Source organism: Eutrigla gurnardus, assembly GCF_963514095.1.
Source record: "Eutrigla gurnardus genome assembly, chromosome: 13".
In the NCBI taxonomy this organism is placed as follows: Eukaryota; Metazoa; Chordata; class Actinopteri; order Perciformes; family Triglidae; genus Eutrigla; species Eutrigla gurnardus.
Genome location: NC_139936.1, coordinates 15,930,635 through 16,074,813, shown reverse-complemented (window position 1 = coordinate 16,074,813; position 144,179 = coordinate 15,930,635). Strand labels below are relative to the sequence as shown.

Here is a 144,179-nt window from a genome sequence, read left to right as displayed (position 1 = left end):
TCATGTTCATGAGGCCGATTTGCAGCCGAGTAATACCAACTAACTAAACTAACTCATAATGCTTATACTCACTGAGTAACCTGTCAGTGTGTATAACTTCATGTTTACTCCTCTTGGTTCAGTGTGAACAGGAACCAAGAGAAGAATCATCCTCATCTAATGTCGTCTCACCTCTCTTCCTTCAGATACGGTCCATGTTTCATTGCAATGCACAGTAGATGTTTTCTCACCATCTCTCTCCATTCGTTGGCATTATGTTTATTAAATCTGTTTGAACAGAATATGTCCGCGGGTGTTCAAACCACAATAATCCATATCCCCTTTTCTTTTTCTTTTTTTTCTTTCATCCACCTCCCTCTCCCCATCCCTCCATCTCCAGGTCAATGTCTTTGTGCTGCTGTCTGTGGTGTGTGTGCTCCTTAACCTGGCTGGATTCATCCTGTGCTGCCAGGGAGCCCAGCTGGTTTCCACTATGACCAGCTGCCAACTGGTGAGGCCGTCACCTCTTTGTGTCTGTCAGGTTTCTGTCTCGTTATCCTGTTTTCTGTGTCACTTCTCCTCCTTCACGGTGTCTCTGCTTCTGCTCTTCATGTGGAGACTCAATAGGATCATACTTACTGATGTGATGAGTTGACTTCCTATCGTCCTGTAAAATGATTTCAACATTTGAAACACTCGGCTTTCTAAGAGAAACAAAGAGCAAAATGACTGTTCAGGATTGTATTAATGTTCGAATGGTAGTTTATGGCGAGAGCATATTGACCACTCACCATAAACTAAACCAACAGAGGCAGAGTAGGTGGCTCATACCTTTGCTACAGTCGGGAACACCGTAGTTGTATCTCCTCTTTATTTATTTCTATGAATATTTATTAATTCAAATCAATTTTCTTTCTGAAATGTTTGTTTGTTTGAACACACAGTGACCTCTATGTATGTTTGCAGTTTGTCACTGGGGGGTTAAGTACCTCTCCACTGGCAGGAAAGTTGATATCTTACCGGTCAGGCGGAAGGAAATGTGACGAGGCTCCTACATGCGACCTTTTGACCTCTACAGCTTGTTGTGTTGTCTTTCCTTCCTCCCTTTGCCAGACTTCCTCAACTGTTTCTTTCCTCTCACGCTTGTTTTTCACCAATTTTTTGTCCATCTGTTTTTTTCTGTGAGGGTGTTGAAGGTTTAAGAATAGACGGGGTCATGGAGTGTTTTTTGCTCTGCTCTAAAAATAGAGGGCTGCATGCGTTCGTGTACTTCTACTTTCATGCTGACGAAAACTCAGAGACTTTGTTAAAAAGAGCCTTCTCGTCACTTTCAGCACGATGTCTCATTCTATGTCATTGGAAATCTAGCTCCCCACTATGCATGCTGCTGGGTTGAGGAGATAATGGGGATATTTCAAGTTGGAAAAGCTCAGAAATACCACTCGGTTAATAGATTCTAGAAGGTATGGGAACCATTACTGGACGACTATAATGAATCTAACCTCACACCTGTAACCGATGATCTATTGTATCCAGCTAAAAGTTACATTTAAAGATTTAAATTATATCAAAATTGTGTGTATGTGTGTGTGTGTGTGTGTGTGTGTTCTTTCAGAGTGAGGCTGGAGATGTCTGTTACTGCTGCTCCCTCTCCCCCACCTCCAAGTGTCCTGAAGAGAAGCTGCTGGAGCTCCACCCAGCCCATTCCTGCTACACCATGAGGATCTTGCTCAAGGTACACCCCGTGAATATTGAGCCATTGGTCGGTTTTGAATGTGGACAGAAGTTCTGTCTGCTCTGGTTGAGCTGATCTGATCTCTTTTCTCTCCCAGAAAGTCTTGTTTGCTCTGTGTGCTCTGAACGCTCTGACCACGGCCGTGTGCCTGATGGCAGCGGCCCTGAGATACCTGCAGATCTTCACTGCGAGGACACCCTGCGTGGTATGACCTCACACACTGCAGTCTAATGCATTACCTGCATGGGGTCAGTGATGGGATATATCCAAACTAGGCCTGTCAGGGTATTACACATACTTATCACAATTACCGTGCCAAAATAATAGTTCTTAGATTATGATATGATATATCTTTTTGAAAAAATAACCCTCACATAACGAGAGAGCAGCGCTTTTGCGACTTGGCATCCAGAGCTGTCGTCGGGGTTCACCCCTCACAGCAGGATGTCAGATCGGAAATATTTAACATGTGTGTGTGTATTTATATATATATATATATATATATATATATATATATATATATATATATATATATACACATACATACACTACTATTGGATTACTTTTAAGTTACTCTCACCAAAATAACTGGAAATATGGATTTGGCATTCTAAATGTAGCTTATTACGCTCAGTAAGCTCATTACACATCCAGTGGAAGGTGATGTGGTATCTGATTGATAGGCTAGGCTTAAGGCTAAAACATAGAATATAATAGCCCCATTGATGGCCCACTAAACATACCTCATACCTTTTGGATAGTCTAGCAGGATAATATTAGCTCTACATCAACAGTGAAAGTGGTCTAACCTTCATATATTAACTGCTGTTGTGTAGTCTATTACTATTGTGTCTTTAAACATCAATAAATTCTTATAGTTATTTGAGGACTTATTTGCATTAATACTAATTTAACATACTAATGGGTATTAAATTCAACTCTATTTTGCCTTAAGTAATAGCGTGTGATGTCACATGTCCCTGCTCTGTGATAGGACGAGCTCAGGGCCACAGTAGAAGAAAGGGAGGATCCTGCTCAGGTCCCCGACCCGGATGAGTTTGTGGCCCCGGCCCCTCCTCCCTCCTACTTCTCCACCTTCTACTCGTACACACCACGTCTGGCTCGCCGGTAACAGCCACACAATGTTCTCTGCTGTTGATGTGTCACATTCGCTTGCTTGAACGCGGTTTCTCACTCTCGAGTTTGTTGTTGGACTGGTTTGTTTCAGGATCCTCGGGGACAGCGTGATTCCTCTCCCTCACATCTACGGGGCTCGGATCAAAGGGGTGGAGGTCTTCTGTCCGTTAGACCCACCGCCTCCGTATGAGGCCGTCGCTGGAAGCTCGGCCGATGCAGTCACACAGGTACGCTTCCGGGCACCTCAGGGCACCATGTATTGGGTCCCGGAGGTACTGCCATATGGTTAGATTCAATTCAAATTTATGAAGACTTCTTTTTTCTATCTAAACGTGCACATAAAGAAATGCACATTAATGCACATTTTGTGTACTTTTTGTAAAGTGTAATTGTCCGTTTACCACACAAATAACCTTGCAGAGATCAGGAAGGAACTTCTACAAATATTCCCCAGGATGCTGCAACTTCTGAGATGTAACATAACATGTATTTGAATTTGTTTACATCTACTACATTGTTTATGTTGTTGTTATTTATCTGCCTCTGAACGTCAATTATGAGCTTCAAACAATGAACACGAGTGTGTGGGAAATGATGGAGCGTCTGTTGTTGAATAGTTGCAGCTGAGATTTGAAATTGATTAATAGCATGTAGAATTTAGCTTTGCCTGAAAACATATTGCAATTTAAAGATGCATTGTATTTTTCTACATAAGAGAGCTTAATACAGAACACTATTCCAACCAAATGTGAGCCTGTGAGACTTAACGAAGGGCTACAGCACATGATAACCACAACATAAGAATAAACAGGGTTTAATGAAACCTTTCCTCCATTCACACCATGTCATAAATCTTTCTAAATTCTCAGGGGTCAAGGGCAGGGCCCTCGCAGGCCGGGGACCAGGACATGCACGCGCATGAATCCCAGTCACATGCACATACGCAGTTATTCTAGTTCTGGTGCACACAGCTATTCTAGTTCTACTCTGGGCCTGGCGCCACAAGGGGTCTTAGGGGGGCTTTAACGGGTCCTTATTAATGCTTAGCTTAGTAATGAAAGATGGAAGATATCGACAGACAGACAGACAGACAGACAGACAGACAGACAGACAGACAGACAGACAGACAGACAGACAGACAGACAGAACACGGTTTCTTAGCATGCTTACTTTTGAATGGTTATAAATGGAGCTTCTGGCTCTTGACCATGACTCTGCATAATAGACACACTGGAATATCATGTTGAGTAAACAAACAGCCTCGTCCAGGGTCAGCTTTTTAAATGTGCTGATGTTAACCGATTCTGGATGTGAAGTTATATTTCAACTATAGTTTTTGAACCAGGTCATATAACTAAACCAGCGTGATGACGCCTGTTTATTTCAGGAGACAGAGGTCGCTCTGACGGAGTTGACTATGAACCCGACTCCGCCGGGAGCCTCTGGTCAAGGTAGGACATGTTTCCACACACCGGACAGCAACTGCTGATCCTGACTCCCACTCTCATGGTTTCTTCTGATCCGGAGAATCCACCAGGACTCCTGTTCCTGTGGACCGAGTGCTCCTCCACCCCCTTACAGATGTAGGAGTACTTGGTCTGCTCTCCATACAGACAGGGAGACGCTGCTGCGGTTGATGTTGTTTCAGCCTTGGCTAGAATACTCTGTAAAGCAAAATGCATGCTTGCTTCCCTTGTCTGAATTTGGGGCCACCGATGATAAAGATGCTGTGTTAACAATCCAACCGGAAAATGTTCATTGCCCATCGAAAACCACCGTCTTTTCACTATTTATAGCCAAACCATTTGCTATAAATGACTTAATGATGGCCACTTACCAGTTATTAGGACATTTCTGGTTACGCGATAATTCACCTGCAATATAAAACTAGTATGTAGAATATTAAAGGCAGTCACATGCTTTTCAAAATCCAATTAAGTTTTCCTTGCAAGAATATTCACAAGATTAAAGTAAAGTTTGGCTGTGAACTTTAGTACATGTAAGAAGTAAACATTTATAGTCATAAAACTTTAGTAGGTTTTACGTCATGTTGGATGATGTACTGACTTGGCGTTTCGTCCCGTACTCCTCATATTCAGGATAGTGATACCTTCAGCTGCTTGTCGCAGCCATGTGATCGCCGTCACATTCGTCACATCTTTATAAAGCACTCTCCTTTATCTGTGTGCATCAGACACACTGGTAGTGTGTTTTGTATATAAGGGTATAAAGACCATGGTGGTCCCCCCCAGAAGGGGCAAGTTTGCCTCTCTATTTGTAGAAGCATTTATTTTTTAAGGCACACCCTTAAAGTGTAACTTCACCCCCTCCGGGTCTGAGCCTAAATCAGAGTCTGTGTGAAGAAAGCCTTGACTCAGTGTTGACAGATATGACCGTAGCTTGGCTACTGATCTATATATAAGGCACTAAATTTGATCAAAATCCCCAAATAAGTTAGTCTGTGTTCTCTGATTTAATGTCAGAAATGCCTTTTGTTCCTCATATCACGTGTCTCCATCTGTCTGTTATCGATCTTAGCCACGAGTCCACAAACGGTGTCTGCATCACCGGGTGTCCTTCCACAAGCCAAGCCCCAGCTCCAGCCTCCTTCACCTCCTCCTCCTCCTCCTCCTGCTCCTCCACCTGCTCAGCAGCAGCAGCAGCAGCAACCCCCCTCTCCAGCGCTGACCCTTCGGAGGAAAGCGAGGATCCAGCGCTCCAACAGCGACCCCGTGTTGATGGACCTCTTTGCAAAAGGTTGGCTTTTGATTTGCACATCTGGAACCTTGTAATCTTTGGAAGTTGGTACGCCAGGAGGTGCGAGATGATTGGTGACACACACACAACTTGTAGTGGACTAGTAGAGGATGTTAACGCCATCCAACCACTTTAAAATCCACAAGAGGGCCGCTCAGTAGACTATAGCTGGTAGTCCATTGATCTATGGGTTAGGCTTGGGCCGGTTTAAACATTTTCAAACCAGTTTGATACTAAACCAAAGACCGGACCGAACCGGTTATACCGACCTTTCCCTCTAGGCGTCGCACTTGCCGACCGATAGCAGACCCTCCCGAGTGATACATTCGTTTTGTAACACAGAAGATTGCGCCATAATCACGAGTCAAAAATATGCCGTGATCGTACAGTTTATAAATAACTTTGCTTTGCGGCGTAAGGTCGCAAAGGTGTCTCTGTTTACAAAGCATTCCGGCTTTGCAGAATGAGATAGAGACGGATACGGCGCCGCAGGTAAAGTTGCTGTGAATCATATACGTGTTGCTGATACGGCGGCCTCATACGAGTGACTTACGGCTTTTTATCTTCTTTGGATCTACGTTCTCATTTCGTTAAATGCTCCGGTGGCGAGTCGCCTAGTAACATGTACGTCCTCTAAACGTCGATCTAAACAAACACGCATCTCCCACCTCAACTGAAATGTGATCTCTGTAATGCCGGCCTCGGCTGGCTCGGCAGAACCTGTGATAAGGACAAATGCCGGTTCAATTGGTTTGCATAAATAAAACCGGTTTAGCCCCGTACACCGAACCGAACCGGTGAAACCGGAAATCGGCCATTGGGTTTATGGATTTACTGGATATGGAAAAACTCCATGGCTGTTGTTTAGCTTTTAAATTATCTTGATGTTGGTTAGCAAGTGCTGACTAAAAATAAAGACATAATGATGAAAACTACTTTAAAAAAATGTCTTTTAATAAACTTTCAATAGTGGATAGTGTGTGTAATTGCACCAATCAGATCATACTGTCGGTGTCCTGCTGTAAGAGCAGTTTTTCATACAGTATAAATACACACAGACTTGTGATTAAAAACACCTAAAGCACTGTTTGCACATGATAATATGTTGGATACACCTGTACATGGATAACTGGAGAATGTTGGAGAACGTGAACCATCTTCTTCCCCTCTGCCGTCTGTTGTAGTGCTGAACAGCAGCGACCTTCCCCTCGCTCCGTCTCCTCAGACTACGGATTCCTCCACCCAGACCTCCCAGCCCACGCTGGCTGCCTGCGCCCCGGTCACACTACGACGGGGCAACAGCCGGACACCCCGTCGGCCCCGGCCCTCCTCCATGGTGGACTACCAGAGCTACCGACACACACAGCAGCTGGTCAGGAAAATCCTGGAGCAGCCGGCGGCCCAGGGTCTGGCCCCCGAGGTCCAGGAGCTGGTGGACAGCATACGAACTGTCCTGCAGTCGGATCAGGAGCACATGGAGGAGGCTGTACGCTGTGCCAATTACATAGAACAGGTAGGAGCCCTTACAGGGACATTTATCATTATACAAACAACTGATACAAAAATCAGTGTTGGGAAGTTTAACCTTTTGGGAATGGGTGATGTAGAAATATGCTTTGTAATAATCTAAAAGGATTTGTTTTCATGTTCATCATAGTCAACAGATCCCATGAAAAGACCAAAGCTAACAGTATATTTCCATCGTTTTCTACTGATGACATCAATCTTTAAATAAACTGCACAATAGATACTGTCATTGTAAAAAAAAAAAGGCTCAATAAGTTCCTTGTAATAGGTGGTCAACATAGTTTTATCAGACGTTGCACGGGTTTGAGGAAATAGTGCATTTGTTGGGAACTATTTTCAACTATACAACAAGTTATTCTTGTACTGGGGCCTTTAATGGTTATTTCAAGACTGCTTGATGGGGGGGGGGGAAAGACACACGGACATGTGATTGTTCACAAAATACACTTTAAATGGTAAGGATCAAAACACCAAACCAGTTATAAAAGATATGAAATACTCACTGTATTGTGTTGACATTATTACGCCTTCCCTCATTGATATAAATAGTATATATCTGTTTCCTGTTGGCTTTCAGGTGTTCACTGACTCAGAGATGGGTGCCAGGCCACCTAAACCCCCCCAGCAGCCTGCAGGCAGTCACTCCCAGACTTTCCCTCGCCCCCCCCAGGAGGAGACCCGGTCTGCTGCACCTTCAGAGCTGCGGTGACCTCAGCTCCTTCACCTGTGCTGCTGTCGAGTCTCTGGAACATCGTGCAAACCGCAGAAGAGTGGGGTTGAGGTTGGACTCTAGAGGGGGTTCAGGGACCGGGTCAAGGACAGGGTCACGCCTGGAACATCCTGGACGCCCTCACAGTCTGATTGGAGTCTTTAGAGAGACTGTGCTTTGAGGGACATCCAAGTGTATTAAGAAATATTGAATGGCAACACAACTGGATGCTACCTTATCTGTTGCTAGAGAAAACTATTGTAATCTAACCACTGGTGTGTGTGTGTGTGTGATGTGTGTGTGTGATGTGTGTGTGCGATGTGTGTGTGTGTGATGTGTGTGTGATGTGTGTGTGTGTGTGTGTGTGTGTGTGTGTGCGATGTGTGTGTGTGTGATGTGTGCAGATAAGTTTGTATGAGTTTGTTTAGTTTTTTTACTGTTTTGCTCTGCTATTACTGTTTTATTGACAATTTATTTGAGAGATGTGAAAAATGTGAGCACCTTGTATTGAAACATCGTACCCAGCATTCAAAGTTTTGTATGCATTGATATTTCAACTTTGTAACAAGTTTGCATTTGTTCCAACTGTCAACTCAATACAAGAAATACATGACAGCAATTCCTTTATCCTGATGTTATTTAATGCTCAGATGCATTCCTGCCCTTCTAAACCTCATTACCTGCCCCCATTCCTGTTCATCTGTCCACGTCATTACTGGCATGTTGGAGGTACACATGTTTGGTGAAGGCTGCCATGTTTATTTTGGCGATGGATGACTGTCCTTAGGTCTAAGTCTGAGGGTCTACAACCGTTACTCATGGTGCATTCTTTCTGGATTGGGACCTGTGAAGTTTCTGGCACAGTGGGATTATGCAGCGGCTCCACTCTGCTTGATCTGGCAATAGTCAGGTACGCTGAAGGCTTCTGCACAGTCGGAGCTAACCGATGAAACACACTTAGGGTTCAATCATAGCAAATTTCATTGCCCAATCCAATGGCTCACTCCACAGTCTATCGGGGCTGCAATAGAGACATACAACTAGTCAAGCTAAAAAATAAATCAGAAAAGTAAAACTTAATATAAGTTAGCACTAAGTGGTTGATTAAAAAATGTGTTAAAATGTATTGTGTCATAATTTCCAACATCCTTTGTAAACTCTCATTTATCCAGGTATCAATGAGAGACTGTCTACCATACCCATCTAGCCTCCAGTGTTGTTGTGGTTCCATGGTGTAATGGCTAGCACTTTGGACTTTGAATCCAGTAATTCAAGTTCAACTCTTGGTGGAACCTTTATGACATGTTAGCTTCAACCTCCCTGTGTGTTTTTTGATGTGGAATAGCAGTGGAAAAGCTCTTTCATTATGCAGATGTACTGCAGTATGTTGATGGCGCTCTGCAGTTTTAGCTACCAATGAGACCTGAATAAATCCTGTAGACCTTCAGATCTTCCAATGTTATAGAGATTGAATGCACAGCAAAATATAGGCAGGTATATCGATTCTTGAAATATGACTTTATTCTCATTAAATCAAAAAAAATATGTAATTTAATATATATGTATTATTAAAATTATTTTTCTTGAAACATGACTTAATTCTTAAAATCTCAGAGAACACAGATAATGTGGAAAATTAGTTCAAATGGGTTTTGAATGTGCAGAAAGTGTTGCACGTGAGTAGAAATCTTACTGAAACACATATGAACTATTAAAGTCCACGGGGTTAATAAATTCATCAAAATCAATTAATGTGTTGTAGGTGTCGCGTGCATATTTAAAGAGGTTACTTCCCAAAGCAAAAGACACGAAAGAGGACAGAAAAATAAGTTGTGCCCATGTGTGTTGTCTCAGTAGAAATAACATGAAAAAAAATATATTTGAAAGCAATAGAGTTCCTGAGAGGCTTGTTGCATTATGTTCCATTGTATTTATATACATTGAATTATCATCTGGAGTCTGCATTTTGCCATTACAGAAGACATTTCCAATATAGGCCTGTTGATAAAACATTTTAGAAAATGATTTTTTTGGACAGGCATAGGCAGCCATCGTGCCGGAACGTCAGTCAGACTTCCGCTTCCTGTCAAGCTATCCGCTCAACTACATCACAATCATGTAAGCATTAACAGTTTTGCACGTGCGACTACGTACTTTGCGACGATGTTTGGTATAACAGAGGAGCCCGTTGGTGTTTTACTGCATATCCACTGTTAGTCCACCGGCCAAAGAGAGTAAAGTTAATTTGGCTACACGACGTGATGGGCTGCGTGAAGCTCTGCTAGCCGTTAGCTAGCTAGATGCTATCTTGCTGGCTAGCTAACGTCCATTCATGTATCTACGGGAGCACAGACTTGTTACGTGAAAGACTTAACGAACGGCTAACGTTAGATGAGATGTGATGCAGGTTGAAGTTACACGTAGAAATGTCGGCGAAATAGCAGCTAGAATCTAAAAAGCCTTTATACCCTAAATAAGCTAGTTGACGTAACGCCACAGATAATTAATTACCGGTACACGGGTCATCTAGCGTCACTTCCCCACAATCCTCAGACTCCTCTAACCGTCTCGGTGGAAGAATAGTGCGCCGATAAAACATATTTAACCTATTCTCTTCATTGGCTTGGCTTGCAGTTGTTAATGACAAATATTAGATGTTGTTTTTCTGTCAAACGGATTCATTCTGTTATATTTGCGACCAACCACGTTAACGTCACAGCCAGATCCCGCGAGATCACTAAGCGTTTTATTTCTGTAACGTCATCTTACAGTTGTTTTTTCCTGTCCGATTTTAATTATTGTGCATTTTCAATGTAGTTATTTATACTAGCCAGGCTCTCTGTCTGAAATTTTAATCACTCTATTTATACATGTAATAATACATACATAAAATGTGATTTGATTTGCCACAAGAGTGCTATTACCTTTTTTTAGCGGTAACCTGACCATGTATATGTCACTGTAAATTATCTTTTTAATGTTTTGTACTGACATTGAGGTCTGATATTTGATCCCTGTCTCAGCAGAATGCCAAAATCAAAGGAAGTGCTGTCTTCCAGTTCTGGAAGTGACTCCGACAGTGAAGTGGAGACCAAGGTTTGTGCTATAATAATAAACTTCTGATCAATTTATTTTTTCCATGTACTTTTGACTATGTGTGACCGTTAAAAATGAAGCACTGAAAGTGTATTTTGAGATAGCCATGTTTGGCAGCAGACACTTTGCTCACTTCGAGGCTAGATGGCAGTGTCGCAGTCAAGACCACTAAACCAAGACCAAGTCAAGACCAAGATCAGAGTGTATTGAGATCAAGACCAGACCAGACCATTGCAAGTTCCACACAGTGTGATACACTTAGATAGATAGATAGATAGATAGATAGATAGATAGATAGATAGATAGATAGATAGATAATGTGGCACAAAAACTTGACATGGGTCTAAATAATAAATTGTATAAAATCTTTGCCTTAGTACCCTGAGGCACAAGTGCTCCCTTTCACAGCTATTCTAATTAAAATTTCCAAATCTGATGATACTAATTTCTGCTTTACTATTCTACTCGATTTATACAAGTTAGTCCTGGAGTATAAAACACACACATTTACAATCTATGATGAGGACAGTGTATAGGACAAGAATAAAAAAAAATACATATACAATATATATTTGTCAACTTTTTCTAGGCAAAGAGAAAGAAGTCAAGTGTCCCAGAGAAACCAGCCAAGAAACCAAAGAGCGGAGAGAGTTCCAAGCCGGGTGGTTCATCCAAGGGCAACAGCAGTGACGATGACAACATGTTCCAGGTGGGTGTTACAGGTGTAATGTAGTTAAAAGTGTCCAGATATTCACATTGCATTGATTATATATCAATAATCATATTTTACATGTAGGTGATAGATATGAGTGTATATGATTCTAATTAATTAAGTTTAATAATGTAAATCGACTAAAAGATCAAATTTTGTTTTAATTCAAGATTTAATTCTCTATTAAACACGCTTTTCTTATATGAACAGTACAATTTTTGCTCAGGCTATTGTATTTTACCATTGCAAATAATATATTAGGTTAAAACCTTCAATATTCTACCTTCCGTGTGAACAGAGGTATTGTTAAATACTTTTGGATGATTTTGTCTTTTAAATGTACAAAAGAAAAATGTTGTGGGAAGGAGTCCGGTTGACAATTGGTTTTGCTTCTTACAGATTGGAAAGATGAGATACGTCACTGTCAGGGAGTTCAAAGGAAAATGCCTGATCGACGTCAGAGAGTACTGGATGAACCCAGATGGGGAGATGAAGCCGGGAAAAAAAGGTAATCAAATCTGTAAATATCAATACGTTTCTGTGATCTACATACGGTACATATATGTGGTTTGCAGTTAGGGCTGGGTTTAGTTAAAAAAAAAAAAAAAATCACGATGCCAATAGCAGTACCCTTAATTTACTTAAAGTCCTTAATTTGATTTGTCGTGTATGGAAGCTGTTTGTTAGGGATGGGGGCGGGGAGTGATATTTTTCATATAACCAAATATTTCTCCGTTCTCGGCCGGGGTGGATGGTATTGTGGGGCGACGCATGTCTTTCAGTTGAATTACAGGCTTTAAGTTTTAAGAATGAATTAAACTATTCAGGTAATTCTCGGGTCAGGCCTGGTGGACTGTAACACAGATGGTTCAGTTTGTTTGTCAGTTTGGTGCTTGATGTAAAACCTCTGACTGGTTTTGATGAAAGCATTGCTCAGGCTTTCTGCTTGACTGACAAACACGATTTGCTGTGCTAAAAATGATTGAAGTGAGATGAGCCAATTGAAAACTTAATCCTATTTAATAACCGATAAAAAGGGACTAAATCGCAATATGAGTAATACTGAGCATATCGCAATGATGCAGTTGACACAGAAGCATAACGTCCACCCTCATGTCGATGCAGGTATCATTTAACAGGAGAAGTTTTCGTACTGCTAGTGGGTACTTTAAAGGTATCAAGTACTGATCCCCAGCCCTATCTGCAGTTGTGGTGAAGGACACAGTTTGAACTTCTTTCTCGTTTCTTGTAGGCATCGCCCTGAACCCTGAACAATGGAACCAACTGAAGGACCAGATTTCAGACATCGATGACGCCATTAAGAGAATATAAGCATTCCCTTTAATGATATCTGTTGAACTACTTACGTTAAATTAGCTAATGGGTTTTGTAAAATGTCTTGGATTGTTTTCTAATGCACTTGTTTAGTTTGTAGTTGTATAGTTCTAGTGTTGTCTGCATAATCTGGTTTTCTGTGTGAAACTTGTTTTTTGAGTTGTTAAAGTAAAGGTGTGGGTGGTGGATTATTACTGTTGGCGGGTAGAGCATCAATACAGTGATGTTTTTGTATTGAATAATAAAAACAAGGCACTAGCTTGATATTGTTGTACAAGTGTATGTTCAATTTGACGATCATGTACATTTTTTTGTTTAATCTGAAACCTTTGTAATAGCACCCGACATCAGTGCTGTTCATTTTCTGAGAGCCGACTCCACTCTGTCACGTTGTACCTGCAAGTGATAAATGACGAACTACGAAATAGGTTTTGACAATAAATGATGCTATTAAAATAATTGGCAACTTACATTATTGAAATAATTGTATTAGACTAGTATCACCATATAAACGAGCTCCTTCAGTCACACAGCTGTTTATGAGCTTGGAAAGGTCTGTAATTCCATGTAGCACCTCCAGGTGGCAGCATAGAGCCGAAATGGGGATGTCTTCCACTGAGGGGGAAGTCCAATTATTTTCTGGGCTGTGTTTATGACTGCAGAGCTCTTTCGTCTGATGCTGAACAGTTGGCATACCATAATTTAAATTGAATACAGTATGTCAATGCACTATAAATTAGTGGTAGAAGCGCACGAGCAGCTTCGCAGATTTCATTGGATAAGTGTCCTTTGAAAATAAAGGTGCTGTTTTTACCAGAGCAGTAGTCAAGTGTAAAGTACTTTGGGCACATGTGTTGTTAATAAACAACATGAAAATGCACTGAAAAACACACCACCACCCCGCCATTTGGTGATTTTACAGTTAAGTGACGTTGAAAATGTACTTAGTTATGCAGATCTGGGCTGAGTGTCAGCATTCGTGCTTTGGGTGTCATTTTAGTGTGCCAGCAATTGGAAAGACATACTGTTAACGGTTCTCAGCAGCTCTAATTGTTCTGTTTCTCTTATTCAATACAGTCGTAACATGGTTAAAGTTGATTTAGTATTTTTCACAGAACTAATGTCCCCATAGCACCTTATGTTGACTATGCACTTTGGTCGAAAGTATACTAGGAAAGACGTTTCCATCAATTAAACATACTTTGGAAGTCAATTACAAATTTGAGCTAAACCTTTTCCAATTGTGACCATTCCATGTTCATGCATTGCATTGTGGTTAAAACACCATACTTAATGTCAACTTGTAACTTCTTGTTTTTTCAAGCCATAGGTAGTACTGTATATCAGTTTCAGCCAGGGAGGAAGGGAGGTAGAACAAATACTGTTGCTGTGAAACTATTACAAGCTTCTTTCCAGCAGTTTATGATAACAGAATTCTAGAGAGACATTCCAGCAGTAAATCAAGCCGAATCTGTTGTTGTGCACCAGCAGCATCACGCTGCCCGTGCATTTACTTGTAAGTTTGCATCCAGACAAACCGTTGTGGTATTGTCAGTAAACCTTTTCTTGGGAGGGCCCTTTTCCCGCTCCATGAGGGGGTCCCGACTCGAGGTAAAGTTCACATCATCTTGATGCCCGCTCAGAAGAAAAGGGTGACGGTAACTGTTTGAACAGAATTTACTGTTTACTGGTGGCCTGTCAGGCGAGGAAGAGGGGAGAGGAGCCCTTGTTGACAGTTCCCAGGCACTTTTCTACTGTGTGGTCATGTTTCCAACGAGGAGCGATACCGAACAAAGACGGGCTGAAAAACACGCTCTTCAAACATTTCATCTCCTTGTTGACTCGTGCATGCCTGCACGGTTCGCTCTTTGCTCTTCTGGCACGGATGGAAGCCGCGGCTCCACAATCAAAAACAATGATGCTGCTCGTTCTGGCTGCAGAGATTGTGGATTGCCTTGGAATAATATCAACTTCCATGTCACTTGAGTGTATAGTTTATGAACACTTGGCACAGACGAAGTCAGTAATAACGGAGACCATGCAAGGCATATTGCTTTTTCTCAGTCTGGGTTCGCTTTGGAAGCCTTTTGCACAAACTTGTGATTTATTACATCAATATTTTTTTCCCCAGATTCTTCTTGCAGTGATGTTTAGACAACAGAGGGCAGCATAAACCAGCTAACTGTACAGTTCTACACCACCCATGCTACAGCATGTGCATATGAAGTGGCGGGACTGTTTTTACATTAATTTATTGCATACTATTGTGGAAACTAATTTTGACATCATAGTGGGCCACCTACACCTTAACAGAGGACAGGGATCCAGAGAGCAGTGGCAGACTCAGGCGGGCTGAGAGGCCGAGGTGAAAAATATCAATGCACCAGCATGCAGAAAGTCTCCTAGCATCTAGGGCAGCTCCCCCCCTCCTCCTCCGCTGGTCCTCGGTGTCCATAATACCTATTATTCTAAAGTTTGAGTAGGAGTAAAAATGATAGCACCTTTTTTTCCTGTTTAGCAGCCACATCCTCTCTACATTTCCTGCATCATGGTCTCAATCTTTCAGCTTTTTACGCTTTTTATTCTCCATCAATGGTTGCAAGTCTGCCATCAGGAAACCGGCCTGAACTGGTCCAGCACTGCATGCACGCAGCACACTCTCGCAACACAGCTCTGCATGTGTCCATAGCAACCCTGAAGGCCCTGAGACGTTGGTCATCAGCTGCACGTGTCTATTTCAGCAGGGATCAAAAATCCTGTTTATGCAGAGACAAACGACCTTTCTGGCTATTCTACATCTGAAAAGAAGAGCCTGCAAAGTATAATACTGGTCGACACGTTACCTGAAGCAACATGTTTAATAATGATTTCAGCTCACCGCCTGTAACAGCTGTTTTCTCATGAGCTGTTATTTTCTAAACACACTTCTGACAGGATGTCACACCTTGCAGGTGTCCAAATGAGAAAAGTTGATATAATTACATATGTAACCTATTTCCACGCATCTTCTTTGCTTGCACTCGTCAATGCAGTTAAAAGCCCTGTGAGTTCCATGCTTCCTCCATAGATACCTACTCTATCTGCAACAGTTCCTTCATGGTCCAGTTTTATTTCCATTTTCTCGTATAAATACAGGAAATGGCTCAGACTGTCCCAGAAATGTGTTTATTTATAAAAAAAAAAGGCTATATTTATTCATGACTGTGTTTTCTTGTTACACTTATGATTCACTTATGTAATACTCAACACGTGTAATGCATCTATTACAAATTTGTATACCTTTCATTGACGGGTTTCAACTATATGCAGGCCTATTCTGGTTTTGATCGGGTCTAGAAATGGTACGGATCTGTTCATCATTAATACAGAATTCCACCTTTTGTATTCTGGTTCAAGTCAATAACCAAACCAGGAAAAAGTACACTCTTATGTGTGATGTAACGTTGTGCACTGCCTTGTTACTGTTATAAAAGAGGAATACAGGTCAGACGTCGAAACCAAGAGGATTTCAGTTGTAACTAAATATCTGAAATTATAGACTTTGCTTTCCTGCATTTCCACATTTTAGTTTGCTTGTCCACACTGTGGAACATTAGTATTTTGCTTCACCCCACAGTGTGTTGCCAGTCTCACTTATGTAATGCAGATGCTTGTAAGGCTACAGGAAAGGCTGCCTAGCGTGGTGATGATGACATAACTGCTTATTGCTCCGTACAATATGTCATTTTCATCACTACTTGTACTGTTTATGACTATTTACTGATTAAAAAATGTCTTCAACGTTAGTCACTGCAGCCACCGGTCATCTGAGTTCGGTTCACAATTAAGGCAGAGCTCAAACCTGGCAACCCGACCAGGAGAACAGGTCTTCTGAGAAGCTGCGTGCAGTCACTGCCCAGCGCCATCTGTTTATTGCAATCTGGGATTCATTCTGAATACACTTCGGTGATAAAAGTGAGCGAAAAAAAGGTCTCTGGCCCGAGAGTTTTTTCTCCCTTATGAAAAGTATTACATGTCAGGCGTATAAATGCAATGTCTATTGACCAATTCAGGAAGTGCCAGAAGTCTGAAAACCTGCTGGTCAGTTCTCTTTACAGCCGACCTGTGGGCTCAGTGCTGCCGCAAGCGAGAGTGAAAGACAAGCCATGAAAGGCAGTTTGACAAAGGAATGTAATCTTATAAAGAAGAATGGCATGTCAAGTACCAAAGTGGTTTAAAGCCTCTAGGTTTGGGTGAGTATCGGTATATCACAATGAACTGAGACAGCTGGGCTCTCATCTGTGTTTCATAAATCTACCAAGATGCCCCCCCCCCATCCCCACCCTCCTGTGGTTTTAAAGGTATACATTTGATAAACGTCTGCGTATGCTTTGGGTTCAGCTTTGGGTTCAGCTTTGGGTCCGACGAGCTTGTTAATATATTATAACTGTAGTTTCTTTGGATGGGCCCTTGTAAATCTAGTTCTTTCTTTTTTTCAAATAAGCAGATTGAACTGTATGACCAATAAATTGACCAATAACAGCATTTTGATTTAATTTGATTACACTCAGGAAACACAACCGAGTGGACGGATCAAGAGAAAGCTGCACATCCTATGAATCACAAAACAAGTGAAGTTTGGGAATTTGTAACACATTGACTGGTCAGATTGCAGATAACGACATAATACATAATGCATCCACGCAGGCGAGACATTAAACATAAGCAGACGTGTTGTAGCATCAGGTTGGAATGCATGTCTAAAGGGGACAGTTGAACTGTTAATGAGAAACCCCGTTGATTTATAGCAGCTGTTACTGCTTTTAGTTAAAGCAGCTCCAATCGCCCTTACAAGAAGTGAGGCGTGCAAACAAAGGCCGGTCAAACTTTTCTTTCTCTGCTGGCGCGGCTAATTGACATTCCTGTTGTCAAAGTAACAAGTCAAGAGGAAACTGCTAAGCTAGTAAGCATAATACACAGTTTCCTTGGCAACCGTCGGTGTGGAGGCAGCTGCAGGCAATTCTCGACAATGGCCATGTGACAACTCTCTGCAAAGTAGTTATGAGTCGGCTATTTTTACACTAACACTGAGTAGCTCCACACGTGTGATCTGGTGATAACTCTAAACCAACGTCGGGGTATTTTGGGGGGAATTTTAGCCACATGTGTTTATACACCTGCTGATGGGACAACAGCACAGCCAAGAACCATGTAAAAATCTGAATAAAAGGTCAAGTGCTCTTGTCCCTTATGAGTTGAGAGACCTTGCATTTGTGTGTGAGATAGACTGAGAGCGCCTACACTATACAGGATCATGTCTACATTTCATTATGTTGAACATCTGTACTAATAATACAAACTGAGTGGGCTGTCGACCCTTTTAGTTGAGTGCATGTAATAATTTCTGCTTCCAGCACACTTTAGGTGAGAGGCGGGTCGTTCCTGTCACCTTTGGCAGCCTGGACAGTCGTTACAGGATTTATGTGGTCATGTGTTACCTCTGCACAGCTCTCCCACTTCTTTGTCATTTTCAAGTGCCACACACTCTGGATTGAACACTTCAGTGCATTAACATTTTTATGGTGTGCAGTGCATTCCTGTGTAGCTTTACATTTGGGGATTGTTGCCTTGCTTACTTGAAAGTGTTCCAGGGGCGACTAGTTGTGGTATTTGTCTGCATCTAACACGTATTACATGACCTGTTTATGTTAATAAGCACATCTTGTTTATAATTATCACTAAATGTTAGGAAATAGTGAAAACATATCCATCAGAAGTTCCCATCAACAAATTATTGATAAAAAAAGAAAAGAACACAAGCTGTTCATTTGTATTGTTTGTGGTATGCTAATAAATCCAAGTTGAATGAATGTAATTATCACCTGACACCTATTTTGACTTGAATAGCCTGCTTGTAATATCAGAATTAAATTGAATATTGCAAAATCAGCCAACTAGATTTAAAAAAAGATCTAAATAAGAACCAGTAGTTCTGTCGTCAGAACACGCTATATTATCATGCTATATTATCATGCTATATTATCATGCTATATCATCATGCTATATTATCATGGTTTATTATCATGCTATATTATCATGCCTATCATGCTATATTAGCATGCTATATTTTGACATTTTTCATGACTTTTTGGACATGCTATACTATGATTTTTTTCCATTACTTTTTTTTTTTTTAGTTTTTTGACATTCTGTATTATTTCTTTTTTGGACATACTATACTATGACTTTTGTCATGACTTTTTTGACATACTATACTATTATTCTTTTTTTTTTTACATACTATACTATGAATTTTTTCATTACTTTTTTCTACATACTTTTTTGATTACTTTTTTCGACATGCTATATTGACTTTTTTCGACATATACTATGACCTTTTTATTACTTTTTTCGACAGGTACAGGATGACTTTTTTCATGACATTATTCAACTTTTTTTATATAGTTTTTTTTGGACATGCTATATTATGACTTTTTTGGACATGCTATGCTATGACTTTTATCCTAACTTTTTTCGACAGTGTTTTCTATAAGGTTTTTAATTACTTTTCGACATGCTATACTATGTTTTTTTTCATTACTTTTTTAATAGTTTTTTCGACATGCTATACTTTGACTTTTTCGACATACTTTTCTATGACTTTTTTCATTACTTTTTTTTTGCTATACTGTCTTTTTTCCGACAGGCTATACAGGACTTTTCAACATGCTATACTATGACTTTTTCTAATAGTTTGGACATGCTTTTTTGGACATGCTATGCTGTGACTTTTTTCATGACATTTTTCCAACATATTATACTATGACTTATTTCATTACTTTTTTCAACATACTATTCTATTACTAAAAAAAATTACCATGGCTTTTTATGACTGTTTTGGACTAACTACACGCTCACTTTGCTTGATGTATCATGCGTTGGCTTTTTTACCACATCATATGAATTTTGTCAACTTCCTTTTTGTGATATTTCGACATACTATGAGGATATTTTCACTTTTTTCGACTTGCTATACTGTGACTTTTTAATCAACTTTTACCACATTTCATGAGTTTTGTCGACTGACTTTTTTTGTGAAATTTCTTATACTTTTTTTCTCTCACTTTTTTCCATATGCTATTCTATGAATAGTTTTTCAACATGCTATACTATGACTTTTTTTTCAACATGCTATATTATGACTATTTTTCACTTTTTTTAACCTGCTATACTTGGGTCGCTGTGGCTCAGAGGTAGAGCGAATCGTCCTCCAATTGTAAGATCGGTGGTACAAATCCTGGCTCTTCCAGTGTGCATGCCGAAGTATCCTCAGGCAAGATACTGAACCCCCAATTTCATGCTGCGACATTGGCATGTGAATCAGTTAGATAATGCTGTACTATATCTTTTTTTTGACTTGCTATACTATGACTTTTTTTAATCGTTTTTTTGACATGCTATATTATGACTTTTTTGACATGCTATACTATGACTTTTTTCATGACTTTTCGACATTCTATTCTATTACTTTTTCATTTTTTTGGACACACTATACTATGACTTTTTCAATACTTTTTTCGACATACTATACTATTACTATTACTATTACTATACTATGACTTTTTTAATGCCTTTTTTCCGACATGCCATACTATGACTTTTTTCATCATTTTTTAACATGCTAAAACTATTATGTTTTTATGTCTAATCGACATGCTATACTATGACTTTTTCACAACTTTTTAATGATACAGTATATATTTAATGGCAGAGTATTCGATGGCATTTTATGGCATACTATACCGACATACTATACTTGACTTTTGTGTTTATTTCGCACTAACAAGTCTTTTGATGTCTCAGGATCCTCGCTCACATCAAGCCTTACATCAAGCCTGCCATTCACCTGGCCATGCCAACCTGCCTGCCACAACCGCCATGTCATCCGAGCACCGTCATACTGCCGAACTCCTTCAACAATACTACACTACCAGCCTCTTCAAATTTCCCATCCACAGTCCCAATTCCCCTTCTACTTAAATTTACAGTTAAACAACTTAAACTTTTCCCCTTGTGTCCATTGGTCTGTGTCTGCATCTGTGTTCTCTTTGAATTTTTATGATGTTCATATGACAAAAAAATGTCAAAGTCATAGGCTATTGTATGTCAAAGCAAAGTCATAAAAAAGTAATAGGATAGCATGTTGAAATAAAGTCATAAAAATGTGAAAGGACATAGTATAGCTTGTTGAACAAACTATTAAATAAAAGTCATAGTATAGCATGTCGAAAAAATTTATTAAAAAGTCAGTATACAGTAGTATGTCGAAGAAAAGTAATGGAAAAGTCACAGTATTTAAAAAAAAGTCATAATATAGCATGTCGGAAAAACCATAAAAAAGTAATGAAAAAATCATAGTATGTCGAAAAAAATCATAAAAAGTCATAGTATAGTATGTCGAAAAAAAGTTATAGAAAAAGTCATAGTATAGGCTGTCAAAAAAAGTTATGAAAAAGTCTTAGGATAGCATGTTGAAAAAAGTAATATAAAAGTCATAGTATAGTGTTAAAAGGTGGTGTGTCGATGGTCTCAAGGGTTGGCACAAAAATCAGCAGTGAGGCAAAAGTTATGTTTTATGCTGCAATTTATTTTTCACCACCAGGTGTTTTAGGATATCCATACGGAAAATAATGCAAAAATGGGAAAAAAGAGAAAAAAAGAAAATAACAAGAAAAAAAATACTTTTTATACAAAGGCTAGAGCTATGATAAGCTAAACCAAAGCACTTCTATCACTTCCGCTTTAAGTGACAAAACACCTCATTTCGCTGAGGGTACAGGTGAGCATAGCTTTGCTTCCTCCATCAAGAGAGCCCCCCTCCACCACTAAAACACATCCCTTTTATAAAGGTAGACAGAACATTCCCAATTGGTTCATACCATTGTCCTCATATCAGACAGGGGTGTTTACGTTTTATCACACCAATATGCGTTAAACAGAGTTAAAAAGGTACCTACAATAAATATCCCTAGATCAGGCCTTACAATTAATATTTATGCATGGACACATGCCACTACATTCACAGTTCATATTTAAATACCGATAATTGATTTAGCGCCGATGCGCGTGCTTCAGTCATGAACGCGCCCGAACCATAAAGCCGTCCCAGCACGGGCGCCCGCTTCCTAACACAGCAGGAAGAGAACGACTCATACAACGGTAAGGCGTGTTGTGCTTTTAACACAATGAATAAACACAGCTAGTACAACAATCACAAATTTTCTTACGCCCCATTATGTACAAACCTTAAACTTCCAGGTGTGATCAATATTTCATAGTAACAAAACTGAATTATATCTCGATTGAATGATTGAAAGAATGAGTAAAATGTGGGTGAAAAGTTTGGCATGGTTTCACAAAATGTGTGCACCCATCTGTTTAAACACACGCAAACCTCACACTTTAACACCGTCCATGAGAATGTATATTGATGGGGGGGAAACATGCAAATTATGAACACACGTCCATTAATGATTAAACCTGCATATAAAAAGTTTGGTGCGGCCAACTACGGACGCGTGCCGACGCGGACACGAGCTGCGGCGTCACACATCCCCCTCCTTAAGCTTGGCCCTCCTCGTAGAGGCGGGACAAGAAGTCGGCCGTTACATTGTCCTTTCCAGCTTTGTACCTGACAGTAAACTTATACGGCTGCAATGACAAGTACCACCGTGTAATCCGGGCATTATTGTCTCTCATGCGGTGCATCCATTGCAGTGCCCGGTGGTCAGTCTCCAGCACAAAGTCTTTCCCCTGGAACACTCCTTCTCTACCGTGGAATACCTGGTCTCTCTGGGGAAGAGTTTACGGCTAATGTACTGGATTGGCCTCCTTTCCTCACCCTCGCCCTGCAACAGGACGGCCCCCAGGCCCACCCCTGAGGCATCCGTCTGGACAGTGAAGGGAAGGTCAAAGTTGGGGCTCTGCAGAACTGGACCATGACAAAGGCTGCCTTTGAGGTCCTGAAAAGCCTGTTCGCATTCCTCTGTCCAAGTCACCTTGTTGGCACTTGATTTGCGGGTAAGGTTGGTCAGCACAGCAGCCCTGGTGGAGAAGTTGGGTACGAACCGCCGGTACCACCCCACCAAGCCCAGGAAGGAACGCACTCCCTTCTTGGTTGTGGGTGCCGGGCAGCTCCGGACAACATCTACCTTGCCCACCTGAGGTTTAATGTTCCCACCTCCAAGAACATACCCCAGGTAGCAGACCTCAGGTCTGGCCAGCTGACACTTGCTGGCATTGACCACCAGCCCGGCAGCCTTGATCCTCTGGAACACGTCAGCCAGGTGGGTCAAATGCTCAGTCCATGATGAGCTATGGATGACCACATCATCGATGTAGGCAGCAGCGTAGTCTTCAGCCCCCCTCAGCACCTGGTCCATTAGACGCTGAAAGGTTGCCGCAGCGCCATGTAATCCGAACGGCATGGTAGTGAAGTGGAACAGCCCGGTTGGAGTCCTGAAGGCGGTTAGCTCCTGGGCTTCAGGTGTTAGTGGAACCTGCCAGTATCCTTTGCACAGGTCCAGTGTGCTTAGATACGGGGCTTTGCCGAGCCGTTCCACCAGCTCGTCTACCCTCGGCATAGGGTAAGGGTCAAAAGCAGAGATGGCGTTGAGCTTTGAGAAATCCACGCAGAAGCGCAGCCCTCCATCCTTCTTTGGGACGAGCACCACAGGACTACACCATTCGCTGCGTGATGGCACAATGACACCCATCTCCAACATTGACTGAGCCTCCTGCTTCAACGCTGGAATCAGCTTTGCAGGGACCCTCAGCACAGTCTGGCGGATTGGCCCGGGCTCCTCCCGGAATAGACCATCAGGAACAATCTGCAGGAGCTCCCCCTGCTGATGGTGGGAAAGGTGATCCACAGAGGGAAGCGAGTCCTCGCCTCCGGCGGTAGGGAAGTACTGCTCCTTCAGCTCCTCCTCCTCCTCAACTCTGCGGACCCACATCAGGTCACTAGCGGCTCCTGGTCTGGATTTCCACTCCTTGAGCAGGTTAATGTGGAACACCTGCGTTGTCTTTCGTCGATCCGGCATGGCAACCTGGTAGGTCACCGGACCCATCTTGCGTAGAACTTCAAAGGGACCCTGCCACTTAGCAAGCAGGCTGCTTTCTGAGGAAGGGAGCAGCAGGAGTACCTTTTGGCCTGGGTTGAAAGTACGACTGCGGGCAGTCTTGTCGTACCAGGTCTTTTGGTTCAACTGGGCCTGCGCCAGGTTGTCGTGGGCTAGACTGCTCAGCTCCTCCAGCTTGTCTCTCATCTTGAGTACGTAGCTCACAATGTTAGTCGGCGACTGAGGACTCCCTCCCATCCAGGACTCTCTCAGGACATCTAGCGGACCCCTCACCTGACGTCCGTAGAGCAGCTCGAAGGAAGAGAAGCCGGTGGATGCTTGCGGGACTTCTCTGTAAGCGAAGAGGAGATAGGGCAGCCACTGGTCCCAGTCAGCTCCAGTGTCACTCACAAACTTCCGCAGCATTGCCTTGAGCGTTTGGTTGAAGCGTTCCACCATTCCATCAGTCTGTGGGTGGTAAGGCGTAGTCCTAATGCCTCTGATCCCTAACAGGGAGTACACTTGCTTCATAAACCGGGAGTTGAAGTTTGTGCCCTGATCTGTTATGATCTCTCTAGGGACCCCCACCCGTGAACATAGCTGGATTAGGCTATTCGCTACCTGTCTAGCCTTGGTGTTTCTCAAGGGGAAAGCCTCAGGATACCGAGTAGCGTAGTCGCATATCACCAAGATGTACCTGTGGCCAGCCCTACTCTTGTCTAGGGGGCCTACAACATCCATGGCAATCCTAGTGAAGGGGACTTCAATAATGGGCAGGTTAATAAGGGGAGCCTTCATGCCTCTCTTTGAACGGGAAGTGAGCTGGCAGGTTGGGCAGGATTTACAGAAAGCTACAACTTCCTGGTATACACCAGGCCAATAAAAACGCCTAGCAATCCTATCTAGGGTTTTCTGTTGTCCTAAGTGGCCTGACCAGGGGATGCTGTGAGCTAGGTTCAATACTTTTGTACCCAAGGACTTAGGGAGTACTAGTTGCTCTCCCTCAGCACTTACACGCACCAGCTTTCCCTCTCTCAACACAAAGCACTCTTTCCCACACAAAGCAGCCCTAGAGATGTCCTCTTCACTCCTCACTCTATTGAAATAGGCACTCAATGAAGTGTCATCTTTCTGAACCTGTCCAAAGTCAGTAATGTCAACCACATCAACATCTAGTGGCGGTAGGGGAAGCTGCTCCTGGACTGGAGTTCCTAAAACCTTTTCCCTCCTTTTAGCTGACTTGGGTTTCTTATCTTTTCCCCCTGCGGAACCTTCAGAAAAGGGTAACTCCTGCAATAAATCAGCGTCAGTGGGGTTATCCTTAGCTTGGGCTCTGGTCAATACAAAACTCTTTGCTTGGGGTAAGTGACATTGTAACAACTCAGCCAACACCGGCACGTCCTGACCCAACACAACAGGATAGGGACCATTATCCATTATGCCAACATTGAGTAAGTATGCCTGTCCTTCAATTTCTACTTGGACATCGGCTGTCTGATGCTCACTCTCATCACCATGTATACAACGCACTTTGACACTACCCACTCCTGTTAACCCATCTGGACCCAGACATGCTCCTTGGATAAACATCTGGCTACTGCCTGAATCTATTAGGGCCTTCCACACTTTCCCTCTGATTCTGACGGACACTAAAGCATCCATAGAGCTAGGGATTGCCTTAGAGGAACCATTACATGGGGTGTAACATAATCTGGCATCCCTAGTGGGTGCTAAAGGGCACTCAGGTTTAATATGGCCGGGCTGTCCACAGTTATGGCAGATTATTTTATATTTAGGCTTAGATGGCTGATAAGGCTGGTTGGGCTTGCTATTGGGGCTACTAGATCTCCTGAACTCACGACCACCACCCACGGACTTACCAGAAGGCTTTCTGTCAAAGTCCCGCGGAGCGCCTTGGGTGCGTCGGTTGGATGCCTCTTGATTCCCGAGCTGGTAGCCTTTCCTGTGACGTCGGGCAGCGATGAAGGCCTCCGCCAGGTCAGCGGCTTGCTTGGATGACTGTGGATTATGTTCCTTAACCCACACCCTCAGCTCCGGGTTCAGCATACGGAGAAACTGCTCCAGGACAATAGTATCTCCTATCTGCTCTTTAGTCTTCTCCGAGGGGCATATCCACTTTTGGTAGAGGTCAGCAAGCCTTGATTGAAGCTCCTTCGCCGTTTCATCGCCCAGGACAGTCATGGAACGGAATCTGTGGCGATAGGCCTCTGGGTCAATTTCATATTTTGTCAATATCGCTTGTTTTACTTTGACATAGTCTCTGGCATCTAGGATGTCCATTGCCACATAGGCAGCACGGGCCTTCCCTGACAGCAGGGGGACAAGATACAGGGCCCAACTGTCCATTGGCCACTCATTCGCGAAAGCAATCCTCTCGAACGTGGTCAAATAATGTTCCACGTCCTCATCTTCCTTGTATGGGGTCATCTTGGGTGGACTCCATCGGAACGGTGCTGGTGATAGGTAGGGCCCTAGAGCGTCTGAATGAGGGCTAGACGAATGTGACACGTTGTCTGGTCTGGGCGCGTTGCTAGCGGGAAGTGATGCCGTCTGCCGTGTGTCAAGATGAGGGTTTGGCAATGGAGCGAAGCCTGGCGAGTGGCGTGCGTCTTCCTCCTCCTCTGGGGACTGACGATCGAGGCTTTGGGTGCTCACCAGCGACTGCAGCTGACGGAACTGGTGATGCAGTGTCTGCCATCTCTGGTTTTGCTGTTGTGCCTCCCGCTCCCATCGCTCCTCCCTAGTTAGCTGGGACTGGATGAAGGACCTTACTGCAGACTCGAGCCTGTATACGCGGTCATCTGGGGGCGCTGACTGCGGCCTCGGCTGGGCGGTGTCGTCTGGGGCTGAAGCGGCTTCCGACGTTGTACCTCCGGTGGCTCCTCTTGGTGCCGCAGCAGTTGCTTGATGTGTCTGTAGTGACATTGTTGCTCTTGAGTGCCTAACCCTTATGGACCACTGGATCCCACCACTGCCACCAAATGTCAAAAGGTGGTGTGTCGATGGTCTCAAGGGTTGGCACAAAAATCAGCAGTGAGGCAAAAGTTATGTTTTATGCTGCAATTTATTTTTCACCACCAGGTGTTTTAGGATATCCATACGGAAAATAATGCAAAAATGGGAAAAAAGAGAAAAAAAGAAAATAACAAGAAAAAAAATACTTTTTATACAAAGGCTAGAGCTATGATAAGCTAAACCAAAGCACTTCTATCACTTCCGCTTTAAGTGACAAAACACCTCATTTCGCTGAGGGTACAGGTGAGCATAGCTTTGCTTCCTCCATCAAGAGAGCCCCCCTCCACCACTAAAACACATCCCTTTTATAAAGGTAGACAGAACATTCCCAATTGGTTCATACCATTGTCCTCATATCAGACAGGGGTGTTTACGTTTTATCACACCAATATGCGTTAAACAGAGTTAAAAAGGTACCTACAATAAATATCCCTAGATCAGGCCTTACAATTAATATTTATGCATGGACACATGCCACTACATTCACAGTTCATATTTAAATACCGATAATTGATTTAGCGCCGATGCGCGTGCTTCAGTCATGAACGCGCCCGAACCATAAAGCCGTCCCAGCACGGGCGCCCGCTTCCTAACACAGCAGGAAGAGAACGACTCATACAACGGTAAGGCGTGTTGTGCTTTTAACACAATGAATAAACACAGCTAGTACAACAATCACAAATTTTCTTACGCCCCATTATGTACAAACCTTAAACTTCCAGGTGTGATCAATATTTCATAGTAACAAAACGGAATTATATCTCGATTGAATGATTGAAAGAATGAGTAAAATGTGGGTGAAAAGTTTGGCATGGTTTCACAAAATGTGTGCACCCATCTGTTTAAACACACGCAAACCTCACACTTTAACACCGTCCATGAGAATGTATATTGATGGGGGGGAAACATGCAAATTATGAACACACGTCCATTAATGATTAAACCTGCATATAAAAAGTTTGGTGCGGCCAACTACGGACGCGTGCCGACGCGGACACGAGCTGCGGCGTCACATATAGTATGTCGAAAAAAGTAATAAAAAAGTCATATAATAGCATGTTGAAAAAGTAATAAAAAAGTAATAGTATAGCACATCGGAAAAACAAACAAAAAAAGTAATAAAAAAGTCATAGAATAGCATGTTGAAAAAAGTAATGAAAAAGTCTAGTAAAGTATGTCAAAAAAATTCATGAAAAAGTCATCAAAAGGTCATAGTATAGCTTATTGAACAAACTATTAAATAAAAGTCATAGTATAGCTTCTTGAAAAAAGTAATGAAAAAAGTAATCGTAAAGTATGTCGAAAAAGTCATAAAAATGTCATAGTATAGTGTGTCAAAAAATTTATGAAAAAGTAGAGCAAATACAACTCTGTCATGCCCACTTTGCAAGATTGTTCATTAAAAACTAGTGGGGTGTTGCAGTCGTTGGTGTACAGCATTAGGCCGAGCTCACAGCCCTGGGGGGCTCCAGCATTCAACAATTGATTGAAGGAGGTGTGGCCGCCAATATGAACTGCCTGTGGTCTGTTTGTAAAGAAGTTCAATATCCAGTTGCAGAGTTTCAATCAACTCAATTCCTGCAGGGTTCCTTTCAGTGACTGCATCTTAATATTCTTCTGAAATCCCAGTATTTTAATTTTGTTTTTAATATCTTCTGAAAGACAAATACTTTTAGAAGTTTAGTAAAGATGATTGATTGATTTGGTTAACTCAAACATGGTATGCAAAAGGAAAGTACAACCATAAGGCATGTACGGGACTAATGAGACAGGAAGTATAAAGTAAAGAAGGAAGGAAGCCATTTCTTTCAAAGCTGAGCGGGGATGCATTCCATTGCAAATTGTCAACTTGGCCATGTATAGTGTGAGAATTCTATCTGATAAAAGGTTTTTGACGTCATCCGAGTCAACAGATGCCAAATGGATAATGTCCAAATCAACATCATAGACTTTCTGATAGGGTTATAGGGAAATGGCCAAAATGCACTTTCTTTGTTGAGGCTAACGCTGAGTGGCTCCTTCTGTGATGTTTACAACATTGATACCAATCAAACCTCAGGCATCACTCCAAACATCCCGCCTGGATGCCACCGTTACAGCCTCACATGCAACTGAATAATGTCAACACAGAGTTTTATCTTCCCCTGCAAAATCTAAACACTATGTGCAGTCGTCAAATGAATGACCAACACTGCTCAAAGAGAAACGGTAGATTAACCATGAATTCACTTAAATTGAGTTTGTGTTATGTGATCTGGTCATTCCATGATAACTGTGGCCGGCTGCAGTCTGAGTTTCTTCCAGGAATATTACATTCTTGAAGCCGCGGGGACCATAAAGAACATGCAACTGTTACATTTACTATTAAAACGTTTGAATAACATCCAGTCATACATAGAGGCTTCAATGGAAAATAACAGAGACATATTTTAATACTATGTTTGAACAGGTGGTCAAGGTCACTTGATGATGAGATGATAAATGAGATGGACACTTAAATGCTGGAGTGATAGGGAAAACGTTTTCAAGACACAAAACACTCAAAACGTGTTAGACAAGACGAGGGGATGTAGTTCCTGTCTGCATTGTATCCTCAAACATTTGTGTCCAATGTATGAAGTCCTATATACTGTATGTACCACATGCATTTGTTAAGTTAAGGTGGATAGTGGACATTCAAGCCAGTGGTGGAAAGTAACTAAGTTAATTTACTGAAGTACTGATCTTAGATACATTTTTGATTTAGGTTCTACTTCACTACAATACAGGGGGACCCCACGTTTTACCCCACTACATTTATTAGACAGCTACTTAGTAGTTATTAGCTTCTTTCCAAATCAAGACTTCACATTTACATATTATTGTAATACGACTATAGTGTCTTTTTCTTTTTATAGTAATTTTTCTATTTATGTTCTTGACTGCAGTACTTTGCTGTATTGTTTATTCTTATTAACTATTTTGTGCCCTGAACACCGAGGCAAATTCCTCGTATGTGAAAACGAAATCAACTTCTTTAAAATCCTTGAATTCACCTATTATAATCATGGAGTTGCAATTGAGTTAAAGTCTAAAGTTTCACTTTTCTGAACAACTCTACAAGTGACTTGTGCTATTTTTTCAACATGCGGGCGATTGATTGGCTCTCTGTTGGCAACCATGGCGCTAGCTGGTGCCGCGTTGGCTTAACTTGTATACTTTTGTCGGACCAAACTGTAAGCGGACACTTTTGTTCTTGACTCCGTCCAAGAGTGTCTTAAATATCCATTTTGTCTTACTAACTAGCTGGCTAATGACTGTTCGAAATAACACATTTTGAACATAGCTGAAAAGGCGGATGGTGAATCAGGCGGTCCCATGTGACATAGCCGAGATATTTCTGTGAAGATCGCTGTTAAAATACATTTTACACGATCTTCACAGAAATTTGTCACAGTAAGGCATTGTCATGGCAATAGGAGAGATCATACATGAAACCATGTGATAACAAAGTGCAAAGTTAAAAAACACAATACATAGTGACAGCCTCAACACACAACAAAGCACACAATCCTTACATATAGTGCAGACCAGCCTGCAGCTCCCCCAAACACCTGTCTAAACAAGTATGTCTTAAGCTGATTTTTCATTCTAAAGAATCAGCGGACCGTAGCGGTGCGGACGGAGCATTCCAAGGGTTCGGTGCCACGGCCTCAAAAGCCGGATCACCAGGGGACTTAAGGCAGCTTTGTGGGATAGACAGAACATTTATAATTCCCATATTATACTGTTTTTCATCAATTTCACACAGCTGTCAGAGGTCCAACAACACTGTTTTCGATATGCATTGCCCCAAACCCATCTGTGGTCCTGAATTTCAGCTGTCTAAAAGTTGCTCAAATGAGATCTCCTGAGAACAGGCTGTTTCTGTGCCTGCACCTTTAAATGCTGATGAGCTCCGTCTGTCATCGCCTACTTGGAGAACCACGGAGACGATGCCGCTTACGCCAGCGGCAGCATGCGCCAATGTTTACGGTGGATGTATCGCTATGGCTCGCCTATGTGTCTCAGGGGAAGTTGCTGGGTCCCGTATACGTGTCGAGGCAAAGCCAGCTTTGTACTGACCCTCGTTACTGAAGCAGTCCGATGTGAAGTGGTTAGCACACACATACAAGCTAACACCAACACATTATCATGAAAAATGAAACGCAAGAGACCAGACCCGGACCGTCGTGCACGGCGCTCTGTCGGACACGCGCCCCCGGGTTCCGTCCGACCTGAGGCAGAAGTGAAGACGCACCAGAGCGGGTGAGACAGAGGGAGGATTGTCTCCAGCTTCACCCGCAGCGGGATTTATTCAGGAGCACCAGCCGGATCACCCAGCGCCACAACCCGCAAGTCGAGCTGCACTTTTCCCCCTGTATTGCGAAATGCCCCTTCTCGGATATCTCCTATCATCACGCAGAGGAGTTCGGCCTATGCAAATGAATCCTTTTGTTACGTAACAACAGGAGCTGAGTCTGAACAGCCTGTAGGAGCGCCGTTGTACCAGTGGGTGGGCTGCAGAGACCATGCAGGAGTCTCTTGTTTTCCTCATCCTGGGAGTTGACAGGCTCAGGGAGGACCAGTTTATAGGTGTAGAGACCAGAGAAAACGTGTTTTTCATAATATGGGACCTTTAACTCGTCTGACCTGAGAGCAGATGAATAAGGGTCCGAGTCTTGACCATGTAAGTGAGGGTGAGGGGTTTGATGTGGATCCTACATGCTGCAGGGAGGAGATTTCAGTATGGGGGATAATGTGAGACCGTTTATGTGACCCCGTGAGGAGTCTGGAGAGCGGCATTCTGAGACAAAATCACAAATATTCTGGCCAAAATAAATGCAATTCACAATATTATCCCGATAATCATCAAAACATGCTTAAAACGCTTAAAATGACAGAAAAACATGCTGATGTCACAATTTTTTTTATCGCATCACAAAAAAATAGGTTAGGTAATAGGTTTGAATGAGAAGTGGAGTTGGATTATCGTCCACATATAAATTTTAAGTAACATTGAATCTGTTCACAATCTAACAATAACAACAACAAATATGATGAGAATAACAGATGAATCAGACACAAATCAGATCAGATGTGTTTTCAGAGACTAAGCAAACATTATGATGCATTGAAATTGCATCAAATTTGGTAAAGAATTCTGGGCTTGAAACTCCGTTTAGGGGTTAAAATTTAAATGTCAAGATCTGCTTGTAATTCACGTAGCAATGAAATCATCCCACCTCAGTTTTTACATGATTAACATTTCAACCAAATAGCTTCTTCTATGAAGATAAAAAAAAATGCTGATAATGAGAACTCAAATAAGTAAATATCCCTTCGGTGGCCTGTAAACATGACCCCACTCCCACTGACCCTCCACAAGGTTGTAAATGGTGCAGATGTTTGGCAGATTTTACTTCCTGCTTTTGTGAACATTGCTACAGTTCGACATTAAGGATCCTTTCTCTCCCTAACTAGCACTTAACTATGGAGTATTTCTCCACATGAAACTACCATTTCCACAGCTGTGGATTGTTAGGGGGTGGGCATAAATAAACAAGTAAATTGTGGGATACACTCACTGCTCTCAGGAAACATCCATTACCACGGATACTGATAGACGCCTTGCTTCTGTTCCTGTCAGGTCTTGAGCCCAGCTGTTGTGTAATATGTTGTTTTTGCCGTTTCCCTGCAAATGAAGAATGTCTCCAAAACACTGAAGGTATGTGATAAACTTTTTAAATGCATTCATGCATAATAACGTTGACCCTTGTTACGAAACAGGCAGAAAAAACATTAAGGAAGCAATAAGTTGGATGGCTGCAGAAGAAGTTTACATTGGATAAAGGTTGAAGTCGAATGGATGCAAATCAAAAAAATGCTGGCAAATAATAACATAACATAACTGCCGTTCCTTACATAACGCTACAACGAGCATAAAATCAATGTTTACTTTTGTTCCACTCGGGACTTGAACAGTGGTCCCCTTGGTGAAAGTCCCATGTTGTTTATCGACCAAACAAATAAGCATGGGACGTCTTCATCGGGCTTCACCCTCCACATTTAACATTGTGTTATTTTGTCTTTTTACGTAGCAAACTGAATTTTGTTGCGCAAACCTGTTGTACAATGACAGTAAATGAACCTTGTCCATTATCACTCGGCACACCTGTAATTATACTACGACATTTTTAATCACAGTCGTTGCATATAAACTGTATCGTGTTCTCCACGTCGTAAAACATCACGTGCTTCCTAAATGCAATGACATTTAGAAAACAACCAAAAGCAAAATTCCACATTAAACGGAACGATGGTTTGGAGAAATGAACAATGTCACTATTTCTGGCGAATAAAGTGCCTTATAATCTGTACATCATGTGGGAGAAACACAATATGTGTAGAAGAAAAAATATCGTCCTTTGAAGCATACTTGCTAATTTTTTTAATCTAATTGTTCTCCAACTGTCTTTATTGTTCTGAAAATATAACGGATGTTAAAGATGACTCATTTTCACATCAGCCAAAAAAACAAACAAACAAACAAAAAATCAGATTTTCTATTTACATAACATAAAGGTAGGTTAGGAATTTGGCATAAATCAAATTATCCATGCCAGAATATTCTGCTCTAAATCAAGGATCCCCAATGCCAAGTAAATATTAGGCCAAAGGGACTGAACTGAATTATTTACGATGTCTTTAGAGAATAGTAGAATTAGTGGTATTAATAGGATAGCATTCATTGCCGGTCCAAACTGAAGGTAAATGACTGAAACCTAAAAGATCCTCTTAATGCCAAACATGAATTTACCCACTGATCGAGCCACACCTGTGGAGGTTCTCAACCAGTTTGCACCAGAACCAGAAGAGTGGGACGACAAGGAGTAAAACAGCTACAGATCATAGCAGGAGTTTGGGCTGGTGTTATGGTAACAGACGGGGAAGGAGAACTGATCCCAGGGCTGCTGACACAACGACAAAGGTGCTGGCCCAGAGGGCTGAAAGGAGAGTGCTACCTAACATACCAATGTGAGGAGGAATGATGCACTTTCCTATTGTCTCCTTTGACAGCTGACTCTTTGTTGAGGAGATCAAAGTGAGTACAAAAGGTGTTCGGTGCTCCTGCTCTTGTAGTCTGGGCGGTATGTGATGGTCTGTGACAGGTCCTCCAGTTCGCCCTCCAGTCTCTCCCCATGTCTCTGCTTCCCCTCCTCCATGCCAGCTTTCAGCCTGGGGACGCTGTTTGCTTCCTCGTCACCAGAACAAAAGGCAGCTTTGCTTTTTCTTTTTGGCTCTCGATGGATCCTCACATCTTCATTCATCCAGTCTTTCTGGCCGGGGAATGATTTTACTGTCTTTGTGATCACCACATCACCAATATATGATGTAACTGAAACTAGATAGTGGTAGTAGATCTCTCGGGTGGCGTCATCTCCGAGAATGTGTCAAAAATAATGGCTCGTAACCGGCCTTCGGGTGTGGATCATGAGGTCTGGAATCAATCTCTCAAACTAATAGATTAAGCTTTTATTTTAATAGATTGTGCTCTTAAGTCATTCATTTACATACAGTTATTTTTAATTTGTTCCACTCACACATCACTATAGTCCACATTCAAATCTTAATAATCTTAAGCCCATTTGTACACCAACTCTCAATAAGGACCATCTGGATTGTTACTGTACTACTGTTGCATTGCATTGCATTGCATCGCCAAAACAGAAAATATGTCCAAGGCTTCACCAACTGTTGAACTTTTCTTCTTTCTGCCTTTAGAATAAAAATGGATGCTCTAATAATCAAAGTGCTTAAAAGTACTGTACTATAAATTTGGATGTAGTAGGTGATAAACGGAATATATGGAATAATGTGTATATAATTTCTTATGCAATGACCTGCAGTATAGAATTGCTGTGGGCCTAAATATTTGCTCTTGACAGATTCTTTCAATAGTGATTTACTCATTTTAATATCTGTTGACTGTTCTGGCAAGAGAACATAAGCACTCTTTTTTTAAAAGTAATGTAATATTATGAAGTGCTCTGGATGTGAGGTTAACATTGCTTCAGTTGACTTTCTTTCACGCTGCTGCTTACAGGAATGCATGAGTGCAGAATTAATGTCAGCTGGTTAGCATCTAATTCTTCCTCTAGATGTCCAGTAAAGGAATGTTTTCTTATCGGTATGAGCCCACATTCAATCTGCTTCAGTGACGCAGCTATGCTCACTATTTCCATTTGATAATAAATAGGCCTCAAAATCTGGACATCATGTGGGAGAAACATGTTAGTTGCCAAGGAAAAAAAACATTGTGTTAGGCATACTAAATATCTTTTTTTATGTAATTGTTCTCCAACTGTCTTTATTTTTCTGAAAATATAACACAACGGATGTTGATGATTCATTTTCACGCCTGCCACATAAAAAGAGGCAAAAAATGTCTGTTACTATTTTTAGATTTCTTTGAGAAACAGGAGTTGTTGTAGTAATAACATAGAATAACAATACAGAGGGGACATCATTTGAAATATATATTTTTCTGCTGATCCAGACGGGGGGGAATAATGAAGGTATTTTAAAAAACCTAAAAAGCTAAATGTAATCTTACATTTTTATGGAGGATAAAGCAAAATCCTAATGATGCAAATATCAATTATAAACCACTAAAACCACTAAAACTATAATAACATCACAATCAATTGCCAAAACTGATTTATATAATAGCCAGAATCAAACTGTGTACTCTAATATTGTTGGCATCATATAATACAAATATGAACTCATTGCAACGGAAGTGTAGATGAAATTTAAGACGAGAAATCACGATATGAAGAAACCAAATATGATGACGTTTAATAAAAATCACTATAAATTCAATATTGAGAGACATATTTTAAAATATTGATGTTAAATAACATAAAATAATTTAAATACATTGAGGTCCCTGTGAAGTCACTTTACCCCACCAGATTGTAGAAGTTATCGTAGTGATATTATACAGAGCTTTAAATAAAGGGAGTGAATGTGGCGCTCCAGAATCAAACAGTAAATCTGTTTTTTACTTGCAGGATATTTTCCCAACACACGAACCGAACCAGCAGGCTGGCTCCACAACTCACCAACTTCACTGCCTTTATTTCTGCATCTATAATAAAAAACCTTGTCTTCAAATCCTGCATGAATAATGCAACCCAAAAAAGGACTAAAAATAAAACTAAAGGAAAAATACTTTGTTCATGCAGTCACTACTGTTTATGGAAAGCATCTCACACTGGCTTTATAACACAGAAATATAATTATCTACCATGACTATCACAATTAATTATGATTTCAGTTCCACTTTCTGATAAGGAATACTTTATAGGGTTTAGGATTTGAGTTTGACGAATCACTTTATAATAAATGTTGTCAGTAATAAAAACCTCATGTAGCTTTGCGTTTTTTTAGCGAGCTCTATAAATCTTTCTTCTATTTCCAAAATAATTGGTTATTTTTACTCAACCCAAGCTGCTCCTGGCTCATGACTTATTAATAAAGGATGCCCAATCAGAAAGTAGTACCACACTTTCCTATGCAGGTAGCGATTTTAGTGTATTAAATACAAATTTTTTAAAAAGGAAATACTGTAAATGAGACGATCTAAAGGTATAGATGTACTCCAGACATGTGACCCAGCCGTTCTCATTCTAAGAGCAATGTGCTCAGTTAGGAAATATGATTTGTATGGAGGCTGCTGGATCTCAGCAAGGTTGTCGTGAACTAAAAAAACCTTACAATATCAGTAGCTTAATATCAGTAGCTTATAGCCTATAGACATAGATCTAGCCTATATCCCTTTTTAGTCGGTTAGCTCGGTTAGAGACGCACTCTGTCCTGAATCATTCGCAATCGGGATGACTACCATCTGAATTTTTTATTTTTTTTTAATTAAACAAATCTAAATTAAAGGACATATAAACGACATTCAGACTCCGGGTGGGGGATTGCGTGTACACGACTCTCACCACGAGCAAACATGAGGTCGGCTGAGCTGAAATGGCGGCGCTAACGACGCTAAAGGGGGTAACGGTGCAAACAACGAGAACAAAGAGTGCTGACTGAGCAAACGGTGTTAACCTGAGAGGGAAGGGGACTTCATTCTCCGTCCAGGGCGCCATCACTTCACTATATCGTGACAGTCGGTTGTCGCTTCATTAATGTTCTGAATGTCACATATATAAACCTTGAAAGAGTATTACGGTCAAAGCTTTGTACATGCTAACACAATCATAAACCTGTAGTTTTTGCTGTTGTGGACAATAAAGTAAGTGGTGCTTTGTGACTGTTACAACTGTCCTGAGTTACAAGTCAAAACATTAAAAAGGATACAAACACAAAATGTCTCATTTTTTTTAACAGCATGGCTCCACTTGACAACCATCGCAAAAGTCTTTGGTCACATTCAGATGTGTAATTCTCCGTGAAGGGATCGCCGCCGCCGATTATGCTGCTGAGAAGTTCGATCTGATGGAGTCCTCTCGTAACTGGCGGTGCTTCCCAGTGTCGCACTCTTCACTATGTCTGCGACGCTCGATGGTAATCCTGAAGTTTTTTCTGCCGAGGAAATTAATCATATTAGTTGTCGTAAGATCTTACTCACCAAATTCACTGAGAGTTTGGAAAGCAGAAGCTTATTAATTATTACGTATTTGTTGGCAAAAACATTATTATCTAAAACCATGTGGTAGAAATGTGTCATCTTTAACCTACACGTACTTACATAAACACAACAATCATGCACACATGTTTAAGAGACATCTGGATGTTTAGATAATATGATTCAACTGAAGGTCCGACTGCAGCCTCACTGTATTTCTGGTTTTCATGGAAAGAGGTCGGTGATCAAAATCACATTATTGGAGTCATCCATTTTTACAGTCAATCATCTCAAGGTCATTTATTTCCTATTCTTATTTAATTTATTTCAAATGTTATGCCCTGAAGTGCAAAATACAACTGCAAAAGAAAAAAAATCCCAAATATTCCAAAAAAATTTGGTTTTCTCTTTTTCCTTTTGTGTTTTGCACTTCAGGGTTATAAAAAGAGTCTCTCGGCCTTGGACATTTGGTGGACATGTTTAAATGATGAGTGAGTCAGCTGACAGTACTCACCAGATTGTTCTTGAACGCGACGATATTTGTACGATAAACACAATCACTTTTCTTACCTGAAAAAGTAGAATGCTATTAGCATCGCGGTTCCTAGAACAGCTCCCACTATGACTCCAGTCAAAGCAGACACTCCTAGTCCACCTGTTTGAAAGAGAAGTTATCGCTTACAACATGTACTCCGTCATACAAACTGTAGACACCACACAAGGTCAAAGTTCACAGGTGTCAGTGAACAGCAGCGTTCACTTACATGACTTGTCCGGTGTCTCCGTGTGTGCTTTATGTCGTCCCCTCAGGGTGAAATGGTCCGTGTTGAACGCCGGCAGCAGCTGGAAAGTTCCATTTTCACCAAAGTAGTTGGCGACCACCTGTAAGGTAGTATATGATGTCATCATCCAGGTGAATCACAATTAACTGTCTTCCTGTTAGGGAAGGTGTTACAACGTGGACTGTGATATTGCTTACCTCGTAGGTTCCTGCCTCCACATTTGTCATGGCCATCAGAGAGAAATCTCCGTTCCGGTCACCGTTGACATCCATAGATACCTGGCCAGCGATGCCTGCCCACCACCATGAGAACAATGACAACATCACTGAGCTACACCACATAAAAATATAGGTAAATATACCAAGAAAAGTACATGTACTGTGCAATGCCATTCTGAGCCCTATAATATAACATTCTATTCATACACAATTGCCAAATAAAAACCAATAAACCAGTATAGTTTGGAGCTGCAGCTCTTTCTGTGCCGTGTGCAAAAATGTGTAAACAAGACAAGAAAACTTGTATGTAAAGAGAGTGTATGCATTTTTAGAAACGTCTTAATTGACCGCATATTCTGTGAAGACAACATGAATTGTGTTCATCGTTACCTTACCTAACAAATTCAAATAGATTTAAGCGATAGTAAAAGAAAACTGTTTTTCCAGTCGAACTGTATTTTGTAGTAACATACAGAAGTCACAAGATGGCAATAGCTACATTAGAAGTACGATATTTGAACTGTGAAAGTCAAAACATTTTCCAAAACAAGTTCCTGTCAATATTTCACAATAAAAGCCTTGTTTTTTTAATTAAGAGATCCTGCCACTGAATTTCTTCAAGGCTTTTAATCTGGAATAGATACAGGAAGAATTGAGTTTGTCCTAGCAGCATAAAGTATTTAACAGGGCAAATGGACACAAACACACTCACACACATTATTCATTCATGAATCTCAGTGAAGAGTGCGACACTGGGATGAATGAGAGAGATCAACTTGGGTTGTGAAAATTCTCCGCAAAACTCAAGCTGTTCAACTGTTCCTCTGGATGAAGGGAGGCAAGGAGAAGAGTTGCCGACTCCCCCAAGTAGCGGAGGGAGAACCTTCATCACTAACCTTGCCGCTTTCTTTTTTGGAGAACCTCTACTCTCATAAGCTTTGCAATGCTGTATATTTTATTCAGGATATTTGAATAACTGTCTATTCTTGCATTCGGTTTTTACCACGCCACACTAGTAACATCATCACAGTGAAAAGGCGGCCATCACTGATTCAATGTGAGCATTGTGTTTTACCTTCAAACGTTCGGTTCCACATGCGTGAGGTGATCTCTGTCCCGTTCTTCTTACTGTATCCGTTTTTCATGGCTTCGTGCAAGGCGATGGCGTACAGCAACATGGCGTCGTGGAATCCCTCAACAAACATGTTGACCTGAAACGGAACGGATCTAAATTACACCACATGATCGTCGCCATGACGTCTTAAGACAATGTTTACGATGTATGCTTTGGAGCATTACAGTAGCACATGGTCTACTGGAGCAGATCATATTTCTGCATGAAAGTATTTTTCATTCATCAATTGGAAAGATTTGTTTTTGGTAACAGACTGTGAGTCAATAGTCCATGTTGGATTTAATGTAATTCATTCAGGAACTACAATGTTTTAGTCACATCATGGATTTTCTTCAACTGTTTATTCATATTTTTAGACTTGCACCTATTTAATAAACAACATTTGAACTCCCTTTTACTTTGTGCTGCAACTACTGCACAACAATTTCCCCTGTGAATGACTATGTTATGTTACAGTATGTTATCACTTATCAGCATCGTTACTATGACTCCAGAGAGACTCCATAAGATAAACATACGTACACTTTCGCAGTCATTGCAGTCCTGAAAACCAGCTTTTTCGATGGACTTTTTCATTTCCATAGAGAAGTTTTCAAACTCGGGCTTGACCGTCTTAAGCAGCGTCACAGTGTTCAGATAAGCGTAGGCTTGCCTCGCATCGTTGTCATATTTATCTCCTCTCTTCCAGGAGCCATTGCCTAGGATTTAAAGAAAAAATGACAAAATAAGGAACATTTTCCAAACATTATTGATTCACATTATTTGATCAAAATACATCTTTTTAAATACTAGTCATTTTCACATTCTCAAAGAGTACAAAGTCAAAACATTGTATAAGTAATGTGATGTCAACTTTACCGTAAGATGAAGCGTTGAAAAGTTCAACGTTAAAGAACATATAACTGCCGTTGGTCAAGCGTCGTCTGTGTGCAGCCAGCATGATCTCACGGATTTTGTCTGCTCCCATGCACATGATCACCGCTGCAGGACACAGAGACAAATGTAGTTAAAGTCTTTAGCCGAACTCGTGAGTTTGCATACAATACAAATCTTTGTAACAATGTTCATTAAATCATTTAAAAAAAATCTGCGTTATCTTCAGTTCATTACGATGTCTGGGGAAGTAACGAGAAAAATCCTTCAAAAAGGGTTCAGCTAATGGTTAACAGACAGAAAGAGTGTGTAACTCATTACCGATTCATAAAGAAGTCAATTCAGTTCTCACTTGGCATGTATCAGTATAAGTATTAATAAATAAAGTAATGAAGAAAGGAAGAGATGCTTGTCCTTCTACTGTTTTCTCTTTTTTTAAACAAAACTAAATCTGTCTCCAGAAAGATAAACATACATACATAATACAGACAGACAGACAGACAGTCAGACTTTCACAAGAGTTTCATGAATCACGAGCAAATCATCTCAGCTGTTTTCCAGAAAAACAGAAGAGCTGAAATTGGTAAGATCCCTCTACATCTAGTGAATCTGCTAAAATTAAAGTAATACTGAAACCTGATTAAAAAAAAAAAAAATTACTCATTTAACTGGACAAACAGTTGACATTGTTGCAACTCTCCAAAAGCAGCTGAAATCCTGCAACCCTACCGTCACCCATCCAAACCCCTTCTCCAACACACACCATAAGATACCTGACTGGTGATATCTCCCTGAAACTGTCAGAGCTGGTAAAACGTAAACCCACCTATCAAAACATTTGACACAAATAGATGTCTGATTCTACCAGTTTGATTGACCTGAAACATAGCAATCACCATGATGACCATACTACCAAAAATAAATGGCTAATGCGTAATCTCGCATGCCAATTCAGAAGACTAACCTACGACATGAAATAAAACTAATCTCTAATCACACCCCTTTTTTTTAAAACGGACAAACATTGTATGTGTAATTAACGGCGCAATCCAAACAAGATAAAAAAAATTAACTTGCGATCGAAATAAGGTTCCATAATGGTCCACCGGAAGGAGCAGGACCTTGGCTCTCTATGACTGTATACCAGGATATTTAGAAGTTGCTATAGTATGATGTTTTATTCCATCATAAAAACAGCCGTTCACTTTCTAAGTTGCGTTATTGATATGAAGTATTGTAATGCACAGCACGGGCACCCAGGGGTCAGGTTAAGTAGTTTAAAGTCCACATGATGTCTGCCACCACCTCAGCTATATCATCTCTGCTCAGCCCAACGATGTGTCGGTACCCTCGATGTGTGAAGTGAGTCGGTGACAATGAGGGAGGAGGAGTTACAGCATGAATACCCTTCATAGTGAGAATACCTCCTTTACAGTATTTAGCCATGTGCTTCCCAGGCAGAATGAGCAAAACAGCGACACACTGCCAACTGTGTCACCAGCGATGAAAATCCAGTAGTGCAGAAGCTATTTTCATTTAGAGCTCACCTTGTTTAAAACATTTAAATCACTGAAAGTTGTGTAGTGAGCAACGGGTTTGAAAGAAGAAATCAAATGAAAAATAAAAAGAATATTTCACTGGGTCGATATATACTTTTCCATTGGTGTCCCAGTGATTAAAAATAAATAAACCAACAAACAAGTCGCTACACAAACAAGGGTTGCGATTGAAAACACAGTAACCCCAGCGTCCCTGTTAATAAGGAAGATTCAGAGTGTTGCTGGAACATTCCTCACAACTCTGTCACTTAAACACACCTCCTGAAATATCCCTTGAGTCAGTGGGACAAACTTCACCTCAGTCCTGCCAGCACTATAGCACCCTTTAATTACACTGGGCTCTACACACACTAGTGGCCCTGTGTGTGCTCTGCAAGCCATTCCATGGGGCAGCGCTTGCAGCCAGCAATATTTCAAAACTTCTGGATTTTCCTTTTTGCTAGGGCACTGATGCTAGTTACAAATTAACTCAGGAATGGGGCAGCACATGGTGCACTTACTGAGTGCCCGCAGTGTATTTCAAGTGTTGGCCGTAAACTTCTAAAGCCAGAGCGTATGCAAATAGGGGGCTGTTGTGCAAATTTGTGATGCCATTACTCCAAAAACAAGGATTTATGTTGTTGGACCCGTCTGTCAGAGAGGTGAACAGGATAAAGGAAAGAGAGTAAGGTGGATTAAGCTCATTTTAACATGAATGGGTCTCAGTCGGATGGAGAGAAAACCGGATATACACAAACGGATATTTACCAAACTGACTCCTGGATAAACTGTGTGATGATTCCCCCATTGCTGTTTTCATTAACAGTATTGTCCTCGGCCCTTTCAGAACCCCAAGACATTTGTGGTCATACAGCAAAAGTGAGTTATTGCCTTACAACTATGCCGTTCGAGGGGAGTTCTCTCCAAACACAAAGACTTCATAGAGACTCAGGATGGGAGTGCATGTCTCTGGAGGATTAGCATCAGAAACGGACCAATCAGGAGAGAGGCACTTCATTTTCACTCCTAAGTGTTTGTTACATGTTGTAATATTGTGCAGCTAATGGTACAGATATCTGTAATTCATACAAGCAAACCTTGAGGTTCTAGTGTAATCACTTAGAGAGAAGTTTTCAATGAGAAAAGTTTTCTAGCTCAAATATCTCAGTAATACAATGCACATTATTAGAATGAAAACGCGTTTTTATCATTTGTGGACATAAAAACTGCAGTATATTCCTCAATGAATCTTACAATACTTGTAATTATGACATTGTTGTGTTCAGGAGTAAATCAGGTCCTCGTCTTCCCTCTAAAGTGTTTCCCTATTTTGACATAATGACACCTATTGTTCATTGAACATACAGCAACCCTGAGATGAATATATGACTAAAATCTCAGTAATGATACTTACAGTACGCAATCTAGTTTAAAGGAACCGTAACACTCTCAAATCCAAGCATTGATTGTTTTCCTTGTGTTTAAACTTCAGCCTCAAATCAAGAAAAAAAATAATTTTTAAAATTGTATTTTTAGATGATTTTGTGAAAATGCTGCAAAATCTTAGCTTGATATATTATTAGGCATTGATGATTCAATCATATCAAAATATGAATATTAAAAATAAATTTGATGAAAAGATGTACAAATTCAGTGGCTGGGGAGGTTATACTACGTGTTATATATTGTCAGAAGGTTAGGATACATTTATTCTCTGTTACTCAGTTATTAGCCTTTCTATATGAATCAATGAAACCCATTGAAGCTCAATGTTGCATTTTTTGCAACATTGAAACAAATCCCTCCAAATACTTTTTAAATAAACCTAAACTAATTTAGAATACAAGAAAACATACTGAAGGTGAAATAAAAAGGAAGATTGTTGAAATGAAGGGTTATCTATAGAGAGAGCTGGGGGTCAGTAGGAAACATGTTGGTTGAACTTGGAAACTGGTCTCAGAATGACTTTTTCCCCACCAAAAATAGACACTGCATTTCCACAACTGTGGCTCTCAGAGGGCTGATAAAGCATTACTTAAGAAATGCAATTAGGTTTGGCCTCTCCATAGGCAAAAGTAATGTCACCATTTACATGAGGAGCTTTGCAATTTGTAAGTCAACGTTGACGTGTTTCACCTTAGTTTCGTTCCGGAACTTCATTACTATACCAACACCAGTGACATAAAAAGTGTAGTTATTTTATGTAACAAATGCAACATATGTACATTTTAACCTAAACCACATCTTTTCCTAAACCTAACCAAGTAGTTTTGTTGTGGAACTAAAACTAAGTAAATCTATGTTGGAAGGTTATTTCGAAAAGAGGCATGTATGCATGTAATGAGGAGACATGAAGTGACATCTCTGACACGTCATGGGGAACCTAGCACGTTCCTAGGACGTCCCACCAAGCGCCAGTATTTGACAAGTCGGGAGTGATGATGCGTTGTCTGCACAGAACCTCTCTTTACCCTCAATTCTGACAAGGAAAAACTCTTAACATGGAAAATGTTCATTGAAAACAGCATTAATTTAAAAAAAACAAACAAATAATTGTTTCCAGTCCCAGCAATGTCCAATTTAACTGAAAGTCTGCTCCATCACATCATGTTCTCAGCCACACGTACGCCTGTAATGTCATTATAAATGCACAGCCTCGGGCGACGCTTTAGCCAGACCAGTTGGACAGAGGCTGATGACGATGTACCAAAAGGATAAACTGTGTTTTCTGTTGAGGATACACACATAACCACACGAGGGCCAGTCGGAGACACAGATGTGCTGCTGTTCTGTTCTGGATCTAATTCAAGGGCGATAACATATCTGGATCAGTGAACTTCTGAGTTAAATGATCTCTTGTTGAATCTTGTTGTCCTTTTTATTCTCCATGTTTCGTATACTCGGGTAAGCAGGGGCCTGAGCTGAACGTCATCGCCTCGTTAAATGACAGACCCCACCGGCAACAGATTACATCAGTTATACTTAACATTAATGCCATAAATGATTGGTTAACATGCTCTCTGCAAGCCAGCGTCTGTACGTGGTCAAAGAAACAAAATATGCTCACCACAATTCATCCAGCAATAACATTTTATAGGAAATTGATTTTAGAATGAAAAACTAAGAATAGCAGCTTTAGTTTGCACCACTCAAAGTGGAACCCAGAAAAGAAAAGTCTGTCTGAAGAATGAAGATTCATGACATGATTTGATTGATGGCTGTCTTGGCCAATGAGAGTGTTAATGCTGTATCTCAGTCCTGAGAGGCTATACACTTTAGTTAGTGTTTATAAAGTCAAATCCAAAAGTAGATATCATATTACTGTTTATCAGATCATGCAAATAAGCAAATATGACATCATGGCGGACATTGACCCTGTAGCTTGTTTTTAAAAACAACATGCTGAGGAAGACTGTGATTTGTTTGATACACAGAAATAGAAGAGAAGTAGAAACGCCGTTCCCATTTAAATCAAAGTAACAGGACTGTCGGAGCAACAGAACCGTTTCCATAGTTACTGTTGTAGCTCAGGAAGCATAACTGGAGTAAATGATTGACATGTAACAACTTAATGTTTCATCCACACACTTGTCACAGCGTTCAATTCCTGTAACCATTGTAGCATTATAGCATGGTGGAATTAGCAATGTGTACTATTATTTTCTCATTCATACTTTTAAATACTTTAAATAATGTTTTCCACCATTGCAAATACGAGGATCTGCAACCAACAGCATACGCTATCATGTTTACTGAGTCCAAAAAACAGCTTGTACCAGTGTACCAGTTTTATATCCTGCTCCCAAAAACACACACACACACACACACACACACACACACACACACACACACACACACACACACACACACACACACACACACACACACACTTCCTATCATATCCGATCATACTCCCTATGGACATGTTTATGTAACTGTATCCTAACAGGAAGTTCAAAATGATCGCTCTTTTTTCCAAAATAAAATGTCCCAACACTTACCGGAGACAAGGGCTGGACCGTTTTTTCAAAATAAAAGCAGCAGAGGGTAAACCAGGAGGAGGCTGTTTAAAATAAATAAATAACAACCATATAGAATAAGTCTATTCTAACACTTTTGCTCAGGATGAGGCTTGTTTTTCATAATAAAACCCCCCAACTCACTGTATGTTAACAGGGAACTAGGGGTAGACCTAGTTTTCAAAATAAAAGCCCCAGAACGTAACTGCATCTTAACAAGGAATACTATTGTTGGTATTATTAAAATTTTCAAGGATATTTGTGCATTTTAAAAGCAAGGTTGGAAGTTGGAAGTCAAAGCCACACATGAGAAGTCCCAAGTACTTTTATCAACACCTTTCTTTGCAATTGCCTCTCTCTGTTGCTCGACCACACAACTGCACCCACTCTTATAACAGAGCATATTGCCACTGTGGGGACCTGGACTAAAACCGCCTGATAACTCTGCATTCTGAGATGACAAAAACTAAAACAAGTGTTGATAATCCATCCAGGCAAACCAACAACAGACTTAATCTTCTGTGTTATCAGATGTTCTTTTCGTAATCTAATAGACTTAGAGTTGCTACCGTATAAGAAAAAGCTCAGGATGTCAGTTTGCTGTAGCCAGGGGAAAGTAATAACTGATGAAAATAGATTAAACTAGAATTACTGAGATGCCTCACAGTTCACATCTGTGTCTGTCCGAAATGTCATCACTTCATGATTTTATGCTTTTAGACATCTGTGTGAAATTGACATGTGACAAAAATGTGTTTTGTGAGGTCACAGGGACCTTTGACAACAAAACAACGCCTCCAGTCGAAGCTGTCGCCGACGCGGGGGCATAAAAACAAAACAGTGATATGTGCAGATTGTAGTTGTACAAACATATTTATGCAGCATGGTCGTGTGAAAGAACACCGCGCTGTCGAATGATCGGCCCGTATCAGATCACGGACATTGTTTACAAGATCATTTTGGCAGTATAGGCTCATGCACATGTGCACAGTACTCATGTTAATGGAAACCCAGGTTCCGGGTCTTTGATCTAGCCAATGTTTCCAGCAGAGCATGTACTGGAAATGTGAACGTGGCAGCATGATCGACTTCTATGTGCAACTCGGTCACAGGCTCTTGATTCCTGCTGGCAAAGTCGAGAACTGCAACAGCATCCCTGATACAAGATCTTCACATCATGTTGTATGTCGATGTGTATGTAAAAATTTTTACACAGGTGAAATCCCTGATATAACGCGTGCCGAAACAGGCCGATGCTTACCGTGCCTCTCCGCTCTACCACGGCTCCCTTTTCTCTGAAAGGCTGTACAACCTTTGCTGAAACCCTTCAAACCTCCCCGTTAAGCACCTGACATGCCGAGAATACTAATTTCTCGCTATCAGGTGCCCTTTGTGGCTCTGCAGCATTTAGCATGTATAATATATGCTAATTTATACAAACAGCCACTTCTGTGATATGAGGTGATGTAACCAGGAAGTGTTATGACCAGAGGAGAGCAGCCAACACGCTGCTCATCGCAGCGCCGGAGCGGTCTCGGCGTAAAAGTGCTACTAAATCAACAGGGCCGCTGTCGTCATCGGCCTTTAACGCCTTTAACACTCATTCATGTTGTTAGGTTGCAAGTTAAATATTCAAAATTGGTTTTATGTTCATGGAAAAAGCAACGTTGTTAGCCTGCGTCTCACTTTTTTTTTTCCACCCTAAAGAATATGCCCTCACTCACTATTTGTTCTACAAGTCATGCAGACGCATCAGACCTTTTATATGTCTGGGGTTCTCCTCGGAAAGCTCATGGAACATCTGAAAGCGGCTGTTTTCTACCCAAGAACTATTTATTTTAGTTTACTTACTCTTATAAATATCTAACTGGCCAATCAGAAAGACTTCCATCGCTCCTCAAGTGATGCAGATTAAGACGAGCACAGTGTGTAGCAAACTTTCGCTATCTCTTACGAGGTTGACGCAAATATGCAGATAGACCCGAATGACAAGACATTCTTGGGATGTGAACACTTCTCGTTTGAGAGCCCACTCGTGTCATCGCTGACATTGTTGAATCAGAAATTGAGGAAAATAATACTGTCGGCGTCTGTGGGCCCCCGGAGCTCTATGATAGGGCCTCATCTAACAGAGGCCGACGTTGTATAAATGTGTATAAACCACAGCTTGTCTGTGGTGTAATAGATAACGTTGCTGTCGAATCTAGATGATGTCATTTTGAGTGGTGATGGAGCAGCTACAATGTGATTCATTCAGAAAACAAGAATTTTAAAAGTTGATGCGCGTCGTCTTGTGGACAAAGAAGACTTTTTGCAAATCGGCATGATCATGTTTTTAATCAGGCATCCTTTTGATCCATTTGTGGAGAATCTGTTGATTCTGGGAGGGGAAGCACTGTGATGATAGGGGGAAACTATGATATTTGGGGTTCGTTTGATAGGGGATTCATATGTGTCATTCTCATTTGACCCAGTGAATATGTCCATTTTGAAAAGCAGTGTATATTTATTTTTGCATCTGTAGTCTGTAGTCATGATGTTGTTCCATGTCGACGGCACACAGGACGTTATGTAAATCAGCGTGGTGAAGAAGGCGGGCGGGATGAGGACAGATGCAGATCAGGACATCCCTTCCTGTTGTGATTTTAATGCAAGTGATGGGGAGAACTTGTTCAGGGTAAAACAATGCACATTCAAGTCCAGCTGCAGCCAAGAAGATGCTTCAGCTGTCAGAGTTTAACATTATCTTAAAGCAACATTCCCTTGTGTTTCAGTGTTTACATGATGCACTGTGGAGGAAAAGTAACACAACAAACTGCATTAGGTGTTAAAAAGACTGGAACTTTGGGTGAGATCCACTTACTGTAAGTTTGGGACTGTTGGTTTAACACGTGAACATGTTGTGCATCTTCCATAATTTCCTGGCATTTTGTACCAAACGCTGAGAACATCACTGATAGATTAAATGATAATAAATATCATAATTTGTTGCGGCACAAATTCAATGCCTAATGCAGAAAAAAATGTCCATAAAAAAACATTGATGACATACGTTTGATTAGTCTTGTTATAAAAGGAACAATTACAGGTAAACTGTGGAAATTAATGTTCTGACATTTTATGATAAATATTTCCTAAATTGCATATATTTACCAGAAACATACATTTTGTTGACATATTGAAGCCATTTTTGGGGGGATATCTCTTTGAGTTACTCCATAAATCAGAAAATCAACAACCATTAATGAATTAAGTCTGTTTAAAACCCTTCAGAATATAAAACTAGAAAGGTTGGTGCATGTTAGTGAAGTGGAGATATCTGTGAGTGAAAAAATACATTTTGAGGAAACAGCCCAACGATATGATTGTAAAAACACATACATTTTAAAGACACTACAGGGAAAATAAATAATAATAATCACCATGAAACTTCCCCAGTTGATAACTTGCAGGTATTTTATTACGTTTTCTGAAATCTTATATTCAAATATGCAAATTATGCATTACCTCATGTTATCTTTTGGTGAATTTGGGAGACAAATTAAGTCAAAATAGTAAAAAAGAAAAACAGTGTCTCGTCTTAAACATAAAAGTGAGACCGAAACTGACTTGTGACACCAGATTAAAATGTCAAAAATATCACCAAAGACATGAAACTTGATTTGAGTGTTTCTATATTAAGCATCTGAATAAAAGGCAGCTCTGGGAGCCGCGTTACCTTCGGTGTCGTGGACGTTCTGCAGGATCTCGTCCGTGTCCAGCCGGTCCCCCGGGGCCAGCTCGTAGGTTTTGATGTTGTAGTCGATCAACCGGTGGTAGACCCCCTCCAGCGTGAAGTAGCAGTTGCGCTCCTCCTTGTCGTCCTCGTACAGCAGCAGCGCGCTCTTCCACGTGAAGTGCTCGAACATCGCGGAGAACGTCTCTGCCATCTTCACGTAGGTGGGCGCGATGCGCGTCAGGTGCGAGTACTCGGCGTCCTTGTTGCCGAAGCCGGCGGCCAGGGCACCTGCCGAGATCACCGGGATGTCCCAGTGGGACGCCAGCCGCACCAACGCCGCCGCCTCGTACTCGCACACCGGACCCAGGATCAGGTCTGGCTTTCGCCCGCAAGACCTGTCCACCAGCACGAACAGCGCTTCGTTCAGGCAGTTGGAGTTCTCGTACTGGACGTCGAAGCGGAACCCGGAGTGCTCTCCTCCGGCCGCGCGCAGCTTCTCCTGCGCGTAAAGGATCGCGGGCGCGACTCTCGCGCGTGAAAACGGGTAGGAGTTATTCTGTGGCAGGATCACCAAGACCTCTACGTCCTCGGTGATGGTGCTGCCCAGAGTCGGACCCAGCACCACCAGAAGGCACGCGCACAGTGCGCGGAGGTGTGCCATGACGCGACTCTCCAAGTCCGGGTAGATGGCGCAGCGTCGGAGGGATGTTCCCTCGGAGAAGTTGGCTCCACTGTTTGCGCGCACGGCTGCAAACAGAAAGCCGTCCGCCACCAATGAACAGGCTGATAGTAAATAACTGTGTTTGGATCTGCGGGACTGTGTGTGTTTTGTTCTGCATGGAGAGTTCCCCCCGCCCGAAGGCTCCTGAACCTGCTCCCCCCCACCCCCTTACAAGCTGGTCCCTGCCAGGCTCGGAGATCCTTCTTCCAGTCCAGCCAGCCAGCCGCCGCCGCTACACACGCTGGCTCCGGCCTGGAGTTTTGAAGCATCTTTTCAAGATCACTCCTGCGTCATCGGAGCGCTGCGCACCTCCTTCTTAAAGCGACACGCCGCCGCCGAGCTCACAATGAGCCACTTCAACAGCGCGCGGGTTAATGCACTTAATGGGAATTATGGTCCCGTAAGCCTGAAACAACAAACTAAATACAGAACTTTTCCTGTGTGTGTTTTCTTCTTTCTTTCAAAGATGCATTTATTCATGTTGCACATCTACCTGGGGTCAAAAAGTAACCTTTAATACATGATGTACTTCATTCTAGGGTGCAAAAACCACTCGGGTCTGAGTTGACATCAGCTTGTCATGTTTATTAGATGTATTATTTCGCCTGTATTCAAAAATATCAGTTATAGTTGATAGTAATAACAGGAAGTGTTGTTTACAGCAAATACTGGTCGTTGGTGTGTGTTGGTTATTGCATCCAGGGGCATGGCGGACTCGACGACTAACAATAAAAACTACTTTCTATAAAGAAGGTTAAATAATGCAAATACTTTGAATAGCTAATGCAGAGAAATTACATTTAAAAAACAGCAACAAAAATGAAGTTGATGGTAGCCATTTTTTTAGTCTGTTTATTTAGTGCTTTGTACGAAGATACATTTTGCTAATTGTCAAGTTCTTAAAGCAAAAAATGCCGCCTGCACGTATGTTCGAAGCACTTTTATCATAAATATTTCTACATAGACTGCTTCTACATTTCAGATACACATCTAGTCATATTTTGATAAAACGATGACTGTTTTAACCTGACGGGGTGAGTGTTTGAACTATTGACCCCAAATGACAACCTGTAAGCCATTCATGTTGAAATATCTATGGTTTGCTGCGTGAAAAGTGCAAATATGAATACAGAGCAAATATAATACCGTAAGATACAACTGATATTAATCTGAGCTATTGTTCTTCTTCCAATCAAGCAAATATTAATTAAATAATTTCGTTAAAGTAAACAAGCAAAAGTACAACAAGAAGAGGACTAACAATATATACATATATTCATAAATACAATGCATATAATAAATAGGTATGATTGTTCCTGCACACTAAAAACTCACCGACTTCAAATTAACTGCGATGTGTTTAAGCGTTTCCTGCCAGAGGAAGAGAGCCTGTTTTATTTATGAGGCCTCGTTGTCACGGCGAAGAACATATCCCAGGTGTGCAATGTGATTATAATTTAGTTTATACACACAATAATGTAAGCGGGGCTTAGTGATCCCCCGACGTGGTCTGGGTGCCATCTGGGTGTCCATTCATTCTGATAATGGGCACCTATTGAATATTTCCAGTTAAACTGTCTGTTCACTGCATTAAACATGATATATGACTCGCGTCAGACAACCTGGGGCTTCGTTTGACAGCAACATAGCAGCTTTAAAATACATCTTAATCAAAGATGCACTAATTCATCTTCTATGTTAACAATACATCAACTGATAATGTGTAATGTTAATGGGGTCACTGAAATTATCTTTTCGATCGATTATTTTTTTAAGCAGCCTTAAATCGATTGGATTACTTTTCTTCTCTGTCATCAATCTGATCTCCAGCAGCTGTTTCATGTGGAAAAAGCTCAGATAATTAATACGACCTGCTCATAGACACAGTAATTCAGGTTTAGGTACGTTTTTAAACAGGAAAACACACTAAAAAATGGTGATAGACTCCAGGAGTGAGTTTTTCAGTTTTTCTTTTTCCTTGTCATGTCACATCCAATTTCACAAAAGCCCTGGAAAACAGAGTTAGTAAACAGTGAAAAATGTTACGGTGGCTATTTCTTTTTATTTTATCTCTGTTACTTAGTCAGTCTCTCCTTCAAACTCTCAAACCAGACTAACAGGAAACTATTACTATTAACTATTAAAGATGGTTTTGATGAAGTTTTGTTTTGTTTCCGTCGAGTTTGAATGAAATGTGTTTCATGACGACCAGGCGATCATATTAATTGTATCTTTCGTATGTTGATACAAAACATACATTTAATATGTATTCCATTAGTTTATGGAACATATTACTCAGTTCCGTAAACTAAGTTAGATGTAAACACAGTAACCACGTATCTTAGCAACACTTTGGGACACAAACGCTGGTCCCCTGATTGAAAGTCCTGTGTTTGTTTGATCTCACCTTCCCTCCCTCTTGCCCTGTGCAGGTTTTTATATGATGTCATCACACTCCCGGAGCATTTTCTCTGAGCATCGAGTGATGATGTGGACCAGTTTACGTTTAGTCTCATCCAGAGGTGTTTTTGAAGCTGGCTGGTGAACATAGTGGAGGATTTAACAGCTAAAGAGCCAGATATTCGTTTCAGGAGAAGGTGGAGACCAAAGAAACTAAAAAAGAAAGCCAGAAGGGGAGTATGTGTCTGACTTACATTCGTCTGGTTGACCCGAATATGACCCCGAATGAATGTCAATGTTGCTTTGTGTCTGCTGGACGCGTAAACAGGCAACTGTTTGCTCACGTTTGCCTTCGGCAACGGCTTGTTATGCTGCCCCCAAGTGGCAAGAAAATCAATGAGTGCAGCTTTAAGTCATTTCAGCATTGTGTACCTGTAGAGGAGAGATTATTGGACATTTTTAAATCGTCATTGTGGAATCGATAAAATGCATCGATTGTTCTGAGTATCGTAGGCTTCATAAATAACTGTACTTACGCCTGACCTCTTCTTGTACCAGCAGTTCATTCTCACAGTGACTGACTTCTGTGTCCCACGATGACCGAATAACTTCGGCTCTGTCCTCAGCTCAGCCTGCAGCAGCAGCCTCGCACTTATCGCGGCTCATTAGCATGTGTCACTAATGACTCACCCGCCGAGCCTCTCAGAAGACACATTTTGTTTGCTGGCAAGTGGAGTGGAATTTGCTGACGTACACGCGCCGATGTTTTCCACAGCTCTCATTACACTTAAAATCATTAAATCATTACATGAAAAGGTACAGCATTATGCTGTATGTGAAGCATAAATCTTTATCTCCAAGTGTCCAAATCATACCAATCGAGCGCCCCTGGGAGATATTCTGCAATTATGTGTCGTTAAGCTGAACTTGACACCTTGTCACGTAACGGCATTTTTCAGTCGTGGAGCTAATCAGACAGTGTGAGAGGATTTTCCAGGATATGAGAAGACATCCTGCAGGCTCTGCCGCGTTTGTGTGTTTTATAATTCTACGTGCAGACTGTCCACTGGCGTTGTTTTGCATATATGCCAAACGTGTATCGGCTTCATAGAGAAATGGTTTCCCCAGTTGTGTGTGGAAGAATCAGACGGAGCCTTGACCTCGACCCCATCCGACAACCTTTAGGGTGTACTGGAATGGCAACTGTTAGGCAGGCCTGCCATTTAAGAAAATCACTTACATTTTGATAATTGATATTTAAATACAAAGGCTGATATATCTGGTCATTAATCAAATAAATATACCCTACATTTTCTTGCAACAGCTTCTAAATTATAAGATCCCCAGCACTCCTCTGCAGATAGATGCAGACATGCATCACTGCATCCAAGAGGGACGCCTGATCATATAAACCTCCACGAGGAAAAGCATTTTTGAAGGTGGGTTGAGGAACGGAGAGTAAGGTGATTATTTTAAAACAGCCCCTCTCCGGTCGTCAAACGGTGAAACCAAGCACGATGTAGAACATTTCAGTTTTAACAGCAGCATGTATCATCAGCAAAATTGAGTGAAAATAAACAGAGGTTTGGTTGAATGATGTGGTCATTAAATGCATTTTGAGTCAATGAAATCAATGAAAAGTGATCCACATGGACTTTTGTTCTTTTGTGACGCTTTTAAAGAGAAAAAGTGAGAGTTAGAAGGTTCCTCACCCGTTTGTGTGCTTTTACTGACATCTGGTGGTCATTTCTGAAATTTTACTGTCAACATTTTTCAGGCGTGTGTTCTGCTGTGATATTGTTTTCAGCTGGCTCTATATTGGAAGTATAATGAATATTTCACATTACTGGAGTTTTGAAAAGGAAGGAGTGTGCAGAGGGGGGTCGCTAGGTAACACCAAATCCTGCACACTGTCCCTTTAAAGCCTCTATGCCTTACTTACTTAGAAAAAGTTAAATGTTTGAAATGCTGGTGATGATTTTGAAGTGTTTGTAAGATAGTTATATATTGATGAGCTATGTTTTCCCCACATTTGTGGTTAGCCATAACACAACAGCCATAACTGTTTTCACATACTGACTTTATTTAAAAAAAATGTTTTCTTTAGTGTTCCATACTTAATCTATTGTAAACAAACTGCATTTCCCATCTGAAATAAATCATAATTCAGCAAAGAGCACCACAACAGTTAGTGGTCCGTCCAATCCGACCGATTTCTAAGTACAAACACATGAAATAAGACACAAACACAAAATCTCAAACGAAGTTCATCAGAAAAGTTTGTAAAAAAAAAAAAAAAGGAAGAAGTGGTAAATTGCTCATCCTGGTTTCTGCCACTCGTCCTCGTCCTCCTGCAGACTGTGTTTCACATTGTTCCTCCTCAGGAGATCCTGACTTCCTTGTCCGTCATAGTTCAGGTTCTCGGCTTGCGGATGACGAGCCGGTTGTGCCCCTCGTTGGTGGCTTTGATGATCCTCCAGGCATCGTGGTGCATGAGGCCCTCCAGAGAACAGCCATTGATGGACAGGACTTCATCGCCCACTGCGAATAAGCCGGACAGCTCTGCAGCGCCTCCTGTTGGAGGAGTACAGCGAAATATTTGATAATATGAAGAAGAAAATCTCTTGCTATTAATTGACCCATCGCTAAGTGGTATGCACTTTGAACGGGCCGACACCATTACAATATCACGTAACAAACATTTAGCTTCAGCATATACGTTTCTGACAGACTTACAGAAAACAAGGTCACCTTTAAAGATGCGCTTAACGATCAGGGGCCTGTCTCCGTGACTCGAGGACTTCCCCCCTTCCAGACTGAAACCCAGACCGGCAGAAGACTTGTGAAGCTCCACTGTTAAAGTACCGTCTGGACCCACATCCACCACTGGCAAATACCCAGAGATACAAAAGGTGAAATATTACACTTTATAAGAAGTCGCTGCAGGTAAAGTAGAGTCTGTATCATCTTACCTGCAGGACTAGTGCTCTTCGTCTGGCCCGCCGACTCTCGCATCTCAGAGATGCTCGCTTCGCTGCCCCCATTTCTACGGATGACGACTAAGGCTTGATCGGACAGTCTGGCTTGATGAAGGCAGGACACAGCCTCTCCGTGGGTTTTACCCCCCAGACTGGTGCCGTTTATGGATAAAATGGCGTCACCTCTCTGGATCGTGCCTTCGAGGCCTGCCGTTCCTTTGGTGAAGACCCGATGAACCTGCACACAGGAAGTACATGTAATTGTTAATAGCACAATGATAAACTTAATTTCTTGATGCAGATGAGAAATTCAACTATTCACAAATTGCCCAGCATTGTCTTGCCTGCATCCCACATACATAAATAATATGTATCATTATAAGCACCTCTGTCGCTTTTACATAAAAGTCATGACAGAATCTCGCTCACCTGCGGAGAGAGAGAGACTGCATGTCTTGTTGCTCTACCAGCTTGGAAATACTACATCCTGTACTTACAGTCACGGCCTTCTGCTCCAGGTCGACTCCACCAGCAACGCTAAAACCGAGACCCGATCCTTCTTCTTTACTCAGGACCACAAGGTGAGTGTTGCCGTTAACCTGCAGAGAGTTCAGACGCAGAGTCGGTCTGACGAACAAATTCATACAGAAAGTAGGACCCAAACAAAACGGTATCGAACTACCTGTGAAATGGCTCTTGCAAATATGGCGTCTACCTCTGTGAGGGGCGTGGCCTCCTGGATTAGAGCTGACACGTGTGATTTCACCACCGGGGAGGAGAGCAGCGTTTGCAGCTTACACTGACTCACGGGAGACAAAGCCAGCTCCTTTAAGCTGCACACAAAAAGGAGTCAATGTGGGTTTCCCCTGATAACCATTTCAAACATCATCATATGCTATTTTAATAGAAAAGAACACAAGAAATTCAACTATTAGACAATTATTCTCAAGTGTGGCTAACAATATGTCTACAATAATATATTCCGTACAAAAGCTGCATCTTGAGATCAAGTCCCAAAGAAATTTATAGAATAAACGAAATTATTGAACTGCACCTGATTGACCAGCCAGGCGGTCGTCCAGGGGTCTGGGGGGTTTCCTGAGGAGTCTCTTCGGTGGATCCAGCCTCCCCTCGGCTCTCCTTGTTCACGTCCACCTTCGTCAGGATGGCAGACGGCGGGAAGCTCTTAGTCACCGCAGCCTTCCTCAGTATGGCGGGGTAGCTGTCGGGCTCAGCTGCGTCTACAGCTTGGTCTCTGGAAAAGTCCTCAGTGCAGAGTTTTTCCAGTTCCGGCATACTGAGAGCCCGGAGCTGCCGCAGTCGGCCGCGGGGGAGTTTGCCGTGTTTCCTCCGCAGCACCTGAGGGGTCGTCGGCGCGGCCCCTTTGTCACCGAGGGCGCCGGGGTCGTCTCCGGTCAGGGCGGCTGAACTACAGCTCGAATGTGGAAACTCCAGGTTTATCAGCGTTATGCTGGAAGGAGATTTACCAATGAGGGGCGAGCAGGGCGCTGTCGGGATCAGATTCTCCACGTAGGAACTGATCCTTTGCCGCGCCCTGCAGTCGATGGAGTTGACCAGGCCCATGTAGCCGGCGATCCTCTGGTTGAGTGAGGCCCGGTACGCCAGAGCGTAAGACTGGATGTCGCTGCTCTTAGCCACCGGCTTGTCGAAGTTGGCGAGGTTCTCAAAGGACTTGATCTTGTGTCGGACAGAGAACGGGTTGTAGTCCCCGGACAAGGCCGTGTCCGTGGTGAAGCTCCGCCTCTCCATCGCCTTTATGTAGAGTCTGGAGCTGCTGGACTTCAGGGCCTCGCTCGTCTCCAACAATGTACTCAGTTTGGAACCGTTTGTGGTTGGATTTGCTTCTTTAGTAGAATACAGCGAATTAAACACTGCATTACTGAACATGTTTGTTTTTTCTTCTCTGGAGTTGGCGGGAGACAGCATCACTGCTAATCCGGCCTCCGCGCCTCTTTTGGTGAGTTTCGACTCTTTCGAAATTGGCACTTCATTGTGTACCATGACTGGCGATGAACCAGATAAGGATGACAGTCGAACTTCTATAAATGTTCTCTGGGTGGCCGGGGGGAGAGACTGGGTCTGGGATCTGGAGCCTAAATGGACGTCCTTCTCTTTGGCCAGTTGAACCGTTTGCAACGTGCTGCCTGAAGCTCCGTGTGCAGCTGTAACGTTCCTCCTGTCACTGACTCTGGGAGAACCGAGGCAGCTGCTCGTATCCGACTGGTTGCTGGTCCTCAACGAGCTGGACACGGTTGCCGTGGATGACGACTTAGTCAACTGGTTCAAGGGAGCATCGGCGTCTGAAGGAACCGGCTCCCCCTGTTGTCTGTTCTTACTCTTAATACGAAGGCCTTTCAATTTGGGAGCACCTGGGCTCGGTCTGGTTTGCGTCTCCATGGGGAGTTTGAGGTTACCGCTCCGTATACAAAGGTCTGAACTATCGAGGAGATTTTGCCTGGAGGTCTTCTTAGGCACGGAGCTAGCATTCGTGTTTAAATCCAACACTTTTTCTTTGTTCACCCTCGATGCCGAAACTCTTGTATCAGATCTGCCGATGCTTGAACCTGTGGTCTCCGATTCCTCTAAAGACAGAAGGGGAGTTTGTGTATTCAAATGCTTCAATGAAGCCGAAGTCAACGAGACATTAGCATCGGCACTGTCGGTGTCTGGTGCGGAGGGGCTGCAAGTCCTTAGACCTCCAGGACTAGATGTCACACATGCTTTAACTTTGTCACAGGATTCAATGGCACTATTAGTGTGGGAATCTATAGAATTCAGAGGTGTTGTGCTGTTGGAAGATTGGCACGGTTCCACCGTAGAGGAGATCTGAGAGAGCTGGAAGTTTTGGGTGGAGTTTTCTTCATTTTTCGGTAAGACGTCAGCAGAGACCTGCAAGGTCTCATCCAGGTTTGTATTTTGACTGCTGGCACGCTGAAAAGATGTAGACCCATTTAGAGACTGGCTTAGATGAGAGAGTCCGCCGGGAGCAGGTTGCTGGGCAACACGCGAACACAACTCCACTTCCTCCTCGTCTGAGGACGGCACACACAAACCATGGCCGGCAGTCGCATCAACCATTACGATGCTGTCAGTGGTGGAGTTACTGTTGGAGTCGCTGTCTTCTCCTGCTGGGTACATGTGCGTAGAACCAGCATCGGGTCTTTCTGGAGCCGATCCGTTTAAAAGATCAGAGCTGTCGGCTTTTAGTTGGTTCACGTGTGTTGTTTCCATGGAGGGCGTGGCACCTTTTTCACTTCCTGCATCCAAGGCGGTGCAGTCTGGTCCCCTGGACTGAACCTGAACGCCAGCTTTCTCCAACAGGGTCACCGTATGCTGGTTTGAATGGCAGGATACTGGTTGCTGTTTATGCCTGCTCACTTCTGATAGAATGTCGTCTATATTAGTGATCGGTATCTGAGAGTCTGTTTGGGTTGTGTGGTCGGAATTCCCCGAATGTGCATTTATCACTCGTCCTTCGTCGGACGTCCCCTTAGCAGGTCTGGCCGTGTTTGGTGGAGTAGCTCCATCGCTGCTCCCTGATGACATCATCAAACTGGACAGTCGATCTACAGCTGGGACCGGAAATAACAAAGTCAGTTGTTTAGTGAGGACTGTAATCAGAAAGAAGCATTAATCATTTGACCTAAGGAAAGTTGTGATGTTGTAACAGTCGTTCTATGAGCACATGGAGGGCCCCTACTGGACTCCATAGGTATTACACTGCACTCCAGTTCATACAGTAGCAAGGGAACACGTGGGAGTGTCGTCGGATCGCTAAGAAGAAAAGGGTGTGTGTGCTGCCTTATGGACTGTGGGTTTTATTCACTGAGCAAACACAGCGAGGTTACATATGTCATTCCATAAAACACAATCATTGAGGAAGAAAGTCCAGTTTGATGGATCCTCTAAGATCCTTGGAGACCACTGAACAATTATCTCACATCATGAGCATTTAGAATCCCCAAATCAGGTAGTTCACCTCCAGGTGAGTCACAAAAGAAAATTAATTGGAATTTTAGATTTTAACATCATTGAAATCTGTTCACCAAAACCCAAGAAATAAGTCCCCAAGATCTGTGAGATATTTGGATGTTAAAGAAATAAACCAAACAATGTGACTATAGTTACGCTAGAGAATAAAGAAATCAAATGCATGTTATTTCAAATTATTAGATTATTTAAATGTCAATATAAATATTAGTGGATGGTCATTGAACTCAATCTAAAGTGAAACAGATTATGAAATTTGGGGATTCATAAAACAAGGACAGTCCATGCCTCCAGGCATATTGTAGAACAAAGTAACTACACATGATATATATATATATATATGATCAGGGAGACAGAAAGGAATTCATTGATTAGTTCAGAAAATGTAGGTATTAGAGACTAGAGATGTTCTGATACAATGAACACATGCATACTTCTTTCTGATACTGGTATCGATATCAGAACAAGTCTACTAGAGAATAGAGATCCATATCTACTAGAGAAGAGAGATCCATATCTATTAGAGAAGAGAGATCCATATCTACTAGAGAAGAGAGATCCATATCTATTAGAGACATTGCTGTGGTTGGTTCATGATGTCACCCGAGTATTTCTTCTGTTTCCCATCAGAAGATGGAAAGACTTCTAAATGAATCATCTGTTCGCCACCTACAGGAGCAGTAAGTCTGGGAAAGTTATATATATGACATAATAGTGATAAAACTCTTTCGGTGACCAAGAAACAGCGATCCACAGCAATGTACTACACTAAGAGTTACACTAGTCTACTAACTAATCTCAGACTGAGACTAGAAAGCATTCAGGGAGTTAAGCTACGGGTATCGCTAACGAGAGGTCAAATATACTGTATAGATAGTCACCATGGATAGAAAGCCGGACGCTTGCAGGTTGCTTTGGGGAAGTGAGTGAGGGAGGGATGATCCTACACCTTAGGTCGGCATAAACAGGGAAAGACATGAGACTGAGAAGCATTCTGGTTCTAACGGCTTGTAAACACGAAGCATGACACATATTTAATACACACCACCACATCACATGTGGGCGCGAGGCTTTGGGAAAGCAAACAACGCTGGAAAGAACAAACATCCGCACACTTCATCAAACCGAATGTATTTAAAGTCCGACTGAAATCACACAATGACACTTAATAATAATTCTCACTCCGAACACAAACAGGCAATTAAGAGCTGCCAATGAAACTAACCCACATGGCAGTCAGACTTTAAATAGATGTTTCCTTCCCACTTTCATTAATGCAGTCGTGGGTTTCAAAGGCTGAGCAGAAGCCTAAATACTCAAAAGTAGACTTATGAGAAAGGATTTCCCAGTTGTTTTCCTCCAAACGGACCAAAAAGTTACAGTAGACTTGAATGAGGCCAAAGTTAATAAAAGATCCTGAAAGGGAAATTCCAGTTTGTTTAACAGCAGCACACTGATTCTGGACGACCTCTGACTCCAGAATGAAGTGGTTCTAAATCGAGGTCTCACCTGAAACCGGTCTCTTTATTTCCAGGCACAGTGTAACGGGGAGGCTGTGCATGAGCTCACATATTTCCTGGTACGTCGAGGTGCACACCAACTTCTCCCCAAATTTGACGATCTCGTCTCCGGGACACAGCTTGCCTGTCGATTCCTGAATATCAACAGAATCACCAAAAATCACAATTCAAACAAGTGATTTGGTGTAAGATCTAAAGCATCTGAGACCGGTATGAAGATTAAACCAGTCAGACGTACCCGTTCTGCTGTTCCTCCAGGCTTCAGCCCAGAAATGAGAACTTTCAGAGGCGATGACGTGATCTCCAGGTCAAGACCGAACGACTCGTCCTCACTTCTCCTCAGAGTCACGGTGTCGATGGTGCAAACGCCCATCAGTTCACTGGCGTCCCCCTTCTTACTTAGCTGGTGGGGGGGCACCGGACCGCCAGCGGTCTTGGTGTTTCTTCTACACTGAGCGGCCTGCGAAGGGGACTGGAACTGGGACGGGGTCGGATCATCAACCTTGGACCTTTGCTGCTGCGGCAGGTTCGGCGCTTCGATGCTCATCATACTTTTGACCCGCGTCACGGCTTTATGCTCCAGCTTGGGCGAGCGCTTCGACTCCACCTGTCCCTCATCTGGATTCGTAAAGTTCTCGGTGCTGAGGGTCAGGTTACTGGGACCGGGTCCTGCGCTGCTTCCACCTGCTGCTCTGCGTTGAGGAGCGAGGGGCGACTCAGACTTGTTGGTAATTCCCTCCTCACACGGTGTTGCTGTCCCATCACGGCTCCCACACTTCTCCAGATCGCCTCCGTCTTCACGGTTTCCATTTATATCCACCGACGATGCAGTGATCTCAACCGTCGAGTCCGTTTTGGGGTTTTCGAACGTTCTGGCGAGGCCAGTGTTCCTGGTGTCGCCGTCCTCGTCGTCGCTGAGCTCGTCCTCGAAGCACATGACCCGTCGCTGACGGAGGAGGGGGCTTCGTGCTGAGGTCGGGCTGGAGGCGGTGATGGGCTGGCAGACCGCCTCGACGTGGGGGTTTACAGGAACGGGGGTCTTGTCCTGTGAGGTGTTGTTCATGGGGCCACTTTCCACCTCTGGTAGAGAGGAGAACGCTGGGAATAAGATGCAGGGTAAACAGTGAACAGGTTGACAAATAAATAGACAAAATGATGCAAAGCATTGAAAATCTTTATATATCTGAAAAGGGCCATTTTTAGTTAGAGCTAGGCTTAATCCTTAGTTCTCTCCTTTCCATTTAAAAGGGTGAAGGTTTTTTACCGTGTGGCTGTGATGAGTCCAAGGAAGTAGTGCCGCTCTGCTGGTGGAGCGCCTCGTCGCTGTTCGAGCCTGTCAGCGTGGTTTCAGACAGGAAGGAGTGGTTGGAAACGTCCTGGGAGAAGTACTGCGATAACTCCGTCTCTGAGCTCAGCGACCCCTGCTGGACGACCGTGGAATGAAAGAAGAACAAATCAAGGGAAAGAAAGAGGAGAAACAAGACGCCATCGAAAGGCAGAAGTCTCTTTTCTAAAACCTGAAAACTGAGCCAAGAGAAGGAGACTTCTTTTCTTTTCACTTGAAGGAAAATATTTTCAAAGTAAATTATGGATTGTTTTCCCCGGTGGTGCCAAAAATAAATTGCCTAACCATAGCTTTAATATTATAATAGCCAATTATATACCCATATGGACTGAATGAATGTGAACCTTGCAGAACCACGCTACCTGTGTACGAACCGAGAGCGATAACTTACTCTGCTGGCGGGTTCGAGGAATCTCTTCATGGTCCAGCTGAGAGCTGGCGAGCCGTCTCCCTGCTTGTCCTTCATCACCGAGCTCTTGCAGGTCTGACCTGCACATTACAAATCATGACAGTTAGACAGTTAGATGTGATGAGACACCCGGAGCATCTGAGCCAAAGACATGTTTAGGTAAAGGTGTCAGACCTTGGGAGGGGGATGAGAGTCTGCTTTTGCCTGTTTTGTCTCTGTTGGTGGATCGAGCTATAACCTGATCCATCTCCTGTTCTGATACCTGAGAGACAAGACGGAGGGATGAGAGAGTTTTTAATCAAGACCGGAACAACATGACACCAGCAAATACTAGAAATAAACACAACGATGTATAGTGAAAGGGAAAAAAGGAAAAAGAGCAAAAAAAACCCCAAGAGTTTCTGGTTCCACCAAGATGGCGACGGCTAAAATGGCAAACTTGAGGCTTGAAAACAGAAGTCCACAAACCACTGGGTGATGAGTCCACTTATATATATATATATATATATATATATATATATATATATATATATACAGTCTGTGTGGTAAATCTTTGAATTAATGGGAATAATCTGCCTGGTATGTTTTTGAACAGAAGACCCCAAGAAGATCAAGCTGTTTCTTAATTCATTTCTCAAAAGCAAAATCTGCATCTTTATAAATAAGAGACACATCCTCTCACCTTGGGGTTTGGGTGCCGGCTGATGATGAGACTGACGGGTCCGGGGCCACATTCACTGAGGATGGCGTAGGCCTCGCTGAGAGCGGCGTGACGGAGGCTGACCGAGTCCACCTCCAGAATCTGATCACCACGACTACACAGAGAAGCAAAGGCATTGGCACGAAACGGTCAAAGACCTTTTTGTACGTACCCAAACTTCTAAAGTCAGAAATAACAACTTCAATCAGACGAAGAAAACTTGCCTCTCAGGGCTTCCATACTTTTTTAAACCTATGCACTCGTCTTTAAGTACGCTGATCATTTGCATATCAGCTGCATCAGCATGACTACATATTGACAGTTTCCAGTTCAAAGACGACCCTGAAAGTTTTTACCTGAGTCTGCTGTCCATCTTGGCCACAGATCCCAGAGCCAGACTGTGGATGTAGATCCCAGGAGCAGAGTTCTCCAGGGTCAGACAGCAAACTCCAATCCCTAGACCGACCGCAGGCTCTATAACAAATAAATAAAAGGAAACACATGGAAAATGAGTATATATATTCATAATACACTACTAGAGTATCATTACAGTTTCTTTTACAGTTTGCATATAAATAAACTGTTAGACAGCAGCAGGACATCACGGTATGTGAATGTGTCTCAGGTTTCTCCATCAAGTCAGCCGACCTTTATTAAGTGTGACCTCCATGACGATGCAGTCTTTTGGACCAGGACCGGGGCCCCTGTGGCCCTCCGCCTCTTCGACCGCCGGCGGGACCGGTGTTCCCCCGCTGGCGTTGGAGTTGGGTGAGCTGGATCGGCTGAGGAGGGTGGGGGTCGGACAAGGGGTCAGACTGGGACTACGCAGGCGGGTCCGGATCGTCAGCGTCACAACACCTTTTTTCAGTTGCTGTTGGAAGAAAATACACGAGGTTCAATATTAAGGAAGAGGGAGGATGATGATGATGATGATGATGAGGATCTATGATGTCCATGTCTGTAATGCATTATACGTATGCTTATAGCCCTGTATATGTATAGTTCTAAGCATTCATAAGTATCCATACAGCTTAATACCAATCATAACACATCATAAAGCATTTTAAGGTGGAGTTTCATTATACCTCATTATTTCTGGTCACTCACTGACATTTTATCTGCTAGGGTCTATTATTATTAACATAATTGTCATTTTTTACAATAATGTTATAATTCATGATAATGTGATTACAAATTAGTCCAACTGTCATTGTTTGCTTTGAGTAAAGTGAAAAAGGCGTCACAAAATGTGTGTTGTGTTTTTCCCTTAAAACAAATAATGAGCACTTAGAGTGACTTATAATCGCATCATAATGTATTAATCATGTGGCCCACCTTAAAGGTCTGGATGGCCTGTTGGTGCGTGAGTCCTTGGAGAGACTCTCCGTTCACTTCCAGGATCTCATCTCCTGCAGAGGGAAGCACACGTTAGGCCGAGACGGCTGCAAACGGAGAATTCAGTGAGGCAGAATACAACTGTTACCTTCTTTCAGTCGTCCATCGGCTGCTGCGGCGCCGTGAGGGAAAATGGTTTTGACGAAAATCCCCATCTGACCGCGTGCCGAGTCCTGCCCACCAACAATACTGAATCCTAGACCCTGTAGAAGTGAGATCTCGCGTCAGAAAGACACCTGAATGTTCACTATATCAGCATTTCTCAAACTTCTTCTTCCAATTTGTTTTCAAAAAGACAAATCTCCATATTTTAATTTCCTTTCTTTAGTTAAACAGACATTAGTTTGTTGATTTAAAAATCGGATATTCCGATATATCGGCCAATATTTTTTTTTAATTTCAGAAACGCGTAACAAAACATTAACAGATTTCCCTAACATTTTGTAGTTATTTATTTAGTCTTCACTAAAATAATATGATAATGCAGTTTAAAAATAAACTTGTTTATTTTATTGTCACAACGGAACAGAGAAACATCAAAATATATTAAAGTTCTGATAAATAAAATGTATAAAAATACAAACTTAAGATATAAAACTTAAAGTCCTTTGAACAAAAACACAATAATAACAACAACCAAACACAAAGTTACCAGTATTCAAAGACTTGATAAGCTTCATAAATATAACTTCGAACAAGACTAGAGACAAATTCTGTTCTATAAGGGTGTTTCGTCTGTTTTTATAATTTTTTTTAATATTCATTTATCGGCTATTATAAATGCCGATACCGATAGTTTGGAAAATGCCTAATATTGGCCGATAATATCGACCTGCCGATATATCGGTCGGCTCTATATGTTAGCCTTTCATATTAGATGTAATGTTCTAAGTGGACTACAATGATCAGGACAATATGAACAGTCAGGCTCTCTCCTGTGGCTCAAAGTTGTACTGCAAATAAAAGACCATGGAAGGTTGATCTCGTACATTTGTGACTTTTATCTCTTTTTTCTCACAGATTTACTACTTAGATTTATTACCCTGAGAATATTAACACATTTTTCTTGCAATTTCTTCCTCAGAAATTTCCGATTTTAATCTCAGAATTTCATCCAATCAGACCACGGTTGCATCCGTTACTGATGAGCTTCCATGTACATGTGCTCCTCTCTGAGCTTTTTTCTTGCACACATATCAGAGGAGTGCACTCACCTTGCCCTGGCCTTTCATCAGCACTATACTGGAGATAATGGACGGCTGGGCCAGTCGCCATGGGGACTCCACTTGAATGGTGCTCAGAGAGCGGGCTGATTTCTTAATGATCTGATATTCCTAAAAAGGAGATGAATATAAAAAGCAAAACAATGTCAGACAAATTCATCTTATAGGTATTTAAACTGAGATGTTTCCATGAGTATTATTCTCTCGTTCTTCAGCACCACGTTTGTGTTTAGGTGCATTTCGATGACTTAACTCTGTGAGTCTGCGGTTCTGGATGTTGTCCCGTTCTGTTTCCTCAATGATTCTCTCATTAACATGGCAGTTAGTGCAGCTCTCCTTGTCATTGTTGTCATGACAGTCGGGGCCGAGTAAGTGACCGGGCTTTGATCGGGATCCGCGTATGAAGGCGTGTCTATCTTTATCTTTCTTATTCCCATCTACATACGTATGAGCTTGTGAGTCACACGCAAGGTTTTATGGTTCTTATCACGTTATTCAGAAAGCCCACGTCTGCACTGTGACGAAGGTCGTGTGTGAAGTGGAGCTTTTACGTGTTTTTTTAAGAAAAGGCGGTGCACGTGACATGAAGTGCTAAATGTGAAGAGTTTCCAGGGCAACATGCCCTTTGTTTCATATCATGTCAAGACAAAATATGTAATTGAGGGTACGATGCACGCTGCTTATATAAACACCTTCAGCCGCATATAATGAGGCGAGGCGTTCGCTGACCTGTCGCACTCCGACGGCATCTAGTTGCTGAGGTAGGGAGTGTTTGCGTCGGCCGGGTGGAGGCTTCTCCGCCACTTCACAGCTGCCCACACCGTTCTCCACAAACAGCTCGTCGTCCTCGCCCACCGACTCCAGACGACTGCTTCCCCCTGAGGCAGGAACATAAAAACATATATTTCAATTTCTTCTGCACAGAAAGTAGCCATTTCAGTTTTCATTGTACATTTTTTTTCCCAAAATAACTTCCAGACATCACTCTGTGGGAGCACCGGTTGCATGTTGGTGTTATTGAGAGCTGTGTCTGTGTGAAGTACTGACCCTGCGATCGACTGCAGAGCTTCATCGGTGTCGGGCTGCAGCAGGATCCTTTGGGTGCCTCTCCCTGACTTTGCCCTTCTAGTTTCTCCAAGTTAGTCAGCTGGAAGGAAAAAATATCTTTTACTTTTTCTGAATACGTTAGCTTTTGTTATTAAATCTTGTTGTGGGTATCTCCGTGTACCAGGTAGGGGCTTGGCAGACTGGTGCTGCCGTTGGAGTTCTGGGAGGAGCGGCGGGAGGGAAGCGTCTGAGACAGGGAGGACAAGGAACTGCATGTGCTGACCAGGTCAGGCAGACTGGTGGATGGGAAACGCTCGAAGCCCACGTCTGACTCCTCCTGCAGGAGTCAAGTGTGTGAGAGATGTTACTCTCATTCATGTGCATTTGGTACAAAACACACACAAGCGGTGTGTTTTATGGTAAAGATATATACGTGTTTATGAAGGGCTTAAAAGGCTCTTTACTTTCAGTGGCTTCCCACATAAATTGTGGCACAAATTTCCATCCACAGTAAAGACAAAAGATACTTTTTATACAGTGTACAGCTGTTGTTGTTCAGCTGGATGAACTGCAACACTGTGTAGAATGAGAATGTCAAATATTAAAAGGACGTTGTCTTCACGGAGTCAATTACTGTCTTGACTGCTGTCCAGGGTGCTGATTCTACAGCTGTCCTGGGTGGGACATTCACTCTGGTTTCCCCCTGGCAGTACGATGGTATTTGTACAAGTGTGTGTGTGTGTGTGTGTGTGTGTGTGTGTGTGCACCTACCCTGCTAGCCACCACCAGCTGGACGAGACCAGTAGTGGAGCGGAGGATAGCAACAGCCTCCTGATGAGTGAGACCCACCAGAGACTGACCGTTAATCATCAGCAACTCATCGCCAGCGTGAAGGCGACCGTCCCTGAAACACACACACACACACACACACACACACGCACACACACACACACACACACACACACACACAGACAGCTATTTGTTGATGGATATATCATGAAATACTAAATCAAATTGACAAAATACAAATTGCGATTCATCAAATAGATTTCTACTTAAAAGCATTAAGCATCACTTGTGTGTATTTGTCCTGACTTGATAAGTACGGACTGTACCTGTAAATGGCGCCCGCCTTCTCAATGTGAGCTATGATGATGCCATGAGGAGAGCGCCGGGAGCCGCGCCCCCCTGTGATCTGTATGCCCAGGCCCTCCTCGCCCTTCACCATATGCATCTTCCAGATGTAGCTGCCCTCTCGGGGCTGTGAGAGAGAACAAACACACAACGCATCAAATCAGACCGACAGATGATGAGAAAACTGTGAATCCAAAGTTCAAAAGTCTGATGCGTGGACGATACGCCTCTGATATGTTATTGATACTCACATTCGGCATCACAATGTTGTTTGTCAGTCATAATGCATAAAGCCAAGTTTAGTTTTCAACTTGTTTTTCTTGCATTTTACACGTGTAAGTACAGTGATTGTGTGTTGGGCTGATGTGGTGACCTACACTTATCACTGTGCCTGAATGCATCACGCGTAGGATACTGACGGCCGTGTGAAGCTGCCACCGCTACTCTGCCGTTGTTGGTACTTTCACTACACAGCCTGAGTAGACATCGCATAAGAGCCAGAGTCAAGTGCTTACATATTACCTCAGTTTTGCTTAACCTCTGCACTGCCATTGCTCGCGGCTTTATCAGCCACTGTGATGCCTCGCCGCCCTAAAAGGATTTAGATATCATCTCCATCTAGGGCACAAACATTATACGACACATTTACAATCCCTCCGATGTGCCGGGATGATACACCAGCTGTCTCCATCCTCTGAGGCTCACATTAAAACCACTCTCCCATCGCTCTCTGGTTTCCTTGTACCAGTTGTTGCAGGATGGTGATCCCATTTATCCTCTCAGACATCTGCACACACATCTGTGGATCACTGACTACCTGGCTGCTGGACCTGAACCTGCTGGACCTGAACCTGCTGGACCAGGTGTTTGTTCATTCAGCACATGAAGTAATTTGGTCTCTGGTTGTTTTGGGTTTGTGATAGTGATCACTTCTACACTGATGGATGGCTCTATTGCAAGTCCTGATGTACCGTTACTAAGACTAATACCTCTTTCATACATCAGGTCTGTGGATGAGGCATGTGTTCAAACAGCTGCCTGATGCTGTTGGCGGAGGCTCCAGTTCAGAATCACACATTACATTCAGGTTGCTTTTACTACGCTGTCGATGTATTAACACAGATGGATATATCGTGGCCAGTAAGCGTTGCTATCACCAGTGGTCAACTGCAGTACTGCAACAAATACTGCAGATGGAAATAAAAGAAAAATGTGTAAAACTCTTAACGAGATTCCTCTAACAGCAGTTGTTTTAAACCATGCAGATTTACTAGGAACAACATACTTAAGTGTGTTCCTTCATCTCAACCTGCCTGAGCAACTTGTATTCGTATACTACAACATTCACATCGATGCAAACTGTTTTGCTCCTTTTTGAAAGTTAGCAGCCTTTGAATTGTTTCTAATTACCTTTTGTTTTCCGTGATGCTCACTTTATTTTCCTCGGTATCAGACGTGATACATAAAGTGTTGCAAATACATGACATTTGCATAAAACATTTAAAAGTCATGTTTTCGGATTAACCCACGGTTATTGATTATTTGGATCGGCTAAGCAGGGAGCTGCTCTTAGTGTGTTGAGGGGTATGTTGGCAGTCCTGCTGCTAATATAATCCCCCTAATCTCGCTCCTCCACCTCCTGCTGCTGCAGTCCTACATCCTTAATACTACCGACCACACGGCACAAGGCGGCTCTGTCCTTAAAGGAAAACAGAAAGCGACTCTTTTCTGATGCTAATCAATTCCAAGTGTCCGATGAGTCTGAGGAAGCTTTGATGTCTTCTTGTCTCTGAATCAGCTTTATTGCCCGTTTACCTACAAGTTGTAGGTAAGATTTAAATAACATAAAAGTATAACAACACGGTGTGGAAATGTTAATATGTTTTCAAGGAAATGTTATGTTTCCGCCCAATAGCTTTTTTTTTTTTAGCAATGTAAACATTTTATTATTATGTATTATCCTTTATTTATACAGGTTGTCTCATTCACTGTCAATGTATTTCTGTTGACTTCCTCTAATTTCTGCTCAACTAAAGCTGATTAATGCTTTTAGTCTTCTGTTGGGACAACTCAAAGCACTTTAACCACCAGCTTTCCTAAACCGTAATCAAGATTTCAAGTCAGTCTGCGCTCCGTTGATTAGCAGCACTGCAAACCTACGCCCTGGATTTGGTTTGGATGGGGGGGTGGGGGGGGTCCTATGGTGTATCCAATCTGACCTCACCCTAACAACGTCTATGCAGACGTCACATTATAAAAATGTTGTGGGGAAAGGTTCCCTGCATGTGTGATTGTGCATTAAACTAGATGGTCGTGTGTCTCACCTGACTTGAAGGTTCACTGCTGAAAGAATCCATCTTGCATTCCAACAGCTGACTGTGACATCTCGCCGGCAGCGTGGCAGTGCCTCCGCCGTGAAGACGCTGGGGAACCGCTCTCACCTGAGGAAAGGAGTCTGGGCATTCCTCTTTAGGTGTGGGGGTGAGGGTGCAACCCGAGTCGTCTCCAGGACGACCGGCTGCGTCCGTGGGAACAGAAGAGCCGTTGTAGCCGTAGTAACAGCTCTGGACCTCGGGGTCGGTACTGTCCCTGTTGTCTCTGTTCAAGGACGAACGCGCTATGACGCCAAACTTGCGCGTGCGTTTGCAGTTGGCTGAGCCGTCGGAAGGGTCCGAGGGAGCTCCGGCCTGCTGCTGGTCCTCACAGCCATCGCTGCTGAGGGGGGAACCGACGCTGCCGTTGACGTCGCAGGGAGGGAGAGGAGCCTTCCGCTTGACTCGCCGGAGCATGATCAGGTAGATACAGCCTCCGTTCCAGCACTGGTCAGCCAGGTAACTTTGAAAAAAAACATGTTATTACATCCATGTTCACTTATCACAGGGAAAACTACAGTCTTCACATGTCATCACATCACATCTTCATAGCCTCACCGTTTCATATTAAAGCTACTACGAGGACCTACGAAGGACTATCATTTTGTGTTGATTTTGGCGGCCCCTTTGGACAAAAGCGGTAGTGTTTCGGAGCACCAGAGTCTCATTAGAAAACTTCTCATTTTACTGCAGCGGGGTCTGACAGTCTGTATTTGTGGTCAGTGATCTCACCTGGCTCCACTGACATCGACTCCCACCATCAGCTGCCCGTTGAGTGACAGCAGCTCGTCTCTCAGCTTGATCCCCCCACAGCGGGCTGCCGGGCTCCTCTTCCTCACCTCCGTCACCCAGATGCAGCCCACGTCCATGATGGGGCCCTGGTCCCTCCTCCTCCTCGGGCCTCCCTTCTTCCTGCCGTCGGGGTCTCCGAAGATGGGGATGTTCCCGAAGCTGAGGCCGAACTCCGCGGTGTTGCCCTCGTCTTTACCGAGGGAGACGGCGTGCAGCTCCACGTCCAGCCCCTCCCTGCAGGAAGACGGGCTGACCGACGGAGCTGTGTCACCCTCCAGGAAGTTGAACTTGATGTACTCCACCAACTTCTGAATGGCAGCCAGACAGAGGGACAAGTCCTCCACGTTAACACTGCTAACACTGTTGACACTGCTGCTGCTGCACACGCTGTCCCCTTCGCCATTCTGGTACGAGTCCTGATCCACCGGCTGGAGGAAGAGGAAGAAGAAGATTCAGGATGTTGTCAAAGGGCACTTCGGCATGCGGACTGGAGGATTCTAACCCCCCCATCTTCCGATTGGAGCATGACTCGCTCTACCTCTTCTATTCACAATTTTTGTATCAAGTAGGCTTATAAAATGAAAACATGTCATAATAACATGAAAAATAAGGAGAAAGGTTTCTCGTTATTTATTTTTTTATTCCTGTCGTAATGTTGTGTATTTATGCAGACACATGGAGGGATGACAGCGATGAAGTACCTTGTAGCCAGAATTGTCTTGATTCAGGTTGTGGTCCTGCTGGGGTCTCGTGGTCTGAGCCCTGTGCCAGTTCTCCAGCAGCGGGAGGATGCTGAGGGCGTTGTCCTGAGTGATGGGCATCCTTGCATCCTGGGCCTGTTGGGGGTATCTCACCAACAGCCACTCTGATGCGTCCGACAGTTAGTGCAAGCACAGGAAGCAGTGGGAGCTGACGGCCCCAAATCCATCTCTGCAAGGGGGGGGGGGGGGGGGAACTGGAAGAACTCTATTCTGAGATTTCCAGATGAGCCGGAGTGGAAAATATCAGATTACTGGCAGGAAGTGCCGGCTGTGTCGTCTTCAGCATCAGGATGTTTCCTAAAGAGAAAACAGTCACATGTCACAAAAAGATGTTTTTGCTTTGCCAATCACTACTTTTATTCAGTAATTGAGTTTAACAGCTATGAATAATCCTGATTAAAAGCTTTATACTGGGGAACTGGGCAGGTTGTCCTCAACACTAACTACTACTGACCCGGGTCACGGACAACCAATGCTCCGTTTCTTCACCAAAGCCTTTCCTAAAGCCAAAAACATGTTATTCCGATTAAGACATTATTTCCAGCCAGACAGAATGTGGATTTCAGTCGAGCTGTAGAGGCATTTAAGAGTATCTTGCTTCCGCGCCGTTACAAGATAAGGTAGAAGGAATTTGATTTCATCGTTGATAAGATTAGCTTGTGACCTTCTCTGGCTCTCTGCCAAAGTTGCAGGTTGATTGATGGACAGATGCCATGATACGATTGGTTGAAAAAGGTTGTGTATGTCTCTGCTCTGAGGCCTATCAGTGCAGAATAGCTGCACTAAGGCATCAATTATTAGGGCACCTCCACAACCAGTATTACGAGAAATTAGTCACAATTTAAGTAGCTATTAGTCAAACCTTATTTAGGCTACTCATAATTTCTTTTATAGGATATATTTTGTAAAGTAAATCAAATACCAGGTAATTTAAGGCCAAAGAATGATTCACTATTATAAATGTCAGCCAGAATTTACATTATATATATATATATATATATATATATATATATAATATTTATATATTATGATAAGAACCTCTCCTGTCCTATCTCTGCTGGACATCTCTTGCAGATTTTTTTTCTTGGCTAAGCTGTTTTACGGAAAACATGTTTACACTTTCACCATGTTGAGCCATGACACCACTTTTTAAGTGTCTGTTACTTTGAAAAACCGCTTATTTATGTATGCTAACTCTAACAATGGCTAGTTATGTAAAACAACCTAAAATACACAAAAACAAAGAAATGGGCTTGTCTCGGCCCACTTTTCCCCCACTGGAATAAATGAAAGCCAACGACTGCCAGGATGATAAAAATCTATATAAATGGTCTGAAACACACCGAACCGGCAGAGTCCTCCGGGGGCCCCGTTTACACAATGAAGAGCTCCTATGTTGAAGTGAGGAATCTGGGTTGACCCCTAAGCTACACGCTTAACTACAGACGGAGAGCTGAGTGAAGCCACATCTGTGGCAGATATAGACAAAAATGCAGGCTACCATGAGACCGCACTTTAATGACTATGCACAGCTCGGGCTTCAAATAAACTGTTGGGCTTTGTGGTGCCATCTGCCTCTACTATTCCTGTACACGCCGGCTGCAGGCAAACAGGGCCTGCCCAGTTCTGGACCGAGCTGAACCACGGGACTGGAATAGGAGGTGTAGGTTTACAAGGAAGTCTCGGACGGGAGAGTTGTAGAGCAGAACTTCGAGGAGACCAAGATAAGGCAACGAAGGCAGTTACGCTCACAAACAGAGGACGGAAGGGAGGAAGACATGAATGGGAGCTCTTCTGTTAGAAACATGCTCCTCCTGTTTGGGTGGGAGATCAGCCAATGGCTATATGTTACGCACAAAGTCTGTTTTTGGTTTGCTGTGGGTTTTAAAGCATCTTTTTTTTTTTACATTAAAGTTGATCCTATTTGTATAGAATGGAAACATCCCACTGGATTTGTAAGGAAACGGGAGCGATGTTAACTTACAAGGTTGGCCAACAAAAATCTCCTCCCTGCAGCCCCTTTATGTGTATGTGTATGCTGATCGGACAGTGATTGGATAAATATTGTGGTCAAAGGAGCAACTGTAAAACGGTGGATAGTTTCCATTATTTTATAGCACGGCAGAGTTAGACACACATCTGACAAGCTTGCAGCTGAACTTATTGATACGGCGGTTCCACGTGTCCACGACAACATCAAGAAGCAGCCTCTGGAAAGTATCCGCCATCATACTGGTAGCCTAGGAACATTGTCCTTCAGAACCGCTACCGACCCGTCGCACTATCTCCAATAGTGGAGAAAACTGTCAGACCACAGCTGGACCCCCACCAGTTGGCCTATGGGGTCAAATGAAGGACAGAGGGTGCTGAGGCACGTCTCCTCCAACATCGAGTGGGAACCAGCCAAGAGGAGTGTTGTTAACATCGCGATGGCAACATATTGTGATCTACCGTTACAAAGGCGTTGGACTGATTGATAAACAGACCAAAGTGTCACCAAACTGTTTTTGATCATTTATTAGCACAGTGCAGCATCTACACACACACACACACACACACACACACACCTCCATGTAGACAACATTTAATCAAACAGGCAAAATAACCACTATTGCTGCTTGAAATTGGTTGTGTACATGATGACAATTTCAAGAAACATAACAGAAATGTTGCTTTAACCCTCGCTTTAAAACCAATTTGAATCGGGCACAAAGATACTGTACAGCAGTAAATTATCACAGTGAGGCACGTCTCCTCCAACATCAGGCAACAGAGAAGCCTCTTCAGCCAGACAGACAGACAGGCAGACATGCAGACAGGGAGACAGAAGCAGAATCAGTTCAACTGTTGACACACATCCGATAAATAACAACAGTATTAACATGACATTTCTAGTTGCGACCTAAATCCCTCTAAATGGAGCCCTTCCCCCTCCGCATGTAATCCGGCCCACTCAACACTTTAAAGACCCTGCAGTCTATAGTGGTTCAGGTTTACAGCAGGACTCGTCTCAGTATCATCCAATCATGCATCAATCCATCCATCCATCCAGCGTCCAGTATCATTTATATATGTATAATGTATAACGTCCATGCCAGGCAGCGACTCATCCTCTGCTCAGACGAGCTCTCCCCAATTCACTGCCATTCTCGGCTGCTTGCAAGTTAGCTGCTAACTGCCGCTAGCGCTTTAAAAAAAACAACCTTCCAATAGTCGGGGCACACAAATAACTCAAAACATTACACTGATTCCAACACCCACACTTCCTTTTCCAATGTTGATGAGTGCATTCTCTTAAATGCCATTAAGTGTTCGAGTAATAAACTTCCAACTTTACTATGTACGCATTACAATGTAATCTACAGTATATAAAACATAAATATGAAGGTAAAATGTAAAATATGTATTGATTTTGACATATTTTAATGGAAGGAGTACTTCCTGTTGTCATTATCCAAATCACGTGAGGTTTTTGTTTTAGCACATTATTTTTGGTTTCAACACATATTAACAACCTTGAAACAATACGGCCCGATATGGCCGAGCACAAAGCTAAAGCATTAACCTCAACTGACCGCGGGCGTCACAGTGACCACAGTTGAACTCTCATCCACAGCTCCATTTATACAGGGAACCTCGGTGAGAGCTAACGGGACACAGAAGTCACTGTTGGGGTCACACCTGGTTTACAAGTCTCAGTGCATAAGGATTGTGTTGCAGAAGTGAAAATGTCACAGACGGACAAAATCCACCTGCTGGGGTCAGAGCTAATATTTCGCCCCAATGGCAACTTTGGTCATTCAGGAACATTTCCAATACTTGTGTATTACGCTGTATAGACACTAAAACAAACCTGCACAAGATCACAATAGAATATAAAAATGAAAAAAACGTAGACTAATAGAAAAGGTGAACATTAAGAGGAGTGTTTTTAGTGTATTCCACCGTGGTTATATTTAAACAGTCAAAGCACCCAAAGATTTATATTCCAATTCATCTAGTGGGATCCAGCCAAAACTCGTGTTGTTAACATTGCAATGGCAACATATTGTGATCTACCGTACAAAGGCGTTGGACTGATTGATAAACAGACCAAAGTGTCACCAAACTGTTTTTGATCATTTATTATTATGTTTAATCAAACAGGCAAAATAACCACTATTGCTTGAAATTGGTTGTGTATACGTAACGACAATTTCAAGAAATATAACAGAAATGTTGCTTTAACCCTCGCTTTAAATCCAATTTGAACACTTATTGAAGAAGTAGGTCTACATGTGATGCTGCACCTCCTTATATTCACTGATGTACATACACACTTAAACGTCTCTCTCAAGGTGTGCTCAACTGTTGAGTGAACAAATTTCTCTACTTTACTGACAAACCAGGATTAGTTCCCGACTTATTGTTCTGTGTTTGAGGCTGACCTACATGTCTCATCCCGTCCCTCCCCCTCTACCTCCCCCTCCTCCCTGCTCTTACCCAAGGCGCCATATGGCCGCGGATTACAAAAAGCCCCGTTTCAGTACATTTGAAATGGCACATTGTCACAGAATAAAAGAAGGAAACACCATTAATGGAGTCCGCTGTCGTCTAGACGCCTCAATCAGCTAGTGACACCAACTTTCACATCATGTTTTGGAGCCGTGTTAAACCACAAAGGGAAAGTCTCCTCATCATTCCCTATAATGATAGCTATGAATGACTGATTTAGCAGTTTATTTTTGTGTGTATTTTTTTTTTTAATAAATTAACATAATTAAGCTTTAACGTAATAATAATGAGAAAAAACATAAAGCGATTGTGAGCAGTAATGAACTCTGTACTATTCGGTAGTCAGTCTGTCCACGCCTCCGACAAACGGCACTTTAGTGTGGTGGAGGCGTCCCTGGGAGCTGTGTTGTCGGGGGCAACAGCTCCCGGGAGGGTCTCTCAAATGTGGCGGCCACCGAAGCCAACGAGAACGAGAGGGTTGGACTGGGTGTTCAGCAAGGGAAGGTAACTGCTGATCAAGTCTGAACAGATTGTGACTTTGAGAAACTCCTGAACCCAATCGACACATGGTAGTTAAGAAGCTCCTTGTTTTTAGAAGAGGGGACCAGAGGGTGTGCTGGATTCATCACGTATCAAACTGATCATCCTCCCTGGGGAAACTTGTTCCAGGGTGCTGGAAAGGAAGCTAAAACCATTTGTCAAACCTCAGATCTAGGAGGAGCACCGGACCACCTCATTACCCTCAGGGTGATCAGACAAGTCATGGGAGTTTGCCCATCCGGTCTACATGGGTTTTTTTGGACTTGGACAAGGTTGTATCTACCTTCTAACAAGATATAGTCTTATGAGGAGTTACTGAGTGTGGGGTATTAGTGGGTATTGGATAGGATCTCAAGCCACACCTTGTGGAGGGGTCCGGTCTGGGGAACTCAGACTTGCTTCTCTGCTCCTTGCAGACGATTTGGTTCTGTGGCTTTCAGCAGACCGTGACCTTCAGCACACGTGGTTTGCAGTCTGAGTGAGTTGTTGAATTAATTGCTGCACCGAGTGCAGGAGTCCAAGTGTGTCGAGGTCTTGTTCTCCAGTGAGGGTAAAATGGAGCGTGAGATCTACAGGCGGACGGGTGCAGCATCAGCAGTAATGCAGGCGTACCAGATCATGGCGACAAGGGTGGGGGGGGGGGATTCTGAGCCAGAGGGCGACGCCGCTTTCAATTTTACCGTTGAACTACGTTCCAGACTTCCACGGAAGAATGACATCACGGACTCAAGTCTCTCCAAATTTTTTTTTTTTACATTGCATTAGGTTCAAAATGGCTCATTAGGGCATCAAACACCAGTATAGTGGTATGGGCCCAATTTTTTCCATCCAAAAATATTGAGCAAATTTTTAATCATTCCATATTGTTGGTGTTTTTTCCCTAACTTCTCAAGTAATCTTGGAAACATTTTATAAACACAGATTTCGCACCATATTCCATCCAAAATGTGTAGTAATTAGGCCTTTATTGTATTATTTGGGAAAAAACTTGACTGCTTAACTCTCTAAATTCTTTAGTTTTAGAACAGAATAGTCTATTTATTTGTCCTGCCCTTCACAGTTCCCACTTGTCACATTTTTCTCTACCTCCCCTCAAAAATACAGAAAATAAATAAATTGAAATTATTAAATGTTCAGGGGAAGATGACTAATCAATCACATCTTACATCCACATTGTGATGGCAGGGACTGATCACAAAACACTCAAATTGATTAAAATCAGTTGACTGAGGAAAAACTCACCACACAAGTAGAGAAGCGCAGTCAGCGCTGCAGGTCAAACAGGCTGAAGTAACATTTTCCCAAAGAGAGTCTGTGTCAAGATGAAGTTAGTTTAAGGTTTATTATTTTTTATTTGTAAGTAATCAGCATCCTCCTTTCTGCTATTTAACACGTTGTTACTAACCGTGGACACGGTTCGTATGGGGGGTGATACTGATTCAGGGCTCCGAGGGCTGGACAGGGGAACTGGAACATGCCAGGGATTAGAGATATTTATTGTTTCAGGCCATGGCGAGCTGCTGTCAGCAGTTTATGTGAGCGGTGTGCAGACAGAGCAGAGCCGGCCGATTCGGTCTTGTGGGGAATTTTCACCTTGCTGTATTCATGTGACCACGTCAGTCTTTTTGTAGCGTGCATCTCACACACACCAGCCGTTTGTACAAGTAAACAGTATGACTTCATAACAAGCATCACCAGTTGTTTCCTTTATTTCTCTCCAGACACGCTTGTTTTGCTCGTTATTTAGTTGGAGTCACGCAGCTCGGGAGTAGAAAATGAGTTGAATCAAGTTCAAATTGAAGCAAATTTCACCTTAAGCCACCTTGTCCTCATTTGTGTTATCTAGGAATGAATCTGTATGTATTTACATTCTGGAGGGCTGCAGAGTCTCCGGGGACCAACGCGTAGAAACGTGGGTTGGTGGGAGCGATTACAGCATCTGTGAGGCCACGGTCGGAACTGCAGGCCTCTAATGAACACCTATCCTCTTTACCGTTTACGCAAACTAACTCAAATGTATAGGGGCTGTGTACTGATATGAAATGGAACGGGGGTTCAATATATTGCGATTTTAAAAATCTAATTTTATTCAAAGTACAAAGAAAGCCCAAATGCCATACGCATAAAATCTGCATTAAAAATACTTTTTAACGAGAACATGATATTAAAAAGACAGATTAAACTGATTGACAGCGAGCTGTGACGACGTCAACCTCAAGGTGTAAGTCACTCTTTATAGTGCGAGTACTCGGCGTGGAAGTTAGTGTGCACCCAGACTATTCTCAGTGGACTTAACTCACACATGTGTGCATGTCTCAACCTGTCTCTTTTCTTCATGATGACATAAACCAAAACAAACCAAAATAAAAGGAAAATAAAGAAATACGAACCGTAACTCCCTGTAATAACCAACATCACAGCACTTCTTTTTGTGCAATCTCACATAACATAATAACATAATTAACCAACACTGATTATACCCCTATTTAAGAAGGAGTGGGTCATGTTCTCATGTGAAACATATTCCGTGCACTTGCAAGAACTTGCATTCTGACAATTAGCTAGAAGCGACCGCTGTCCCTCCCTCTCAGCCCGACCGGCCCCACCTGAACAAATGCAGATGCCTTTGGTTTAAAGGACGAGTTCACATTTTCTCATGTCTTAAAACAAAAACACGTGTACATCAAAAACACAGGTTTTGTTTGCTGTAATCATTCCTCCTGTTCATAGTGGCTGCTTGCAAAGACGCCGAGTCGCACTCCTTCCGGTCGACCACCGTGGGACCTTATTTTGGAAACAATGGGCCTCATTCATGAAACCTGTAAACTGTTCACAGAGAGGAAATTTGGCATTCATCAAAACGTTAGCAGCTCCGAACTGCAGGTACAAACAAAATCTCCATGCCTCTGACCGCTCATAGAGCTTGTTTAAATAAGGAACATAAATATTGCTTGTCATGATCAGAAATTACAATGTTAATGCATTCTGTGCTCTGTTATGTTCACAATACGCAATATTAATTAGTGGACAATGATTAAATCAACTTAATATCCTTTGTATTGTATAGCCAAAATTATAAATCACAACATTTTAAAGCATTTTCTTGGATGGATCTTTGGACAGAGAACCTTAACGGCATTAGCCACTTCCCTCCAGGCCTCTGATTGACCTGTCCCTGTCTCACCACTACTAACAGAAGAAGAGAAAATCTTTTTCCTCAGCTCCTGTTTGTAATGGATTGATATAGCGCTGGGAGTGCTGTTGAATAGTAAGATAGGCATCTAAGAAGTATAACTTTTGATGATGTAAACAAACAAAATTCCATTCCCTCATGATAATAAGATAATTTGTTTTCTGCCATTTGATTGGCCCAAACCTTTAACATTTAACGTGTTCCTTTCAAACTACAATGTTAGTTCAGTATGCAAAATGGGATTTTTTTTTGTCCTATTTTAGCCCATGATTCACCCCAAATGAACAGAGTCGTCACAGACTCAAACGTGTGAATGTGCTCCCCTCCGGGCTTCTGTTGATTTCATCCGCACAATGTGAGGCGACACACTCCAGAACTTCTGTGGAACTGTATTCTGTCTGGTTCCTGAAGGTGGCAGGCTGGGAACGATCAGTGAAGCCTGGATGGCAGCCGCTACATGTAAAAGCTATCACATTATTTCATAGTGAAGTCATGTCGAAGCCGTGGCCAAAAAGAGCGCGAGAAATACACTGAATGGAGTTGCAGAGAGCAGAGATTTCCTGCAGGAATGGAGACATGAGGGGAAACCAAGCTGCTGCAGGGAGGAAGAGGAGGGGAGGAGGGCTGACACCAGTCTTCTATCTTTTAGGTGAATAAAACAACATTTAACTAATAGATATCACCAGGAAATGTCCCCCGGTTGATGACTTATATATTGGGACATTATTATTATTTTTTGGGGGGGATAATAGGTTTTCTGAATGTATGTTTATATATGCAAATGAGGGATCTAATGTGCTAATCTGCATACATTCCCAGAGCAGAAATCTTATTGTTTCATTTTGAAGACATACTCAAAAGGTTTTTACGAATGGAATCGCTATCTCTATAAATCAGAAAATCAGACAGCCATTTAAAAAAAGAAAATCTATTTTCACCATTTGTTATAGGGAAACAATTGTGTATAAATCAGACTGTGAATGATATATGAATAAACTCCTATAAACCGTGACAATATAAATAGGAATTATACTGGAAAGTTTGGTGGGTGAAAATGCTGCTGAAGTTTTCTGGCTCAGTATGAAGAAAAAAAAAAAAAAACAACTACAAGAAGACACTACAGGTGGATTAGGTAAACGAATAGATATAGCCATCAAACTTCCCCAGCTGATTAGTTAATCAATGTTACTTAGCTATTTATAAATATTACACTTTGATTAATTGAGGCTTTGTCTAGACAAAATATTCATATTAATACATTAATAAACACCCAAATGTGTATTTTGGATGTTTTCTATCTAGTCTGAAAGAAGACATGGTATCGAAGAAAAAACAGAACAAAACAAAAAACTATGTTTTTGTCTGTAGTTTCCTGTCAAATTGGAGTATAAAACAAAAACAAAACATTATAAAACACACCAACACAACTATCTCCTGCCACCTGCTATTGCTATCGGTATCTGTATATATATAATATGATATAATATAATATAATAATATAATATATATGTATAGAAGTGAATACTAGAGGTGGTCGAAAGAAGATTTAAGGTTCAGAGAGAGAGAGAGAGAGGAGAGAGAGAGAGAGAGAGAGAGAGAGAGAGAGAGAGAGAGAGAGAGAGAGAGTAAAGCTGAATGAACCCAACGAGACTCTGTATTTGGGGTTACTGATTAGGTGATTTAGGAGCTTCACTGTTCACCATCATAAAGTGTAAATGAAATTAAAAAACAACATATAACACAGATTGCACGTTACCTTCAGGCTACATGGCCATGCACTTCGGAGGCTCCCGACTCCGGCTCAAAACATTGGAAGATCCCGTTGATTTTGCCGGTTAGAAAACAAAAGAAAACTCCCAAAAGAAACGACACATCCGCGGTTTATACGGGCGTCCTAACAGTTAGATCCGTAGCTGGAATAAAGTCGCGTACGTAAAGCTTGCAACAACAACAAAAAAGAAGAAGAAAAAAAAGAAAAAAGTGGCTCCAGGATTCGGAACTCCGTTCAACAGATATCCGCTGCAGGACGAACCTCCATCCGAGAAACGTCAAAAAGACAATAAGAAGAAGAGACTTAGTCTCGTTAACGTGCTGCTTGTGTGTTTCTGCACAGGTACGGATGAGACGCTTCAGGGGATTGATGAGCTTTCATTCGGCCGCCCAAGCCTCTCTGCTGCAGGCGGAGGGCGGAGACAAACCTCCACATTTTGTTGATACGGCTGTTTGGCCCCGAACTCCGCCTCCCAGGCACCGACTTCCTCTCGCACGGTTCGCTGCTCCTGTCCTCTCTCTGGGGACGGCGATGTGGCGGAGCCTAGTGGACCCAGTCCCCCTCTGGTTCCACCACACAGCTCACATATGTATAATTAATTAGTTAGTGTCTCAAAAAATTACATATTTAAAAAATAATTACTTATTGCCACGAATATTGACTTAATATGTAAAATATTGACTTATTATCTAATAATGAGTTAGTGTAGTATGTCATTAATTTGAGATCCATCCATCCATTTTCTACCGCTTATCCTGTATTTAGGGTCACGGGGGGGCTGGAGCCGATCCCAGCTGTCATTGGGCGAAGGCAGGGTACACCCTGGACAGGACGCCAGTCTATCACAGGGCCAACATGTAGAGACAAACAACCATTCACACTCACATTCACATCTACGGGCAATTTAGAGTCACCAATTAACCTATCCCCATCCTGCATGTCTTTGGACTGTGGGAGGAAGCCGGAGAACCCGGAGAGAACCCACGCTTACACGGGGAGAACATGCAAACTCCACACAGAAGGAACCCGGGCCGACCCGGGAATCGAACCCAGGACCCTCTTGCTGTGAGGCGAGAGTGCTACCCACTACACCACCGTGCAGCCCATTAATTTGAGATACTAGTCAAAATTTTGAGAAAGTTTCTCATTATTCTATCAGGGTAAGTCATTATTTTGAGAATGTTTCTCTTTTTTCTGACAGTGGCGGAAATCTGCTTCTGCTATCGTCACATCATTTTAAAAAATAATTAAATTTCATTTCACATTTGTGTACTGTCCATTTTCTGAAGGATAACATTGAGGACAACACATTCTCCAACCCCTAGTTAGTATAGGAATGCCATTTGAGTAAATATTGACGCATGCAGTGGCTCTTCAAACTATGGTGTCCTCTGATGTCAGTTTTGGACGTGTCAGGGACAGCATGTCTTTTCTTCACAGGTTTGGGAAATAGAGCGTGGTTGGCTTTAACTTGACTAAGAACTTATGTCACTATTGATGAACGACTCAAATGACAAAATGTCAACATTTACTTTAAGTTTCACAGGGGACACAAACATCTTAATGTAATCCCTCCAACCCCACCCTGTGTGCACCGTCTCACTATGTCATCCATGTATCATTCAGTGCCTTAAACAGTCAATACAATTCATAATACATACACAAATGTCAATTAGATCATTTAAACGGTTAAAAAAGTTCTAACAATCATTCACTTATAGTATTAAATTTGACCCCAATTAAGTTTTTATTAATGTTTGGACTCTTGTCCTAAACCCTCAACTTTGTCTGCACATGGCATACAGTCTCATGGCCTTATATGGGGATTGGCAGGAAGTTTTTCTGCTATTTAAGATCAACTGGCAGGAAGATATTGGTGAATGAGTTCCATCGTTCATAGAAATAGTGCTGATTGATACCTAGAAGTACAGGTTGTTGGTTTTTTTTATCAGTAAAGTAACAGAATGTTATGGAAAGGTTTTGTGTTTGAAGACCAAAGCCACTGTTGTTTTCCAGAAATACACAGTTATACTGCAAGAAAATAAGTGTTTCTTATGGAAGCCAATTTCTGCATCTGTCCACTCACTAAACTTTCTCAAAAAGAATGGCTTAACAACTCAAAATAGTGAAAAATTGTATTAAAAATATTGACTAATTATCCCAAAATAGTGACTTATTAAAAAAAAAAACGAGTTAGTGTAGAATGGCATTATTCTGTGATACTAAGTCAATATTTTGACGTGGTTTCTCATTATTTTGAGAGATTAAATCATTATTTAATAAAGTTTCTCTCTTTTTTTCTGACAGTGGCGGAAATGGGCTTCCATAAGAAAAACGTATTTTCTTGAAGTATAACTGGTTGAAAATGATGCATTTAAGAGTGATTGACTCCTTTAATATTTTTCTGTATTTGGCTCACAATCAAAGCCTTTATAAGCTGAGTAGTCGACATGTTAATAAAGTTATCCGGCTTTATTGTATAACTGTGAGTTTACTGTGGAAGTAGCTGCATACTTGATAATTATAAGTGGTGTTAGTTATCTATTGTATAGACATTGTGTAGCTTAATAAAGAAGTGTGACGTATCGTCGCGTGTTACACCGTAGTTATTAGTTTATGACATTAGCTGACGAACCGGACCGAGGCTTTAGACGTCCTTGTCGTCGGGGTTCAGGTTGTCTCTACCTGCTGGAGGAATCCGGTACTACAGTCACCACACGGCGCCATATTAGCTGTATTCGTGCTGCGGACGAAGTCAAGGAAGAGGGGGGGTCAGTTCTCCGGATGACACGGGTGCTCAGGCCGCAGTAGACCACCCGCAAAAACCCTCGCAGGTACCCGCCGTATGGTTGACAACAAGCTGTCGTGTTAAAGCATCTCGGGCAGCGTTGTTTTAATCATCGCGCTTTGAAGCGGAGCCGCCGGGAGGAGAGACATGACTTCCTTGGTTCAGCGGAGCTCGGGCCTCGTGCAGCGGCGGACCGAAGCCTCGCGTACCGCCGCCGACAAAGACCATCCGTCCGCCGAGGAGGACCACGAGCTCGGCCGGCGGGGAGACGAGCCGGACGACGACGACACCGGGGACTCCAAAGAAACGCGTCTCACCCTGATGGAAGAAGTGCTGCTCCTGGGACTGAAGGACCGAGAGGTAATGGCGGATAGGTGGATAGATACAGCTCTCTTAATGTTGTAAAACAAGGTAAATCTTAAAAGAGCCAAGCTAACGTTAGCTTTATTTTCCCCCAACCAAGTTAGCTTTAGTTTACGCTAGCATTCCTGTGTGCTACAGCGCTAGCTTAAAGCTAACAACAATAATGGGCCTCGCAGCTACAGACCGAGTTGTCTTTCGACCCAAATACCGTTATGATGTTGTACAATCAAAGCAGTGTTTGTCCGTGAATTTGACATTTTATTGTGACAAAGATTCGTTTCTTGTGACGTTTGTGCCCATCGGTAACCGTACAGTAACGCACAGTTAGTTTAACGGAATACACAGGAAACCCGATTACTAACCGTGATATGATATTGATCTGTTGGTATGAATGTACGTTTCCAGGAAATGTGGAGCTATTATTCCGCTGCTATATGTTCTGCTATATATTCCGCTGTCATTATGTAATTACCATGTCACTGGTTAAACAATAACACACAGAGAGAGAGGAGCACCGTACAGGCACCCTCTTGTACTAGTTACTGTATTTTTGTTACCATATGCTGTGGAGTTAATTAGGATTTGTTGATGCTGATAAATAGTCAACAACAGTTCAGAGTTCACGAGAGAACCAATGTTAACAAATTAACCAAAACATATCAAATTATGTATAGACATTTCATTTTCATTTCAGTGTTGATCATCTGTGTTGAACCAAGATGAGACTTAAACTGTATGGAGGTTTCAACAGGTGGCTAAGCACATTTCCTCTCCAAATCTGTCTAAAACAAATACAAACAAATTAGTCATCAATTGCAAATTATTGTGATTCATCATTCTATGTTAGATTTTGCCTGACACATTTCAATCTTCTAACCCACACTGATTATATCTTAACAACGTGCACACCTACTGTAAGTATACTTAACCAGTATTGCTGCATTTTATGGCAGGACATCGCCACACCTTCACCTACACGCCTGACTGACGAAGGTTATGAGACACTGTTAGATTGCCTTTGCATTTAAATTTGAATGTACCGCTCCTTTTGTACAGTTGTTTAGCTACAGCAACGCAAAGCATATTTAGTTGGTTGGAAGTTGCCAATTGCTTCTGGAATTTGCCACAAACAACATAAGAAATGTCACTAGAGATTTGGTGCCATACTCCTGACGCCAAAACATGTTCCTATAATTTAACCTGAGGTTCCATCCATCCATTATGTGGCACTAACCCAGGGCCAGGTCACAGGTGTAGCAGAGTATTGCCAACATCCCTCTCCCTCAGCAGCAATGTTTTCCAACTCTTCCTGGGAACCCCCAAGGCGTTCCCAGGCCAGAACATATATATATAATCTCTAATGTGTTGTGGGTCTATCCCGGGGAGTCTTACCAGTTTGACAGGCCCGGAAAACCACTAAAGGGAGGCGTCCCGATCAGTGGCTCTACTAAAAGCTCCTCATCCTATCTCTCAGGCTTAGCCCAGCAACCCTGTTGTTTATGTGAGTACATCCTGGTATAAAACACAACGGCTTCATAGCTTCAGCATGCAAAGATGACTTTGGGTGTGTAGTCTTTCTACGTATTTGCACAGTCTTATACCTCATCAGTTATATGACAATATTGGTTGATTTGTGAGTTTGTTGTACTTCCTGTAATAAAAAGGTCTTGTTTATTACTTAAGATCTTCCTCTATTTTTTCTACTCTCAAACAAGCAAATTTAGTGGAAAACAAAGCAAGTTTTATTTTTCAAAGCAGTTACAAGCCTGCTACTGGGATACCAAAGGCGACTAAAGCCTGACGTAGGTTTAACACACATTGAATTTACTTAAAAAAATGAACAGTGACAAATCAAAATTTTACAATATTATGGGTCAAGAAATGTCCCAGGTTTCGTTGTCGTGCCGGGTGGCTGGAAGTCCCTGTCGTGCTGGAGAATAGTGTTTATGCTTTGTTCGTTGTGCAGCACAAAATATGTATTCATAACTGAGGAAAGTCCTCTGTTTCATGTCCATCCTCAAAGCCGCAAACCGTAGCCTCATTCTGTCTGTCACCACCCAAAGCCCATGTCCATAGTTGAACATAGTTTGGAATGTAGATGGACTGGTAAATGGAGACACCCCCTTGCTAAAGTATTTGTAAGTAACAGGATATGAAAATGTCGTTTTACATTTATCTGCTCTATTTAGCACGTTTACTCACTGGGCTTATCAGCTTGACCAACAGGATTTCTCCTGACAGCCAGTCCAGAAAGCTCTCTTATACAGTAAATACATGACTATTTAATTGCCTGGTAGCTTTGTGACAGACCAGGATCCTGACATGTTTCCATGATGTAGGGCTACACCTCGTTTTGGAATGACTGCATTTCATCAGGATTGCGAGGTTGCATGCTGATTGAACTGGCCCTGCGAGGACGTCTTCAGCTGGAGGCTTGTGGCATGAGGAGGAAAGGTCTGCTGGCCAGGAAGGTAGGATGTGTGTTTCTCCTTACTTTTCCCACATAATTGGTTCTTCTGGTCCTCCTTATTTTGATTTGATTTCGCACAATTCCGTACCTCTTTCATTACATTTGTACCACGCACTGCATTCAGCGGCACTCTTCAAACACATCTACAGACTGTTTAGCTGCAGCAATACATGCATAAATAGGAAATTGGTAAAACTACAACCCTCTGCATGCACACTGCAATCTCCCGTTACACGTTTCAGCGTGTGAAGTGATGGTGAACGTCACTCACTGATGGGAGCTGAGCCATGAGGATTTAAAAGAAAAAGGGGAATTCTGTGTGTTATTTCAGTGACTGTGCTCCCATTACTACACCTTGGGATTGTTAATCATTGTTCTGATTCACAGGTGATTTGTAAGTCAGATGCTCCAACGGGTGACGTGCTCCTGGATGAAGCCCTAAAACACATCAAAGACACCCAGCCCCCAGAGACCGTGCAGAGCTGGATCGAGCTGCTCAGCGGTGAGTTCATCTGCTATTCTAGTGACAGTACGACCCTCAGGTGACACGGCATTAATTCCCTTGATTCTGCCTCTGACACTGTTAAAAAGCAGGCCTTCAATATACGACATGGGGCAGGGCGTGTTGCCTATTGTCTGGTATTATTGCGCCGTTAATTATGCTAATTTGCCATTCTTGTCAACGCATGCTCATTTACGGATCGGTGGCAATTATCATGTTTATATGGGTCCTAAACAGTAATCTTAAATTAGGAGCTTTTTCTTAATCTGACGTAGAACACTCGTACGAGCCCACCGTATGAAAAACACAGATTTACGACTGGGAAGTGTCACAGTGCTGAGCTTCATCTCAAATGAATCTACAGGTTGCCAGTTTTCAGATGATGTAAATCATTTCTATGTGCTGTATACTGTTGTCCCGCTATCTCCCTCTAAAGATCCCCTGTCCCCCTAAAAAAGACAAAGATACGACTATTTGGTTCTCAAAGGTAACTGTCTTTCATTTTCTCTGCTCGTCTTTAGGAGAGACGTGGAACCCCCTGAAGCTTCATTACCAACTGCGGAACGTCCGCGAACGGCTTGCCAAAAACCTGGTGGAAAAAGGCGTCCTCACCACCGAGAAGCAAAACTTCCTGCTTTTCGACATGACCACACATCCACTGACCAACAACAACATCAAGCAGCGCCTCATCAAGAAGGTCCAGGAGGCCGTACTGGACAAGTGGGTGAATGACCCGCATCGAATGGACAAACGGCTGCTCGCGGTCATCTTTTTAGCCCATTCTTCTGATGTCCTGGAAAATGCCTTCGCCCCGCTGCTAGACGACCAGTACGACCTGGCCATGAAGAGAGTGCGGCAGCTGCTGGAGCTGGAGCCCGAGGGGGAAAGCATGAAGGCCAACGCCAACGAGCTGCTATGGGCCGTGGTGGCCGCCTTCACCAAATGAGGGTACCGCAAAGAAGACGGCAAGCAGTTGTGGCATTCAAGTGGCATTGTACTTTGGGGTAGTAATCGGAGAACTGAACCCGACATGGTGACTGAGTTACAGTTAATCCCCGCCTGGACATTCGGAATGGGCTGCCCTCTTTTCTCATTCCTTTCCCTCCGTCATTTTCTTTTTCCTTCCAGATAACTGACCACGTTGATCACCCACCTCATAGCCCTGTATCTTCTGCCTCCCCCGTGTCGTTTGCGTTCACTTTTGCTAAAAAATAATAACTCATGGATGTGGTAGGCAATGGTATGGGCGACGTGGCTTCATATCCTTTATATTTTCTGTTAGGTGCAGCTTTTGGACTGTTTCCTAGAGGTACAGTATGTAGGACACAGGTTACTCAAGGTAGCATCCTGACTCTTAAGAATAAAACAACCAACCATGATGTACAGATTAATGCACAGGGCGGTGATGCTGTTAGGTCAGCTGATGCTCCTGATCTCTTCTACCAAATGTGATTGGAGTGTATGGATGTCATGTATTTGGTGTCACAGCATTCTATGACTTTCAAATCAGGTACTGGAAGAAAAGTAATGTGGTCTGATCTGAAAGTCGGAGTCAACTGATGCCTCTTAAGCCATCCATTACACACACACACACACACACACACACACACACACACACACACACACACACACACACACACACACACCTGCTCATCCTGTGACAGGAGGCAGGGGGGGTTGAGACTGTCCCAGCTCACACTGGCCATGGGGGGGCCATGTCACCAGTTTATCACTGGGTTGATGCAGAGAGACAGACAGCTGTACACATCTGCAGAGTTTCCAGTTCAACTGACCTGCATGTCTTTGGACTATGAGGGGGAGGGGGAGCCTAACGCCACACAACTGCCTGCTGGATTTGAAGCAAATCATTTGTTGCAATTTTATTTTTTCCAATTTTTTTGGCATTCCATCCCTTCTGGCCTAAAAGTTGTGTGGAAGATCATTCGTTTGTCGACAGGTGGATAAGCCTACACATGCATGGACACATGCAGGGATCATGAAGTGCCAACTTGTGAGACTTAGGAGTTAGATAGAACCTCAGCCCCTGATGAATGTTTTTGGGGGAAAAAAACTTTTAAAAATGAAAAGCCAAAATATGGAGAACATCATTCGACTGGCTCGTTAAGAGCATTTAGATAAGAACGGACAAGGCTGAAATAAAAGCAACGTATGATGATGGAAGGAAAAATAAAGAAAATACGAAATACTCACTAATTTTCTGTCATAAATAAGTGAAAATATATATAAAAATCCTCTGACCAGTAGTTTCTTAACTCCCCAGGAAACTATAGTTATATTAGTGGAGGACTCTGATTGTATCACATCTAGATGCACTATCAAAGTGTGTGCACGTCGAATACTAACCAGGCTACATTCAAGATCCCAATATCTGAATGGTAACAAAGCAAACGCATTTTATTAGTCCAGGTTCAGCGTCATCTACTCGATATAAAAACATGTAATTATTGACATTCAATCAACTAACATCGCTTTCAACCGTGTTAGCCGATACTGACGAGGGCAACAAACCTCTTTGCAAATTGAAATATTTAATGACAGAAAACAACTCAGGAACGCAGACCCAATCAATGCCAGCTGCCTATCGTTAGCAAAATTCAAATAGACATATAGTTTTCCTTTTATTAGCAAATTTAAACACAATCCCAAATTAAGTTTGGTTTTAATGCAAAACAAATGCATTTATGATGATCTTCTCCTCAGCTTTTGGGTGTGTGTGTCACTACCTGGACAAAACACCTTCAAACCATTCAGTCTGGACATATTGTGAAAAGAAGAAATACGCTTATGACTGTGAATTTCAATTCTTCACTACAGGGAAAGGTCAAGGATGTGCTAAGTTGCTTTACAACGGCCTGGATGACGCGTGTACTGCCACCACAGCTCCCTCCGATATGAACATTAAGTCATTTACATGGTTTGAAATGAGATATCGTCTGTGTTTGAACATGCATATACAGAAAACAAAGATGTGTTTTGGGATTTGGGAGCTATTTCTTAACCAACACATGCACAGCATGCTGATATTGGTGGAGGATAGAGCCCCATCTACATCGATCACTGGTTGATCAGTGAGCACACAGTGCAATTTGTGAATCACACAGCTGCAGAGTGGTTGGAAGGTGTGTTTCCCCATTGAAATTACCAGGTTGGGTTGAAGTGGGGCTGTAGAACGCTTGGAGAAGCAGATGGGAGCAAAGCAATGTACCGCTGGGGGCAAAACCTAAAAAATGTGTTTTAAGTGTCCATATAAATATTTTCACTTTGAAGCAGTTCTCTATGATCTCTTCAAAACCAACAGACAGCATTAAAGTCCCAGTGAAGCGGAAGTTAGAGCGTCTTTAACTTCTGCACTGTAAATATTAGGGACTACAAATACAAGAGGGATTGAAATCAAATGTGGCATTTGATTGGACTGCTAAGAAGTGGGCGGGCTTAAGAGTGCAGCGCTATACGGAGCGACAGGAGTATGGCTCCCTGGCACGTCATGTTTTGTTTTGCAGGAAAAACAGATGATTGGATTGTCATAAAAATACAAAGAAATTATTTATTTTTCTTACATTGCTTTGCTTCCGTCTTTCTCCATCTGCTGTAGTTAAGAGTAGATGCCTCCAGTCTGCGTTGACCTCGGCCAAACGTTTATCCAAACCTGATCTTCTCAAACAAGTGCTTTTCCTAAACTGTTTGCAGTTCAAATTGCAAAAACTCAAAACAAATCCATTGTATTTGCGTACCTTTGAATAAATAGATGGCTCAACGAAGTCTAAATGGAAATGAATTGAAAAAAGATGGGCTCACATTCCAGATGTTGATGTATATACTTTTGTATTTGTATTCAGGCACAAAGTCAAAGTTTCTGCTTTTTTCTAAAAAAATCCATCACTGTGTGAAACATTCATCAAAGCCTTTTCTTTTTTCACCATGAGCTGTTCCCCTGCTCTTGATTCACACCGCCTCTATTTTATGAATTTTATTTTCCGCATCTCTTTTTTTGAACACGACTCTTTGCTACACGACCTCATGGATCTTGTGACAGATGTTGCTTTATGACGGACGGCCTCCCTCTGATATTGTATGTAGCAAAACAAACGTCTGCGGGTGATCAGTCAGTGACCAGAAATGGAGAAAAGCACCTCAAATTGTGGAGAGAATATGAGAGATTATATATATGTTATATAAATAAAGGGACCTCTAGTCTGTGTACTTTCTTTGACCCTAGAAAATAAACCAAGAGCTTGTAAGTGCCTAATTATACACCAGTTCTAAGTTTTCTTTGAAGCATGTGAACACGTCTTTGTCCCCATGTGAGGACTCGGGTTTAGCTCATGCCAATTTATTGATTTTTACAATCTTTGTACATTTGCGTTTCTTGAGTTTCTCTGGCAACATATTTACCAGTTGGACGCATTAATTTCATCGTGGAATAAAAATCCAACCCCCGGTTTGATGCCTCACCTGCCACTCCAGACTTTTTTTTTTATTTAGCTTTTATTTTATTTTTATAACTCAATGAATCCATTGGATGTAATTAGAATTCATGACAACAAATGTACAAATCGACCGTCTAACTATAAAGCAAAGAATCTCTGTCTGCCTGTCTGTTCTTCATAGAACTACAAAACTGCTTTTCCAGTCCGCTTCAGAAAGCACATTGCCATTCTAATATGATGCCGGATAGTTTAATGAATAATAATGCATCATGTTTTAATTGCTTTGAATCTGCAATGTAACCAGTAATATTTCTCAGGTCAGGTAAATGTACTACAATGTTGTCCTCTGAAGTAGAATTACACAGTACAAAGAAAGTTGTAACTTTATTTTTTTTAAAGTTGTTGGGCTACAGTGAGTTATAATAGTAACATGATCCAATATACAGTATATATATTTTTTATATCTAAGTATAATGCGTCTACAGCTGTTCGGGACTATTTTAGTTGGGTAAAGTCTGATCCTGGTGGTGTTTTCAAACAATTAACTGTAGAAGTGTTGTGTAATAAATTTGATAGAAAATGTATTTGGTCTAAAACCAAAGATTTTTCACGTTAATTAATGCAATGGAGTATTTAATTCATAGAAGGGAAGTTTCATCAGACGTTAGGTGGATTTTCTGATATGAACTCAATTCAAGATGTTAAATTTGTCAGACAAAATATATACATATTTTTGCACAAATAAGAGTTTAATTCTATGAGCCAAAGGAATGATGTTGTTAGGTTTTGTTAGAGAAAACAAGTGCAGAACAATGAGAGATGAAAGCTGCTACGTCAAGAGTAGTGAGCGTGGTGCAGAACGAGCAGTCAGGCGTGAGGAAACCACCAGAGAGTGCATAAACTAGAGTTAGTTCTGGAGAAAACACAAAGAGATGATCTGGAAGTGGCACCACAGGAAGTAGCAATGTGGTGATGAGCGGCTGAAGAGTCGGTTTAAATACTGCAGACTGAGGGGCTGATGGATGGCAGGTGTGCAGGCAATTAATCAGGTGTGAACTGGGAATGCCACGCCCACTGCGCACAAACACACACACACAGTAGGACACCAAGGAGAGGGAAACGCACTAGAGACATGAGGGGAAAAGACAGGTTAACCCTTTGCAAAAAATCAGTGGGATTTGGGATTATTGCAGAAAATGAAAGCTTCTAAAATTCCCATGAGGATAGCCAACCAAAATGTTTAAACCCTCTAAAGCTTTTGTGAAAAACAGGCCGTATTTCAGGCTTTTAACCAAAAACCCAATTCATAAAACCCTTTGACTTCAAGAAGAGGGAAGCAGAAGTGCAAACATGCTAACTAATTTGTGGGTTTTAGGATGAATTCCTGCATCACTCTATTAGTTAATTGGCTAGCTAGCTAACCAATTTGATTAACCAATCACATTACTTTATATGCATTTGAGAAATGAATGGATTTCTTTGACAAATGAATGAAGTGTCAACTCATTCAGCCAACAGTCGGACGTTAACATGACGCCTGAAATGAAGTTTAAGTTGAGATGAAAGTGCTTGAACATCATGAAGTTCAAAGAACTTTCAACGCACCGATAAAAACTGACTTATTTTTCAGATTCCTTTTTTTTTATATTCAGTGAGTTCAAACAAGATCATCACAAATCCATGAAAGCACACAAGGAATAAAGAATGATCATTTAAAAAATTCCCGAAATAAATAAAAGGCTGTTGGAGGTTTTGGCTGAGTAAAGGAACATCAAAGTTCATTAAAATAACATGAATTATCCCTCCAGGTTTGGGATCCTCTGAGCCATAATCCCGTTTGGACGGACCTTAAAGTGACTCATTCGATTCCCTTGACTTTCAGCTCATCTCGAACCCGGCTGAGATAATGAGGATCTGGGTATCCGTAGCTGAAAACACCAACAACAGAACAGAAAGTTAGTCGGTACATTCAGCAGTGTGTTAGTGCACATGGTTAAAACCGTGACCCCTTACTGCGTTGGTCCTCCGTGCATTGAGGTTTTGTGATGAACGTCGTTCCACGTGACCGTGTTGTTCCTGCCGCTGGTGGTGGAGCGGCCGACGGTGAAGATGAGTCTCTGATCGAAGGCTCGTTTCAGCAGCTTCAGGATCCGTCGGCCCTCCGAGGAGTCTGGGAGGTAAGCTCTACGGGACGCCCCTTCATATGGCTGACCTGGGTTTGGATGCTCCTCCTAGAGAGAGAGAGAGGGGATTTTCTTATGGGTTGTTTATGGGAATGGTGGCCCACGGCTCTAAGAGGGACGCCCTATGTCATTGCATTTGCTGGATACACCGTTTTATGATTTGGGGAATTATTTTGTTCATGAACTTAAACTACTAATTAACAGATAGTTATTTGCGGTTTGTGCTAACTAAGCTAACGTTAGCACTGGCATGCTGGTTGCCTGGTAACACAACAAGAAAATAAAGAAAATTAAAAAAAGGCAATGCGTTGCGTTTGGTTTTGTAGATAATATGGCAGAGGAGGCAACATGGAAGTGGAGATTTGGTGACTTTAATATTTTCTTTGAATTCAATAACACTTTTTTTTATTTAATGAAATATTTTCAATGATTATTGTTCCGATTTAAAAAAAATGTTTACAGTTTAATGAAACTCAGCATTTTCAAATAATCTCTCTTGCTATTCCAAGCCTCGGTGCAACGAGAAAGAGACTTTTATTCAGCGCCGTGGGAACTTACGTGTATTTTTCTCCCACCTCTAATTAAAGTAGCTACAGGTAAAGCTAGAAACACTGATTCACTGATGTATACTGTGAGATGCACTTACATTTCCCCAGAAAAGCTAGTAAGGACCTTTTTGTGGAATACTAGCGAGCTAGTGAAGCGTGTCCGGCGTTGTACCTGCAGTCTTACCTGCTGGATGCCATTCGGTATGTAATAATTGATAATGATGGTTCCATAATTCTCATATCCCGGCAAAGATGAAGAGTCCTGGGTGGATTTCATTTGTCCCCCTCGGGGCTGCGTCCCCGTCACAACACCGTACAGCTCGCCACACGTCGGACACACGGGTTTGTACTCAAACGCTGTCTTCAGACAGCTCCTGCAGAATGAGTGTTTGCACCGCAGGGTCTGTTTCACCGCGGCCGTTATCGGCTCCATACAGATCGGACACGGGTCTTCTTCGGGGTCTTTGCAGCGTGGAGATGGAGGACCCGAGGTTCTGCTGCTCGGAGCGTCCGCTGGACCTTGGTTCACCGGACTCTTGCTCGAGCTCGATGTGTTTTGTGACAGGAACTCCTTCAATTTGGCGACGTGCACAAAAGGCCCGGTGACTGTTGCTTCGTACCTGCTTTGGCCGGGTTTGAAAAGGAGACGTTGGAATCTCCTCTGCAGGTCTTCGCGGTCGTGTTGTGGACTCATGCGGATGGACGTGACCTGCAGGTCGGAGGCGGTTCTCTGGTAGAACGTGATGAAGCGGCGTCTGACGAAGTCAGCACGAACAGGCGGGACGGAGACGTTGTGGGATCTGAAACTCACCCGTACTGTGCCACCGGGTTCAGGGACCGTTTCAATGGCAAAGCTGGTCCCTTTGATTTTGCTCAGTTGTGTTGCACATTTTTCCTCGATGTAGGCCATAACGACCCCGGATACCATCACCGGTCTGACTCCAGGTGAGGTGTGCTTGTCCTGCAGACGGGTTTGTCCCGGTGCGATGGGAGAGTGAAGCCTCGCCTCCAACAGTCTGATTGAAAGGCTCTCCAGCTCGTCGTAGCTTCCTCTCACCATGTAGCTGGACGCCCTTTTCTCATTGCTGTATGATTGGAGAAGCTTGAACAATTTCCTGGGGTCTTTGTAATCCGCTTCATCGACGACGACCATGATGTCTGTAATGAACTGGGACAAGACATGTTGTTTATTGTCTTTTTTCCCCAAAATATTTGTTTTCACTGAGGTAATTCAAGTCATACTTGGTAATTGGTATTTTCAGGTATCATCTCATATCATCTCATGAAGTAAATTTTTTTTTACCATCAAGAATTTCCCCTCAAAATCCCTAACAAATTGGTAAAAACAGTACTGTGATAGTCAGTAACAGTACGTGTTATTTACAAATGCTTTATATGACAATTTTACAGAATCAGCTGTTAATTTTAAAGCATGATGGGGGACGATAGTTTATTACTGGCTTTCTCATTTGAGCTTTTATTGTGAAGGTCAGAAGCAGAAACCCGGAAGCGTTATTTCGCCGTTTTCCGGTCAACTTCGAGCCCTTCTCTTCGTGGAAAAGCAACCAAGTAAAGAAGTTTGCTTCAGCGAATTAATCAAACTAAGAACGATTCATTCACAGCAACTTTCAACGTGTTTACCAGGGGAAAACATCGAGAAATCATCGACTATCATCCGGATAAAACTAAACCTTCATCGACTAATTTAGTAATACAAATCTGTTTCTACTTTAATAACCGACCTTCCTTCCGGCTGCCTAAGTCTTTATTATTATGTAAATACGCGGGGGGCCTACCTCCATCCTGCAGAGTGCTTCTTCTGAAGCAGCAACGGCGTGTTGTTGTCTCTGAACACACCGACGACCTGACGTTCGCTTTCGTTTTCTGCTCGTCAGCTTCAACTGCGTTCGTCACGTGTCTTCTAGTGACCCCTGCCGGTGACCGAGTAAACAACACTCAGTATATAAAGTACAAGTCAGCTGTGGACTTATTGATATAAAATATATGAGCCTGTATCAGAACACACACACACACACACACACACACACACACACACACACACACACACACACACACAGACGTTTCATTTTGAATGATCAACTTCACCTTTAGTGTAAAGACAATGTGTTTGTGGGCCAACAGATAATAGTAATCGCATCTACCAGATTTTGTGTTCTGGCAATTGTTAAACAAACTGTGATAATACTAGGTCTATCTGAATAGCACATTTCACAAATGAGAAATGCAGCCCAAAGTGCTCTATACATAGAGGAAATAATACAATGGAAATAAAACATGATTCTATTTTAATTGGCACTTTAATTCCTTAATTAACATTTCCTTGATAAAAAGCAGGTACTCTTCGGAACATATAGATTTTCTTTTTTAACATTCTAACATACAACCACACAGGGCTGAAAAAAAGGGTTACGTTAATAAAACACAAATCTGCCTTCGTTGTCAATATTTGCTTGCATCTGACACCAGGCCGAGTTACAGTGGAGGCCAAACAAGTCTATTACAATATAACATAATGCTAAATTGCAATAGAAAATTGTAAGTGTAAGTCATCAACTGGGGAAGTTTCATGGTAATATCGATTCGTAAAAACAATTAAACAAATGGTGGTGTCTGCCCTTAAATAGACCACATTTTGCTGTTAGGATTGCAGAACAATTACATATTATCTAATGACATTTCTAAAATGTTAAAGTAAGGCAAGTCATGGCCCAAATGTTAGTTTTTTAATAGTATGAAGTATCTCAATGTTGTTACAGGAATATTGGTAATCTATTTTAAATTGTTATAAGTCTATCATCCGTATAATAATGGCCTTCTTAACTGTAAAGGTAAAGTTTCCGAGCAGAACGTTAAGGCGGCGTCGCTGCTCGCAATGCAGTACCAGTGTTTGTCCAGCAGATGTCAGTGCAGCTCTACGCACTGATTCTGGCCACGTGACCATGTGACAGTCCCAACACGACGACAGCCGGGTCTCTGCCGAGCTCACCAGCCTGTTATCGATCCTTCCTCTCCACTCCGAGCGGGCAGAACACGGTGCAGGGAGCCGGCCGGGTCTCGCTGCCTCTCCGGCGACTTTTCATCGGTATGCTCAGTCCGGCCGGTGGATGCAGACTGTCGGGCGTCCCGGTCTCAGCACAGTATGTACGGACACAGGACAGCAGCTGTAACAGACGGTTGGATCGAGAGTCGAAGCTTTTAGACATGTTGTCATGTGCCTCCTCATGTACGGAGATGTTCTGTAGAGATCTTTGAACAATTTTGGCCAAGATGGTATATTGTTGTTTGAACATAGTAGGTATTGATGTGTAAAATATTCATTTTAATTACATGTTTTACTATCATAAAGGGTATTACATAGCCTATATAACAAATCTGTGTGTCCTAATATTTAAATCTATATATGTTTGTTGTTTTATGGTTTCTTATGGGAAAGGAAATTCATTTTTTAAAAATATTTAATTCATTAATATTATCATAGCAGTTCAGCAAAGTGTCTTTAGAGATTTTAAAGGCTGAAATCTTTGCAATTTGCTAAAACAAGCAAAAAAACAACAACAAAAAAACATGAAATATGGAATAAAAGAAATAACATTTTATTTAAAACATAAAAATAAGATTTTTTTTTTTGCAAGCTTTTACAGTCAAAAAGTGATTTCCATAGTTTTTAACAGGCAGAAAGGAGAAAGTAGGCTATGACCCGGTTTTCTGGTATCAACCCTTTAGATAATGTATCGCGTGAACAGCAGCGCGAGGATCACGCGGCTCGGACGGACGGAGGTTTAGACATCTGTCAGATTCAGCCACTGGAACGGACGTTTGCGAGATTAAGTCCGGTTTCTAATCTGATCACACGAGCGACAACGGCGCCTCCAGAAGCGTCATGAGTGCAGCGCGAGAGAGATCGGCGCGCGACGCTTCCTCCCGCGAGGATAGAGTGGGGAACCGTTCAAAGTTGAGGAGGCTGAATTCCAGCGCGGCTCGCGGCGAGGCGCGTGCAGCCGGTGGTTGACCGGGAGTCACGGGCTGCCCGTCACACGTCGCCTTCCTCTGATCTGAAGGTCAGGCGCGGCCGCGCGTCTGTGCGCTGCGCGTGTCCGGATGTACGTGTCGTTAACGTACCGTGGATTTTCTGTAAAAATCACAATCGTTAAGGTTAAAACTAATTTGTTTGCTACCTATAAAAACATAAATATACATTTAAAAAATAATCACTTGTTCTCTTAAATTAGGGCACGTTTTGTGTTATTATTTACATTTACATTTAATTTTTCAGTGTTTGGTCTACTTGACACAAGCTATATATTTTAAATATTTTAAAGGCAAAAATACCATTTGACTATTTTAACTTGAAATTATGAGAGACATTGATATTAGCTGTAGTATTATTTATATTCCATTTTGCTCACTAAACAGAATACATCCTCTATCAGTGTTTGTCAGGCTCCTGTGATGTAATATTTGTATTTAGTATTTCCATCCTCTTTATTATAACTCAGGTGGTTGTTGAGAATTTCAGGCCAATTCAATCCAAATCAAATTTAACTCATCGCATTTGAGATTCAACAATAATTTGCTGGTATTTCCCTGCCTGCGTACGGCTGTTTTTGCTTTGTCTTGTAATTTGACCTTGTTGCTTTTGTTCTTATTATTGAACCTTCCTAATTATTGATCAGCGCTTTTTTTTGACTGGGGTGGCATGAACACAGACAAACACACACACACACACACACACACGCACGCGTGCAGGCGGAATATCATTAATTTACCATTTCTGTCTCCATTCCTCAAATATGCTTTAATTATTCACATTACAGAATCTCACTTTTTCTTTCATTCCCGTGTTTAAAATATGAACTTACAACACAGTGGCTCCACACAAATGTAATACAAAGTTTCCATAGTTTACTCTTTAAGTGCTGAGAAATAAATTGCACCTCTGTATTTGCAGATTATTAAACTGGTCGTTAGAAGAAAAAAAATGTGATTAATTTTTTCCCCCTTTTATTAAGCAGCCGAACCAACACCACGACACAGATCTGCTGTTAGCTGTGATTTTGACGGAGCTCCACTGTCCTCCGCTCATATTAAAAGTGGGAGTTTTTTAATCCAGTTATTATCCCAAAGCATTTTATTAGCCTGTGATGTACGATATGTTTCTGCTCCCGTCCAGGAACATTCCTTCGGTCCACATGTGGACACGCGTGGCTTTCAAAGAGGAGAACTGCAGGAGATGTCCAAGATTGATTCATTTAAAGTATTCAATGACACGAAGAAACAAAACAAACATAAATACACGGATCTATCCTCGAGCGTAGATGTGATGACACACATATTGTCAGGCTCACAGCAGGTTGGAATCAGTGTGACGTGTTCACACACATTTAATGCTTTGAGGAACAATTTGCTTTCTTTTAATGTAAATTCTGCAGATTGTCATTTATATGTCTCTCAATTGATCACAGATATGTCTTTTTAAGTGAATGATGTAAACAAGACTTTTCCAGCAATCGGTTGTTTTAATGTTATGAAAGAATCGATTCACATTTCATCCCTGTACATCTAGACGTCACATGCAATCATCTAACAATAGTTTTTTTATTTATTTATTTTTTGGTCAGGCTGCTGTTTGTTGCTGCAGCCATTACTGTGAAGTGTGGCTGTGCTCTTTCACTCGCAGCTGCCCATTAACTCATATTCATAGAGCACTAATTGATGTCGTATGGATATTTGTTTTGCAGTGTGGGCCACTTGAGTGCTCACACACGCATTTCAAACTTGCTGCTCTCCCACAAAAAACCCCCAGAGTTCTAGAATCACAAATCAGGAGGTGACACGTTCGTGGCGGAGGCTAATTCCAGATGTGGCGTACGCAAGGTGAAGCTTGCCGCCTGCTGGACCGCCACACTGGAGGGTCACTGTACGCGCTGGGCAACTCTGTCCTCATCGAGAGATGTAATGCTAACCGGAGCCCTCGGGGGCCTCCTTCCACATGTAAACCCCGCCTTTTCCACCAGACTGAATATAAGAAGTAGGATTAGCGACTTCTTGGTTTGTGGAATACAGTTTTGAAGTCCCAAATTTGGCATTTTGTCCTTCTCGATCTTGGTTTTTAGGGGACTCAAATGTTACAATTAACTTTCACGAAAATACTGTGAAAAGGGTTAAAGTTCTAATACAATTCCCAGACCAGACAACAACGTGGTAGCAACCTGTCAATCACCACGTAGCCCCGCCCCAAAGCGTACGCTGATTCATAATCTGTTTGACTCCAATGGGACCATTATATACTAAATGTTTATGGGAGCAGACTGGTAACTAATGATCGAGACCTAAAACTAAATGTTTACAATGTTTACTGAGGTTTACTGCACAGAATGCAAAATGCAGGTTGCCTGCAAATTCACATTGGCTTCACTTCAGAAGCGAGCGTTATGGCCGCTACCGCAGGTTCTCTGATGGCAAAAACTTGACCTTCCATGCATTTAATGGGACAAAGATATTGAAGAAATTAGCAAACAAAACAAATGTTTGTGTATCAGGGATTTTGTATGGGATTGTCATCAATTTCAAATTCCATACTGTTCAACCACACGCAAAGAAAAAAAGCAAGCAAGCAAGACCAAGAAAGGAAACAACTTAGCGACCGAAGTAGTGAGCATGAAAACAAAAACAGAGGCTGGAAAACCATGTTTTCACGCTACGGTTCTACTGGTTGCAGAAAATGCTGAGTCAGAAGAAGGCGTGGTTTCATGTCTCAGCCCTTTGAGTACTTTTTCATTTTTTGAATTAATTCTGCAGTGGATGGATTTAGACCCAATCCTGTAGGTGATGTTACACTAACATTAATCAGGGCTGCATTCCATTAAGGTGAGCAAGTTCCAGGGCCTACAAATTGCATTCTGGGACACATTTCATGGAACAGACCCATTATTGCTATCACGAGACAAAACAGCTGCTGAAAAAAAAGGTCTGATGCAAGGTACAACATATTGCATTGCCATTTGAACATTTTGCTGATACGTTCAGAGTGAGCCACACCTGAACCTGCTCTGGTTCCTGGCAGGAACACATTTTCACACATCCACACAACGGTGCACCAATGATCACTGGCCTTCCACGTTTGTTTGGTTCCTTTTGGTTAATTTGTGAAATAAATGTGTCTATTAATTACTTTTTACCCGTCTGGTCTCCGATTTTTGTTGCAGCCTTTGAGCCGAGCCGTAACTCTTGTGAGTTTCATTCTAATTCATTCCAATTTGCTGTTACAAATAAGTTTTACAGAAACTTTATTTCTAGGAGGGTTATGAATGAGTCGCTAGGTTTTTTTCGCATGTCACCTTCGTGTAATCACTTACTCTGTTACAGTATCACACCTTGAGGCTGCTGGATAACCTTCAACCACACAGGATTATTACAGCAACTATAATAATTATATGCCTTCCTGTCCCATAAACACTGGAGTTATTAACCACAACACAGCGTGACCTTGAGGCTTCTGCTGATTTTTCACTGGGCCGAGATCACAAGTTGATTTTTCAGAGTTTATACTCCAGTCTGCAGCAGTAACATTAGCAGCTGCAGTGGGAGCCGGCGGGCCGAACTCATTCTGCTGGTTGGAGCTTCACTGGAAGTTTGGAGCTAAGAGATCGTCTCTCAACTGGTAAATTAAACGTGAAGTTAATTAAACACGGGTTCAAATCAACAGCCGCTGTCTGGCTTGTTGTTTTCCTAATGAAGCAATGACCAGTTATTACTCCGTCTACACAAACACATCACACTAAATGACTCCAGCAGGTATTTTAATCACGGAGCTCCAAACGAGGAATTGAGTGAGAGATTTAGTGCCATTCAAAGGGGTACAAATACTATTAAGATAGTCAGTATTAACCCACAATCCACAAAAGTGTACATGATACACAAATATTTCCACAAACATATTTGTATTTTTTAAAGAATATATTTACATTTGTGGATCTATTTGTTCATGTGAAAAGCCTTTTTTCTCACATTTGTCACATCCTGTTTGTTTGTGTGACCTCCCTCCTTTTTTGTTTGAAGAATCAAACCATGAGTCAGCAGATCCGGGGCGGCTGTGGCTCAGAGGTAGAGTGGGTCGCCCTCTAATTGGAAGATTGGTGGTTTGATGTGGTGGCGGTCCGATCCCCGGCTCCTTCAGTCCACACGTCAAAGTGTCGGGGCGAGATACTGAACCCCAAACTGATCATGTCATCGGTGTCAGTGTGTGTTCATTTTACATCCTGATGGTCAGTTGGCGCCTTGTGTGGAAGTGTCTGCCAGAGAGGGTGTATGTTGACATCATACTGCACTTTGATTGGTCAGAAGACAAAACAGGCGCAGGTCCATTTACTATCTGTAGAAAAAAATCCTAAAGAAGTTACGACACCAGAAGGGGGGATTCACTCTGTATGTTTGGCTACACACCAAAAAACACCTTTGTCAGTGAAATACTTAAACAGCTGTAGGGTTACAACTATTAAAGTGCAAATAAAAACATCCCCAGCAATGTGGTTGCATCAGCCTGTTCAAAGGAATGATTGCACATCGTTTACCATCATAATGCAAATAAAACATCCTGGTTGAGGTTAAAGAAAGGCGTTGTGTTGAAAAGAAACTCTTCTTATTAAAACACCAGAAACTAATCTGAGGTTTCCAGTAGTTGTAATGGTGCTGAGCAGTGGAGAAAAGTAGAGAGCTCTTAAAGACAAAAGGACATTAGTTGCCCAAACGTATCCAGTTTATTTACCCCTCTGTCTGTGCCGACCACAACCACAATCTTTCCTCAACCTTAAACATCCCATAGTTTCCATGTGCAGACCCTCACCCCGGCTTTCAGACTTCCATTTAGTTTTGACACAAAGCAGACGTGTCGTCACTTACCGCGGGGTTTACTGCGGCCTGAAGAGAAGCCATCCTTCATGAGCACTAAGCCGCTGCCCGAGGGAACTTGAAGGCATCACTTAAAGGTGGCAAAATGACAATCTGACGGATGCCCTGTTTACACTAGCGGCTTGTATGCACTGATACACATTTCCTTAACAGGCAGAAGATACAGTTACTAATGGACCTCTGTCAGGTGACTGCCTTCGCAAAGACCAAGGAGATAGTTACCATGGAAACAGGCATAAATTAAACCCCTCAAACGAGCCATGGGGGGTGGGGGTGGGGGTGTCCTTGTCCTTTATGCTCTACTTGTTTCCCCTCTAAAAGGTACAAAATTTATGATGGTCAAACAGAGGAAGTAACTTTTCAAGCAACATTTGACGTTCGGGGCTCGGATCGTGTATAAAGATGCCACGATTGACAAATTGAGACAACAGCGGTGCAGTGCAGACCTTGGGTGGGGGGGACGGGGGGGGGGGGGGGGGGGGGTTCATGGCACAGCACTCTGTTCTTAACAAACACTGTGAGAGCTCAAGAGCCCTTTAGAAACCGCAACAGATACAATAAGAAGTTTGGAGAACAGTGTAAATAGCTGTCATTATCAGCTACATGCTCGCTGCCAAAAAGGGCACATTTTTTTGTGAAAGAGAAGGGAACATTGTTTACATGAAAGCTGTCAGCAGGCTGGTGTTAATCATCTCTGTGGAGGCGGGAGGATGTGCGCGTTTGAATGTGCTGAGGCGGTTCTTCTACAATGTCAACATGGAGTGAAATCCCTCCATAATGTGCTAAATGCATACAAATGGCTAACTTGGTAGCCTACTCAGTAAGTAGCATGGTGTATTAGGTAAAAACAAATTAAATAAATACAATTACAGGGATGGTGTTAAAAAAAATAATTTTGTAGCTTAAATTGGTGAATTTATGAGAAAACTCAAGATATGATCTCAGATAAAAGAAAACAACTCACAAATGTACAAGAAATTTAACTTCAGAAATGATGAGAAACAGCTGTTTCCTCAAGTGTTACTAATAGGGATGTCCTTAGAGCAAGGTGAAGGTCTTGAAAGATACATGTTATTTTTTATTTCATTACTTTCGCTGTCATTTTATGAACACAATGATGACATTGGGATGCATTGTACTTTGTCTTCATGTCAGACCTGCTGTCATCTCATAAATGCTAAAGTTTGATGTTTCTGATGACGGTGAGCGAGCTGAATTCCTGAATTCCTGAAAGATACACACCGTATACACTGTTTCCTTTTTGAACATAATATCATGTGTTTTATGTTGCTGTAGTATCTGTGGTGTGATTAGGTTCATCCAAACTCGGGAAGTGAAGTGGTTCCTTGACAAAAAAAAAAAAAAAAAAAATGTTCCAAGGTTTTTGCCCATACATTTCTGACTTTAATCTCATGCAATTTCATATATTTTTGCTGGAACTATTAACCCCTGCTCTGTTATAATTATTGTAACCTACAATGCTGCCTTTCTTTTGCACACTTTTGTCTTTGTGTGACGGATACAGATATATTACAGTAGACCGAAGGGCTGCTCACTTTTGGATTCAGCAGTTCGTGTTCCTTACGAACAAGTTCCCGATGAGAAACAGGGTGAACTCCAGAGGATCATCTGAGAGATGTCAGGCCACGTCCTCTGTGAGCATCACGGGATCAGATATGGAGCATGTGTGCAGAATATGGAGACTGTGCATCACTTTGTGGAGACTAGTCAGCTGTTAATGTAAAAAAGTCAACATGCAGTTTCTCCTGCTGTATTTGTGCAGATCTCATCCTCGCTGCACTCACTCATATTAGAGCATACAATTTTTTTTTAACATATTCACTTTAGATAAACAGTGTAATAATAGATCTCCTTTCCCCGGTTGCTAAACAATTTGTCTTTTGTTATTTATACTTTGGTATTATTTCCTTTTTATTGACACATCACATTTTCTGTCAGGGATGAAAACAAGTGAAACAAGCAATCACATAACAAGGGATTTGCCTCTAAAATCGAATTGGAGCCACTCAAGACAAGAAGAGTAGAAACTTACATCAATAAAAAACTAAAAACTAAATGATGAGCCTCCACTATCAGAAACCTTAAACTGTTAGAATCATGTCCACAATATAATATCAGGATTAGCGTGCATGTGAACATACTCTCTAGCTTTCAAATCCTGACTTTATTAATCTCTGTCCAGAGATTATGCATTACGTTTTGTGTGTGTGAATCTGTGAATATGTGTGCCTCTGTCTGTCTGTCCACAGCTAATCTTGCATACTGCTGCATCCATCAGAGCTCATTTCTGACTCTATGCTCAAGGACCTCTTGTGCTTGCTGTGATTCACACGATTCATGTTGACATACATATTTTATGGACAACATATTCTATTGACTCCCCACTCCTCTTAACAGGCCGGTAGAGTCATCCCACAGTCCAAAGACGAGGATGAGCTAATAGGTAACGAGGCCAATACACCTAACAGAGCTAGCAGCTAACAGAGCTAATACAGCGAACAGAGCAAATACAGCTAACAAAACTAACAGCTAATGGAGCTAATAAAACTAACAGAGCTAACAGGTAATGGGGCCAATACAGCTAACAGAGCTAGTAGCTAACAGAGCTAATACAGCTAACAGAGCTACCAGCTAACTGGACTAAATACTGCAGGACCGGCAGTTTCTGTTTGTTGTGTTCATTCAATCAAGAGTGCACTTTTCTAGTTTGTTTCGTGTTTAGTCTTTTTCTTGTTATGAGTTTGATCCCATATAATCCCTCACGGCTGTTTAAAGGTCAGACCACTAAAACGCGTTAAAGTGCAGACAGCGTGCGAGTTCACCGCCTTTTCCTGTTTAATTAATACGTTTTCTTGTGGACGACATTGATCACAGATGTCATGTTTATTTCACAGTTACAGTGAAGCACAAAGACATTTTTCCGCAGCATTAGTGTAGAATTTCTAACAGTAGACCCTCGCTGGCTCGTTGGCTTTGTTCGGCGGTGTTGACTTGTCCCGCCTTGTGAATAAGCTTGCCCTCGGTAACCGTGGCGTCTGCTCCCGAGGAGGAGGAAGCAGCCTTGGCCGGCCGCCCTCAGCCTTTCACATGGACGCGCTGCGGAGATCCCTAACTGGAGGCAGCAGAGCAAGACACTGCGTCTATTCAGCAGCAAGCCAGGCTTTTGATTTGGTTCATGGGGATCACTTCTAACCGCAGACAAGCATTAACACTGAGTGGGTCGTCAACTTTGACTTGATCAACCAATGATAGGGGAGCAGCAGCGCTCCGGCTTTAAAATGAGCTGAAAGTAAAAAGGGTCTCAGTGCCACCAGCGCACAGGCTGAATCAAAATGTTGTCTTTTATTCCAAACCCATTAGCAACCTCCCGACACATGCTATAATAAAAATACACATTTATTTTGGTCAAAATGGGATGAAAACAGCACTTCAAAGCTCTTGGAGACTGAAGTAGCAATTTGGATGTTTCATTTTTTCTCTTCTTTCATTGCATTGGTGTGGTTTCGGTCATGAAGGGACCTATTCGCAAAGCTCGGTGATTGTCCATTCAGTAAGATGATTCTTTAATGAAGAGATATCATTTCTTCTATTAATGTACAGACGTGTGTGGGTGTCTGAAAGTAGGCTAATGGAGGTTCGGTTTGCTAGACTCTCATTACGAACGCATTTCACACACAAAAAACCTTAAAAAAACCCAATCTTTTTTCAAAAGGAGTAGGCCTACTGTTCTGTATAATCATTTCCTAAAAGTTTAGAAATTATTTTGAAATAATGTAATCGGGCATGAGCAACAATAAAAGGAGCACAAATACCATCAAATGAATACACGCTACATGCAACGTGCCAGGGCCCAATTTGCAGCATTGCAGGGGATATATTAGTAGAAATGGAATATTATATTAATGAAAATGTTTTCGTTGGTGTGATCACCTGAAATCGAAAGAATCGTGTGTTTGGTTACTTTAGAATGTAGACGGGGAGTCGGTCCTCTTCAGAGTCCACCATGTTGCACCGCCCGGTTTCCTTATTATTACTTCTTGTTAAGTTGTTCATAATATTACAATAATACTTTTGCTATCCCCTTCCCTCTTATACAACAAATATCATCTCAAAACAATAACCTTTAATGTGTTTTAAGCAGGAGAGTAAGTAAATCAGTCTGCACTGACCACAGCTGCTTTATACAGCAGCGGCACACATATGTCGATAAATCCTGTGAGATGTGATGCGCTCGAGTGCAGAGCTGTTACGACCGTCCACTGTTTACCTCGATGAAATGGCCTGAAAACAGACACCGGGCTGCTCCAGTATGACCTTACAGACCTCAGGTCAGTTAGAGCTCCACATTCTGCTCATTTAGTTATTAAAGGAGACGTCCGGTTACCAGGCAGAGCCTCTTTCCCAGTATGAGACCAGTGATGTGACAGTAGGGAGGGGGTTTTCATTTGGTTATAATCTGCAAACACATATGCCACAAAATCCAACGTACTGTTCCTTTAACATCCTCTAATGAAGGTAAAATTATACTATATATAACTATATCATATACCAGAACCCCAAATCTCCAAATTCCCCCCGTACTTAAACACATTTAAGTTGCATCAGTCTTAGATTTTAGTGAAAATGAACATTGTCTTCTTAGAGCCTGATACATTCTTTCACTAACAATGCAACTGCCATTATTTATTACTTTGTTCCTTTCCTCTGAGTCCTGGTGTGAAGCCCCTTTAACGGCACCGTAGCGATGTTAGCGTATGTAGCTTCAAATCCCAGCGGGTCTAATCCAACACTTGTTTGTGGCGCCGCGGCACCTGGAGACCAGCAGTCCGATGTCTGACATGCTGTTGCCCATGGCAGCTTTCCAGCTCGGCATCAATCGGGGATCAGCAGCCGTGTAAAACAGGCCCACGCGACCTGAAACTTTAATGCCGACACAAAGGCGACCGGGATCCTGCTCATCCCGCCGTCTTGATGTGCTGAGGGACTTTCTGCTCGTCGGCGACAGTAATCAGCGTCCCAGACCTGTGTGATGGGGAGGTGCCTTCATCAGGGGGACACGGTAACGAACACAATGGACTAATTTTTTGATGTCACAGCACACACACACACACACACACACACACACACACACACACACACACAGACACACGCATACGGCGCTCCAAGCTTCTGCCTGACTTCCTCCTCCACACCGCTGCCACTCTGCAGGCAGAGCGCTGTTAATTATTGAGCACCTGAATGCAGCGCGGCTCTCGGCCTGCTGTCGGTCTGCTGGTTTAAAATAGGTCTCCACACGACGCTCGCTGTTTACACTACATCACATACGACATGGCATCTTTCACCGTTTGGTGCCACGTTGACCAGAGCAGCGACAAAACCGTTCCAGTTGCATCGTTCCCTAATAAGAGCCGATTATCAACGTATCAATCATTTGGCAACTCATGATTTTCTGGAGCAAGGAGTGCAGGAATTCAGACGAAATCTCAACCTCCCCCCCCTAATAATTTTCGCTCTACATACTGAGTTAATGGAGTATGATGAAAGATTGCAGACTTCATGGTGAATAGCGAAGCTCTGCCTGGGTCTGCTGTTTAGTAGACATCTTTGTTAGATAGCTTGCTCCAAAGCTGGAAATCCCTTTGACACTGGTAAGATTTATCCTCATAACTATTTTGCACTCACACTTTAAAGTACATTTTTGCTGCTGTAATATCAAGTAAAACATACCATTACACTGAATATGTGAAGTAAATGTTACTTCCCTACATTTAAGTTATATTTATTTACAATAAGCAAGTCGATACCAGTTTTTTCAGACATGATCATTAAAATATCTCTAATATTTACAGTAATGATGCCATTAAGTAGATTTTTATAACTTTTTGTTGTTTGACATTTTCACTTGTGAGTTTTTCGAAGATAATTTACTCAATATAACTATGTAAATGTTGCTAATTTTCTTTTGCTTAATGTGACCCAAAAAGTAATTTTCTCTATGCATTCAATATACTACGCAAAATTAAAATACGGTAGCATTAAACTGTTGCTGCTATTTAAATACATAATATATAAATAGCAGATACATAATATATATTATATTCTAACACAGAACATCTGTTAATCATGGTGACTTTCCACATTTACGATCTAGTGACAACGCCCTCCGGTGGCCGTAGTTATATAGACTTGTCGAGAACAAAGGAAGGAAAAGAAGTTGAATGTAAACTCTAAATGGACCTGCAACCACTTTGCTAGTCTTCTAACCGCTCAAAGCTTGTAAGTTCCATCATCATAGCTAATAGCTAATATGGTACCTAGCATGAATAGTTTGAAACGTATACGGCCATGAACTGATTATATCTGCACTTATTGATTTCGGTCACTGTCAGCATCCGGGTCCATAAAGGAGGAAATAATCAGCGTGGCCGTCTTTACACCGGTATCGACTTTGTTCTGACCATAACCTTCACCATCGCTATGGTAATTACCTCCTTTCTGCTGGTTCATCATGGCCATCCAACACTCACCATTCAGCGATCAATAGTATTATTCTTCTCATACTGTCCTTTCTGTATTAGAGAGAAACCAATCAAACTGTCCAACATGACGGTCGTTGACCTCCTCTTGTGATGCTACACGACAAATTCGACAAATACAACAGATTTTCTTATTTAGATCTATTCGGTGTGATAGAGATCTGCTCCGATTATCTGGATCCACTCAAACCAATCAGAGCTCGGTGTGAAATCATCACGATATCTGAGAACATATTTAATACAAAGTCATAATCCAGAGTTTAGACTGCCAAAGGCAAAAAGGACAGCTGGTGATCGCTGACTGTATGAATGCTCAAATTAATAGGCTTATAATATCACCGTCCATCTAGAGCACGATGGATCTGACTAGAATTACATGTATTTTGTTGAATCAGTGTTACTTATAATATTCTAGCCTTATTCCTTCAGCTGCAACCTTTTCTTGGTGTTTAGTTGTTCAAAAACAACATTTTCAGTTAAAAAAAATAAAAATAAAAAAAACATTCACTTATGTGTGTCAACTTCTTCTTCCTTAAAGCCTTTTTGAATTCTGTTTTTTTAATTAGTTCCCAAATCCATTTCACATCACCAGGGCTGCTGCTGAAAGAATAAGGCTCAAATTGTCATACACATCATCATCTCCCAAAGGGGATACATTATCTTCTATATACATCTAAGCAACACGTTGAATTAATGGAATACAATATAATTTCACAATGTTAACCACGTGGCATTGTACATAGTAAATAATAACAATCTGATATGAAACGTATTTTGGGTTCAGTAATAATATGAAACACTGGGACAAAAGGAGGTTGATGTGTAGAGACAGACCGTGTTTGCTTCATGCTCTTTTGTGTTTACTTGTTTGTTTCAAACCGTGTGCGTGTGTGTGTTTGTGTGTGTGTGTGTGTGTGTGTGTGTGTGCGTGCCTTTGTGGGCGATACTGTCTGTCTCATGTTTTAACTAGATATGACACCCAGTCTATTCCAATCAGTGTTTTCAGGAGCGGCTCTACTGAGGACTGAGCTGATGCCAAGACAATACAAATATGCTTTTGTTTTGCTCCGTGTGTTTGTGTATATGTTGTGTATATAGATATATATGTGTGCATATACTGTATACATATATATATATATATGTATATATATAATCGTGCATCATGCATGCAGCCTCCAAAAGGAAAGAGGATCTTTAATGTTGCATTTAGAGTAAATCAGGCAGGCAGAGAAACAGACAGGCGCTCCCCAGTGACCTGAATGGGGCGTCACGAGAGAATACCCATATGAGCTTCTCTTCTCTAAATGCACTCTCATATTAATATTTTATAACCACCCATAATGCTGCTGGAGGATCCAGAAGGAGGAGGAGGAGGAGGAGGAGGAGGAGGAGGAGGAGACATACATCAATTTGCCCAAGGTCCTCACTCCAGGAACTTCAAATAGACGGAGATTTTGCCATTCGATTAAATAGTTCATTGTGCCGGCTTCTCAGGAGCAAATAAACTCCACTCCACCCTCCTCTCTCCTCTCGTCTCTCGTCTCTCTCTCTCTCTCTCTCTCTCTCTCTCTCTCTCTCTCTCTCTCTCTCTCTCTCTCTCTCTCTCTCTCTCTCTCTCTCACACACACACACACACACACACACACACACACACACTGCAGAGCCATGCATTATCTGCCACAGCTCAATTTGGACTGGAGCCACACCTTGGTGTGAGGAGGAAAACACTGGAAAAGGAAAGTCTTAGTAACTCTTTCTCTGCTGTGTGCTCATGTGATGGAGCAATAAATATTTTTTTTTGCGTCTGGATGCATTGACACCAATATACGATTCAAATCTTTCATTCCACACTAATGTGTGGCTGCATTAAAAAGGTCAACACTTGTAATTCCTAATACATTGTGACTTGTACAGTAGGGTGAAAGCACTCAAATCATAATCCTTTAAAAACTACAAAAGCCATATTTGCAGCTTTTGTATTTTTTACGTTTTGTACGTCTCTTGATAAAAGCTCTTTTTTAAATTTTTTAGTTAATCTGCATGCAAGCTGACGGCAAAAAAAAGGAAACTGGCCTGATTTCAGAAGCAACTGTAGCTCCTGAAATAAAAATAAAAATGATGATCCCCGTGAGGAAATTGAGTAATGTTGCAATTATTCTGAGTTAATTGGAGATAATTGTATTCATCAAGGAGGCATCAGGAGTCACGAATGCAGGGAAAACATTCATCAAATGTTGATTTCAAAATGTTCTAAACATCAGCACTGGATGGACAAACAACATCCTCAACCAGCTCAATGTAAGTCAGGTCTACAGCAGCCGGCTTCTCAGTGAGTTTAGCCGGACAGCGCTACAGTCGACGGAGACTCATCAATCAACGGCCAAGGAACAAACCTGTGATTAAAAAGGATGTAGACACCAAAACTTTTTAATCACTTTAAACTTTAAAAAAGTTTTCCTTTTAATTCAAGAAAAAAACCCTACACCTTCCGTACCACAGTTAACATGAAAACATGGTGGAAATAATTAGTTAGCTAACTAGCCAGCCACTAACGACCTAATACTTCATCTACTCACAGTGTAGGAAAGCACATTACACATTGTTACCATGGTTACTGAAAGAGTCAACATGAAATCGGGGCGAGGATTGGTGTTGCAAGATATACAACAGTAGATTGTGTTTTGAGCCATTTTCATGAAATGGTGTTTTTTTTTAGACATTTTAAAATGAACACCTGCATCAATTTGTTTCTTCAAAGTCATATTTGGTTTAAAACTTAAAAACATGTTCTTTTTAATGGTAGAGAAAGATTGAGCTCCACTTACAAACTGGTTTTATAGGATGTCACAAACCATAAAGGTTGGAAACATATTTTACATTTTATAAGCTCATCCTGTGGTTTTTTTTTTAGTTGTTATTTTTTAACACTTTGTAACAATATTTATAGGGGGTTAAATTGTACTGTCAACCATACAAACATTCATGTTTTAAGGAATAAATCAGCCTATGAATGATGTACGATAAACCCTCTGAAGTAGAGATTTCAGATGTGAGAGCAATATTTATTTTGTGAGAAATTGGCCTTTATGTATTACATTTTTAAGACACTAATAGATGCCACCAGGAAGCTTCCCCAGTTGATTACTTCCATTTATATATTTTTAGAAAGTTTTCTGAAATGTTTTGTTTGTAAATGCAAATGAGTAAAAATCTAAAAATCCCTCCATCGTCTACCGCTTATCCTGTATTCGGGGTCACGGGGGGCTGCAGCCGATCCCAGCTGACATTGGGCGAAGGCAGAGTACACAGTCTATCACCGGGCTAATCTAGCAATCTACAGACGGAAATAGACAAAGTAGTAAAATAAACACCTAAATGTGTTTTCTGGATGTTTTATAAACAATGTTTTCCTGTCCTATCTCCCACAATATTCATACATGTGCACATGTTCCCTTATCAAGAGTCAAATTAGATTAGACATTCTTGAGTCAAATTTTTATAATAACGATAATAATTATAATTCTCTATAAGTGACACAGCACCTCAAAACAAGAATGCCACTTTTGTTTTTTTCCAGCTCTGTCATCTCAAGCTAGAATAAGCAATAATACAAGCTATAATGATAAAAGTCAGTATTTTATTTATGGTAATAATGCTCAGAGACTACTTGATCAGGTCCAGGTTAGATCCAGGAAAAATGTCGGGTCCTCTCAGCACGACGGCCCTCCATCCTTCACCTTCCTGCATACTTACTTTTACACATGTTTCATGTGAAATTCATTAGCATATCATTGACGGTGACCGTAATTGTTTAATGAGTCGTTAATAAGTAACACAGTAATTAGCATCAGTGGCATAATTATGTGTAGTGGGTGCAGCAGTTTTGTTTGGAATAATTATCATCATTGACAGCCTTTTTTCCACAAACAAGCGGCGCCCTGAGAGGCGGCGGTGGACGGGGAACACAAACTGCTGCTGGAAACACAAACAGCCCACTTCAACACACAACACACATAAAACAGGCTGATCGGAGAACAGATCCCAGATCAGTGTCACGAGTCCCGACCCGGCACCCTTGCTGACTCAAACCAGGTTTACCGCATCACTGTCGCCATCCATTGAGGTTCATATTTTTCTATTATTTGTTTATTCATTGGAGTGCTGCAAGTTCTGTTATGTATGTACATTTACGATTTTGATCCATTTAATAAAAGTCAGTAGAAAACATATACATCTTTAAAGAAAAGTAAATATATATTGATAAATTATTGGGCGTGCACTGAACTTAAACACATTGTATAAATGAATCATGTGTTTTGATTTATATTTAATAAATCACAATAATACATATATTTATAAAGCACTTTCCATCTTTTGTGGAAAACAAATACGTTGTTTTTTTAGAAAAGTTGAAACATTTTCCAGTGAGGATTTCTGGATTTAATTGGCTTGAGTAGATTCTTTGTTTTCTTATGTTTTAATAAATGTAATGGGGATATCCTTTATTTTACATACAGATAACACATAATACATAATTAAATAAACATTGACATGTTATATGGACAATTTAGGGGATACACCTAAGACAAAACATTTTCATGCACTTGCCAACGTTGAGATTTTGTTTTATTTAGCTCTTCTTGCTAACATGTTCAACGTCTTGTGTGTATAATTTACATGTCGTCTGATGTCTGCAGCACATCTTTGAGTGTGTGTTTGAATTCTAACCTGCAGAGGGAAACTAGATCATTCTGACACTGGCATGGCTCCACATAAATAAAAGATAAAGTATTTTTTCAACCATATGTCACAAAAAAACCCCGTCCAACCTAAAAAAGCAATTTGGCAATTTCATTGTGAGGAAAATTGAGCTGATTAAACTCTTTACGTGTTTTAGTAATTAAAATTAAATTAATTAAAGAGAAGTGGAAGAAGTCAAATTATTTAAAACATTTAAAAGAAAGGTTGTATTTTATGATGTTCGTGTCCGAGATGGAAGTGAAACTAGCTAATCTATAACGTATTAAAAGACAAAACAATATTTAAAGGGCACTGTGGTGGTTTAACCAATCAAAACAGTTGTAGGCTTCAATAGGCTTCTCTGGGAGAACTGAATGAAAATCATGAAATGCAAATGCTACTGAGTTGCATTTTGGGAATTGTAGGATCTATTGTTTTTTGGGCTTGCTCTTCGTATGTATAGGATTTCTCTTTCTCTGCTGCTTTTGGCTATTTTTATTTTTTTTTACAATTTACAACACTTGAAATAGAGAGAAAACTTCCTGTCAGTTTAAAAAAACATAATCTAAGAATACGTCATGGATTGGAAAGAAGTTGATTTGCATTAGCTATTGGGATATTTCCATTCACAAAAATAATAACCAACACACAGACCTAACTGCAGTTACGTACTGTATATACACATATTTACAGATGAAAGGAAGAAGTTTCTTTTCAATTTGCTATGTGATCGTAGTGAAAACATTGAGTGTAGCTCAAACTATTGTTACATAAATGCCCATGTGCATTCAAACAGGCATGCGTGGCTACATGACAAACAAGCAGGTGCAGGTGTTTATATTTAATCCCCCTTCAGTTTGTATATTAAAGGGCCTGATCATGAACGTAAAATTAATAGCAATATTGCATCTTTTCTTTTGTCTAAAGGACTGTGCCTTTAAAGAGCCTCTTGTTCACAATGATGAAGCAAATGTAGCTGAAATCATGGAAGGGGGGGTGAAAGAAGCCCTGCGTAGCCTGGTTTATTTCAATGGGCCTGTGGGCTCTGTGAATGTGAAATTTATTGACTGTCCACAAAAGCATTTTGTGGGTAAAAAAAAAGGAGAAAAAGCAGACATTTAGTGAAGGAAGGCCCGACTGTAGATGGATGAATACAAACACCAGGATGTTGGCCGAGTGGACAAAAGCATTGGAAACATTCTATAAAACCCGCCGCACTTCAGCCCGCTCTGTCTGCTATCTGCCTCCTCTCCTTTGAAACACAATTATGTGACCATCGGCAAACACTGGCGCCAAACACAGCCATTTTTCCTGCTTGCCACCAGATGGTTCCATTGAGAGTCCATGCGCGGCCACTGTTTGTCTTCTACTTAGAGCCGGCGGTCGTAATGGAGTTGCTAATGATTATAAAACACCTGCTCGGAAAATAAAACAAACAGAGACACCGGCCGGGCCCGAGAGCTAAATACCTATGTGATCAGGTTGAAAAGGTGCCGGGCCCCGAGCTCGCCTGGTACTTATCCGGGGGACACAAGCCCTCAGCAGATGTCCCACCTAGAGAGGTAAGAGGCTGCAACCTCATCCACACACACACACACACAAACACACACACACACACACACACACGCACACACACACACACACACACACACAAAGCAGACGCACACACGTGTATCCTCGCAGTCAGTCCCCCATAATAGCTAATTGGTTGTTTGCTCAATGGAGAGAAAGCCTTGTTTCCACAAAGGGGGTCATGTCTGTGATGGTCTGTGGTCTCATCAGATGCCAGGCTAGGGTTTCATGTGGTTTCATGTGGTTTGGAGGTTATCACTGACCCCAAAGCTGCCGTACAATGGAGATTGTTTGTACAGCGGCACGACGAGCACGAGACGGCCGCCGCGACGAGAAACACGACTTGTAACGACAGGCAGACGAACACATTGCAACCAACAATATTTTCATAATCGGCTATCTTGCTGTGTTTTCTATTAATGAGCTCATCCTCCTGGTCTCAAAGTCAGCAGAAACCATGTCAACGATTCTAAGTCTAATTCCATTTAGTCGTGTCTTATTTAAGTAGATGCTTTTTCCAACCAGCCTGGAAACTGATTGGGTCAGAAACACACACCTATGATGTCGTCTCTTCAATTAGACATGTGAACATAACTGTCATTTATATGGTGAAAAAATAAGTTATCAACATATAGTTTAAAATCACAATTCATAATTAACAAAAACAGAGTTCGCTCCCAAGTTTGTTAATACACAAACTTGGGGCCGAATTTTCCCAAGTTCATTTAAACCTGCATTGCGTCCTCATATGTTCTGTTTTACCGGGACATTAAACGTTAAAAAAACATTATTTTACTACTAATAATTGTTTTTCTAATATGGTAACCCAGGTAAAACATGCCATTATTTATTTGTATTAGCCATCAGTGTTTAAATATAAGAATAATCCTTTAAATTATTTCATATATTCCGTATCACATATTTATTTATTATTTTATTACATCCTTTTCAATGTTAATATGTGAACATAGTGGAGGAATATGCACTTACGGTTTCTAAAATGTTGGCCCTGGCTTGATTATGTAAGTACATTATTATGTGATCTATTGTGTTAAAGTGTAATCAGCCATTTTTGACGAGCAAAACATGTATGAAGAAACAATATTCCTCTAAAATCATCGTCGTATGAAATGTATTTCTTGGTAAAAGAGGAAACCCGTCCCCCTTTGAATATCTTTTGTGGCGGAAAACAAAGCGTGCTGGCTGCAGCCACGAAATGTGCAGATTAACAGGCTGAAAATCTGCATGTGGGAGGGGGGGGCTTGGTGGGGTACTGGAGCTTCCCCTCCCCTCTGGTCTTCAACATCTCAATCACGTCTCTGGGGCCCCGCCCCTTTGTATTAGACCCCAGAAAGTGATGGACATCCTTTCACTGGCTGCCTGACCTCTGGTAATCCTGTTTCACAGACCAGCTCCCCGCTGAAGACAACACAATGGCGGCCGCTCGGCCTCCTCCCAGTCGATATTCTGACAGACTTGATCGAGCAAATTAGTATCCTTTGGTAAGGGCATGACCAAAGACCTTTTCAACACCTGACCTGAATCAATAAAGACCAGTGAACAGCATGTTTCTTTCTTTTTTGTCCTTTTACTTTCCTTACTTGCTACTGTGCGTGACTTCTATCCGGGTTCGAGCTCCTGCGTGTGTTTCCTGCATGCCGCTTGCACTGCTGGGCAGAGAGCAAAGGTTACCATTGCTGACGGTCAGTGTGTAATCAGGATTTCACCCCTGCTCGGGGTAAAAGAGTTGCTACATGATGTATGCCCGAGGCTGCTGAATGGCAGAAAGAAAAGTAGAAAAAAAAGAAAAGACAGAAGCGTGAGGTGAAATTAGAGATGTTTTGGAGACAACTGCAGAATAAACCGTGCATATTCTTTTTAAGTTCCCGTTTCTAGAAGACTGGTGTTGTTGTTTTTTTGTTTTTCAATTGTCACGTTTCACATGAAATCCTATGATGAAGTGATCCTGCAGGACTTGAATGGCTGATTATTAAAAAGCCTTCAGTGAGCGTTACCACAAACAAACACTCCTCACAGCACCAAATGTGGATTAATCTGCTGCTGAAAATAGTCCCCAACCAGTCTGCTATTTTTAAGTTTCTTATAAACTACACTACGCTTTGTTGATGTTTTATTCAGCTTTAAAAAAACATAAAGCAATTGCGCACAACTTAGTGCAGCGTCAGAACAGGCGGGATGCTAGAATAAAGTGTTTTGTTAACTCAATCAGAGCCTGAAGTTGTTTCTTTATAAGTAGGTGTATGCTTTGGTGTATAACATGAACATTGTACGAGAAATGAAAGCAAAGTATTGCAAAAATAAAGACAAATAAGCCTACATCCGTTGCTACAAGCTAACGTTGGAGTTAGCCTGTCGCGTCTCACACAGATGCTAACGGCTTCCTTATCTGCTAATGCATCGATATTTGTGAGATCCAACTGTCAAACCAGTTTCACCTGAAAATGATGCAACCCTCGCTTTGTTGTGTTAATGTTAAAATCCTACAACGCTGCCGCCTGCACATTAATCTCCTCTCCTCATCCGTATCCACCCAACATTTTATGGATGACTCTAACCCCGGCGTAAAGCAGCCGAGGCCCGCTGTAAATTATTATTATGATTATTTATGAATTCTGCTTATCGCCACCGTTTTCTTTGGCGGAGGATTTTAAGTAACATTAATTACATCGAGCCTATGTAACCAACACAACCTCTTCAACATTACCGCCTAGCTATAATTGTACATTTTTAAGTGTTGTGCATGCATAATTTTACTCGCTGCGGAAAAAAATAGCACTCTATCAGCGAAGCCGCAGCTGTTTGCCGCAAGTGTTTCCGTGTTAATTAACACTCTGAACCAGTCAACATGCAGCGGTGATCACGTGCAGACAAAAGGTCCTTGCGTTTCATGAGAGCTGCTGAGGTGATACAATGCAGCAAAGAGCAAAACATGTTTCTCAGGAGTTTTCAGCACAAAAGGTGTTTGTTGTCGATGAAAGCGAGAGAGAGGCGACTGTTAAAACGTAGCTTCTACAATGTTAAGTCAAATAATCATTAAGAGGGAAAAAAGCATCTTTGAACAGCAGAAAGATTCTTATCTCATCTCAAGTTTTGCTTGTCATTTATGAGGTGAAGTCCAAATCATTATATATCATGAAGAATCTTTTTCTATTTTAAAAAGGAGCCCATGGCTACTACAACTGCATGTTTTAGTCCATTTGCTACTTAACCTGATAACATTATCATTTTCCAAAGAAGAGAGGAGTGTATTTAAGCTCAATTTAAACCTTGACTGCCATTTATTTCCATAATACTCAACTTGAACCTGAAATATGATTGAGTTAATCAATTTCAGTTCATCTCAAAAACAATAAAGGGTTAATAACAAATATTAAAACATTTTATTGTTATTAATCCTGTGGCCCGTACAACTAAATTGTATTTTCAGTACAGTTTTGATGTGAACATTAATGTTTTAAATTGAAAGAAAACAAAAGTGCAACAAAATGCAATGTTGTTTTTTTTTGTTACGGTTTGACCAATGTGACATATTAACAAATGAACTGTCAATAGCCTATGAGCTTAAACCCGCATTGGTCTTGGGTCAAAGTTTCCAAAATTAATGATGGTTTCAGGGGGGCCAATTACACGTACTTTGGGCTGCATGACACATTTATGACACCGGACCCTCCCCTCCCGTCGGCCGGCCCCTTTTGTTCCCTTGAGGAATGTGTCTCAATTGTCAATATTCAATAATCACCAGCGGGGCCCCGCAGAGGGCATCACACAGATGTTAGGACCCTCCACAGCAGGTCACTAGCCTGCTCCTCCAGTCTGGCCTCTGCTGAGCACCTAGTCTGACCCTGCAGCTCCACCCCCCCCCCCCCCTCCAACAGACAGCGACACTGGAGGACTACACAAGGTTGAGACTTTATAACTTTTTATTTGTTCGGACTTGAGAGCATCCTCTGACTGTCCAGCTGCTGAAATCCAGATGAGAAAAGAGAAGAGCTGTTCGACATGTTGATACGCATACCTACTTTTATTGCTTGAGCTCTCAGATCAATAATCTTAATAAGGAAAGGAGCTGCCGGTGGAGGAGTGAGTGCTCTGAGGACGTGCTTGCCCTCGGGTATTATCTCTCAGACAATATGCACAGCCTGCACCTCCTCACTACAGCTCATCAGCACCGTGTGCAACAGTTTTCTCTGTAACAGACACTAGAATTAAGCATTCATCCAACGCAGCAGCAGTGCCACTTAGGAGCAAATGTAACAATAACTGCTATACTTTTATATATTCTTTGCCTGGTCCCTGTTGTCAAGAACCGCTTGATGATTTCAAGGGAAGCAAAGGAGAGTTTTGGTATTATCCAGCAGCAAAAGTGACCTGCAGTCAATGAGGCACGATGTTGCTTGTTTAGTCAAAGTTTATTCATTTTGAATGCATTACACCAACGTCCAAATTAAACCAACTTCCTTTGGTCCCCATCAATACACCCGCTGAGTGTGAAGGAGCGGTTCCTCGAGATATGCGAGGGACAAACACACACACACACACACACACACACACACACACACACACACACACACACACACACACACACACACACACACACACACACACACACACACTGTCATGGTTAAAAGAGCAGGCCGAGGATCCAAACACTGATGAAGACAGGCAGACCGGTGAAGGTTCAATGATTTATTAAGAAAAAAGGTTTACAGGCAGCGAGTCTGGAGGCATTAAATGTAACAGGCAGGTAGATAAGAGATAAACAGGTAGCAGGTAACAAAACTCCAAACAGCGATGATGACAGACAGCAGAACAAAGGGAGAGACAAGGGAACATGTATCGACTACATGTAGCGGGCAGAGTACTCAAATTGATATTGTTGATTAATGAGATTGATGTAACTGCCTTGTTGTTTAATTGTTAAGTGCAAATGTTTTTTAAATAATTTGTATTCCCGGTCGTCCTGAGGCTACTGGTCTGGTGGTCCCGAGGATGCTGGCATATTCCATTTGTATTTCATAGTAACTCTTTACATGATTACACAGTTACACATATTAAATGATACATTTAAATTAAATGAAAAACACAAAATATGGCTGTTTTCAATAAGCAAAACAACCATTCAAATAACATTGTTCCTGATTGTGACCTTTGGCCTTGGAGCACGGCGGCGTGTGCACTGTTGCGCTCGGCCGATTCCAGCGGGTCGGATACGTGTGAAGGCAAGCAGCAGGACATCGACGGTGTTCGGTGGCTCTACTTTGTCACAACAGATAAATGACACCTTTCCCTCGGAGCAGTGAACTCGTCTGCTCTGATAAAGAATCAATAGTGTTGCTGCTCCTCGCAGGAGGCCGTCTACAGGCCGATCACTGTCTGTTTGTGGACCGCCATTCTGTTAGCATTCATGTCGCTATTAGCCTCTGCCTTTGTAAACCTGCACAATAACAGACATCTGGTGCTTTTTGGGGGGGGGGGGTCTGGGTCCAGGTTGCAGCAGGCTGAACAAGGTAGTTCAGGTCCATGGTTTCTAGTCCAGAATGGATCTTCTAACCCTCTCTTATGGATCTGGTCTACACAGAGCTGGACGTGCCAGGGAGACCTCTCGTTGGGCCACACCAGGATGCATACTCATCTATAGCGGTCTCATATCAACCAGAAGGAGCAGCACACTTAAGCTCTCCAAGCTCCTCAGCCTATTTCATCATACTGACAAGTGTTTGTATTATTTAATCCACATTAGTTAAATCAATGAGGCTAAACAGGAACACAACGAAGTTTAACAGCAGCACAAACTTCACCTTCACCTCTCTAAAACTGACATATCCTCATACAATGGTTCATATGAGACCTTATGAAAAATGTCTTCATTTTCCGTGTGTTCTGCTATGAAGATCCAGCAACAATTGTTACATGCCGTCAAAATAACCATCTTCAGAGAAAAACAAATTTGCTTAGTCTTGGTTGCATTCAGGAAAAATATATCATAAGTATATAACAAGTAAGACAACGTTGGCGTAGAATAACTGCAAAAATGGCGTGACTTAAGTATGGAAGTTACGTGACAAGAAATCAACACCGACTTCTGGTTTCATAGGAGGGACGAGGAAAATGGTCTCCTGTGTGAAAGTCGGGTGTTTGTCGCTGCATACTTCCTGGTTCTAAATGGCCCGGCTTACATATGAATTGATCCCGTGGAGTTATACAAATTACAGGAATACTCTTGGATATGAACAGTCAGGAGGAGTTCATTACAGGACGGTTGTACAGACTGAGCGTCAGATTCAAATCTTCCAGCAGACATTTCTTTGCATAAGTGCAACAATGCACCAGTGTTTCCTTTGCCCCCTCCATACTATGTATGTAGATGAATCGTATTCCCTGGTGAAGCACGGCCCTAAGCTGCTCTGTATCTGTTTGTGTTTGCTTCATGAATAAAGCTGAAAAGCTGATGAGTGCCGGGGGACCTTCTATATGTGAGGTCAAGCACCTATTGTTCACCGGGAGTACAGTCAGTCATAAACCGGGCCTGAGCGAATATTCACCACCGGGAGCCTACGGGCCATAACTAATGTAGAAATGGATTTAGATAATCTACAAACATATATCATGTTGCACCGTACGTACGTATGTGAAGACTTCTGTGAAGGTCACTGACCTTTGTTCTGCAAAGGATGCATGTCTAACAAGTGGACATGCACAGGGTGGGTGCTGTAAGAGGTTGGGCATCATTTGTTGATTGTACATTGGTACAAATAGCAAACAATTTTTTTATAATTTTTTTGTGAATGTTCATGCTCATTTAAACCAAATAAAATATTTGTACCTTTTCTATACAAAATACACACTTTTTCATATATTCTATACAAAAAGTGATGCTCTGTTGTTGTTGTTTTTTTACAATAAATGATTAAAATCCATACAGTTTGGTCCAGTTAGTGATCAATACTTTTAAAGACATCTAACTATTTACACTCCAGAATACACCGGAGCCGTTTAGTCCCCTAAGCGACGGGTCTAAGTCCCAAATATGTGCTTAGACTGTGTGTACGAACATTTTACAGCATCTTACCTTCGTACTCTGCAAAGATATTTGGAACTGGCTCCGACCGGGCGCATGCACAAATGATGAAGAAAATGTAAACGCTCGTCCTTTCACTAAATGTGTAGCATATTATTAAAACATTCATTTAAAATAAGCATCTCCATGATAAACATGAAGGCAAATGCATTCGCCTATATAGAGATAAAACGGGGCGTGGCAGCATAGCAGGCCTGTCACTTTACTAGGATTTGGATTGACCAACATACACATGAACAACATCAGCCAGTTGCACATTTCATCAATTGGATGGTATTTTTTGTCAGGTAAGACATCACACAGAGAAGCTATAAAGGAAGGAGACCAGTGACACCATGAGATAAAATCGATTCCATGCCATGTCCATAAGCAGCAGTTAAGAAATAAAGGACCAAAAAAAAAATAAAGATCCAGGCGAGCCCCCCCTCAGGACTTTTATCAGAGCCATTCTCTGGACTTGTCTTCTCCCTTAAGAGGGTCAAGAGTACTGAGCAGACACTTTCCTTTCTGAAGGAGGGCAGCCAAACAAACTCGCTCTCCAGGGAGCTGAGAGGGAAACTCAAAAGAGACCCTGGATTTATTGTCTGAATAATGACTGTTTCAACAACGTGCTGAGTTTTGGGGAGAAGTGTTTGCTTTAGACTGTTTTTCTTCTTTATTTGAACATATCTGTTGACAGAAAAGTCTCTTTGATTTCTAAAATCTCTGTTAATCCCACAACTTCCTGTTCTTTACACCCACGAACGCCGGCTCTGGCGATGTTGGGACAAGGCGCCGGACTCCACTGACAGTGTATTTATTTAAATACCCTGAAAAGTGGGAGTTTTAAAAAAAAGGTGGTGACCTTGGGTCCATTTTCAGCAGGGCAGCATGCAGTGCCAGTGAATGGCTGGACGCAGCGGGGCTTGCAGGCACCTGGCCGGACGGCCCGGGCGCTCCACAATGCTGTCTGGGGGGTAATTACTACAAGGTATTCTTTAAAAAGACCAGATGGGGATGAGGTCCGACCCCACCCCATCATTTACAACAAAACCCCATTCAATGACATACTTAATCCACCCACCGGTTAGCTCTTTCAGAGTCTGCTGTTGTTGTGCTTGTTCCCTTTATGCTAATCCAGACTCACCCTACACCTCCCTCACAAATAGGGAGAGGGAGAGAGAGGGAAAGGGAAAGTGAGAAAAGACATAAGTGCCTCAAGGGACTCAGAAAGCATTATTCATTTTCAAATCGTTTCCGCCACAGCAAGTACAGTAACGTTTGTGCCTCCCCTCCTCTTTTCTGTCTCTCGGCTTCCCTGAAGTGCCGTTTGGCTGTTTGAGGAAAAGAGTTGCTGAGGGAAGCTGAGCGACAGCGGGAGGAAAATAAACGGGAGAGGGGGGTGAGAGAGAGAGAGAGCCTGAGAGAGAGGGAGAGAGGGAGGCCTTTATAGACAAGGTCAAGTCAGGGTTCAGGGTTCGTGGTGGCACCAGCTGAGGTTGGGGAGGGGGGCACCTGTTATTTTCTGGGTACATATCTGTTTCTTTTCCAGCTGGACTCCTACCCTCTCCCTCCCCAGCGCTTTCCCAATCCAGTTAACCAGGACCCCCCTCCCCCTTTCCAGCATCCCCAGAGAATACATAATCAGATCCTCCCTCTTTTTATAGCCGTCTTCTCTTCAGCTCATTGTGGGCTAATGTTTCATCAGACCGGTGCCGTGACATCCTCTCCTATTCACGTTTCAGTGTTTGAATATGTAATAAATATATTATAATTAGTGCTGACAATGGTTAGGACATTTAGCAGCAACCAATTCTATGTATATTGAAACTTGTTTTACAAGTGAGCAAAGATCCAACACGTGACAACGACGTCAAATAACAGCAGCAACGATAAATTACTGAAATATATGACATCATACGGTGCATTGACAAGCATTTTAGTTATGTCTTTGTTAGTTAATGGAAACAACTGTAGCTCGCAGTGACTCCTTCCTCTATTTAAACAGTTCAAAAGGATTTCCAGTTTATGCCTGGCCTGCAGAACAAAATCCAGACTGCAGGTCACTTTTGCTGCTGGATGCTGGTATATATATCACAGCAAAACTGGCAACTATGTTCAATGTAGCACCCAAAGCCTGAGTCAATGCCGCCTGGGACTGATCCCAGATCTCCGTGGTGTCGGGCACTCACTCATGTTTGCTTTTGATGCCTCGCTTATGTATGTCAATGGTAACGGCTTCTTCAAAGACGGTGCTTTTGAAATGCTAATTATGATCAGTAACAAATCACAATTCTTAATTGAGTTACGTAAGCTGTGCATCGTTTCTGGGACTGACACCTTTGAATAATAAAATGTAAAAATAAAGGTGAACAGTCTGCGTGGAGAGCAAATCTTGGAACCTGTTGGCTATTGTCTGATGATGATTTAACATTTCCTATTGGTTTAAAATGAGCTTTTAAACGGGCTACTTGTCTAAGGCTACGTTCACACCGCAGGTCTTAATGCACAATTCCGATTTATGGCTCAAATCCGATTTTTTGTTTGGCTGTTCACATTACCTCTTTAAATGCGGCCTGTCTACGGATTGCTGTGTGAACAGCTCACGCTCCTGAAGTGACCCGCATGCGCAGTTGATCATTGATGACATCACGCCACAGCGGTGTTTACGGAAGCGAACATGGCAACGGCAACCGGTAACGTGGGACTGTATGGCTTCATGCTAAAAACAGTGTGTGGCGGCAGCCGGCAAATTTGCTTCGCTGCTGTCCTCCATGTTTGTTTTGGCTCCCGCCCGCTTTTCAATCAACTTTATTTGTCATTCATTTACAAAACAGTGCAGCGCGGGTCAGAATGACGTCAAAGTCGCATTAAATGCGACCTGGCTGTTCAGACTGCGGTCGCATTCAAAAAAATCCGATACGTATCCGATTCAGTACCACATTTAAATGTGGCCTGAATCTGATTAGAAAATGTCAGATTCAATGCGACTTGTGCTGTTCACATTGTCAAAAGCAAATCAGATATGGGTCACATATGAGCGAAAAAATCAGATTCAGGTCACTTGTAACTGCGGTGTGAACGTAGCCTTAGTGTCCAAACGCACTCCAGTCTCCAATTTCAAGTTGCCGATCGGAGTGTAAATAATCAGAAACATTATAAAATTGGTCATGCGTTCACTTGAAATGATCTGACGAGCAACCTCTTGAGGTTTTTTGAAGAATGGGCGTTTTGAAAGGTGGAGGTGAATGAATTGACACTGGAGGTCAATTGTCACGTCTGTTGCTGCAAGTGTGTTGCTGCCAAACCTTGTACATGACATTGCATCAAGCTTTGAAAATCACTTGTGAGATTAGAAGTGACTGTAAGGAGGATGGAGCGAAATTTAGCAATTTCTAAAAAAAAAATGAGAGTGAACACAAAGTTTGCTGCAGCAGTCGCCGAGACGGAGAATCCCACGTACAGTACGGCTTCTTCTTCTTCTTCTTCTGCCAGGCTATTTGTATTCTCATGATGAATATTTTATTGTTTTCCAAGTGCTGTTCTAAAATCAGGCCATAAATGAATATCCATAGTCAGCGTTGCTCTTGACTAGCATTGTATTGTCTGCCAAGTGACTGAGTGCCTCCAAAAAAAAGACTTTTATATGAAAATCAGGGAGCTTAGGATGAAAGGCAGAAACACAAAAATATCCTGCAAATTTTGTCCTTTGTCTGAGAGGGATTACTCCATTAGGGAAATTTATGGAAATGCAGCCGATTTTACTTTGTTGAACTTTCATTTATGGAGCAATATCGTTTTAAATCTCGGAACAAAAAGTATGCGATTTATTTGGAATTAAGATAAGAAGAGGCAGTTATGCATTCGGATGGGTAATTGTGTGTTCATACAAAGTAGCAAACCTTTTGGCAGCAACTTGCTGCCAGATAACAAGGGTCACCCTCAAATTATCTGCTGCCCCGGCGGCTTCTACCGCGCCGATGGAAACGCTCTGATGACACCAACACAACCCCGATATTACCGGAGTCCTAAGTGGCCCGAATGTGGATTGTATCCAATATTTTTCTCTCACGTGTGACACCGACAACTATCTTAATGACGCCGTGAACAGAATACTGTTTTATAAAGCTTGAGGCAGCAGTGATACTTTCCTTACATATTATAAGAGAATAAAGGAAAAGTAAAGAGAAGAGAAAGACAATTAAAGAGTAAAATAAATACGCTGATTGGATGTAAATCAAACTTTTCCCGAAGACAGTCGGGTGAAATTTTTTTTTTTGCCTTCAGTGCTCTTTGCTCTTCTTTCAATGGATAAAATATGTCCCAGCTCTGGTACAACTGGCTGATCCCAGGTCACCCACTTTAACGTTGCTTCCATCAGGCCGCAGATATATGACAGATTCAGGACAAACAGACTTAAAAACAAATTTGTCCCCACCGGCACCGGCCTAATAAATAACTCAACATGACTCTGTGTACTATTTATTGTTTATGTTGTTAATATTATATTGTGCATTGATTGTTGTGTTTGTTCTGCTGGCTGCACTACAAATTGCCCCTCGGGAATAATAAAGATACCTCGGATGCTCCGATCGTTGAACATCTCCATTTGTCTGTTTCACTGGCAAAAGACAGAAGAAATGTGAGAAAGGTATTTTTTCTTACACGTTGTGTTATTATTAGGCATTATTATCAATTCTGCTTAGAGCCTTGCACAGTCAGTCATAAGGACCTGTCAATCAACCCTGCTGTTAGTCTTGGGGGGTAAATGTAGCGATCCATATGGACACAGAGAGGTCAGAGGTCATTCAGCAGCCAGATCACTGCTGACCTCAGTCTGGAAGGAAGAGGAACACCCGGAGTTGGATTTCAAGAATATAGGAGCCTGACATCAGAATCAGGTTTTAAATAGTGGCAACATGTTACAATTTAAAATAATAGTTTATGTTCTTATGAAACCATAGACGGTGCTTTACATATTGACACTCCTATTACTGAGATGTTGACATTTGCATTGAACTCATTGCTCTGTTGGCTTTTTAACAGCAGCATTAAAATTAAAGAAGCGGCCCAGTATTCATTCTCATTTTCATCGTGTCAGACCTTTTGTCATTGTGCGTTTGTGTGTTTGGCATCGTCACATGGCAGCAGCTCGATCGGTGACTTGCCAAACTGTGATGATCTACTGTAGTTATGTTACATCACCTACTAGGTCATGAAGGTTACGTAGCCATCTTAAATAGACTTATTTTGACCCTGATCATGATCTTTCATATCACTTGGACACAGGAGGGTTGCCGAGGTTACGACGTAGGCGTCAGTAACTACGCAGCGATGCCGGTGACGTGGCTTTCCGACTCACCCTCAAGACAATCACGCCGTCGAGTCTTGGTGCAGAACTCCTCCGTCACACCAGAAGCAGAGTGAAGATGACAGCGCCGGTCTGTCGTCCTCCGCGGCGCTCTGCTAGCGGCAGCAGCTCGGATTCTGCTCAGCACTCCGACAGTTTGAAATCCAATTTGAGCGTCCGGATTGAGGCGCGTTGGTTGAAATCCGATTGGAATCGCATTTCAAACCTCCAAATGGTTTTGATCTGATTTGCAAAAAAATCACATTTCATGTGTGTTTCTTTTGTTGCTTTCCAGACTCTGTAAAATCAATCTGAATATGCCAGAAAAACGTTGATGATGTTTGTCAGGAGGATTTCATAAGAAATGTTGTTGTTTGATGGATAAACACATTTCTGCGTCTGCATTCTGTATGCTTTTGAAAATGCCAGTAAGGCATTTTGAATATAAGTGATTTAAGCTGAAACATGAGAAACACCTGTAACAAACACCTCTTTGGCTGTAAAGTAAGACAGATGTGGTTTCCAGGAGGATTATCGCTGTGTTGTCACTGAAGGCTTTCACATAGAAAAACTGCAACACTTAACACCGTCGGACATAAAACAACATTTGTGCTTTGCTGAATATCGTATTTAGACACCTCCTTCACACGCCACAACCCCCGCCCCAAATAGCCAGGAGCCAGGGAGGCAGAGGGCAGATCTACCCCCCCGATACTACCAACCCCACCCCACGGCACTCCCCCTCACGTCCAGCCTTCCCAGCAGGGTGTTTACCCTGCCTCCTACTTTATCAGTAAATAAATAATGGCAACACAAAGTGCGGTGTGGAACAGGAGCTGAGATTGGATAACAGTCGGGAAGGCGTGGCGGCCTGTAAAATATTAATGATGCTGATTACTTTCTGCAGTGGTGACACGGCTTCCTGAAACGCTTCACGACGGAGACGAGCTTTGTTGGGATGAGCTGCAAATCAGAACGCAGACGTGTAGAGATCAAAGAGAAAGGTAGAGAGATGTCAGCAAAAATACAGATAATGGATGGAAGGGCATGGGTGGAAGATGGAGGTGGGCTGCCATGTTGGACCTGGCTGTCAGTTTTATGTTGTTGTATCTTATAATATAATACAGTATTGAGGAATCATAATCTCTCCTTGGATCGGGTTCAGTTGCAGAATTGTGTTGCGTTGAGAAAGTGTGACATTGTTGTCAATGGTTCACCATAATTATGATGCTGGAGACCTATAGGGTTGACCTTTTAATATTTGTATGTATTTAAAGTGAATGAATGGCAATATCATGCAGCAGATACAATTACATAAAAATGTATTTAAACTCAACTAAAACCATTGAAAAAAAGCATCAAAGCATTTGGTGCAGAAGATTTCAGAACGGAGCTCAACTTTCAGCCAGACTTCCTCTCTGTTGCCCCCCCCCCCCCCCCCACAATGTTTCCCCATATTTTCTAAAGAAAATACATGAATATCATTTCAGTCAATTCAGAATGACCCTCAAAACCTATCATAGAATATAACAACAGTTTTGAAAATCAGCGCATGTATGACTGTGGTTAGTGAAGTCAGACGTCCCAGACGAGCAGCCGCAGTATAAATATCACTTTAGCCGAGGGTGTTAACGTGGAGGAGGTCCCTACATGTCATTGTGTGTCACAAGTAGTTTTATCCTCAGTAGACCTTGTCCTGGGGCCCCGCTGGAGTCTCCAGATGCCTCCTGAAAGGAGAAACACAATGTGGACAAGCCCCCTGACAGAACAGGGCCCCTCTGAATTATCACCCACTCCTCCTGGCTAATTAAAATTTTGCTTGTAACTTATGTCAGCCATTTGAAGGCTGACAATTCCCTAACCTCCCCCTCATTTTAATTTGTGGCACGTGTGCATAAATTGTTGGCGAGAGGGGAGTGGCAGCGATGCCAGGCACAAACTGAATTTGTTTTGTGTGTTTTTTCTAAATGCTCTGCCTCTCCCTAGGCGGCTCTGGCCCGGCTTAGAGGTCCTTCACTCTGCCGAGGATGACTTGATTGATAAATGCCAGGGAGGATTTGTCAAAGCAACTAGACTGCTCCCAGTGGGATATCAATATGGTTCATTTAGACTCCCACCAGGCTCAGGCTGCCTGCAGAGAGGAGATGCTACAGAGACCAGTAGGGACCTGGGGGTTGAGCAGCCGCTGCTCTGTGTACAGGCTAGTGTGCTATGAGTAAAAGGAAATGGCTAACTCCTGTATGGAGGGATAAACCAGCAGGGAACAGTTGGCTGTGTGTGTGTGTGTGTGTGTGTGTGTGTGGGGGTCTGTGTGTGACTCAGAGAAACAGAAGAAAAATGATGACAAAGCCTGCCAAAAGTTGGAGACATGTATGTATGTGTGTGTATGCGAGACTAAAAGACAGTGAGAAAGTGTGTTTGTGCGTGTGTGTGTGTGTGTGTTTTTGTATGTGTGTGTGTGTGTGTGCATGTGCGTGTGCATGTGGCTAGAGTGCTCAAGAGCAGGAGTGAGGGTGATCCAGGGTTCAGCGTGTGATTGGCTCGTCTCAGCTGGAGGAGCTTTTAGTCCATTTCCCAGCAGCCTCTAGGACAGATGCACTGCCCTGAGCCATAATCTGTGTCTCGCTTCAAATGACAAATGGCGCAGTGTAGAATATTGCATTATATATTAAGTACCAGCAGTCACTAAGTTATAGGATGCTGCTTCTGCCTGCAGCACTTGTCGCTCACTATGCAGACTCTGTTTTACAACAGTCAATTAGATCCAGACCATAACCTGCTACTAAATCCTGTCCTGCTTAGACGACCCATTTATCTCTGGACTCGTTATAAAATAAACATGTCTGTTTGAACACGTTCGTCTGCCGGGAGATCCTTAAATGTTTTGGTTTTAAAAGGCCGGTCTAGTTGAATAATTTAATATGCACGTTAATTATGATCTTGTTATTGGTTGTTATGGAATAAGATGTATGAGATTCATATTTTCATATTACTCAGGCCAGTAACCAAACATATGACTAGTGAGCTCATAATGAATGAATATGTGAATAAAGTGACAATTAAGTCGGAGGTGACTTAATTGTAAAAAAACTGCAGATGAGAACCGTGAGATGTGATCGAAAGCACCAGAAGTTAATAAGCGGTCCTTGAGTGACCTACTATTCCCGGGTCAACTCTCATTCTGCCGACTCAGCGATGGCTCTGATGTGGTTTCGGTGTCCACTGGAAGCGTCTGTTTTTCTTCAGCCACATTTGTAATATAGTTTCGAGATGTTTTGCCAACATTTAACCTTTTGTTGCTTCCAAACTTCTCATCACTCATTTTAAATGTCATTATAGTCGACCTCACAGCACAACTACTGATATTCAACTGAAAAAAGCCTTGTTGCAAAAACCGGTAACACTAAGCATCGACTGTACTATTAATCATAAACCATATTACATACATTACTCATGTCTTTTTAACATACACATCAACACTGTCATTCATTCATTCCATTGCCTATATACATATATAAAAATGATTAATTATTGTTGTTAATATCTTGTTGATAGTTATCTACATACCATTTATTTTTGACGACCAGCTATAGCTGTACATGATGCACACATGTTTGGCTAAATAGGTCAAAGCTATTAATTATCTGTGTTTCTCATCTGGTACATAGCAGACATTAATCTGCTACAACAGTCTCAATGGCAACAGTATTCATAAAAATGGCTGCCACTCTGAGGAGCGTCTGTTCTAGTAGACTTTCAGCACCAGGCGCTGTCCATAGCAGGCTGAATATTCTGATGTAGCCCGTCTTTTCATGCCACACAAAGGCAACATGAATATATTATTATATATACACATATGCCTTGGATTTATATTTTCATTTATATATAATCTATATTCATATTTAACTTACATCCATAGCAAATCTATGAAAAAACAGGTTAAATATTTGATGCCAACTACAAATATTTATTTGAAATGACAAAAAATGTTGTCTGAGGGTGACATTTTTCCGATGGGCCTCTATTTAAAAACTCTGAAGCCAGAATGCGTCTCCTTGAAAGAGTCGTTCTTTCATCATCCTGTCTAGACGATTCAGCTTGTTTTGTTCCACCAGAGCTTTGAACCAAAATTCCCATTAACAATATGTGAATGTTGTTTTGGGTTGATTTTAAAAAGCCAGCCAGTAGCCAGTCGTTCCTGTCAAACAAAAAAGACACGTTTCCCTTTAGTATTTGCACATTAAGAAAACATATTCAATACATTATTATTTAATTGAATATTATAACCTGCACGAAGCTCTCCAACTGCAAAGAAGACAGACTGGCAAAGTCAGAGGAAACAAAGATGAGCTGCAGCCAGAAACACAGTAAAAAGTGACACCCTACGCCCTCGCCGTGACCCCGCCGTGACCCCGCCGCTGCATGACGCCTCCATCACAGGTCTCTTCCAAACAATTAGGCATGCTTGTTGTCACCTTAGCCTGAAAGGGCACTGCAGGTTTGGGGCAGACAGACAAGCAGAGGCTTTCTCACTGAGGGTCCCAGTAGGAGCATAAAGTGAGAAGAGATGCCTTGGAAACATCTGACCTACATGAAGGTCTCTGGTCACATGCATTACAGAGGTCTCAGTAGACCTGAGGAAAACCTCCAGAGACCCCCAGGAAGCACAGCCTCTGTTCCTTCAGCAACGATGGACCTACCCGAAAGAAATATCTACCTGCTCAGACAATAGTGAAACATTTTTCTAAGGCTAAAATTGATATATTGCCGACTAATAGTCAATAAAATAAATTGTTTTATTCAAGAGAACTTTGTGTGACAAAAGAAAACACACCCAGTTGGGTTTCAGACATTCTTCTCCCCAGCGACGTGCTTTCGTGCTTCCTGGAAGATACCATGGTGTTCCCACTGCCGATGGGAAATGGGATCTCTTTAGCGTGTCCTTGGTCGGCCCCGGGGGTCTTACCCTCACGTGTGAACCCCAAAACACTTTCTACTTGAACTTGAAGAAGCAACTCGCTTCCAGCTCATGGGGAGAGATCAGAAATCTGCTCTCTAGCAGAGTACGGCGGGCTCAGACTCGGAGCTGCCGACAATAATATGTCACCAAACTGTCATTGACAGCTATTTTGGTTTTATTGTTGACTCAGCAACACAACGGTCACAGTTACAAGTAAAGAGTGAATTTGTGGATGTAACCAAAGCCTTCCCAAACGTGTCTCTACAACATGGACGACAAACGGAAACCAGAATGCTTCCGATGCCAAAACCTTGTCCGGTTCCCTACAACCCCACATGGGAATTCTGAATCTTGTTGTATCTCTGGATACACACTAACGACTCCGACGTCCCGACACGCCGGTAATCATAACAAATGAGTTTTTGTAGATGACCTTCGCTTTCTCCAGATGACAAATTGGCCGCATCAGCCGTCACTATTTAATGTTATTTCTGTGAAACAGTACTTGAACGTGCAGAGAAACAAAAGTTGGCTTTGTGTTTCTCTGCAGCCGGTGTCTGCACACAGCCAGAGATAGTTTATGGAGGTAGAAGAAGCATCTCTGCTGCACCAACAACTCTAACAGAGTGATTCTCTCTGCTGAATCACTTCATGTCACACACGTTTCTTCATAAATATATTTAGCAAAACAAATTTTTTAATTATCGAAAACGGAATGAAGTGAGACTGCAAACTGAATGAGAAGAAGCTTGACCGAGTGTGAAATAGTGGCACTGGTTGCGCAGGTTAAAAGCAGACAGGCTGTATTGTGTGCTGGTCATAGCCGGTGCATCCAATTAAAGGAAATCTGTTGACTGGCAGCGAGTCAACGGCAGCGACTTCTGCCAACTCAGAGAGCCGAACCACTCCAGAAATTAACAGGACGTAGTTAGATACCAAAGTCCATGCCAAGATATTGTGCCGCTGGGCACCAACGGAGCAGAGGTGCCACCTGAGGGGGGGAGGGTCGACTTCCCCCGGCTTCTTGAACAATAGCTTGTTTCAAAGAGAGAAGCAGATAAACCGAACACCAAAGAAGAATATAACATTTTTAATAATCACACCAAAAATGTAATCCCATTGTATTGGCAATGCTGAACTCTCAGGGACAGATCTCTCAAAATCTGGATGAGTAAAAACTGTTTGCAGGGTTAGACATGTGAGAACATATGACTTTTGTAATGTGTGTGTTTCAGAACATTGGTGTCCAGTTTAAATATTGAACGTAATGTGCTTTGGCAGTTCGGCACAGTTAGGTGCATTGAAACCAATAAAGAAGATCGACCGGCCGCCATGATAAGAGCCATTAGAATTCTCTAAATGCAAAGGAAAGGAGCTCCAATGATCCTTTCAAATCTCCTTTACTATAGTCTGTTCATGATAATAAACAATGTGCCTATTTGCATATTAACAATTACCTTCATGCAGACATATGGTCTATGGAATTGTGTTGATAAGTGTGTGGACAGTGATAATAATTTGTATTTATTTTTTCAATCATGTTACAAATGTTTAAAAAAGACTAAACTAAAACAACATATGAAATGAAATGTAAATACAGCAAACGGTCAAATAACAAATTCTTGATTAACATTCATAATCAACATGAACAGATATTTAGTCTCCCAAAAGGAGTTAAATAGATCTTACTCCTTCTCCATAACTCAAACAATTAATAACTTATTTTATCATATCATATAAACTCTTGTGACTGGAAGATTAGATTCCTTTTTTTTAAGTCATTTCCAACCTTGAAAGTTAAATAATATTTGTGACCTGACTGTCCATATTTAAGATTAACTGTTAACGGTTAAATTCATGTTATTACACAGTGTTGGTTTACAGAGCAGACTTGATTGCAGCATGAAGGAGCTGCTGGACCTGAAGCCACTAAAGTTACTAAACCAGCTGTTTATAGAACCAACAACATGGGGAGAAGTGGACGATGCACTTTTTGTAGTCCATTATTGTAGTTTCTCCACTGCACTCACCGGTGACAATCACCAGGTGTCAATCATCAGCAGCATTATAATCACGTAGCTTAGTGAAAGTCCGGTCAGATTCTCTGAACACCGTGGTCGTCTTTCCCAAATCCTTTTGTGTTCTCCTTCCATCGTTGGTACCTCATTTTTTGACTATTCGGCTGCAGCCATAGACTAAATACAGCAGGAGGAGGGACACAATTAGGTGGGTAATCGACCAGGAGGGAACACACACACACACACACACACAAACACACACACTCACACACATGGAAGTCAAGACACCTGAAACGAGTACAGAAAACATAACAACCCAAAATAATATAACAACAAAGCTTAAGCAGACACGACAAATCTGAGACTTGAGTGTAGAAAATGGATTTCTGATGGAATTGCTATCGTCTATAGTTATTTTGTTATTTATCAGAGTATAAAGTCCAAATGGAAAATAAACATCTGCTGATCTCTGCTGTAGAAAACAGGTTTAGTCAACATAATGCTGGTCTGAGTTAGTTTTTTCTCTTCTGTTGAAGGTTAACAGATAAAAGAGACGGACTGGGAGAGAAGTTGGCTGGAAACACAGGAAGTGAAGCTTCCAACTCCGCCCCGTCTAATTCTGTTTGCTGTCAGAGTGAGCTGCACTGCAATTATCAAACTGAATGGTGCCTGTAGACCATAATTGCTTTGTTTTTCAATTATTTCACGAGGCTCCAGTAATTTACTTCATTCTATTAAAATATGCCAATTAGACATTATAATTACAGTTTTCACTGTATCACTTTTTGCTGTCACTGAAAAGATGTAATACTGCTATTAGGGAAGAGCATGGGGACAGTTTAATGTTGCCCAGGAACGTTCCCTGCTGGCTTGTTTGGAATTAATACACATGTGAAAAGCCACATGGTTGTTTTTAATCTGCTTGAATTCCACTTGCAACCGAACAGAATGAAATTGAACATTGTAATATTTTTTATGATTTATTATATTTAAGAAATAAACAGGCAAGACTATGGCTTTCCTCATCCATCGTTATATACAGCACAGTGACTGGAGAATCACAGCGAGGTGGTCGGGTGATATGAAACATACTCATGAAATGTTCTTTAAGAAAAGTCTGATGTGATATGATGTGTCCAGTGGTTTTGTTGAACACAATACACAAAATTCTTTTGGGTTTTATTTTTTATTTTTTGGTGACTGGGTTAGTCTGAATATAACCATAGAAAAGTGAAATAGAAATGACATGAAGATTTTAGTGACTACAGCAGATATTGTATTGTAAGATTGGATATTTTAGAGGAAAACAAATTAAATACATAGTTAGCGAACATTTTACTCTATCAACAGTAATGTGACTTGCTAGTAAATAAGACAATTAAAAAACAATTTAACATTTTATTTTTAACATATACTTGTTATTTATAAAAGAAAATATCACCCACAACCATTACACACACACATACACACACACACACACACACACACACACACACACACACACACACACGGTAAAAAAAACCTTAATTAAATGGAATACTTGGAACAAACATGATATAATGGATAAACAACTTTGTCATTTTTAATTTAAATCAGACCTTGAATTAAATTATTTTGAGAAAAACAAAAATAGGGCCATTGTTCCTGGGTTGGTCTGTGTACTCTGACTGGTGAAAACAATGTCCAACATGTTCTGTGCTCTAAAATATGTTTGTTAGGATAGGAGTGTTCTTTGTTATTCCACAAGGAAATCTTTATTTTGTAGGTTTTACTGAGTGTTCTCGTTCTGTTCCTGTCGTGAAATCGATTTGACCGCCGTGCGAGTGTCAGTTCGAGAGTCGGGGAGAAACTTTCACACCGAATTTCCCAAATACGACCACACTCATCCTCTCAACTTCTCATTTACACCACGGCACTTCCTGGGAGGCTCCCACTCTGTTATTATAAGTGATGCATTAGGGGAAATTCCGGATTAATGAACATATAAATATTTGGATCACTTTTGGAGTGAGGTGGCAGTTGGAGTAAACATTATCCTTTTGTTAAAACCTTTTAGCGGGAGACTCGTGATGAGATCTCACTGCTGGCTGCTGGCTTTAATGGACGGCAGGCCGAGCTCTATTTTACTCATTACATATCACTAATGTATCGAACTGCATGACCAGAACACAGCTCGGGTCAGGTGGAACTAACAGATACAGAGGATGGGTAGGTTTGTGTATTCAAACATGAGCATTTTGAAAATATTTATCATACCATGTGAGTCACTTTTATTTTGGATGTTATTATGATACTGGCAGTGATGTGTCAATTCAGGTAATTAAACCAGATGTAGACTGGGGGTATAAGTCGGCCGTGTGTATTTTTTATTTTGCAAATAGGTGGCATCCTTTGCTTGGCGTATGTGTGCGCGTATATGATTGTGGAGCTTGATGTGTCATATCAATTGATTGCAATGATGTTAACACACAAAAGCAAATTGTTTTTGGTATTCCTCAATTATCCGTGACTTCAAGAATATCAGTTATACAAAAAATTTTAAATGCTGCCTGTTACATAAATACAACTTGTAGGTTTAGGCTAACTCCCTTTAGATTTCTCAGAAATTAGCCCATTTAAAAATGTAATTATACACACAATAACTTTTTTTTTAACAATTCACACGCATTATTTCACCAGCACTGTTTCCTAAATGGATATCTATATGACGCTTCCTCATTTCACCACCAAAACCTAAACAGGGTTGCAACTGGCTGGAGGGAGAATGCCTGAAACAGTCCTACTTGATGTTGCCTTTATTGCATGTAATTGCCAGTAAATATCCAAAATATAAAATGTGTGTTTAATGTAAAAAAAAAAATGTCGGAAGATAGCAAGTACTAATCTAACTCCAAGGTTTAAGTGGTCACATCTCCAGTCTGATCTTGAGTGTGGAGTTGGTTCTGGGTTTGTTTACGGTGAAGTATCGTAGCTTTCATGGCACAGTGTCGCTCAGTAGCGGGATCCTCTGACATAACTTAACATTCATCGTTCGGCTTGACCTAACGTTACATTTCAATGTATAAAAGTGACAACAAACTTATTCAACTTAGGTTCCCTAAAATTAACAATGGAGCATGCAAATATGTGAAAAGCAACCAGCAGCAACGTGGATGTCTGCTGCAGCAAGGAGAGCCAGATAAAGAGCATGTGGACCAGCTTTATAGCTTCCCAGTCCAGGTGAGCTCAATCAGGCGGACGAGCGTCCCTCATCACACTGCCTGCTGATTGGCTGGGACATTCTCAGAGACAAGAAGAGGTGTGTTTCCCCACCAACTATACAGTAGTGATTGGAACTGCTGTAATTTGCTTTCAAAGTTATTAAATAAACAGACTAAATAACATTTATTTGCTTCTATATATTATTTTTTGGTTTATCTGCTACTCAAAGTGAGAGGATTCCTGCAAGTTCCTTCACATCAACCAATGAGGCTAAAAACATTTAGAGTCGCCTTTACTTGCAGCTTGGCAACACCTCTGTTCATCCTCGGCCTCGTCATGCAGTCTGTTAACAATCATGTTCTGTCCATCGTCTGGACTGTCTGGGTCCTCTGGACACCACTGACTCCTCTCCTGCAGCATGACGAGTGGACCGGACAACATACTGATGCTGTAGCATGAAGGTGGTCCTCATGATCAGTGAACTAGGATTCACCTGCACTATCTAGACTTAACTGACCCTTCACTTTTTGGACTTTTTAACAGGGGGGGGGGGGGGGGGGGGGGGTATACTACAATACCTCCATGTTGTGGTAGGCCAGCACCAATCCACTTAGTGAATGGGAAGGCATGGCTGGAATCCCACCTATGTGTGTGTTGTGAAGTGCTACAGGCCGGCTGACGCCAGCAGACTCAACACAGGTACGGATCGGATTACCTGCTGTTTTAGCACTTATTTGGTTTGTAATCCAAGACTCATTACAGAAAGTTTCAGCTTCAAACAAGCCTTCAAAAATTGAAAAAGTAACACCTAACATTCAGCAACCGTTTTGATTACATGTCTTCGTTACAGAACCTGGTTTAGAAGTCTTTAAAATTTGTTCAATGTGGTAGAAAGTGTCCAAGTTTATTTTCTAGATTTTTAAGTATACAAAATGGTGTACCACAAGAGTCCATACTGGATCCTACTTTATTTACGATGTATATGAATAATCTGTTTTGCAGTGTTATTAATAAAATGTAATTATGTAGATGTCACCATTGTTTATAGTTCTGCCTCATCTTTAGTGAGTGTGATTAAGGAATTGTATTCTGCTCTTTGGAGGGTTAAAACAAATCTGTGGTGCTAACAGCTGAGCAGAGTACGCTAGCATACCATTAACTAGCGTTAGCACTTCTATGCTATGCAAGCTAGTGAAGAAGTAAAACATGTTTTATTTTCATCAGATAATCTAACACATTTAAAATACAACATGATGCTGTTGCCGACATTTTAACATTCAACTTTATGATTTTCTGAAACAAACAGAGCATAGCTTGCAGGATGAATGTTAATTAACTGTTTAACCATTATCAGTTATCTATCAATTAAATGGTTTTTAAAAAGCTACATAAGACTCAGATTTAGGAGCTTGTCATTGAAAGGAGAATAGCGCCGGTCCACCTTAAGTGTGCCTGAGCAGCCAGAGTTGTTGCTAACTTCGGGGCTAACCCCCTTCAATTGAATTATCAGCTCGTCGACTAGCAAGACACACTCAAGGAAGCCTTACAGTTAAAACAGGCAAAAACAGTCTTGAGTAGTTGTAATATTTATTCTGTGAAAAAATAAATCGTACCCACACTGCACTGCTCCATTCACATTGCTGCTGACTTCATATTGACTCTCTCTCTCTGTTTCTCTCTCTCTCTGTTTCTCTCTCTCTCTCTCTCTCTCTCTCTCTCTCTCTCTCTCTCTCTCTCTCTCTCTCTCTGTCTGTCTCAGACACTCGCTAACGTTATGTCAAGCTTGCAATACACTGCAGAAAACCCTGACGGATTGTTCCGGGCAGACACACAGCTGACAACTTCACAGTTAAATGAATTCATGTTGGAGTTTCACTGTTGTGTAGTGCAGCCGGCGAAAAAATTATGGAGTTAATGTAATGTACCCAGTTTGTTTGACCCATCCCCCACCCCTCCCTCCAGCCCGTTGTGGACTTTCTCACTTGTTACACTTGTAATTATCAATTCCAATAACAGTAGCTTGATATAATACGTTGTTTGCTCTGACCGAACACACCCGTGGTTTGCAGAAACCGACTATGCCAAAATGTTTTCGAGTTGACAGCAATGTTTGTTGTTGTTATGGCACTTAATATGAAAGTATGGTGTTTGTGAAAATGCTCAAGGATCCTATTGATATTTTGGGGGAAAGGAGTGGAAGCTCATAGATACAATGTGCAGGATTTGTAGAATTCTTGTCGGGCCAGTTCTGACCTGTCTGTGGATTCAAAGGCAAAGTGGAGGGTGTCGAGGCTCAGACAGACAATCTGACCAAAGAAAAGCTTTTGAGAGGCTGTGGCACCAGAGAACACACACACACACACACACACACACACACAAGCCTTACCCTCCCAGAGGCATTGAACCTGCTCAAACACACTCTCTATATCCATCCATCCTCCCCATTTACTGGCTGAGTAAATCTCTTCTAATCTGATGAGCAAAACAGATCGGAGGCCAGTTTATGTCGTGATGCCACCCATCAGACGGAGACGTGAGCGTCTCCCTAAACAACAGACTCCTCCGCTACCTCTCCTTCCCACACGGAGAACATCACGGTGGTGTTCAGTCCTCGGTTTAGCTGCCGTGAGTAATTACCGAGCTGTCAAGCTCACGACTGTTTGGTCGGCACTGTGATGAAATATAGATTCATGGAGATCTGACCAATATAGGCAATGCCCAGACGTGTGATCACAACACTGAGTTCATCGTTCACACTGTGTCCTTTTGACTGAAGTCTTGTTTACTCTTTTGGTTGTCTGACTTTCATTTTGTAAAACTCAAACATTACAGAAATAAAAACATTAATCAGTAAACAAACATCAACTTAAATAATATCTAAGGGGATGATGTTAATTAGACACAATACATTTCTTTGCAACATATATTTCCACATGTGGAAATCAGCTGAAATCAACGTCTGTATGAATAAGAGCCCACAAAATAATCGTTTCTGTGCGTTTTATTCAAATGTGTTTGGTGAATCGGCTTTAGCTTTGTGCTGCTCTACGTTTGACAAATGACCTGTAACAGTGACGTTGTTAGGCCTATTTGAGGGGGGCTGGAGCTACCCTTAATTATTCCCAAGCCCCCCCAAATGATTTGGCTTTTTATTTATTGTTTTATATTATTTTATTAACGAATTGTTCGTTATTTTATTTTGTTGTCTTTATTTTCAGAATAATCCTATACTGATGAAAGGGTATACATAAAGTTTTAGGTTAAAGCATCATAAGAAGCATTTCTGTAAAGCCTATTTATCTGATTGTTTTGTTTTTTACAGACACTGTATCCTCATTTTGCTGGAATAAATACAGAATAAATGCATACAAAATACAGTTATTTGGGTAGAGTTCCTATTTATGTTGTCAGATTTCATTGTGACCTTTCAAACCAGTCTTTATGACAGAAACATGACTGAGCAAAATCACACTCTGATTGTTCATATCAGTAACTCTTGTTAAACAGAAGAGGATGGAAGAAGACAATGTCTGTTGCTTTTAATTTGTTACTAGCTTGACTTCTTCACTGTTGTTGTGTAGTTCTAATACAGTACTAAA

At 41.8% G+C, this 144,179-nt stretch overlaps 6 protein-coding genes across 6 annotated transcripts in view; 3 read left to right on the top strand and 3 right to left on the bottom strand.

The window, feature by feature from the left end:
• fam189a2 (family with sequence similarity 189 member A2) overlaps nt 1–8,463 on the top strand; it is a 13,871-nt gene extending 5,408 nt beyond the window's left edge. The window contains 10 exon segments of the mRNA XM_084025663.1: nt 380–490; nt 1,595–1,714; nt 1,812–1,919; nt 2,709–2,842; nt 2,943–3,078; nt 4,239–4,302; nt 5,390–5,608; nt 6,793–7,121; nt 7,713–7,798; nt 7,800–8,463. Of these exon segments, the coding sequence (XP_083881789.1) occupies nt 380–490; nt 1,595–1,714; nt 1,812–1,919; nt 2,709–2,842; nt 2,943–3,078; nt 4,239–4,302; nt 5,390–5,608; nt 6,793–7,121; nt 7,713–7,798; nt 7,800–8,025 (1,533 nt within the window). The 3' untranslated portion in view covers nt 8,026–8,463.
• A 1,437-nt stretch (nt 8,464–9,900) lies between these two features.
• Nucleotides 9,901–13,446, top strand: sub1b (SUB1 regulator of transcription b). Its single transcript, XM_084024388.1, has 5 exons — nt 9,901–9,962; nt 10,871–10,940; nt 11,530–11,649; nt 12,052–12,160; nt 12,905–13,446. Exons 2-5 carry the CDS (start codon nt 10,872–10,874, stop codon nt 12,982–12,984), a joined length of 378 nt encoding a protein of 125 aa, XP_083880514.1. The 5' UTR covers nt 9,901–9,962; nt 10,871; the 3' UTR covers nt 12,985–13,446.
• Nucleotides 13,447–35,977: 22,531 nt separating this feature from the next.
• npr3 (natriuretic peptide receptor 3) lies at nt 35,978–50,997 on the bottom strand. Its single transcript, XM_084024074.1, has 8 exons — nt 50,069–50,997; nt 40,779–40,901; nt 40,443–40,618; nt 39,861–39,996; nt 38,765–38,859; nt 38,550–38,667; nt 38,356–38,440; nt 35,978–37,742 (listed from the first exon to the last, which is right to left on the bottom strand). The coding sequence occupies exons 1-8, from the start codon at nt 50,727–50,729 to the stop codon at nt 37,631–37,633; spliced, it is 1,506 nt and encodes a 501-aa protein (XP_083880200.1). The 5' UTR covers nt 50,730–50,997; the 3' UTR covers nt 35,978–37,630.
• A 4,253-nt stretch (nt 50,998–55,250) lies between these two features.
• Nucleotides 55,251–83,336, bottom strand: pdzd2 (PDZ domain containing 2). The gene is made up of 26 exons (XM_084024970.1): nt 82,860–83,336; nt 72,817–73,173; nt 72,056–72,543; nt 71,276–71,786; nt 68,933–69,078; nt 68,589–68,721; nt 67,999–68,154; nt 67,818–67,917; nt 67,500–67,648; nt 66,762–66,881; nt 65,636–65,750; nt 65,488–65,561; nt 64,801–65,023; nt 64,509–64,626; nt 64,135–64,267; nt 63,627–63,714; nt 63,435–63,532; nt 62,963–63,122; nt 61,937–62,796; nt 61,688–61,832; nt 57,222–59,760; nt 56,883–57,000; nt 56,665–56,766; nt 56,162–56,405; nt 55,941–56,075; nt 55,251–55,763 (listed from the first exon to the last, which is right to left on the bottom strand). Exons 2-26 carry the CDS (start codon nt 72,934–72,936, stop codon nt 55,603–55,605), a joined length of 7,236 nt encoding a protein of 2,411 aa, XP_083881096.1. The 5' UTR covers nt 72,937–73,173; nt 82,860–83,336; the 3' UTR covers nt 55,251–55,602.
• Nucleotides 83,337–85,611: 2,275 nt separating this feature from the next.
• Nucleotides 85,612–91,207, top strand: golph3a (golgi phosphoprotein 3a). Its single transcript, XM_084024977.1, has 4 exons — nt 85,612–86,022; nt 88,365–88,496; nt 88,883–88,997; nt 89,519–91,207. The coding sequence occupies exons 1-4, from the start codon at nt 85,810–85,812 to the stop codon at nt 89,941–89,943; spliced, it is 885 nt and encodes a 294-aa protein (XP_083881103.1). The 5' UTR covers nt 85,612–85,809; the 3' UTR covers nt 89,944–91,207.
• Nucleotides 91,208–92,884: 1,677 nt separating this feature from the next.
• On the bottom strand, nt 92,885–98,057 carry LOC311023259 (uncharacterized protein). Its single transcript, XM_084024973.1, has 4 exons — nt 97,973–98,057; nt 96,361–97,344; nt 95,459–95,676; nt 92,885–95,373 (listed from the first exon to the last, which is right to left on the bottom strand). The coding sequence occupies exons 1-4, from the start codon at nt 97,976–97,978 to the stop codon at nt 95,304–95,306; spliced, it is 1,278 nt and encodes a 425-aa protein (XP_083881099.1). The 5' UTR covers nt 97,979–98,057; the 3' UTR covers nt 92,885–95,303.
• Between the last annotated feature and the right edge of the window lie 46,122 nt (nt 98,058–144,179).

Coding starts and splice junctions, on each gene's coding strand:
- golph3a (XM_084024977.1), top strand. CDS start 85,810: ATGACTTCCTTGGTTCAGCGGAGCTCGGGCCTCGTGCAGCGGCGGACC. Junction 86,023..88,364: donor TGGGACTGAAGGACCGAGAG/GTAATGGCGGAT, acceptor TCCATGATGTAG/GGCTACACCTCGTTTTGGAA. Junction 88,998..89,518: donor CTGGATCGAGCTGCTCAGCG/GTGAGTTCATCT, acceptor GCTCGTCTTTAG/GAGAGACGTGGAACCCCCTG.
- pdzd2 (XM_084024970.1), bottom strand. CDS start 72,936: ATGCCCATCACTCAGGACAACGCCCTCAGCATCCTCCCGCTGCTGGAG. Junction 68,722..68,932: donor AAGGCGGGCGCCATTTACAG/GTACAGTCCGTA, acceptor TGTGTGTTTCAG/GGACGGTCGCCTTCACGCTG. Junction 63,715..64,134: donor GCCGGCACCCAAACCCCAAG/GTGAGAGGATGT, acceptor CTTGTCTCTCAG/GTATCAGAACAGGAGATGGA.
- LOC311023259 (XM_084024973.1), bottom strand. Junction 95,677..96,360: donor TACCGAATGGCATCCAGCAG/GTAAGACTGCAG, acceptor CTCTCTCTCTAG/GAGGAGCATCCAAACCCAGG. Junction 95,374..95,458: donor ATGCACGGAGGACCAACGCA/GTAAGGGGTCAC, acceptor TGGTGTTTTCAG/CTACGGATACCCAGATCCTC.
- npr3 (XM_084024074.1), bottom strand. CDS start 50,729: ATGGCACACCTCCGCGCACTGTGCGCGTGCCTTCTGGTGGTGCTGGGT. Junction 40,619..40,778: donor TTTCAACGCTTCATCTTACG/GTAAAGTTGACA, acceptor TTTAAATCCTAG/GCAATGGCTCCTGGAAGAGA. Junction 39,997..40,442: donor ACTGCAATGACTGCGAAAGT/GTACGTATGTTT, acceptor GTTCCGTTTCAG/GTCAACATGTTTGTTGAGGG.
- sub1b (XM_084024388.1), top strand. CDS start 10,872: ATGCCAAAATCAAAGGAAGTGCTGTCTTCCAGTTCTGGAAGTGACTCC. Junction 10,941..11,529: donor ACAGTGAAGTGGAGACCAAG/GTTTGTGCTATA, acceptor AACTTTTTCTAG/GCAAAGAGAAAGAAGTCAAG. Junction 11,650..12,051: donor ACGATGACAACATGTTCCAG/GTGGGTGTTACA, acceptor TGCTTCTTACAG/ATTGGAAAGATGAGATACGT.